Source organism: Melampsora larici-populina (assembly GCF_000204055.1).
Source record: "Melampsora larici-populina 98AG31 unplaced genomic scaffold MELLAscaffold_25, whole genome shotgun sequence".
In the NCBI taxonomy this organism is placed as follows: domain Eukaryota; kingdom Fungi; phylum Basidiomycota; class Pucciniomycetes; order Pucciniales; family Melampsoraceae; genus Melampsora; species Melampsora laricis-populina.
The window spans coordinates 252,118-393,488 of NW_006768789.1; the positions used below are offsets into that span (position 1 = coordinate 252,118).

The window sequence follows — 141,371 nt, forward strand, 5'->3', positions numbered from 1 at the left end:
CACCTCTTAAGAGGTGCAACAGAAAATTGGCACAATCGACAATCATCTCTTACGAGAAATGTCAAGCCATCACGCAGTTCGAATTTTCTTTCCACTCTCACATCGTTGTTCTCTTAATTTCTCCTCAGGTCCTTTGTCCGCTCTTCCAGCAGTTGTTTCTGTCTCAAAATTAAAAGTCATAAAAAATTTGTTATCCTTACCACCAGTTTCATTTCGACTCGTTATTCCAGTCTCGCAAATACAACTGGTTATCTTTTTATCTCCTCAACAGTTAGATGGTTTTTCTTCTGTTTTTTGTTTTTTGTTTCCCGCCCACCATCCCTTTTAGTCAAACTAGGGGTCAAAAATCCAGCAAATACGTGGTGTTTCTTCCTAATTTCTCTCACTTGTGTATCCAAAGAGTGGGGAGCGCTCCAGTGGAGTGACTCAGCGCCGATGTGGCCGCCCTCATGTACTCCGCGGATCTTTCTCCTGCCCCACGTGCAATCCAGGCCCAGGGCCAAGTCTAGCGTAAAAACCCAGCAAGCCTTGCTACCCGTGCCTCAAACTGATTCCCTTCACAGTCAACAAATTTACCTCACATTTTTCATTTCAAGTCATCAATATTACATTCAAATCCATGAAATCAACAGAATTTTTCCAAAGAATTGATCCATGTAATCTTTGGGTGTAAAACAATACCTAGATATGTCCAAAGATTTGTTTTCAATGATACCTCAGATTCTGTAACCCAATGATCATCATCAAGACAATTCTTCTTCTTAAGAAAATAATTATAATCAAAAGAAAAAAGGAAAAACCTCATCAAGCTCTTTTGTTTTTTTTTTAAAAGAAATCATTAATTTTTAACATCTTACAAGCCCCCTTAAAAAAAATCAAAAAAAATTAAAAAAAATTAAAACAAAAAAAAACACACACAAAGAAAAAGGAAAAAGTAAAAGAAGAGAAAAAGATTATAAATAAAAAAAACCCAAAACAAGGTGAAAAAAGAAAAAAAAGATTTTCATTTTTATAAAAAACCAAAAAAAAAAAAAAAAGTCCAAAATCTTTAAAAAACAACCAGTAAAAAGAATCATCAAAAAGAAAAATTTTGTTTCATGATCATGTTTTTTCATCATTGACTTCAAGTTTTGTAAGTTTAGATCAACTGTTGAGAATTTTCTTCTTCCTACACTTTTACATTCATATAATTGTCCCAAAGAAAGAAGAGAAGCAAAGAGAGAAGAAATCCTAAACCCCCCCCGCAAAGAAAAGTCTCCCTTATCCCACCACTTCGTCTTTCTTCTCTACTTCTTCTTCCTTTACTTCTTCTTTTAATTCTTCACTAGTTCTTTCATGACTAGGAGAAGGAGAAGAAACAGCTACAAAGATACCCGCACACAAAGGATCAAAACCATTATTAATCATCAATATATTCTAAAAGAAAGGAGAAAAAAAAACACTAACGAGTTCCAATCAATTGATTCAAACTTGATAATCGTTTTGAAGAAGCAAGATTCGAAGCCGGAAGAGTTTTACTTCTTTTCACCACCAAAGGTATCGATTGATGACGTTGATGGTAATGAAAAGAATGATGAGCATGAAGAAAATCAAGTTGAGTAGGAGATTCAGAGATCGAATCTTTAGGATGATCTTCTTCTGTACCATCCGAGCGAAGGATAAGTTCATCATTGGTCGTCAATCTCCTAGGAGGTGAGAGTGGTGAGAGTGGATCATCAGATGAAGAAGACGTATTGGAATCTTGTGCTGCTTTCCTTCGTTTGATACTCAACTTTCGTGCTGAGAGTTCAGGTATGTTGGAGGGTGTGCTGAAGTTAGGATGACTTAGTTGTGGATGAAGTGAACGAGAGGATTGGTGGGCTGGTAAGCTGGGTCGTTCCTGTGATTTGTGGTGTTGTCCGACCAAGTTACAAACGCACAAAAACGAACAAACAAACAAAAAGGGGAAAGAGGTAATGGTTGAGATTGATTTAATAAGGTGACTCATCAAACTTTCTTGGAAAGTGTGTGTGGTATTGAAAACCGAATAAGAGAGAGAGAGAGGGCGTTGGAGAAAGGAAGAAGAAAGGAAGAGGTGACTGATGGGTACTGCTCAGAGACTAACATTGCGATGAGGAGAATCGGTAGGTTGGTTGGGATGTGGGGTTCCGTTGGTTTTAGGTTGAGGACGAAGACCGACGACAAAGTAATTTTGATTATCGATCAAGAATTGAAGCACTTCTTGAGCTTCTTTGACGTCTCGCATGATTAACTCTTGTTCATCTAAAGATTGTTGTTGGATCGAAGGTTGACTTGAATTCAAGGGCTTAGAAGACGAAGGATTATAAATGATTCGATTTAGATGAGCTTGATTCCTAGGTTGAGGTTGACAAAGCCCAGGTTGAAAGACCACCGCTAGATTCGCACTGGTCATCAGATTCACATCTGATTTCAATGCAAACACAGAAAGCAGATCCAAGAGATAAAGTAAAAGATATTGTGAAGAAGGTGGTAAGGTTGAGATGAGCGATTTAAAGGTTCGGACTTGTTTGGTTTTCTCCTTTTGACGGTCATTGAGGATATTACGAAAGTCTTGGTACATGCTGTAGGGAATCAAAGGTTCCTAAATAAAATCCAAATCAAAAAACTAGGATTAATGATCTTGTTTTTGATGATGGTCAAACAAAAGAGAAAGTCAATGAAAGGTAAACTAAACTGGTAATGACATCAAGTACCTCCTCAAGACATTAGCAGCATCATGAACCGAAAAGTAAGACTTTTGGTTTCCATTATTGATATGATTTGAATCGATTAAACTACCAGTTGAACCTGAAGTAGAACTCGAACCATGATCTGATGGATTAGTAGTTTTCCAATCTAAATCTTTACCATAGTTAGGTGGTTCATCAAAAATCGCTTGAAGTTCACGCATTCGTTTAGTCGAACCTGAGATTCGAAAGATCCCTTGAACATTGGTTGCATTCTCTTTAAGATATAATCCACATTTAGCCACCACCACAGGTATATAACCATAGATATAAGCTTTCTTATCTTGACCGACCATTGAGATGGCCACAGAAGCGAGTTCTAAAGATTGTTCTAATCTAGCACCAAAGACTGTAGGAGAAGAAGGGATTAAATCATGAGAAAGTGAATAAGATGGTTGATGTTTTGTTTTTAAAAAACTTGAACGCATTGGATGATTTGATTGTGAGGTTGATGAAGATGAAGATTGTTGTTGTTGTTGTTGTTGTTGATGTTGATGATGATGATGATGATGATGATTTGAATGTTGAGTTTGATAATTATTAGAATTAGTGAGAGAGCTAAATGGATTACTAAACGGATCAAAGAGAGCAGTATGATTTTTGATGAACGGACGCCACCATTTCTTTTGAGGTTGAGGATGAACTTCAGATAGAGTAGAAGCCATTTGATGATAGATTTGATTGGATTAGTTTGAATCGTGATCTGATGATTGAGATGGCTGAGATGGCGAGTTTGGAGAAGTTGAGAAGAGGAAGAGAGAGAGAGAGAATGGTTCGATGATGAAGTTGAAGAAAAAGATAAAATTTTTTAATAAGTAGTAGAGTAGTGGTAGTGGTAGTGATAGTATTTAATTCTTTGATGGGGAATCTCAAGAAGTCCATCAAAGTATTCACTACATAGTTCAATTCAACTTAGGTCGTCAAGGCTAAAAACTTATTAAATTTAAATCAAATCACTTAAATTTTAACACTTCACCACTACTCAACCTTCTCTTTCTTCAACTTCAACTCCAGCCACTTCACTTCACTCTATCACTTCACTCATATCCTTATATACTCATTCTAAATCTAAATCTACACCTCCACAGCTTTACTGTGTAAAGATTAACTACACAGTAAGTGAAAAAGTCTTCAAGGACTTATGCTTCATGGCTTGGTCTTATGATCTCAAGAGATCTTGACTCTAAGCCCAATTCTAAATTTTGCACTCTATTTCTCATTCATGTTTTACAAAGTTTGGAGCTGTAGCTTTTTCTATTTCAAATTGCAATAAATTATTACCTCGATGTAGTCCAATGAAGGAATATCTCTTCATACGGGTGGCTGTGCATCCAGGAAAGAGGCAGAGAATTTTCTCTTGATCGATGGACCGGACAGTGTTGGGTACATAGCATACCACTGTGTAAGTATGTAAGTAGAGCTTTCATTACTCCTCGCCTACTTAAAATAAAGGTGCTGTGATGTGAACTATCAGCAGATCCAGCAAGAAGGGCTACAGCCTTGGTGGTGGTGATTCCAAAAGTACGTACCATCTCAATTGGCTGGAAGAGAGCTTGTTAGGTACGCTCTTCTCATCCCGCCCGTGATCCCGTAACAAGCTTCAAGGGACTGTGTATATGCTTATTGTCAGCGGCTTTCTGTGCAATGACTTGTTTTGTGATTGTTGCTTCTTTTCCGTTGATTGTTTGTTGAAAGATCAATGGTTTTGTCTTGATCGAACGTGACAGCTATACCCCCAGTTGTTTGAATCTGATCACTCGGTGTAGAACATTGAACCGCAAAGCTAGCCATCTCACAATGCCGTTTCTCAGACAATGGGCTAATGACAGAATTACCAGGAGCTCAGATCTTCAATCAGCCATCACGTTCGGCATGATCAGTGGACCAACAATCACACCCAGCCCAATATTTTCAGGTGCAAGACAAAGAAAAAAACTATCCAAGGAGAGTCATTATGTTTTGTTGAGATGGATTCATATTGGGTTGTAAGTACCAGAAGCGTCAAGATTTTTTTGAACCTCTTGAGTACCATGCGTTGAGCGGGCACCATGTGCCAAGCAGTAAAATGTATGACTTGCGCTGGCCATTCACATTACAAAATCTTGCACAATACCCTCAATGAAGGGCCAAAGGTCTGGACCAACACTCAACAAAAGCACAGACAAAATCTACCAACCGCCAAGCAGCAAGTAATCGTTGACAATGTTACACAGAGTGTACTTTATACTGGGATGAATGACAGCCAAACCTTTCAATCCCATCACACAGGGATGTGAACGCTTCCCGATCACCAAGCAAGTGGCTTACAATGCAAAGCTGATGACAGTACTGATGGAGAAAATTGATGTGTCAATGATGTTTGAGATTGATCATTTTTATGAGGAGATATCAAGTCAGCTTGGGCCTTCAAAAAGTTATCATCTTTCCTTCGTCGCCGTCAGGTGCAACGTGACCAGCACACTCAGCGAAAAAACACATGTATAATCATAGCTTCCTAGGACCTCTTTAATATCCCAAGAATCATTCTAAGCCAACTCATGATGTGGCATCTCATTCTCGAAAAATATCACCAGCAATCATCCACAACCTCTTTGCCCTATGCCAAGTTATGCATCCAATCGTATCACTTGTCTTGGTACCATCTCAGGTAGACCAAGCGATTTTACATAAATTCTTCACATACACATCCTAATCTTGAGATCCAGACAACAATCTTCATCACAAGAAAGTTTCATTCCTTTGGCTTCATGTTGGGTAAAGCGACGCTGCTTGATGGGCTCAAAACATTGGCTACAGCTGGGCTCAAGGAAACTGGCTACAGCCATTGATCTACAACATCAAAGCCACCTTGTTATTGATGATGAGTTATGGAATGGAAACCTTATCCACCTGTCCCAAACCTCTGATCAAGATCTATACGCTCGTATCGGTAGGCATTTACAAACAATGGCGCAGGCAGAAAACGTGTCTGGACTGCGACCACGATGACCGCAGTGGTAAAACATTGAGCAAAGCTTTGCTGAAGATTGGTTTCGGGCATGTTTGAAGATCAACTCATTTGTTTTAATCCTACAACAAGTGAGAACCGGAAAATCTGTAGTGCAAGTAACAATTGTATCTATGTATAACTTTTGTATCATGATCAGTTCGTGAACAAAACAGCTTATAATTCAGAAATAAGTGAAGTCTATAAACACTCACCATCATCACTGACTGATCTGATGAACAAACGGTTTTGAAAGTCAAGATACTAGATTTAAGTTCAAAGTCTGCAATTTCACAAAATGGTAGGAATGAGTATTGGCTGGGTATGGATAGCGGGCATCTCGATTCACTTGGCTATCTCCTTGGACACAAATCCAGAAAATATCCGAGTCAATTCAAGACTACAAGAGATTCAGCCGTCCAGACAGATCTTCACAGCACGCGGTGATATGAACAACATATGCAGAGACAGTAGCTCCACATATCTGGATCCAAGCGCTCGTCCCATTCTCAAGAGACAAAAATTGGCGCCTCAAGCCGAAACAATTCTATCTCATGAGAAAAAGGGATCTTTTCAGTCCTTGGACTCGGAGAATCGAGAAAGAAGCTCAAAAGTTGAACTATGGATGGAAAAGAAATCTACAACAGATCACAAAGATTTATATCCATCAAGCGCTGAAAGATTTGACTCCAATAACCACAAGATTGCTAACATATGTCCTATCCCGAATCATAGAGGTGTAGAACAGAAAGAGCATCACACAGCTAGGGAGCTGAATTTTGATTTAAATCAAGAACCAATGGACCATATTTCACCAAAATTCTATGAAAATTTAATCTCACAAGGGAAAACTAATACTCTATCGGTAGAATCAACCAAAAAAGGAATAGAAAGTAAATCATCAATCAGAATGGATTCTGAACCAAAGGCATCCGAAATCGATATCAAAAACTTCCATCTACACGATCCTAACAAGATATGTTCAGCTGCTGCAATTCATTACACAAAAGATCTGATGATAAGTTTATCAGAAAAATATACACCTAGAGTGAAGATACCTAATGAATGCCTTAGTTGGAATTCAGGAAAAGAAATATGGACATCAGAGATCTTACTTCCGTTTGTATATTTCATGGTGATTTGTAATCCGAGTCAAAAGCTTTGGAAGTATATAAAACATTTAACTGTTTTGAGTTTAAGAGCTTATCATCAATCTTCACTTGAGGATAAAACTCAATCAGATCAAGAAAAACTCGGTCGATTTGTTTTATGGCATACTGAAGTGATGTATCATATTACTTTGTTACAACCAAGTATTAAATCGTTAGATGGGGTTAGACTTACTATTCGTGGTTTCTGTACTCTCGCTAGGTTGGTTTGGGTAATGAATGATCATGAAAACTTTGAGAAATGTTTTTCACAAAAATCTTGTAAATCTATTTTAGAAAGACACATTTCTGGCACATTTGAAGAAGATTATAAATCAGGATATCCAAGAAACGAACTTAATCAAAACTTATATAGTTCGACTTTAGAGAATTGGAAAAAGAAATCCAATGAGATTTTAAAGATTGGTAGATATGTAGATTGGTCGAAATTCTTAATAAACCATCCGAAAGACGAATCTCATCCACTTCTTTTAATAGATCAAGACCTTCAAAACCTAAAAACCGATCCAAAGTTATTGGTCTTTATGAAGTATTGGGAAAAAGATTTGGAAAAGATGTTTGAGTTTATTAGTCCGTTAAGTTTAACTGGTTTAGCTTTACCTCATTTTTCATTACATCAAATTTGTAAAGGAATGAATCAATTCATTAAAACCAAACGTCAAACATCAGGTCTTCATAAACCTAGCGAGTTTCAAGTTACTTTGTTCTCTCAATTCCTGCATCAAAAATTAAATGATAAATATTTCAAAAGGTTTTGGTAGCAATTCAAAAGGAAAAGAAAATGTCATGTTTTAATCTGAATCTAATCTATGGTGGTAGACATAAAAGATAAGGAAAGGCTTGAGTAGTGCTTTTATGTTTAGAGCTCTAAATTTCATGTGAAGTTTGATTTTATTGCACATAGAAAAAAATTCAAAAAGTTTTCCAATTGTCCCCAAAAGCTACTTTTGAGCTCTTGTTGATGAGGGCATGTCAAAAGTATCCTTGGCTCCTCAACAAGTTGAGAATCAGGGGCTTGTGTAGCACTTATAGATCATTCTAGATTTTCCTTATCTTTGGTGTCTCCCATCATATGACCTGGTAATCTATTATGATGTCTTAAGTTATTTCTAATTCCTAATTTGGACTTGGATCCCGGTCCAAAGTTTTGGTGTGCAAGACAAACAAAAAAACTATCCAAAGAGAGTAATTATGTATTGTTGAGATGTATTCATTTCCATAGGTTGTAAGTACCAGAGGCGTAAAGATTTCTGAAACGACTTCCTTTGGCTCCATGTCTGGTGAAGCAAAAATGCCTCATGCGCTCATAACATTGGCTACAGCTGGGCTCATGGAAACTGGCTACAGCCATTTTGCTCTATAACATCAAGACCACATTTTCATTGATTCTCATTCAAAGCAATACATCATCATGGCATGAGCATTGAAAATTGATAACGAGTTGTGCAATAGAAACCTTGATTGCCTGCCACAGACCTCTGAAAATCTATACTCTTGCATCGGTAGGCTTTTAACAATGGCGCAGGCATAAAACGTGTCTGGGGTGTGACTACGATGTCCGCAGTGTTATAATGCTGAGCAAACCTTTGCTGAAATTTGTTTTCGGGCATGTTTGAATATCAGATCACTTGTCCTAATTTTACAACGAGCGCGAACTGGAAAATCTGTAGTACAATGTATCTATGTATGACTTTTGTATCATGATCAGTTCAGGAAACAACACTTAATTCCGAACCAAGTAGACACTCGCCATCATCTACTGATCTTCTTGGCAGACATTTTTGAACGTCAAGATACTAGAGTTAAGCTCAAAATCTTCCAATTGCAATCCCACAAAATGGTAAGATTGAGTATTGTCTGGGTATGGATAGCGGGCATCTCGGTTCACTTGACTATCTCCATGGACACAAATCCAGAAAATATCCGAGTCAATTCAAGACTACAAGAGATTCAGCCGTCCAGACAGATCTCCACAGCACGCGGGGATATGAACAACATATGCAGGGACAGTAGCTCAACATATTTGGATCCAAGCGTTCGTCTGACTCTCAAGAGACCAAAATTGGCGCCTCAAGGTGAACCGATTTTATCTCATGAGCAACATGGAGTTTATCAGTCCTTGGAGGATCGAGAAGGAAGCTCAAAAGTTGAACTATGGATGGAAAAGAAATCTACAACAGATCACTATCCATCAAGCGCTGAGATATTTGACTCCAATAACCACAAGATTGCTGGTATATGTCCTATCCCGAATCATAGAGGCGTAGAACAGAAAGAGCATCACACAGCTAGGGAGCTGAATTTTGATTTAAATCAAGAACCAATGGACCATGATATTTCACCAAAATTCTATAAAAACATACCCTCAAAGGGGAAATCCAATACTCTATTGGTGGAATCAACCAAAAAAGGAATAGAAAGTAAATCATCAATCAGAATGGATTCTGAACCAAAGGCATCAGAGATCGATATCAAAAACTTTCATCTACACAATCCTGATAAGATGTGTTCAGCTGCTGCAATCCACTACACAAAAGAGCTCATTATGGCTTTGTCAGATAGATACACACCTCGAGGTAGGTTATCCGAATACCCTAGTTGGGAGTCAGGAAAGGAAATATGGACCTCAGAGATATTACTTCCGTTTGTGTATTTCATTGTGTCTTGCAATCCGAGTAGAAAGATTTGGAGATATATAAAACTCTTGACCAATTTACTCTTAAGGACTTATCATAAGTCCTCAATTGAAACTGAAACTTTATCAGATCAAGAAAAACTCAGTCGGTTTCTTTTATGGCATACAGAAGTGATTTATCATACTGCTTTATTAGAACCAACATTTAAATCATCATGTGCTCGACTCACCATTCGTAGTTTGTCCACACTTGCAAGAGTTTTTTGGTTGATTAATGATCACGATTGTTATGAGAGATCATTTTCAAAGGGATATTGTAAATCTATGTTAGAAAGGCACATTTCTGGAACATTTGAAGAAGATTACCAAGCAGGATATCCTAGAAATAAACTTAATCAAGATTTATATAGTTCAACTTTAGAGAATTGGAAAAAGAAATCCAATGAGATTTGGAACATTGGAAAATATGTAGATTGGTCGAAATTCTTGATCCATACACAAGATGAATCTGATCCGATCCTTTTAAAAGATCAGGATATCGAAACACTAAAGAATGATCCAAAATTGACTGTCTCCATGAAGTATTGGGAGAAAGATTTAAAGAACATGTTACTGTTTATCAAACCCTCACCAAACATCAACTTAGCTCTACCTCATTTTTCACTTGAGAAGATTTGTAGAGGGATTGATCAATTTATTAAACAAAAGTTGACGTGTAAAAAGCAGGAAGTAGACCTTCATAAACCAACTGACTATCAAGTTACATTGTACTCTTCTTTCCTTCATCAAAAAACAGATGATAAATCTTTTGAGAGGTTCTGGTAGCAGTTCCAATGTTCAGAAATGTATAGAAAAATGTCATGCTGTGATCCAAATTGAATCTACAGTATCTTGTAATCTTTTATGGTGACAGTGTCTTACATCATTTATAATTCCTTATGCTGAGTTGGATTGACTGGAATGCCTTTTACCCCACTTCATTGTTTTCCTTTTTCCAGGGTTTGTGATATGTATGTGTTCAAAATAGGAATATCCAGGGACTAGTCTTAGATATGTTTACCGTTGGCAGCTTTCTATGTAGTGACTTGTTCTGCAATCATCACCTCTTTTGCATTTGTTGTTTGTTGAAACATTGACACATCACTGTTCTGTCTTGATCAAAATTGACATCTCTACCCCCAGATGTGAGATCCAAGGGAATTCTGACTTTGTACAAGGTTTTTCTGAGATCATGGGACTCAAAATTTATTTGACTTGTCCTCCTCATTATCCTAACCTTTCACCATCAACTCCTTCCTCTCATTATCTCGTGTGAAATGCCCCCTAACATGCCCAACACAGGACAGATGATTGAGTATAATTCCAGCTTGAATTTGACCTCAGGATGGACAAATCCAACCACGTCTAGCCAAAAACAATGATGTGGTAGCGGTGTTTCTCAAAGGCTTGGATTTTGGTATACCTTGAGGAGAAATGAACTTGGGCAACCTAGGAGCAAATCACACACAATAAGAAGTCCCACTTCTTGCCAAATTTGCAAAGCAGAGGGCTCAAGCAAGTACCCCTGGATTTGTTGTCCAATGATACATTTAAACAATGATGGGAACCCCTCAATCTGAGAGGATTGCCTGTTTGGTTCCAGGCTGTGAGGAGAAGTAGTATTCTCTTGCAGTCATGCTGGCCAAGCTTGTGGTGGTTGCAAATGATGTCATGCCACACCTGTCTAAAGGCCAACTTTCTAAACAAAAGCATGGCAGAACCATTAATGAACCCCCAAATGTCAAGCTCTAACCCATATTTTAACTTCCAGGCTATCTCAATGAATGGGAATCTTGACAGTTGCTGAGAAATCTTCACAGAAGAAGCCACTCAGGAGGAGCTCAATAAGAGACCAGCTGGATCCTATGAAGCTGCAGCATCAAGATGTGCAGATAGTCAACAACCAACAATGACATTGGCTCCCAAAAAGCCATTGCACAAGCAAAAGGCATGTAAAAATGACAAACCCATTGAATAACTCTGAGCCATTTTCTCAAAATTATTAACTATAAATAATACATGTTCATAGTATAACTAGAGAGTAGATTCATTACATCACATTACATTAGATTCTAATAGTCTTATCCATTCTCTATGAGATAAAATTATTGAGAAGAGAGAATCCGAGTATTCAAGAGACAAGTCAAGAATCAAGAAAAGAGAATCAAATTTAGATTTGATACTTCCACACTCTTTTTACTCACACATTTATTAGCTATGATCTACAAGATAATGCGTGGAAGTAATAGTAATAAGTTGAGAGAATCGAGAATCATTAGTGCATCCAAACAAACAAACCCCAAATTGATTTGGGTTCCTTATCTGTGGCCCAACTTATACAGGGTTTATAACAAGGCATTCCAGACTAATAACATCAAAGCTGAAGACTCTTCAGAGTCAACTATAACAGTCAAGATATTTCATCACCACCTATTAAACAATCTTGTCTTACACCTGGAAAGCACATCTCATGCCAAATGCCAAAAAGGTCAGAGATATAGAAAAATCATGGCTGCAAATCATATCAGTAACACTTCATAACAAATCCAAACACTTCACTAGACTAGTGCATTCCTGTCAATAAGAACACTTATCGAGCAAGGAAATTGTTGTGCAACAAGTTATACATCACTGTTACAGGTTGATTACATATGAATTACATATGTAATGCAGCACTTGAGGACCCAGGAACTGTAGATGTACAGTAGATTACAAAATGCTTGAAATCCGAAATTTCTCAAAATCACAAGCTGGCCCGTGTGAGGGCGCAGCACCGGCCAAAAATGAAGTGGCCGGGGGGACCACTAACTCTCTCGAACGACGTCTCAATTGACGGTCATTGGACTGCGACTTCCACTAACCTGACGATCCTCACCAACTTTCAAGAACTTCACCACCCACTCGACAATTTCGATGTCAGATGTGAAGTTCTCAAATTCGATGCCAGATGTGAAGTTCTCCGGCCGATTGGAGGACCCTGGTGGGCCTTTCCTATTCGACCTTTGGGGTGGCCGTACCTTATTTGAGTCTCGCCAACATCTCCTCGATTCCGTCGTCTCTGGATCTATCACCCTCCAAAAATCATCAGACAACCAGCTCTCATTATTCCGGATTTCTTGGTCAAATTGCTCGTCTGGGTTCCATTTCTTCCCATATTCCTGTTCTAAAATGTCGAAAAATCTTTGTTCTGGCAACCCTCAAGGGTCTCAATCTCAAGATGCGTCCGATCGCAACACCGCGTAAGTTTCGGTTTTCTAGTTTCGACAGCTGATCTAAATGACTGATCCAGGCCGCTCCGAACCAGGTTACAACTTGTTGACGTTTTGAATATCAACAACGATGATACGACTTCCGGAATAGGCTCCCAAGAGTCTTTGGTGACGTTCGATTTTGGCCATGAGGATCCGGAAGAGGGGCCTGGTAAGTCTTCATTCTTCCCAATGTTGGCTGGGAAGCTGAAGCTGACGTGTATCCTTGGATAGTCGATTTGCCGCAGGTCGATCAACAAAGCGGTATCGAAGCCAACAAGTGTGTCGAACCGAAAGATGGTAAGTCACAGAGCCAGTGTTCTTTTACTAGCATCAACTGACCTAATATTCTGATTCTTTTAAAGTCACCAAGCAGCAATTCAGTGACATGAAAATCACGTTGAGCTTGTACACGCCTGAGGCCACCACCGGACCTGTCAAGGCTAATCACAAGCGAAAATGGGTTGCTCAGAAATTTCCCGTCACCAAGCAACAGATTGATATCACCAAAGATTTGATTGATGATTTGAAAACTCATCTATTCATCATTGCCAACAAGGTTTGGAACGATACCACTGGTGGCCTCAGTGCCTTATTCAAAACTGCGGACGCCAACAAGCAACTCACTGTCGGTGTCTACGTTTTCAATCACCCTACCTACGGCAAAGGTAAAGGGTCTGTGGTCGCCACCGACAAACAACTCGGCCTGTTCTTCAAAGCGGTTGCGGATGCGCCAACCACAGAAGCCGGAATTTCGTTATTGATGGAGCATCCTGGTAAAGCGGCCCTCCAGGTTGCTGGTGTAAGTTTGCCTTTTTTCTTTAAGTTTGCCTGTGGGCCTTTCGCTGACTCCGATGACTCTCGGTCTCGGTTTACTAGGAACGGTCCTTAGCGCATGCGGTGTTGACAGTCACCAATGCCGTCAACCACGGCCGCACGACCTCAACCGACGAGCTTGCGCATTCGGACCCCGTCCCCCAGCGCAAACTCGTGCTCAATCAGTTGATTCAGCACCACGACAAGAAGGGGAACTCCGCAGGAGAAGGTTATTGTGTTGTCCACAAGGATGACAATACCCAGATCATGGACTTATCTTTCGAGCACATGATCGAATGGGCAAAACTCTTGGTACGTTGTGATTTCTTTCTTCAGGCTTTGTATATTTCATTGGCTCTTTGGTTGTTTATTCATTCGAACATTGTGTTCAATATCTTTCTGATTTTCAGGCCATGGGGACCACCGGGGTGACTTTGGACATCCCCCCAAAGGCCCCTGGTTTCAAGTGGCACAGCACTAAACGCCCTCTAATGACCACTGCGCCTCTGTTCACCGCGAAACAAGTCAAGACCGTCGCCAGCACCACTCAATCCCCTCAACGCACCTGGGGTTATGCTGAGATGCAAGGCATGCATCTCGAGGTGGATATCGCGGAGGCCAGACGCCTCGGGAACTTTTCGACTATCGACGATTTCATCCACTTTGCTAGAGTCCCAGAAAATGAGGTGGATCAAGTCACCAAAACTTTTGAGGAAAATGGAATTCAAAGCTTTTACCGTTTCCTGTTCCCCGAGTCCTTCAACGCGCGCGACATGGAACGATGGGGAATTCAATTTGACACCGGTCTGCTCTTAGTCGAAAGCGCTCGCCGCTTCTACATCCATCTTGTCGAGAAAGAAGAAGCAAGGCTCCGGGCTAATCCAATTGTTATTCCTGATACTGACGATGAAGATTCCTGTGACGTTAAGATCATGCCCAGTAAAAAGAAATGAAGCTGTAACATTCATTACCTCTCAAAAAAAGCCTATACGTGACTATTATTATTAGTCTTCCATTTTTGTGTTTTATCAAAACGGTATAGCTATCTCCTACTCCCCCTCAACAAAGGTCAATACGTGTCTATTCCAAACTTAGCTTGATTGTTTATTGTTTTAGTCTTAATCCTTTGTTGTTTGACAAAAATCGTATTGTTGTTGGTTATTCTCAATCGACTTATTTGTGTTCGTGCTGTGACCTTTTTGTGTTCCTACTGACGTGATTGGCTGGTGTCTGTAATTCAATTCCGGCCTGTGTTTCCTTACGCAACTTGCCTGATGTGTTCCTCCCAAACCGTTCAACCGTCCCACCTTGAAAACTAAGATCACCCCTTGTTGAGAAGTCGGAGCTCTAAAGTCACTCTTCAAGTTCATGATGAGATGTACAGCCAACTTAAGAAATCGAAGTTGATGATTAAGCCTTGTCAACTTTGATTGTGGATTCCAAAAAAGAATAAGTTGAACTTGTCAAAGTTCAAATTATTTTATGATTTTATGAATCATAACATCATAAATTTGAACATGACCATTTTCACAAAGCCAAGTTATGATGTTTTTGGCTTCATAACTTGCCTCTCGAGAAAGTTCACACATTGAAGAGGTCAACGTGTCAACTCTGTGGATATCACAACACCTCATGATGCTCATGTCTGATTGAACTCAACTGTGTGGCGCATCTCAGTATAAGTGACAAGCCACAAAGGGAACACGATTCATTTCAACTGCCAAATCACCATGGCCAACACAACTTTTTCAAAAATAACATCTAAATGTATCAGTCTACAAGCTCAAGGGCATCAATTAAATACTTCTACGTCATTCAGACAACTATAACAAGTGTAACAACTATGACTCAGACAGACAGCTAAAAATATTGGTTAACAAGAAATTGGAATTTGAAACTATTACTAATGTATGGTCTCCCAAACCAACAAAGACGTCCTTTGATAATTCTAACCAAGTGAGAAAAGACTGAGTGAATTTGATTATAACCTAGTCTTCCTCGTCAAATCGGGCATTGAATCGGAGCCAATAGTGTTGAGTGGTGTATCCACTGTGCGCGATCAGAGGTTGTAATAACGTTCGAGTCATCACTCGGGCGGCTAGTAAGAGTAGGTATTCGGCTTTGTCGTCCTCAAACAGCCAACGACATTCCCTTTTCAAGCGAGCCTTCATACAATGAAACCCATTTTCAATAGGGTTCATATCGGGTGAATAGGCCGGTAAGTAGATAACCAAAATGCCTGCTCGTCGACAAAGCTCCAGGATCTTCCCCCCATGGTGAACTCGCGCATTGTCCAGTATTAAGACCGAGTTTCGTCCTGGATATGGGTTCATCACCGGAAGCTGGTGTTCACCAAAAGAAACCAATTAAAAAAAGGCCAATGATGAGGAGCAAAGGACAATGCTTACCAAATCGTGTTTGAGAAAGAGTTCCACATCAGTTCTGCGGACTGGCCCTTTGATTACGGTGCCCGCGATCATCCCCTGCTCACTGACCGCGGGGAGTAAGGTCCAGTGGGACCTTTCGGTCTGACGCTTCTCTCGCACCGTTTGGGTTCCTCGCTTAGCGTAACTACGTTTCCGAGATGCATCCCGGCCGACAACCCCGCTTTCATCTGAAAGCCCAAACAGGTGTTAGTCACAAAGGCATAGATGGACAGTCAAGGAAACAAAACCACCAACCAATGAATACCAAACACTCGGGTGGAATTCCAGCCACCCGCATCATGAAATCGGTCCTTTGCTCAAGTGACTGGTTCGGATGTACACCTCGAGTGACTAACAGAGATAAACCTAAGCGATTATGAATCTCGCGAGTAATGGTCGCACGAGAGACTTCGAGACCCGTCAACTTGTGGAGTTCAGTTTGCAACTCGTCTAAGTAAATCGACGGGCGATCGACAACAAGGTCGTAAAGGATAGCAAGGTTGGCGTTTGACAGAGCATAGGGTCGACCCCGAGTTTCGTATGTTGCTGGATCAGCGATGACACGGTTTGTGAGACGAAAAATGTGTTTCCATCGGTAAAGAGAGACCGCGGAGATGGATGTTTGTAACCTTAAGTTGATATCCTCGAGAGGTACGTTCTCCATCGCGAGCTGAGTAGCTAGGAGTTTGATGGCTTCGGAGTAGACAATAAAAGCCATATTCGAGGGACTAATGGGCATAGGCTGGAAGAATCAGGATATGGGACATGGATTGATGAAGCCAAACCAGTTGCGAAAAGCGAGCGAGGGGGAGAAAGGGTTTCTGGGGTTCACCCCAACCCCAACGAGAAATTTCGGTCCAAACAAACGATTAAAAAAAACAACCAAAAGATAAAAAAAAAGGAAGATGGATGATCTTTAGCAGATCATCTGTCGTGCGAGTCCACAGTTGACGGCCCGGCCACTTCATTTTTGGCCGGTGCTGCGCCCTCGCACGGGCCAGCTTGCGATTTTGAGAAATTTCGGATTTCAAGCATTTTGTAATCTACTGTATGTGATGTGAAAAAGCCACTTTGTTGAGGAGGTTTTTGGGCCATTGACTGACCACACTTCACTCCTCTAATCAGAACATGTATAATTCAACTTTGGAAAAGTGGAACAGAAATCAAACAATATGAAGATCATTGGCATTATAATGGGGTTGAAGCATCAAAAATTTCAAACCTTTAATGGGATGAAACTCAGTTCTTTTGACAAATGGAGATACTGTGCAAGATTCACCTTCACTTGTCTTCATGAATTACTGGGAGACGTATTTGAATGAGATGTTACTATTTATTAAGACCAAAGCCTCATTACCAACCCAATTAGCTTTACCTAATTTCTTGCTACTATAGATTTGTAGAGGGATTCATGGATTTTTGAAGGAAAACCCTGGTACTGCAGAGAAAGTATCACATATTGATAGACCAATTGAGTATCAAGTCACATTGTTTGCTTGCTTCCTTCATCAAAAATTATATGATGAATCCTTTTGAAGGCCTTGCTTAATATTGAGGCATATATATGTCCTACACAAAGTTCTCCTGGAACTTTTCCACGAAGGTTCCAGAATGATTTTCCACGAAGCCAGAAAAGAAAATCTTGGCTGTGTTCTGGCTTCGTGGACTTGTGGAAAAAAAACCAATTTGAATGCCCTTTGCCCCTAGGATCCAAAAGACAGCGTCATTCAACACTGCAGCTGCTGATCGAGGCCTCTACATCTCCCCCTCAACCACCTCTCATTCTTCACCTCACTTCCACACCTCTGTCCTCATAAACCACACGATGGCCTGAAAAGGATGAATGAATATATTGATTTTTTTTGTGTATGAAAATATCAATAGAAACAAATTGATAGGAACATCTTTTGAAAGAACATCCTCGATTTTGAACAAGATCAATGTCTGATCCTTCAACTGACAATAATCCAAATGAGATTAGCTGTTGTTGAAGATCAATAGGAAAATGTTCTATCCGATGATACACAAAAAGATTGAAATAAACTTTTGAATCTTGGACGAGATCGATACCTATGTATTTGAATCGATTTCTGATGTTAACTGTGGACCGAGTTCAAGAATTAAATCGATCACATTCAAAGACCGATAGGAACAAGTTCAATTTGATGATATGTACAAAAAAGATAGAATCAGCTCTTGGATCTTGAACGAGATCAATATTGATTTGAATCAATCTCTGATGTTAATTGTGGACTCAGTCAATTACATTCAAAAGATTGATAGGAACAAGTTCTATCCAATGATACAAAAAAGCTCTTGTATCTTAAACAAGATCAATATTTATCTAAGTCAATTTATGATGTTGATTGTTGAGCAAGTTTATGAATTAAATGGATTAAATTCAAAGATGATCGTTAAAAAGTTGAATTAGTTGATTAATAGTGATTCGGATTTCTTCAGATGAATCATGGGGTTGAATGAAGTAATTTGAGAAAAGTTGTTGGGTTGTTTTGTGGTTGATAAATTTACTTGAAGGGGTACTTGAGGTGAAGCTTGTCAGGCATGCTGTGATGGTGGATGTCCCAAAGTCCAGAAAGCCAGAACGTATTCTGGATTTCTGGCTTCGTGGAAAAGTTGTTCTGGAACCTTTGTCAACACCGGGTAAGCAACGCACGCCGTTGCTGTTGAGGGGCGTTGCGCTGCGGTTTTATTGACCAGCAGCGCAGCAGAAGTTGCGGGTACTTGTTGCTCCCCGGTCCGTAACGCACCAGGGCGCCGGGAAAACCTTTTTTTTACACAGGAGCAGCGTTACAGCTAAAGTAGCTCCCGGCCCCGCAACATTTGCTGATGTTGCGGGGCTAAAATTCCCGATTGAGCAAGGAATGACGCAAGGGAGCCCAATTCGTCAATACCTTCACCAACACCACCCAAACCATCACCAATACCGCTTCAATATCTACGTAAATACGATTTCCTGCCGGTTGAAGGCACTAACACTCCCAATGGGGACTCGACGCAGGCAAATCGGTCGGCTCCCACAAGCAGGAGACGCAGAAAAAGGGGTTGAGTGTCACCTAGTCTTATTATACACCGATCCGAAGGAAGGTGAGGCACCCTTCTTCCCTTCCGATTAACAAGTTTTTCGTTTCCATCTTATCTTCAACCCACATATGTTCAGTTCAACTTAGTAAAAGTATTGTTGACAAGTTTTCATTTACATCTTCTCTCTTTCATCAAATCTCTTACATCTTCTCTCTTTCATCAAATCTCACCTTTGTCTCCTCTTATCTTTTCTATCGGTCGACCATCATTAGGCATCGCTTCTCTCATTTCTCTTGTCTCATCTATCAGTCAAACTACATCAGCTATTAATATCAACTCCAACATGTCGTCTGTGACATCCGAACGCCCAATTCGAGATCGCAAGCAGACCAGTAATCCATCTATGGTCAACCCCTCACCTGATTCCCGCCGACGTGTCTCACTTGATAACAACACCTCAATCAATCCGTCTACAAGCAAGCATAAGCAGAAGACCATCAACCATACACTAGACACCTCAGATAACGAATCGGTGCTTGCAACCAAAAAAAGAAAGCGTGTTGAGGAGATTGAGAGCGAATCATCTGACAACGTGGTGGAAGTGGTCAAGAAGAAGAAGAAAAGTAAGGCCTCTACTTCGAGTCGTAAACAAAAAGCCAAAGAGAAAGTTCTAGACAAGGTCAGTGTTTTGTTAGTGGTGCTTTTAGTCAATGATTTCAGTGCACTGAAATCAATCATTGTTATTGGCCTCGACATCACGAAGAACATCACTAGGGAAATGCTAATTGCTGATTCCGATCCCGAGGATGCAATAATCAATGCAATCAACGCTAAGAAGAGGCCCGAGAACCCCTCTACTGATCTTGCCAAGCTTAGAGCTTATTTCCATGCCCTGTTTTTTGGCACGTTGGATGTGAGTCTATATGGTTTTAATTTCATTCTTTTGCTTTATCTCTTAAATTTTGTTCACATATGTTTTTTTTTCAAACAGAGTCGATCAAAGCCACCGCTCAGCTATGCATGTCGATTCTGCCACAGGGATAAAACTCACCCGGTGCGAGTTAGTTACACCAATCTTACTGGAAACCTGAAGGTCCACCGATATGGATCTACTCAAGATGGACGCTCAGACGTAGGATGCAGTGGACGTCTCAGAGCTCAAGCCGAAGAACCGAATCTATGTGTTCCTCTCTCGGTGGCTGAAACCCGTAAGGCATCAGCAACCGGAAGTGGTCCCATGGACTCCTTTGTCGTCGCCACCGCCAATGTCACATACTCCAATCAGATCTTAAATCAGATGGCTTGTACGTGGCTTATACGACACGCTCAACCTTGGAATCGTTTGGAGGATCCCATCCTTCGGGGCATGGTGCGTTATCTTCGCAAGGACGCCTCCCTCAACGGTCGTCGATGGGCGGCTGATGAGGCCAAAAAGATAAATGTCTCGTTGAAGGACTCAGTGTTTTCGGAACTGAAGGTTAGTCATGTTCAACTCTTTAATTGATATATATAAATATTGATTACATCAATCTTATCTACGCAACATCTTCGATATAGGCTCTGAAATCGAAAATCAACCTCATTCACGATGGCTGGACCACGAAGGGTAACCGCCACACGTTCATCGGAGCCTCAGTAACATTCGTGGACAGCAACTGGAAGTACCGTGTACGCCACCTCACTATGAAGGTGGTCACTTGGCATCACCACGGACCGTGGCTGGCCGAACCGATGGCTAACCTTCTGATCAAACGTGGTCTGTACCAAAAGATGAGTCTGATTTGATCTTTTCTTTTCTTTATTTCCATTCTAACACTTTATGTTTTCTATTGTCTCACTTGCTTTGCCAGACCACGGACTCCGGATCAAACAACAAGACGATGGCGAAAGAGATGCATCGGCAGTTTCTTGAAGAAGGTAACTTGAAATATGTATGGGATCCCAATTCCATGCATATTTTTTGTTTCTGTCACAAGTTGGCACTTATTGTCAACACGGGTTTGGCTGCGCTGGGTGTGAAAGCACCACCTCCCATCAAGGTGAAGCAAGCTGATCGTGGAAACTTTCCATCGATTGGAACTATCATGGAGGAAGATGAGGAGGAAGAAGTTGGTAGCAAGGACCCAAACTTAGCAGACACCGAAGAACCCGAGCACGACCCTCAAGACCTTGATCTGCCAGAAACCGAGGTTCCTGAACTTGACGATGAGGGTGAATGGAACGCCGCGGATGCCGAAGAGGAAGAAGACTTTCCTGAACTCTCAACTGTCGGTAAAGAAGTTCTCCCTACGCACCGTCGAGAAGCAAACAATGTCGACTACATATTGCGCAAGGTATTTATCTCATTACCATCCTCTTAAATATTTTTCATTTAATTAATTTACTGATGAAATGAACATCAGGTTGATTTTATCACCCGGCATATAACTAGATCTGCAGCTTGGAGAAATGAATTCAAACAAGTCGCTGCCTCCAAAGGTTTCAATGGATCCCTGATCGCTGGTTATGGGATCTGTTGGAACATTAAATATCAAAGCCGGCATAAAGCTTGGCTTGCTAGAGCGGTAAGATGGAATTTTTGACAACGTACCAGCTGTCCACCGCTGACACCTTTCTTGATTCCATCAATAGGTCATTGATGAGTTATGTCGAAATGATTTGAATATGGTCCATTCAAAAAATCGACCTTTACGCAAAAACAAAAAGCCTTACGGATACTTTCATGAGCTTGAGATGACAACATCCGAGTGGGCCCAAGTCCGTAAAATCAACAATGAACTTGAGGTACATGTTTTTCTTTGTTTTATTGATTGCTTTTAGTTCTTACACTGACACCACCTTAATTGATTTCATGTATTCAAGCCTTTCCTTAGGATGACTTTGCTCATGGAGGGCGATGGCCCAACGGGCTGTATGGTAATCCCCCAATACGTGGAACTCCGCTCGTCCCTTGAAAAGAAGATTGAACCTTTAAGCACCAGTGATGCCCTCTACCCAATGCTTTGCAAGATGAAAGAAAAGACGGTCGAGTACTTGCAAGAAGCCTTGGGATGCGAAACACTTGTGATGGCCACAGTGCTTCATCCATTCTTTTGGCTTAAGTTCTTTGCAAAGTGGTTCGGTGAGAACTCTGTGGTGACAATCCAAGCTGAAGCGACTTTGCGAAGGCTTCATCGACAATATGAACTAGAATATCCTCTGAATGCAACATCCAACAAAGCGCCTCGGACTACCAACAGCCAGAACCCTGCAACATCATCACCGAGGCCTGACATCTTCTGCGAGGATTTGGACAAGGATGCACAGATCGAAGAAGCTGAAGACATCCAGATCAAGAACTACTTGCAGCGTGTCGATAAAATGAAGGCTGACGAGTACAATGTGCAAGATCCTGCTTCCGGCCTTGCATGGTGGGAGGTGAGTACCACATCTTTGTATGCTTTGTGCTTGTCATCCACATTAAACACGTCTGTCCTGTTTAATCTTTAGAAACATGAACGATCTTATCGAATCCTGGCCCTCATGGCCAGAGACTACTTGGCCTCAACAGGCTCGTCATGCGCTCCCGAGCGCATCTTCTCGTGTGCGTCAAATGTTTGCTCAAGCAGTCGTGGTGGCCTCATTGCAAGAACAATTGAACGTCTGGTATCTAGTAGGCTGTGGCTGAGGGAAGGTGTGGAGTTGGGTGAGACTTATGAGGAGCTTGTACGAGTTTTCAAAACTTTGGGAATCATAATGACTTGAATTTAGGCGGCAACTTGTTTTTTTTCATCAAATGTCTAGTTTTCTAGTTTATATTACATTTAAATATTCAATACAAATCAGTTTTTTTGTGATTCCTTCATCTAATTGAATATTTTAACACTTTTACACCCATGTTGCGTCTTAGCGCTGCTGATAACGCATTGTTGCGATGCGCAACGATGTTGCGCCAGCTTGTTGCTGATAACGGATGCTGCGTAACTGCTTTGAGCAACGCTACGTCATGGCTCATTTTGGCCTTTTTTTGCGACCGCAACGCTGCCAAAAGCTACACCGTAACAAATACACCATGGGATCAACGCAACGCAAAAGGTAGCCGTAGCGCGTTGTTGCGTTGCTTACCCGGTGTTGCCTTTGTGGAAAAGTTCCAGAAGAACTTTGTGTAGTATAATAGATAAGATGGAGCCCAGTTGCAATCACAATCAAGTCTGGCATGTATGATTTAATTTTCATATGGCCATTTGATTCTGAAAGAGATTCATTCTGACCTATTGTTGTTGCCAATTAGCTTTTTTTGCTACACTTTACTGTCCCTTATTTTTCTAGAATTTGTGATATAGCAGACAGGCAAAACTGAAGTAAGACTCTAGAGCCATGTATATGAAACAAGTTTCTCATTGGTTTTCTTCTACTTCATTATTTATCTTTCCATGTGATCAGGGATGATGGCAATGTGATGTGCTTTTCAAAATTGGCATTATTCCATCTCGGCTTTAGCTTCTTGTTAGATCCTGAGTTGCACTTTTAGCATCTCCAATGTTATTCCTCTGTAGGGACTTCTATCAGAGCTCTGTAAATCAATTCATAATTCCTCTTGCTTTTGAAGGAGTTCATGCTGAATTTATTGTTTGCACTCTGGAGATCCTTGATCCTATACCAAGTTTTAAATTGACTATGTACCAAGAATACGGATAAGTTTAGATGTGGTTCCAGAGGGAATCTAATATGGTGGGAAACCAGGTGCTTAAATCTGGATGGGATTGATAGGGAGTCCTTGATGATGAAGTTGAACAAAGGAAGTGATGTGTGAAGTTTGAGATGAAGGTTTCAATTTGACTTGATGAAGGAAAATGTGGTGGACCAACCCATCATAAATACAGTTAAGCTTAAGTTTAGAGTGACTCAACACTTTTTATTCGATCGATCGGATTCTTCAACTTTCTCAATCTCAATCACAAACACAAAATGATAGGACGACGTTCACCACCTTCTGGTCTACATCATCGTATCCAACTACAACCCCAACCAAACCAACAAACCCAACAAACCTCAACAAACCAACCCACAAAACCAACTCATACACCTTACAAACCTATCAGAAGACCTACTAGATTGATTCATCGATTTACAAAAAATTGGTTTATAAAATTAATCATTCTATCAAGTTTGATCTCGATCAGTTTGTTTTATTGTTTAGTGATTTCTTTTAAAGATTGGCCACCTATTGGAAATAAGTTTACAGAAGAAGGTTTTATTGATCAATTCGAAGGAGATTGGTGGGTTAGTCCAAATATCACAAGATCTAAACGTGTCTTATTAGTAGTGGCACATCGTTAGGTTGATTTCATCTTCAAATCTAACTAGTTGATCCATTTCACTCAAACTGATATATGATGTTTTTTTTCTGTTCTTTCGAATCTTAAGCCGATGATGAATGCTTGTTCTTCTCTCCCACTTTACTTAACCTTTTATTACCTAGATATGTGAATACTACCGAATTAGAACCTGGCTTTCTCAATTCAACCAGTAATTCAACGAGATCATCATCAAGTTCAGGTCAGAAACCTCGGCCGAACACGCATCCTATCAATCAGACTTTGCTCACCAGTCCAATAGGTCACATTCTTTCACTTTCATCTGGTAAGATCTTATCCCTAATCCTGATCAAAATTCTCGTAGTCATCCTGATGATCGCTTGATACCTTTTCCATAGGAAACGCTGATGGATTAGGTTTGAAAAGGACTCGAGAGATGAGAGCTTCATGTTGGGCATTTGGAATCATAAGTGATCATTGTATAGTGATTGATCATCCGTTCGTGTTTCAAACCTGATAATCCATTTCAAATCCATTTTGACAACTCTTCATTTCTGTATACATACAGGGAATTACCAGATAGTATGTCGGTGTGGTGGCCTGAGGATAAAATCGCTGAATTTGTAAAACTTTATGTTGAGCTTTGGAAGATTGATTTAGTAAGGCTTTTGATCAGTTCTTCAAAAGGTTTGATTGGTTATGAACATTCCTGATCATATTTGTGATTCTTTTTGGTATCAAAGGTAATCACTTTCGATCATCACGGTGTATCAGGTCATGCAAATCATCGAGCAATCGCAGCTGCCATATCGTAAGTTTGTGATCAACTTCACGATCAAAAGTTTAGCAAACTCTAATAATCTGGTGTATACAACAGTCGAATCGTTCATACCGATCCAAGTTTTCCAATGACGATGATGCTAGAATCAAGTTCATTGATTTCGAAATACACCTCTTTATTTTCATTACCATTAAGTTTATATCAACATCATCAAATTCGCAAGTCACTTCTTCCTAGCTTCCAACGTCCTCTCTTACATCCTTCAAGAGACTCTGAACGGTTATCTAAACTTGTTTCCCAAACCCTTTCACATTTCAATTGTTCTAATCATCATCCAACCATTGAAAAAAACCTTTCGATCCCATCAGTCAACCCAAACGAAACTCTACCTGATTTGAAACCCGTTCGAATCACTAATCATAATTTATCTAATCATCATACGATCTTTTTGTCGACTGTTCAACAATATTATGATGCTAGACGGTCTTTTAATCAACATATTTCTCAAAACGTTTGGTTTCGTAGGTTATGGTGTTTGTTTAGTAAGTATATGTGGATCAATGAATTGAAAAGAGTGGTACCTATTGAAGATCGATTTGAACCTGATCTAAAAGCTTTAAGTACACCTTTATCTTCTTCTGATTCTTCAAATCAATGAAGAATATTCTTTGTGGTTTGTTTTGATTTATGATTGACACAATAGCATGGGATTCGTGTATTGTTTGTTCTGTTCTGTTCTTTAAAAAAGTTTTGCTTGGTTTTGTAAAAAGAGCTTTTTTGAATTGCATGGTATTTTAAGAATCATATCTTTGTTTGGTTGTAACTTAACACTGGAATTTGAAACAAGTCAGTTCAAACTTCAGTCCACTTCTTTCTTTGTACAACAGCAATAGTTGATCTTAAGAACTGAGGATAAAAATTTGTATGATGTCTTGGTGAAACTTCTTCCTTTGGTTGCCTGATTTGATACAATTTTTGACTTGAGGATTTGTTTTATGAACCGTTAACTTGTTGTCCTATGCAACCATTTTGCGGGACAAATCTATGCTGAGCAGATTAGCTTCTATTGTTCTGACATCCACGAAAGTCTTAGTACAACCCGGACTCCATAATCTGAAGCTTGATACAAAATAAAAGTTGATCGAAATTGATACAGGCTACCCTAAGCTATCAGACTTAAGGTTGGCTAAGTGAGACTGACTTGCAAGAGCTTGCAAGCTAGCTGCCAAGTTCATGGTCATCAATCTCAGGTCTCAGCCATGTCTACGCAATCTCAGCCTTCAACTTCGAAACCAGATCCCATTCATATTCTCATTGGTATGTCAAACATTATCAACTCCTATCAGGATCTCGGGCTCAAATCAGTAAACATTGACTGATTGATTTAATGTAAAATTCCATTGGATTGGCTTTGAAGTTGGGACAGGTGCCATTGGGGCCTTTTACGGCTCACGTCTTCACCAACCTAATCACCCTCAAAGGCCCGTATTGGTTTCCTTAACATGTAGATCAAATTATAAACACGTATCTTCAAATGGATTATCAATGAAAACTCGATCATTTGGCGATTATGAGTTTAAACCATATCGAGTGTATTCATCTGTGATTTCAGCTTCAAAGAACAATTCACCTAAATGGGATTTCGTAATCCTTTGTACAAAAGTTTTAATAGGAGACATTAATGATTCTGAAATCTTATTACCTTTATTTAATTCAACTACTCAATCATCAAATCCTACAATAGTTTTGATTCAAAATGGAGTAGGAATCGAAACTATTCATCGTCAAAGGTTTCCAAATGTTCCAATTATAAGTGGTGTGACGGTTGTAAATGCTGAACAAATCGAACTAGGAGTCGTACGTCAGAATAGATGGACACGAATTAGTCTTGGATCGTTTCTTGAATTCGAGTATGATGATCAAAAAATCAAAAGTAAAACCCATCAAAATTCAGAACTAGAAACCAAATCGACTCATCAAATTGACCTTTTAGTTGAATTATTAAAACAAGGTGGGATAAAAGATGCAGAAGTTTATAGTGAAAGAGATTTACAATTGGTGAGATGGCATAAACTTGCAATCAAGTAAGATTTCTGATTCTTCTGATAGTTTATATCATCAATCTAACCCCACTTTCGATTTGCTCTGATCCGTCTTAGTGCCTCGATGAACCCTTCCTCAATCCTATGTGGAGGTCTAACTAACCCAGAAATGGTAGCAGACCCAGCCATACGCATTCATCTAACCGAATGTATGAAAGAAGTACTCAGAGCAGCATGCGTGATTTTCCAACTCGAAAGCATGCCCACTGGTTTTGCAAGTCCAGAAGAAATCTTGGAATCGATCACTCGAGCCAAAGGTGAAGCTATCAAACCTTCAATGTTAGTGGATTGGGAACAAAACCGACCCTTGGAGATCGAAGCTATTCTGGCTATTCCGATTAGGATCGCTAAACGGTTTGGAGTGGAGTTGAATCGATTACAATCTATGTATGCTTTCTTGAATCAACTTCAACGTCAGAGAACTCATGGGTCTGCAAAGTTGTGATCGTACATAGTGATCGAAGTGGTTCTTGAGACTTTGGTCTTTCTCTTATGCTTCATCTTTGATTTTTCCACTTTTAAGTGTTATCTTATTTATATCAGTCAGTTTGATTGTCATCCGACCACCTCATCAATTACTGCGTTTGTTCTCTTCACCAATGTATCTTTACTTATATATATCTTCATTTCGAATGCTGTATACATATTTTTTATTCCTCACTCTAGTCTTTCATATAAGATCCATGATTCAAATTAGATATATAACCTTAACCTAATAAATTATCTTTGAGATTATAGAGAAAGAGATGAAAGAATTTCATTGTTTAGGACCTTTTGTTTTTGAGAAAAGAAACAAAACAGGTTGTTAAACTAGAGCGAGGTAAACCAAAAGAAAATAGATAGGATCCACTTTAAAGATCATTCAACACTAAATGAAATAGGATTGAGACTGTTGTACCTTTTAATGCCTAACACTTTCTGAGAAATGGATCAAAAGAAGCCACAGATTAAGAAGTTGTAGTGTACAAACTATATACTGCCTACTTAGTAAGTAGAGATGAGAAAATTTCAAGGCGAGATGCTTATAAGGCTGTGTATGCTGGATATATTAGCATAGAATTTTATGTTTTGGAAATCCATCAAGTTTGATTAAAGAAAGATGCAGACTGAAATAAGTATGCGGAAGGATCCGACTCTCTCACTGGCTTTCGGGACTCTTGGGAAGTACGCGGAGTGGTGCCGACTGCACGCACGAACGGAATCTTATGAATTGCTACTATCTTGAAACTTGAGCAAAACGAAAAGACCCCTGTTGGGGAGGCCTGAGGCCTTACAACTTTATTCTGTAAACAATTTTTCTGCTTCACACATATAGATGGAAAAAAACACGATTATAATAATTAAAATAAGACTTTTTAAAGGAGACTCTGGATGTACTTTTTTTCTTAAAAACTTATCAACTAAATTAAAAAATGTAAAATGAGGAAAAAAAGGAATTATATTATGAATAAATTTTTCGCGTTTATATTTTTTTTTATTTTTCTGATGGGTGGATGGGCTAGAAAAAAAAAATTAACAATCCTAACGATGGAAATCTTCACGCGCAGAAAAGTGGACTGATGTAATAGAGCTTTGAAACGCGTGTGTGATTATGGAGATGTGGATCTGGGGATTGAGCATACAACTAGTTGGCAAAGGAAAGTTGAGATTCGAATACTATTGGACCTATCCTGCACAGTTGAGATTCCACTACTGCTTCGTACTCAGCCCATTGGGGTGTAAGTCTTCCTGCCACACTTTGAAGCTTCCCCAATCCGCTTTCGACATGATACTACAATCATTCGGCGACTTCCAGTTGACGTTTGTCATGTAACTCCATCCTAACATATTCCACTCCGTTAATCGAACACCAACCTCGAGTAGTAAATCATTTCAACATTTTTCTCATTTCAGATGATCCAAATGAATTTATTTAAATGATAATATTTCACTCCCTCATTGAGTAATGTTTGATCTATACACAAAATTGATCATTAATTAGTTAATTTGATTTGAACATTAGTTTAAGTTTTAAATCTTTTGTCAATTTTTGGATGAGAGCAGATGAGAGCATCACGGGGTTGCCAGAGATTGGGTATGAGAATGAGAATGAGAATGAGAATGAGAACAAGATCTGTAAACCAAACATGACCCCGTAGAACTTCAAAGTAAACTTATCCAAGTCCCACACTGCTTCTCACATGCTTTGAGTGCAGCAAGGGACGTATGACGAAGAGGCACACTTTGGCCTGTGAGGGGAATGAGTTTTTGTACAAGATCATCTGGCTTCCTTACACTTTTTCCCATTTGTTGATTTCCATGAGGCAAAGAATTTTTTTGTTTGCCTCTCTGAGGCACATCAATTTATTAAAAAATTACTCCAAGGACTTCAAGGACTCCTCCCTCTACTTTCCTTTGAAGTTTGAGGCTTTTGTTGAATTTGCCTTGTATGTATAAACCACTCTCAGTTTTCAAATACAGGTCAAAACCTTTGACAACACTTCAAAATCCTGGACTTCAGAAGGAACATGAAAGAGTATTCCTTGGTTTCCTTGGAAATTTTGTTGGTAGAAAGGAGTGTCTCAGAGAGGGGAACACAAAGTCTCTATGGTTTACTAAACTCCATGTTACTAGTCCGTCTGTGAAAGGTCTAACACATACATATCACAGATTGAACACTATATTGTATACACACCACTAGCTAGATGTTGTTCCTTTTCCTTCATCCGACAATCTCGTAATAGGACTAGACAGTATCAGGATTCCTCACTCCAGTCCCAAAGACCCAACCCTGAGCCTTAACATATTGTCGGATCCCTATCGACGGACTGAGGACATAAATTGCAAGAATCAAAAAGAAGAACGAACGTTTAGAAGAAAGAAAAAACAAGATCAGAATCAGAACTAAGATTAGAATTAGAAAGAAATTCAAGATTTAGACTGCATATCATTGCCGCAAGATCCCCCCGCAACCTTATTTGCTTACTTAATTGAACACCTGCAGCACGTCGCCCACATTTAGATCACCCAGTCACGGGGAAGACGATTCCAAACCCGAAACGCCCACTCCGTTCGTAGACGCCGACGAATTTACCGGAACACTCATCATCACTGAACCATCTAGCCGCGTTAACCCCGATCTGATGGAAGAATTACAACGTCAACTGACTGAACTCACAAATTCGGTCCAGGAAGAACGTCGACTACGCCTTGAGGCTGAAGTTCGAACGTTGAATGCCGAGGCCAGGCTCGCTGCGATTGAGGCAACCCAGGCCACTGACGCAGCCAACCAGACACCTCAAACCCCTGCTCAGACCTCCGAACCTGCTTCTGAGACTGCCGCGCAACCTGCGATGCCCGCTGCTACCCCTAGAGGACCAAAGGTCTCTGTCCCGGATAAATTTAATGGGACTAGGGGCGGGCCGGCTGAATTTTTTGCCAGCCAGATTCAGCTTTATATGCTAGCCCACCCTTATTTGTTTACCAACGACCGTAGCAAAGTCGCGTTTGCTCTTTCCTACTTAACCGGTGCCGCGAGCAGCTGGGCCCAGCCCCTCACCCTTGAACTTTTTGACGCCAACACGAGCCACACCGTCACCTTCGATCGCTTCGTGACCAACTTTAAAGCAATGTACTTCGACTCCGAAAAGAAGTCGAAGGCAGAGCGAGCCATCAGAGCGCTTACGCAGAAGACGTCTGTAGCAGCCTATACTCACGAGTTTAATATTCACGTGTCAGCCACGGGTTGGGAAACCTCTACACTTGTCAGTCAATACGAACAAGGATTGAAAAGAGAAATCCGGGTGGCTATGGTTATGATGCAAGAAGAGTTCAGTAGCATCGAACAGATTGCAAACATGGCTATTAAGATTGACAGCAAGATACACGGTGTAGCCAACTCGTCCACAGTCACATTTCACGCACCCGACCCTAATGCTATGGACATATCTTCAGGTTTTGTTTGGTTGTCAGAAGAGGAGAAGGCCAGGCGCATGAGATCCGGTTCATGCTTTAAATGTAATCAACAGGGTCATCGGGCGAATGAATGCTCTAGTAGAAGAACTGATAAAGGAAAGGATAGAGGAGGTTATAAAGCCCGTATCGCGGAATTAGAATTTAAACTAAGTGCGTTAGGAAGTAAAAGCGATGGAGATGTGATTACTACAACTAGTTGTGCTGAATCGTCAAAAAATGGCGGTGCTCAGGCCTGAGCGATGTGCCTATCCTGAGCAATTGTGGGGTAATAGCTGAAATTGAACTTGATGCAAGTAGAATCTTAACGTGCAATGCAAACGATCCACGTGTTTTCCTCCAATGTTCATTATCAACATCCAATTACCCACGCGCCACATCAACCAATCCCTTATTTCCTAACTTTCTTATAGACTCAGGTGCCACGCACGACGTGCTGAGTGAGACTTTTGCCCAAAAGACTGGTCTTATCAACCACGCAGTGTGTGCAACACAAGTCGTGACAGGATTCGACGGTTCAAGAAGCCACGCCTCTTTCGAAACCAACCTATTTCTGGACCATGACACCGAACCGACCCATTTTATCATCACGCGTATCAAAGACTCATATGACGGAATTCTCGGCATTCCATGGATCAAGAAGAACCATCGACGCATAAATTGGCAGACAGGTACAGTCAGCTCGTATCACCACGACATTGCGACTGCATCTGCAGTTTCGTCAACTCCGCAACCACCCTCGCAAGCCCAAGGTCTGGAGCCCAGGAGGGACGCTAGGAACTTTGACGAGGGGGCCGCTGTCACAATTGATATGCATCAGCCCCCGCAATGTGAGTACGATATGACCATTCCCCAGATGTTCACCGAAACAGCTAGCAAGCTTTATACTCCCCAAAATTCACAGATCCCAACGACCCCTCGAACGCTACCGACAACAACTACCCTCAACAACCCCATTCATGTTATCAAAAACCTTCAACAGTCCAACCCACAGATTGAAGAGACTCAGGAGCACGCTGCAGCTGATTCATCAGCTTCGTCTACGCCGCACACAACCCCGTTTGGTCACAAAGTTGAGCCCACGAGGGACGCTAGGCACAGTGACGAGGGGATGTGTACCATTTCTGATACATTAGCATCCCCGCAGTGTGAGTCCGCCCCAGCCCATAATCCCTTACCCGTTGAAGCAGCTGGCAAGCCAGTATCTCCTCCTATATCACAGATTGACCGTATTCGAACATCGAACATCGTGAATTGTCCAAATGACCCGAGTGGCCCTTCAAGTTTGTCCTATGCAGCTGTTGCGACAGCTTCGTCCAATCCGAAAAAATCCCTTTTCAAGCCAGGATTGGAGCCGCAAGGGCACGCTAGGAAATGTGACAAGGGGGCCGCTATCAATATTGATGTGCATCAGCCCCCGCAATGTGAGTTCAATCACGGTTTAATCCCCCATGCCATAGAAACAGCTGGCCAGCCCTTACATTTCCAAAACAGGCCCCTTATCATCGATACGGCTAAAACCTCGTGGTCGACTTTGGCCAGAATAGCTGCAGATGAGAAGGCAAAACTACCTGCCAAGACCGTTGAGGAAATGGTACCAACGTATTACCATCGTCACCTCCATCTCTTTCAGAAGTCAAAGGCCCAATGCCTACCTCCTAGACGCAAGTATGATTTCCGGGTGGATTTGGTGCCAGGTGCACAACCTCAAGCCGGTAGGATCATTCCCCTATCACCGGCAGAGGAGGCGGTCCTAGACGAAATGATCAAGACAGGTTTAGACAACGGCACCATCAGGAGGACGACATCCCCATGGGCCGCGCCAGTGCTTTTCACCGGGAAAAAAGACGGCAATCTACGCCCATGTTTTGACTACCGAAGACTGAATGCTTTGACGGTGAAGAACCGATATCCACTGCCTCTGACGATGGACCTAGTTGATAGCCTGCTAGATGCGGATCGGTTCACCAAACTAGATATGCGCAATGCATATGGTAACCTACGCGTCAAGGAAGAATCCGAAGACATACTGGCATTCATCTGCAAACAAGGACAGTTTGCGCCCTTAACGATGCCGTTCGGACCTACAGGAGCCCCTGGTTACTTTCAGTTTTTCATTCAAGACATCATGGTAGGACGAATAGGCAAGGACACTGCTGCGTATCTCGATGATACGATGATCTATACGAAGAAGGGAGTTCGCCACGAAAGCGCGGTTGACAGCGTGTTGGACATATTCAACAAACATCAGCTTTGGCTCAAACCCGAAAAATGCGAGTTCTCAAGATCTGAAGTCGAATACCTTGGCCTCTTAATTTCAAAGAACAAAGTCAAGATGGACCCCGCAAAAGTGAAAGCGGTGAAGGATTGGCCAGCTCCTAAGAACACAAACAAACTCCAACGGTTCATTGGCTTTGCTAACTTTTACAGGAGGTTTATAGACCAATTCTCTAAGACAACACAACCACTTCATGACTTGACAAAGCTCAACAAACCTTATGTTTGGAATAACGCCTGCGAAACCTCTTTTGAAAAACTCAAGACTGCATTCACGTCAGCACCCATTCTGAAAATCACGGATCCCTACAGGCCCTTCATACTAGAATGCGATTGCTCTGATTTCGCGCTAGGCGCTATCCTTTCACAGAGATCGGATGACAATGGCGAAATTCACCCAGTGGCTTATCTATCACGGTCACTGGTACAGGCAGAAAGAAATTACAAAATCTTTGACAAAGAGCTATTGGCAATTGTAGCATCTTTCAAGGAATGGCGCCACTACCTTGAGTGCAACCCAAACCGACTCGAAGTGATAGTGTACACGGATCACCGAAATTTGGAAACCTTCATGACTACCAAACAACTCACTTGCCGACAAGCAAGATGGGCAGAAACACCTGGCTGCTTTGACTTCGTTATTAAATTTCGACCAGGACGGAAATCTGATAAACCCGATGCACTATCTCGGAGGCCCGATCTTAAGCCTTCAGAGGCTGAAAGACTAACATTTGGACAACTACTGAAACCCGAAAACATTGGACCTGATACGTTTACCACCGATTCAGCTAACATTGACTCATTCTTCTTAGACGAATCAATTGACCTAGAAGATGCCGAGAAGTGGTTCGAAATTGACGTGATGGGATGCTCAGACATCGAAGCCAAGCCAGAGGAGACCGACGGAGTGCTGAGTGACATCAAGATTTTAGAATTGATACGAGAAGCCAACCCAACGGACAAACAAATTACAACGCTCATGGAATCAGTCACAAATCCCATATCTGCCAATATGAAGAAACTCACATGGATGTACGAAGTGAAGGATGGAATCTTATACAGACACGGCAAAGTAGAAGTACCAAATGATGACAACGTCAAGTTCAACATATTACGAAGCCGACACGATACACTCCTAGCAGGACACCCAGGACGGAATAAAACGCTCAGTCTCACAAAACGGTGTTTTACCTGGCCTTCACAGAAAGCTTACGTCAACCGGTACGTAGATGGATGTGATTCCTGTTTACGAATCAAATCTTCGACACAGAAACCATTCGGAACCTTACAACCACTACCGATACCGGCTGGGCCTTGGACCGACATATCATATGACTTGATCACAAAACTGCCAATCTCCAACGGATGCGATAGTATACTCACTGTGGTGGATCGACTTACTAAAATGGCTCATTTTATCCCCTGTAAAGAAACCATGAAGGCAGAAGAATTAGCGGATTTGATGATCAACAACGTGTGGAAGTTACACGGTACACCAAAGAGTATAGTATCAGATAGAGGCAGCATCTTCGTATCCAAAATCACTCAACAATTGGATAGGAGATTGGGTATTAAACTACATCCTTCAACAGCGTACCACCCTCAAACTGATGGTCAATCGGAGATAGTGAATAAAGAAATTGAAGCTTACTTACGACATTTTGTTGACTACAGACAGGAAAATTGGGAAGCACTGCTTCCAACGGCAGAATTTGTGTACAACAACCGGGACCACGAGTCAATAGGAGTATCGCCTTTTAAGGCCAACTACGGATTCAACCCAATGTTTAACCTAATCCCGTCGTCAGAACAATGCATCCCTTTAGTAGAAGAACGACTAAAACTGATTCAGGACGTTCAAAAAGAACTGACAGTTTGTTTAGAATTAGCACAGGAATCAATGAAGCACCAATTTGACAAGCATGTACGACAAAACCCAAAATGGAAAGAGGGAGATGAAGTTTGGTTAGATTCAAAAAATATTACAACCACGAGACCAAGCCCCAAATCAGGACATTGATGGCTTGGTCCTTTCAATATCAGTAAAGTAATCTCAAGCACTGCTTACGCGCTAAACCTTCCACTCTCTATGAAGGGGATACATAATACTTTTCACGTTTCACTTTTACGCAAGCACAATCCAGATACAATCGAACAACGGGTACAGGACGAGAGACCAGCAATTGAAATTGAAGGTGAAGACGAATGGGAAGTCTCAGCAATATTGGATTGTAGAGTAAGAAGAAACAGAAAAGAGTATTTAGTGAATTGGACAGGATTTAATTCAAGCCACGACTCGTGAGAACCAGAATCAAACCTCAAGAATTGTAAAGATTTATTAAAAGAATTCAAGAAGCGATTTCCTAACACTGAAAAGAAGAAAAAGGCACGGAGAAGAATGTGAGAGGGCTAAGCTTTTTCCCAAGTGGTTTTTTAACGCTGCCCGGGGGGGGGAGATTGCAGAGCTTGCAAAAGGGAGCTTGGGCATTAAAGGCGGGATAATGTTACGAGTCCGTCTGTGAAAGGTCTAACACATACATATCACAGATTGAACACTATATTGTATACACACCACTAGCTAGATGTTGTTCCTTTTCCTTCATCCGACAATCTCGTAATAGGACTAGACAGTATCAGGATTCCTCACTCCAGTCCCAAAGACCCAACCCTGAGCCTTAACACTCCACCAATAGGTAAAACAGTTTTATAAGGAATGAACTTGATTCCCCTTGCAGGCAAAAACTTGACAAGTGCACTCAATGACCAAATTACGGCCACTGTGAAGCTTGCATGTGATTGTTGGGACTTCAGGATCCAATGCTGAGCAAGTTGGATCACATGACTGGTATCCCCAATTTGTTTGAGACCACAAACATATGGGAACAATGTGTGTTGGTGAGTTTGAAGGTGAGACATCCACAGGAACTCACTGCTTGATCTTCTACATCAATAGGACACATTACAGTCCAACCCTGGGCCAGCAACACAGGTGTTGCATGCTGCGCTGCACTTGTGTTGCGGTTTTTCTGACCACACCACAGCAGGAAATCAATTTCAAAGTTGCAGCCTGACCCGCTGCACAACAAGATGTGTCAAATTTTGAGTTATTTTGGGTTGCAACAACATTTGTTGTGTTACTGCCCAAAAAAATCAAAATTCAACATTTTTTTGGCGTGTTGCACCTGTTGTGTTGCGCAACACCTTGACCGCCGCAAAACCCAGCCAAACCTTTTGTTGTTGCGGTACTTACCGCAATGCAGCGTCTGCCGTTGAGTCTTTTTGCGTGTTGCGGAGCAATGCACAAAAAAACATGCGTTCTGTGGCCCGGTGCGTTGCTGGCACAGGGTTGTTACAGAGGCTTTGATTAAAGGACCAAAACAGGAGATGGGTGGCCCATCAGAGGAAGAAGTGAGATGGGCTTCATGAGTGTGTTTGAAGTCCTATTAGTATCTTTTGTAGGGGTTGAATCAACCAGGCTTTCATTATCACCAATGGTGGGAGTTGTATCAAGTACAATAGTTAATTCAACTCCAGAGTTCAAGCCCTTTGGCCAGGCCTGCAGAAGGTTGATTTCTGGATATTTAGACCGGATGTGCACTGCATAAGTCCAATCAATTTTGACATCACCACAAGGTCTGCTGAGCCAGTCCACAGTGAAAATTGTAGTAAGATCCTCAGGCTCTACCACAGTCATATTGAAGATGATCAAGATCCGGTTTCATGCAAGTTTTCCCTTCCAAAAAACTCTTGCAGTCTCAATTTGAAACCTGAGCTTTTGAATGGCCTCAAGAGGGTTTGGTATTGACAAGATATGTCTGCTGTGATGAATTTGAGAGAGGATCCATAAGAAAAAGATCTTGATATCAAAAAATACAGATCCCAAGGGTGTGAAGATCATCTAGAGAATATGTCATAGCAGTGCACTGCAAGATTTGCTGTGCTTTACCTTTCTGTTGCTTATCAAATCTCAGGATAACCTATGAAGAAGCAACCTGGAAGTTGGGTTTGGCTTCTTTTTATCTTGAGACTACATACCTCCATATCCCATAAATTCAGCTACATAAGAATCCAAGTCAATAATTTTATACAAAAAGTCTTGATGTCATTTTGAAATTCAGAATTGATGATTCAAACAGATAGAAAGATGACTTGGGTGAAGACTTGTGGTCAATAGTGTTGCTGAATGATTATTTAAAGGGAATGGGAACAAGATGATTCCTGAGAAATATAATCAAAGACCAAAAACACTTGCTCCAAAAACCTATTGCACCAACATTCTTTGTCATGTTCAGTGTTCATGGTGCACATGTTCCACCAGAAGATTCCTACAACATGGTTATGCGAATGTGGTTACAAACCTTTGAAGATATTGGCCAGAGTGAAAATGTCTTTCATCCACAACAAATGTAAATTCTTATTTCTTTTGCAAGAAAATTCAGTCTAGACATTTTGGTGATACCCTTTGTGTCTAAAGCCTCATTAAAAGATCCAAGTGATATTAGTTCAGTCCTTCAAACCAAATATGCTGTGTCAAAATGATGATTGCTTGCACATAATCCCCAATACTCACCCTGAAATTTGACTACTCTTGAGATTATTGAGTTTTCAGTGATATGGAATGACATATTTTGGTCTACAATTTCTGGGTACATATCATACAAATGAAATGATATAGAGCAAAACTGCCCCTTATCCTAATCCCAAACCGGTCGACCAAACCCTTGGGCCTCACCTAATCCTAACCAATCCTACAAGATGCAATCAGCTTTTGTCTACATAGTCTTGGGAATTGGATCACAGAATGAACAGAATAGGAAAAAACTGCCCTGACCAAGCCTAACCCCTAAACAACCCTTGGCCCACCAGTGCTAACCTATCCTAACCTATCCTAACAAAGCCTACCAGGCCTAACAAGCCTACCAAGCCTAACAAGGCCTTCACAAATCCTAATAAATCCTGACCCATGATAATGAATCCTAATCAATCCTAACAAATCACAAAAGCCTAACAAGGCCTATCAAAGCCTAACAAGCCCTAACCTACCCCAATAAAGCAAACATCAATATGAGCAGTGTGATTAAAATCAGCCGAGTTTTGAAGGGAAATCTTACAAATCAGACATATTTGACACGACTGATGCTGATCGAATGCTGACCAAGCATATATACCCAAGCCGTACCATTCCTGAACCAAGCGCAAGGATTATGTAGTTTGAGAAGTGACAACCAAAATCCTGACTTTTGAATCGGCAACTTACGAAACAAACGAGCTTGACGTTTAACCTTTTCAAGATTTGCAATCAAGAGTCAAGACTGATGATCTCGGGACCCGTAATGCCGGACACGGGACTGACCTCGGATACTTACACAGCCGATACTTGGCTCCGTCGGTGCAGCTCCGTGATGTTCGAAAAAATGCGAGGAAATGCGAGAGTCGATTTGAATTTTTGTTGAACAACGCTTGAATTTGTGATTTAAATTCTCCGTCGAAGCGAAAGGTTGATTCCGTGCGTTTGGTTGATTTGAAGACATCTTTTTTTAATTTTTAAAGTTTTACAAGCGAGAAGTTGTGTACATACGTGAAACGATGATCAAGTTCAACGATGAGATTTGAATTGAATTGAATCTAAACTTTAAATCAAAGAGAAAGAGTCATGTAACTTCCAATCGATAAACAAACAAACACCATCATTCACCATCATATCTATAATCTTCTAGTATACCATCAAACCTCATCACTTCAAGTCATATAACTCATATACTCAAACTTCAAAGCCATTTACGATTTAATTTACTTGACTAGCTTAAATGTGAAATCAGTTTAAATTCAAATCAATCCAGTCCAACTCTTAATCAACTCAATTCTCTTCATCATTCGATTCACACTTTATGAAATCTAAAATCTAATAATCACCATCACTAAATGTTAGTGATTCAATCCTATCCTAAAACCCAATCATCACTAAACCAATCTTTTGTTTACTTTCTCAGAACATTTATTCGAATTTCAACTTTATCACCATTAACTTAACCCACAGACAGTCTTATCCAAACCCAAACCATCATTCATCAAATGAATCCAAGTCAACTATTCTCAGAAGTAGCAAGACAAAACAAATTATTAAAAGAAACCATTGATTCGTTTCAATTCACATTATCAGACACAGAAGAACCAGAGAGTCCCTTGAACGCAACAGATCGAGAAGAAGAAGATCTAATCTCGAACCTATCCTACATCCCAAGCTCCTCACCAACCCTAAGTAGTAGTAGTAGTAGTAGTAGTACACTCAGTAGTACTTCTTCAACTTTGACTACCCATTCCATTCAACAAATCAGGATCGAAACCTTGATTGATTTACTAAACAAACAAGAATCTCGACTCGATTTACTAGAAGGATTCGGAAATGAAGTGTTGTTGAATACGGCTTTACCTATTTATAGAGGATCGAATCATCCAAACGAAATCTCGATTCAAGAATGGTGTAGGATAATTTCCAATCGATTAAACTCACTAAAACCTATCAATAAGTTCAATAACACTTTCAACTCGAAATCAGTACTGATCCTAATCTATAATCATTTAGATTTAAAACCTTTAAAGTTATTAATCAATTTATTAGAAAGGAATAAAACATTAATCGAATCTAAGTTTCCTGAACAAATCCCGCCCAAGTTTCGGATTCCTTCTTCTACCGCTTCTTCTGGGTTTCAAGAAGATCTCAAGTTTGAATGGTTGGATTTGTTGGATTATCCTCTTAGGTTACATGTGCTTAGACATCCTAGAGCTTTGTTGAATTTACTTCAGTCTAAGTTTACGGAAATGGATCAAAGACCTAGGTCTTTAAAAGATTTAAATCGGATCGAAATCAAACCTGGTGATTCGTTATTATTAAGATAAATCTCTCTCTCTTCCTCTCTTTCGAAAAATTCATGTTTTGTTTATTGTGTTTTTTTGGTGCGTTATGAAGCAAAGCAAAAAAAAGTTAATGTTGGTGGGGTGGGTTTGATATCTTTGTATAACTATTACTTTTTCTTCTCTTTTGACAATTCATTTCAAACTACCAAACTTTTTTTCATACATATCTTTTTTTGTCATACATATCTTTCTTTTTTTATATACATCTTTCTTTTTTTTCTATCCTTTGAATCGTTTTCTATCCATCTTCATTCCAAGAACATTCGTTTTTTCTTTTCCTTTCACTTTTGTTTTCGATTACTTTTTTTCATTCTTTTATTATCTTAATTAACTTTGTTATAATATACGTATATATATATCAAGATTTATGTTGTAAGAAAAAAAAAATTGAAAGTTTTGAAAAGTTTTGAAAAGAATAAAAATTCAAGAAAATTTGATTCATACATTTGGCTGACTTAAGAAGAGGACTGAAGTTTGAGTTTTTTTTGGGTTTTTTAGGAGTTTGAACCAGGCGGTATTTTTTTGGGGTTATGAAAGGTTTGATTGATTCACAAAAAAATCTGTCAAACAGAGTTTACAGCTGTTCAAAGAAATTCATGTTTCATGTATCCAGAAATGATGCCTAGATAATCAGTGGGTGTGTGTAATATTTGATTAGACAAGTAAATACTGCTGATGACCTGCAAAGGAAGCACAAGTAAATACAAGTATTTGAGTGGGTAGCAAAGACAGGACAAGTATGTGAATGTGAGGATGCCAGTGGGCAGCAAAGACAGGACAAGTAAAGAGTAAAGTAAAGAGTATTTGAGTGGTTGGTCAAGATGACTGAAGCAAATTTTGAGTACAGCTATTTCATGATATGTTGGACATTGAGAAACAGATAATGAAGCTTTTATTACCTTGAAGTAGATTAAACTTCAAAATTCACCAATGAAAAACAGACGATACAGTGGTTTAGTATCTGATCAATGACAAAATACTTTGACTTTTCCTGTCTTTACTGACTACCAAGATACTTATAAGCTTAACTAAACCTTTCTTCTGAAACGGCCATATCTGCTCTCAAAGAAGATCTTATGACTAGAACCCTGGGTTTGGTCTGAGCACATGAACAGTTGAATCATGTTTGTTTGAAAGCTTGTTTTGAGGGTTCTAAACATCAGCAAACCTCAGAAAAAAATCAGAAGAGCTCCTGTGAGTTCTTATGTGTCACCTCACCACTTTTGGTATGTCAAAAGTTATTGATTTCAAGAAAATTATATAGACTTGAAGATCAAATGATTTTGAGTGGTTCAAGTACACATATAGGCCCAGTAATGTAGGATAGAACAAAACCTAGATTTACAAAACCTTAACACCTGATCAACCATATTACTTTGTTCAAAAAAATTGGTGTTAAAACTGGCATGAGCAATGTGTAAGAAGAACTTATCACAAGCTCTATTCAATTTATTTTGTAAGGTTGTATATTGTTTAGATCCCTCAAAACCAGCTTTCAAACAAAACTCACGTGAAGAACTTGTTATGATCAGGCCAAAGCCCACGGTTTGGTCATAAGCCCTTCTTTAACAATACAGTCAACTCCCTCTAAGTTGATATCCCTGTAAGTGCATAATTCTCTATGTGCATAGGATCTTTTGCCACCAAAAAATGGGTTTTCCAACCAAAATGAGGTCTATAAGTGCATATTCCTTTAAGTGGATGAGAAAACCACCCCCCCCAAGCTGTATGTAATTAGAGGGAGTTGACTAGGTGTGGTTGTGTTGAAAGAGGAGTTTAGTTAAGCTTACCAAGTTACTTGAGTTTTGTTTGTACAGCTTTGCCAGCCATTGGGATACTTGGATTCACTTTGTCTGTCTTTTCCAACCACTGGAATACTTGGATTTTAATTTCTTGTCTTTGTTGAGCACTGGATTACTTGGATTTGATTTTCTTGTCTATGTTGACCACTTCAATACTCATGTTTGATTGTTACCCATATAGCTCTCTCTATACAAGTGAAAATTTGGCTTTAGGTTTACCAATCAGCACATACAATCTTTGGTTCATGCAGATAGGCTTAGGAAAAACCTACATTTATCCCAAACAGATGGTTTCTCACACTTACCTATGATGGTGGGCGCTGGAAACCTGCTTTCACATGGGTATTGCAACATTTAGGCGCCCTGAAATGACGACTACATCCACCAAGTCTATGTAGGAACTGAGATCTGGCGCCTAGATGTTGAAATACCCATGTAGATGCTGGATTTCTGGTGACTGCATGTTGAAATACCCATGTAGGTGCTGGATTTCTGTGGCTACATGTGCTTTCCAAATGTAGGCCTCAATTTTCAACGTCTGCCTAGGTTTCTGAACCTGTAGGATCCAGAAATAAGGCACCTATATGTCTATAAAAACTAAATTTGGACAGGCAGGCAGCCTTTTGAGGAATTCCCATGTGTAGGTGCTCCTTTGGAGCACCTATGCAGGCGCTGCCAACAAGAAGCAAATAGCAAGATTCTATTAATATAGTGTTACACAAACTTTAACACCCAACCTAAAAACCCTTGCACAAAACCCATGACAACCCAATTGTTTCTTTGGTTTTGTCCAACAGAGAAGTGGATTACCAATGGACAAAACCCCAAAAACATTCAGGTTGTCATGGGTTTTGTCCATGGGATTTTAGGTTGAGTGTTCAAGTTTGTGTACCGCAATTATACATGTGGAATATATGTAGAATAGTAAAATCATTCTGATGTATGACATATTTATGCAAGTTCATGATTTCTTGACCTCTATGTGATCAATGATTCTTCCACTGAACTTGATTCAACTCTCTTGAGTTGTGTAGAATACCTTCAAATATTTATAGCAACATTATTATCTCATAAAGTAAGGCAGACTGACATTTATATAATTAGTTGCTTGATCAAAAGGATGAAACCAAGGAATGGTAGTTGGAATAAGATATTATAATAGTAGGTAGGAGTGGGATTGAAGCCTTGCTTTAGACCTTCATCAAGATGGGTTTTTATGTGAAGGTTGAACGTGGTGATCTTTGATTATTGAGAGCTTGCACCGTTTTTTTTTTTTAAAGTGTATTTTTGCTTTATAGAGCTTGCACCTTGAATCTTCATGAGGCAGTGTGCGGGAGGGCCCAGAGATAAAAGTCCGAGTCGGTCCCGATCAACACAACTGATATGTAATTCGAGTATTGATTGAACTGTTTACAACTCATCGACAATCGCACCACTCAACTTCAACTCCAACAGCAACAAGCTCACCTTCAAATCGAACACGTCAAAGAATTCCAAAACCCTTGATCGCACCACTCCAACACATCTCAACCGAAGTAAACCATCAAAAGATCATGACCGATCCAAAAGAAGAAGTTCAAGAAGTAGAAAACCAAGACCAAGGTGCAAGTCCAAGTAAGTAAGTTTTATATATAACTTTCAAACAACCCCAACCGAAAAAAAAAGTATCAAATCAAACCAAATTAACCAAATTTCGTTTCTTGGATTTGATTTGTTAGATGAACAATTACTTTTTGCTGCAAAACAAGATTTAGATGAATTGTTTTATGAATTAGAATCAAAAGGTGGTTATGATATAAATTTTGCAGATGGGGTATGTTGAAAACTTCTTTTTCTACAACTCGATTAGGAAGAAAAAAATGACAGAACACTCCAAGATTGATGGTTTCATGAATTCATGTTTGTTTGCTTTTTTGGCTTTCTTTGTGATCGGTGATATTTCTTTCGGGGTTTTCGCAAAACCTTCAGTTAGGTAATACAGCTCTACACTATGCGTAAGTTTTTCTTTCCAAACACCCAAAAAAAGCCCTTCCAAAAAAGAACCATCATCAAAACATCTAAGCATCAAACCGATTCTCTTTTCCATCCCGAATTAAATTTATCAATCAAAAAAAGTGTGATAAATTGTTCACCAACAGTTTTAGAATTGATTTTAGAACATGAAGGTACAGATGTTGATTTATTAAACTTTCAAGGTTTAACTCCTTTACATGCTTCAATTCAAATCTCAAATCCAAACCATCGGTTATTAATTTCAAAATCTTTAATTGAAGCAGGATCCAATCCAACGTAAGACTTTTCTTTTTTCTTTTTGAAAAAAGAATCCAATATTCACCTCTACTCTACTTTGGTGTCTTTTTCTTTTGTTGTCGGGCGGGGGGGATGTTGGTGGGTTGGTTGGTTGGTTTATAGAATTAAAAATAAATTTCATCAAACTCCATTAGAAATGTTAAATTCATTAACATCAAATACAAAGAATGAAGAAGATGAAGAATTAAAAAGATGTTTAACAAATGCAGAAGCTGAATTAAGTTTAGATGAAACTGATTTGGTTTTAGATGAAGATGAAGTAATTGATGAAAATGATCAATCTGATCTTGGTTCTTCTAATTCTGATTAAGAAAAAAAAACAACATCATCCTTTTCAAGTCGCTTCTCTTTTTTCCTCGAGCTCTCTTGGTACTCTAGTCTTGTTGTAAAAGGATCTTTTGGTTTCAAAGGTGTTTGATGGTATTTGTTAGTTGTTTATATTTCAAATCATTTCATGTTGTGCATCACATTCAAGTGCTTGGGTTGAATTCCAATGTTGATCAAAGTTTGCAAAAGCCATTCATTCATTCAGTTTGGGTAGATCTTCAAAGTGCAGTTGTTTGATCCTCAATTTATAACTCAAACAATTCAAGCATCAATGGTATATGAGTGACGGAAGAATGCTATGGCAAAACGAGTTCAGAGACTTTACTGTATATGAACTTTAATTAAACAGTACCACAAAAAAAGACAGAAACACAAACTCCTAATGATGACGAAATGAAAACCTCTCAAAACTTTTCCAATCCCAATGAAACGATTTTTTTGTTTGAAAAAGACACAATCTTTGTATGACAGACATGATCAAATACAATAACAAATCATATAAGGTGAGCTTTTTGTTTATTCTGACATTTGAACATCTCCTAAATTCTTAGATTCTGTACTTTTTGAATTACTTTGAGGTGTAGTATCCATAAATGCTTCAAGTTCTTTGTCTAAATCTTTAGCACTCTTCATTCCAGATCTACCTCCTCCTCTATTTCGATCAATTCCGCCACCTCTCATCTCTCTTCCACGATGAGAAGGTCCATTAGATGACCAAATCGGTCCATGCCCATGTCCATGTTGATGATGATCTCTTGAACCTCTACTTGATCGGAAATCTCTTACACCAGATCCTCTAGGTCCAGTGGGTGGGAATGAAGACCTTGAGTTCTTGAATCGATCATTCTCGTACGGTGATGGGTTAACTCTTTTGATTGAGCTAAAACGAAAGAAAATATCAACATCGGAGACGGTAAGATGACTGGAATAAGGAGCATCAATGTGCCTACCGATCTTGATGAATCCGACCAAGAAGACCCGAGGCTTTATTCGGAAGCGAGCCAGCAGCTCTGTTGGGTACCAAACCTAGTGATGAGCAAACCCAAAGAGGCATACCGAATTCGTATCGTAATCCAATCGGTTGACCTAATGAAGAGGTGAAGAACATCAGAGGATCAGTAAACAAACATCAGATCGTAACAAAGATCGAGTAAAGTAGATCAAAACACACCCTTGGCAGAAGCTCCATTGAAAGCTTTGATGGCATCGGCGGCATGACTTTCACTATGATAGGAAATGAAAGCCAGGCCTTCAGTCGCACGACCTGACTGATCAAACTGTTGTTTTGGAGGATTAAGTCAAGCATATATTAGCCAAATTGATGATGGTGGGATGAAGATAAACAGAGATGAGGAAGAGGAAAGGAAGGGAAAAAGAAATCAAACATACCTGTTCAGATGATAAACATACAAAAAGGTAGTAAGTATAATGATAACGATTTGATCATGATCTTGAGAATAGCTTCTGGAATTATAGTTGTGTACATCTTTTTTGCAAGTTCAATCGAGTATACGAATTCCAATAGAAAAATTAATCTGTAGAGAAAGTCTCTCAAGATATGCGACCTAACACAATTCGATTCGTTGAATGAGATACACTTTTCATCCCTCTTGAAAGATTCGAGGAGACTTCAGAATCGTATAAGAAATGTAGATCGAAGGGGTGCGAGGTGTATGCCGTAAAAGAAGAATGGATATCAAAAGACCAAGAGAAGTGAAGCGACTCATTGAGATTCGAGAAATTAGAGAACTCAACCGAGTGGAAAGTACTATTTTGATATTTGATTCAGATTAAGAACACTGAAAAGGTTGAAAGGTCTAAGGAGAGAAAGAGAAAAGCGATAGATCCAATCTTTGAAAGAAATTGAACTTTAAGATGAAAACTTTCAAATATCGCGTACTTTGATTACTGGTCCTCGATCGATTTTACCAATTTGTCCGAAGAGAGCCTGAAATAAGAAAAGAGCATTCACGAGATAAACGGTAAGTTAGCATCTCATTGGTTTCTAAGAAAAATAACAGCTGGTTTACCTCTAGCTCTGCTTCGCTAACATCATAATGAAGGTTAGTGATTAAAAGTGCAGGAGATCTAGCTTCATCGATCACAATTGATTCCTTGATAGGTTGAGCATCAAAAAGGTCATGCTTCCAACTATCGCTAGTCTATTCATTCAAAAAAGAGTTTGATGAGTGTTTTGAATTGATTCGTTGATCGTTTGATTGTGATTGAAAACTTACTTCGTTGATTCTATTCTTGCCAAAGATTGGTTTTTGGTTTGGATGTGAACCAACTTCTCTTGATTTTTTAATTTCGCCCAAACTACGATTTAAGAGTGAAGCCATTCTTTTATATTCGAGACTTTCTTGTTGTTTTCGTTGTTGATAGAGATAATATATGGTCAAGAGATGATATGGTAAAGAGATGGTTTGGGTGTTTAGAATTTGATTTTTTGTTTCCATTTCAAATCTTAATGGGCGAGGTCTAAGTTCTGATACTGGGTGCACGGTGCAGATTCCGTCACGGCACGCACAGGACCTGAAAGGGCACGTCTCAATCTGTTTAACATCAAATATTCAAGACGCCACTCTACTTCCCCCAAAGCTGATAAGGCGCAGTGACCAAGGGAAATTGATTATCAAGATCTTATCAAGGTCCCAAGGCTGAGAAGATCATGATAGTGTGGCTCATTTTCTCGAAAATCACAAAATTGACTCAGGATTTGGCGAGACCATTGGATGTAAAGATCAAAGCCAAGAGGACTTTATCACTACTTGTGTGCTCCCATTTTCTAGTTGATACATAGTAAACTTCCTCAGTAATTACAAATCTCCACATAACTGCGCCCAAGCTAAAACACACTTTGATTTCGATTGATGACTGCGGACTCTAATTTTCACAACCTATCTCAGACTCTGGTAATCTCAAAAAGGATTAAACAGAGCACAAGAAGAAGATGAAGTCAGTGTCCTTAGTGAAACGATATGAGTCAAAGGTCTCTCAAGTACGTGCTTGTTCACCTGTTATCCCTTCGTGTTTTCAGTCTTACCACTCAGTCTGACCAGTAGTAGTAATTCTCGATACCAGGCCCACCGATTTGGTATCCACCATCAAAACGTTGCCAAGTTCCAGTGTCGTTGGGGTCATAATCCGATTCATGATAATGCCAACTCTCTTCATTTTCTATGTTACCCAATTCGGACGTAGAGGCTAGCTGTTCATCAATCTGTTCCTCAATCTGTTCTACTGTCTTGAGTTTGTCGACGGGGAGTTCAGATGGTTTTCTATCCTCTAGAATTGGACCCTGATTTGATTTTTGCATAGGATCTTTATGCTTTGAGTTTTGATTGATTTCATCTCCAAAGAGTTCTTCAAAACTTTTAACAAGTTTGATTCCCAGAATATAATCACCTTGGCCGAATGCATTTTGAATTTGTTTTGCTAACAGCTCTTTCTCGGTTGGCTTTATGTCGAGTTCTTCATCTGATTCGAGTTTTACCATTTGGGCTTCATTGATGGTGGGGTTACTTCGTTGAGATTTCCCTGGTTGAAATTGGACAGAGAGGTCTGTATCAATTACTTGTTATTCCACTATCTTTCATCATCACTCGATTGACCAACGAGTAACCACAGAAAATCTATTATCAAAATAGGTACTTACGATTTGGATGAGCTAGTAGATCTTTAGAGACTCGTCTCTTCTGTGAGCTGCTCCCCTCTATTCGCATTCCTGCTTCTTGTTCTGGTACCTCTTTCTTGCATGTGTCGACTGTTTTTGCTTCGTCGTCGTGATTGGTTTTATGGGTGTTAGTGGTAGGATGACTTCGTTTAAATTTCACTGGGCAAATTTAAATAGAGAAATTGGTGTCAGTTATTTCATCATGATTATACTCTTTTCAGGTTTACTTCTACTTTGAAGTAAGGCGGTCGATTACCAGTTGATAGCCCGCCGGGCAACCACAGAAGATTGGGCATCATATGATGGGAATGGGCACTTACTATTTGATAGAATTCTTAGCTCTTCAGTACCCGATTCCGTGCTCTTTCTCTTCTCCTTCCTACTCCCTTCTGCTCTCATTTCTTTTTTGTGTCCTACTGATTTCTTCATTTGGCCAAGTGGTTTCGCTTTGTCTTCGTGGTTGTATTGTTCGGGATTAGTGGTAGATTTACTTCCTGGAGAGTTTCCTGGTTGAAGTTCAGGTAAAAAATATATATCAATCAATATTCTTCGTCATTTTTCGATTATCACACACTCTTGAGCTTTACTTCAATTTGGATTTGGACCGCCAGATTTCTTACTGCATACTCGACAATCATAGGAAATGACTACTCACGATTAGGAATAATTATTGTTGTATCTTCAGTACTCGGCTCGGCTCCAAGCTCTGTTTTTTCTTTTTGCTGCTCGTCTGCTTGCCTTGGCGTATCCTCAAGTTCGGTGGCTACTGTACCTGTGAATTATTATTTCGTGATACCATCGGTTGTTGACATAATCTCAGTCCGTTGCTTGCACAAAGATGTGCCAAAAAAAACAGCGGAGTTGGGAGTATATTTGTTCAGCAGTCGTCTTCCAATTTGAAGCTTCTTTTTGGAATCCCAATGTGCGGTAGGCGTGGCGCGCTTGGCGTGCCAAAAGGCGCCCACGGGTATAAAGTTTGAGTGGGGAACAGTCCTGTTTCAGCTCGACTCCATAATTAGTTTTTGTGCATTAGCGGTGTACAAACCTACAACCCAACATGAAAACCCATGAAAAAAACCCATGAAAACCCAACTTCTTCATGGGTTTTTTTCATGGGTTTTTTCACATGGGTCAAAATCGTCTAGATCTCACCACCCGTTTGTTGAAAAAAACAGTTGTGTTCGATATATGTAGACTCAACCAACCCCACCCCTTCTTGGTCAACGCAACACACCCAATAACACAAATCCTTACAAAATAAACATATGCTGCTTGTCTAAATACCTGATGTATGCTGATTTCAAAGTTTCCCTCTCTTCGGTTTGTTTCAACCTTTGCAATTTGAAGAATTCAAAAGCGATCGTTTTATTTCAAACGATCGCACAATGTATCGTTTTACTTCAAACAAAAACTGATCTGAATTGCCTTTCAGACCTTTGACATGAGACTCTTGAAATGAAGACATCGTTTTCAATAAAAAAACATATCGTTTCATCTCAAAAAGAAACTGTTGAAGTTGGCTTCTAAGACTTTGAGATGATACTTCTAAAGCGAAGATATTGTTTTCAGTCAAATGCAAACGAGATCGTTTTGTTTCAAAAAAGCACAAGATATCGTTTTATTTCAAACAAAAAGAGATGAAACTTTCAAAACTAAAATTTCCTTGAAGTAGTGTGAGATTCAAATCAAGAAAAACCTTTATCGATACAAAAAGCGCGGTGGTTGAGCTGGATGCAAAAAAGAGAGATGTGGAGTAAAGTTAAGGCCTCAAGTGATGACAAGAGCAGCGTGTGGCCTGTGACTCAACTTTCAAGACATGTTTTAGGAGTTGGGGCGTTCAAACCTTTCCAGGGCAACCCATGAAAAAAACCCGTCAGAAAAACCCATGAAGAAGTTGGGTTTTCATGGGTTTTTTTCATGGGTTTTCATGTTGGGTTGTAGGTTTGTACACCGCTATTACTTTTTGTCCAGCTGTCGATGGACACGAACCTATATTCGAGTTGCCGAGTTTCAATCATTAATGAAGATCTCCATCATCTCCTTATAAGTGCCAGAGGTTTCTCACCCGTGCTAGCACCATTTCCGACTCCAATTTGGGTGTTCAACCGCGGTCACATCGAGTTAATTGAAATTGCATCAAGTCTTTATTAAAGGTCGAGTTTGTAAACATGGACCTGCCCGCTTGTTTACATACCCTAATCAGGAAAACTGATGGTATGAATCACGATGCCAAAGCTCAATCCCACCGAGGGTCGTTTGAACTTTGACCTCGATGGCCACAAATTCAACAGCTGCGCTGTGGTTAGCTCAAGCTCTTCTCCAATCAGTTCCCATTTAGCAATACCATGATGGAAGAAAAAATGCCACGATCAGATTGGAAGTCATGGTTTCGATCGGAAATCAAGACGCGCGAGCTCCATCTTGCTTTGAGCTCAATTCATGTTGCGAGCGTTTCCAAGAGTTAAACACAGGCTACCGTTTGATCTCAAAGCGATTGCAACAACCAAGTTAGCTGGATTTGCGTAAAACCTTCAGCGCAGAGGGATCAACTCTGTTATAATGAGTCCGCTGGAGATGTCTCTGGAAGACAAGTGAACCGAAAGAGAAATTGGAGCAGGCGATAACTTGCCACCTTGATGAAATGCATTCCTATGCCCAAAGATGAACCATGCTAAACATCCGAGGAGAACTGAGCGCACAAGGATGAATATTCCGAACTATGTGTGACCAAATTTGCAGCTCAAGTCTGAAATGTTGACCTTTCTTGATATCAAAAGGAAAAAAAATCATCTTAATTCAAACAAATGAATATCTTTCATGAAGCTTTATAACCTGCCTAAGAATCGATTCGGGGTAATCTGTCTCGAGCATCGAACCACTAGGGCAAGAAATCTCGCAAGGATCAGATTCTTCTTCCCAAACTTTATGCATTGACTCATATTGCCCACAACTCCATGCACTGACTGAGTGATATCTTGAGCGTAGCTTGGATTCACGAGTTACAAAGTTTATGATCTTCACTGACCTACTTTCGCTTTCACACTTTCATCCCTTATTTTTTGGGACACTTTACGATTTTTGGTGATACAATATCCTCTTCCAAGTCTCAAAGACACGGATGAGCTTGCATTGTGAGTTCAGATTCATCGAAAGACTTGAATGGAGAATGGTGACCAAACTTGGCAATGGCCCAGATGACTGACGAGTTTGTATTTTAGCCGGCTGCCATGAATTTCCAGAGGACTCTCATTGCTTTTCTTCTACGAAGGCGCAAAGGTAGTCGACGCCCACCCACTCCGGTCCCCCAAGTGCCGATGCTAGACGAAGAAGATGGCGAGTGGGACTTTCTTCAACATGAAAGAGATGGACCCTACTGTGATGATCCGACCTCGAATGAAGCCAACAAGAATCGGTTTGAATGGCTCGCCAAGGCAGCAAATAAGCTGAGAGGTTCCTCAATTGATACCGGCCTCAAACGCTCGAAAGGCTTCAAGCTCGCGAGGAATACTAATCCTTCTGAACCGTGTGACAGCGAACCGTCGCCATTGAGCTCACTTGAACTTGAATCCACCGTCACGCAACCAAAGCTACTTCCCAGGGACTGTAGGCGACGTTCAACTGGCTCGCACTCAGCTCAGGACATTAGCTGGGCTATCAATTTCAAGCCTTACGACACTCATCGTCTGGAAAATGACTTGCTTTCGGGCCCCGCCTCAAGTTCATCTACAGTCCAACAACAGGTCGATCTCAAGAACAGTGATGATCTCGAAGATCGGCAAGATCCAACGCCCATTCAACCCGGCTCAATTTCTCATCATACTCATGCGCACCATGCCCCACAACAAAGCTCAAAGTTCGAGCTGCGAAAAGTTCAGTTCTTCGACATTAACCTTCGTGCTGGCTTCAATGCGCCCAACTACCCCATGCTACGATACAATCATCGCAAGCATTCATCAGATCTAAGTAATATAAACCTTCCTAGTGATCTTTCAACTTGTTGGCGGAATCCGGGTTCAGAATCGAGTGGTACAATCAAGTCGACTATGACCTCAAGCATGATCTCTACATTTTCATCCCTACATACCTCTTCGATAACGGATCCGAGCGGTGACGAAGAAGAATTACAAGATTGCTTTGACACAGAACCAAACTTCCAAGAGAGCTTACATCAAAGGATCATCTCGTAAACATACACGTTAGAAGTGCCTTGTCGCGGCCGGGCGAAAATTCAAGGGTTAAATTAGAATTCAAATATTTCTCTCACTTAGATGCCTACTGATTTAGCAGTTGATGTGTTAGACGATCCTTGAAGAAAACTCCAACAGACTTCCTATCCTTCTCTATTATCAGGACCTGGAACTTCAAATCTAATAGTACATCACAACATGACTTCTTCAGTCAGTCTTCACGCCAAATCCATTCATTCTTTTCCATTTGTTGACTTCTGTCTGTTATATCTTTATCTGGAATTTTGTTTGCCTTTTGTTCACGATAAATTACATGAGCTTAATTTCTAATCGTCTATCTGCGTCTGCGACTCATTTCAGAGACACAACAAGAGAACAGCATGGCTCGTCATTTCAATCTCGACTGCTTTCTCTTTTGATTTATCTAGATCCTTATAAATCTATCATATCATCTTATCTTCGTTTTTCCATTGCGTTTTGTGCAATAAAGAGGTTTGTAAGAATTCCTTCAACTTTTTGATAGTCTTATAGAACAAATTTCAAATTTACTTATATAAAGTTAGAGCACATTGCAGCATTGATGTTTTTTGCTAGTTTTTGTTGAATTCATGATGTGGTTTCACGATTCAGATTATTTACCATATAATCTGTTCGGTGTTCTCTCCCTAATTATATTTCAATCATCATCTCTGATGTTTTCAGATTCCCTTTGAACTGATTGAATTCTTGCTACGTATGATCATCATTCTTTGGAACCGTGAGAGAAACTGCCTTTTGAGCCAACAAGAATATGATGATAGCTATTATACTGAACTTGAAAAGTACGCGAATGATCTTTTGAATGTAGTATTAATTACAAAATAAGGAAAATGAAACTATCTAAGAAGAGTAAAGATACATCAGAAAAGAAAATTGAATAAAATCAATTGTGAGGATAATGTTGAAGATCTCTATGTGTCTTCGAAGTTGAGTCACGTGGGGTTCTCACCAAAAGAGTTAGACCTCTTCAAAACGCCCAAGCAGGACTGTGAATGAGCCACGGAGAGTCGGCAGCGGGGGAGTGACCTTAGTACGAGTACTGTACCTTCTTCTAAGCTTACTAAGCCCCTCGTCCGACGCGGCCAGATCCGCTCCCGTGGCCGCGTAGAAAGAGGGGCTTAGTTAAGCTTCACCTTCTTCTTTGTTGCCTCTAGTGCGTGGCTTGACCGTCATGGCCCTGAGAGCAAATGTCCGGTACCCAAACAGACGAGGCGATGCACATAGGACGCGATGTACATCTGTCTCAGCGCGTCCTTTGTCACTTGCTTTTGATGAGTGCATCACGAATGTGGGTTAGTTCAGGACAAAATTCGACAGATTTCATTCTCTTCAAAAAATAGTGAAGGTTTCTTGTTTGCTTTTGATGAGTGAATTTTTGAGGTGTAGATAGGTGATCATTCAGATTCTTTTCTCGAGAGGTGTAGATGATGAAAGAAAACTGACAAAAAGTAAATTCTAGCAACATTGGGATGTGATGAAGAAAATTAAAGAACAGTAAATCGAGTTTCCAAACAATCCCACATTTGGCTGTGCTTCGAGTGAGGTAGGCATGGAGTGCATCCTTGGTTGATGAATGCGCACATGGCACACATGTAGACAGAGTGAAAGTGGATTCAACTAAACAGGCTCCGACATTGTGTCAAGCTCAAAGAAGTTAGAATGATTGAGGAGTAAATTTGTTACAAAACTCGACTGATCTGTGGCGCCATGGTAAGAGTTTTGATTGCTGAGCCAGTGACAGGTCTTATCAGAAGTCTAGACTGCACTAGTAGATTAGGTGATCTCAAACGATGACCTTTCAGTTGTGATTAGATAATCAAGGCATCCGATTCCACTCCAACCGTCGATCGAAACCATCACCTCAGCTCTTCGGCGGAGGCATACTGGACCTGTCTTTGAAACTTTCTTAGTGATGTTTGGAAATGCGGCAGTTCGAAAAGATTTTGTGAGGTGAGACATGGAGGATATTTAACATCAAAGCGCCTCAACGGCGTTTGTTGCGCTTTCCCTTTTGCTTTTCCTTTTAGTCTCCTCACCATCTGTTAATCCTCTCACTCCCTCCACCAATTTCCTTCAATCATCACTCACTCTTCACTTAAACTATTCTCAACCTTAAAGCACAACTTTAAAACACTACTTGACCTTGTCTGGCACAAATTTTGAACATCTGTCAAAGTCCTTATCTGTTTGTTTTGTTTTGTGTGTGCTTGACTGTCTGTGACGCTCAAATCTGTAAACCTTGAAGGTTTTTCTTTTACCAAAGGAAGTAAAGAAGGAGGAAGAGAAGGAAGGAATCTAAAGATATTAAAACAGAAAAGATGAGAATCAGGAAAGGTCCAGCGATAATTCAATTCTTAGCTTTTCTTACTCAATTCAATCTCGTTCAATCACTTTCTACTTCTGGTTATGCTCAATTCATTAAGAGACAAGATTCAAATTCTACTCCAACGACAAATCAAGATCATCAAGCAAGCTCATTGAATCAAACTTCGACTAAGGCCACAACTCTGTTCGATCAAGAAAGCCAAGAAGACAATGGCGACGTAGCCGCTCGGATCGCACCTTTGATTGGTGATCCTAATCAATCTTATAAGCCTGATACTTATATTGTAATCCTTTCAAAGAATGCGACTGCGGCTCGTTTTATCAGTCAATTGAAAAACTTAATTGATCAAGACATGATGCCTTCGCAAGATCAAAGCAAGATTGGTTATGTCTACGCTGAGAACATTCTTCATGGTTTTAGTGCTCGTTTAGTTGGTAGAGCTTTTGAATTTGTAGCCCGGAGTCCTGAGGTGAGCAGAAGTCTTGATTTCCATTTTCTTCGCCATGTTTTGTTGATGACGTATGTCTGTTTCCAAAGGTCGAAGCAATGGTACCAGATACCAAGATGTCTACCTTGCCGATCTTGGATTCAATTTCGGAGTACCTTGCGCCCACTGGAGTTTCAGCCGAATCAGCTGATGGATCTGCAGCAGCAACTGATTCAGGCGGTGGTTATCTTATCCAAAAGGGTACTGCACCTTGGAATTTGCAACGTATGAGTCAACGGCCCAAGATCACTGCGAATGGAAAGGATCCGGGAAAGACGATCTTCAATTATTCCTATCAAGAGCCAGATGGCAAGGGTACAATTGTTTATGTCTTGGACACAGGCGCTCGAGCTACGCATGCCGATTTTGAAGGTCGAGTGGAATTTGCAGCCCAATTTGGTGGATGTAGGTTTCTCGTTTTGCTTCCTTTGATGTATCTTACTATCTTACGAAGTGTCTAAACCTTCTTTCCTATCATTTGTAGATGCCATGTGGGATGGAAATGGACACGGAACTCATTGTGCAGGAGTCATCACTGGTCGTCGGTGGGGAGTTGCAAAAGCAGCAAAAGTGCGAGCTGTGAAAGTGTTATCAGATGAAGGAGGAGGTGCTACCTCGTATGTTTGACTGATCTCTCATTCCTATTATCTCTTGGTTCGTTGAGGATGTACTGATTCTAACTCTGAACTTTTGCATTGGTTTTCTTCCTTTCCTGCTTTTCCTTATGACTCACCTAGTGATATCATTGCAGGTATCCAATTTGTTGTTGAGCAATTTCGAATCACTGGTTATCCGCCTACTGTAGCTTCTTTATCACTTGGTGGTGGTAGAAATACCGCGCTTGATCGAGTGGTTCAAAACGCTATCGATCTAGGTATCCACTTTGTGGTTGCAGCCGGAAACAATAACGGTGATTCTTGTCTTTCTAGTCCAGCAGCATGTCCAGATGCAAAGTAAGTTTCGAAATCTCTATTCAACTTCACCCTTCTGTTCCTTTTGAGTCGCTTCGGCTAATCTTTACACCATCTCCTTTTATAGTGTGGTCGCAGCAAGTGATATTGATGATACTAGGGCGCCTTATTCGAATTGGGGATCATGCGTAGATTTTTTCGCACCTGGGTCAAATGTCACATCGGCTTGGTACTCTTCAGATAAAGCTACAGCCAGAATTTCAGGAACCAGTATGGCAGCACCACACGTTGCTGCTCTGATGGCTTACCACTTAAGTCAACATAATATGTCAACCAAAGCTATGACAGAATTGTTGAGAAGAAATTCAAATCATGGTGTACTTTCACTGAGGGCCGATGATGTTTTGACTCATGATATGGTTTCTGCTACTCCCAATTTACTTATGTGAGTTCTTTCTATTCCGAATTTAGCTTACAGATTCATAACTTCTTTAATTGACGTTTTTCATTTTTCTCTCCAACTTTTTTTGATCATCTAGTTACAATATGGTAGGATAAAGTTTTTATTTTAGTTCAACACACTTCATTGATTGAGAAATTAGTCCATCCTTTTAAGTTTTACCTCACTTTCTTTTTATTTTACTTTCTCTCTCTCTCTCTTGCTCTTGTTCTCGGTTTATGTGATCTTGATTTTGTTTTGATTTTGATAAGAAGAACAACTTGAGAATGATTATGATTATGCTTATGATTTTTTTCGAAGAGTCAATTTCAATTGATCATTGAGTCTGAGAAACAACCCTGTTATAGTAGTGCATTTCTCTTGATCTGATTTGCTTGGAGGATGCATCTCGGATCCGACTTTCCTTGAGGAAAATAATGTCACGGCTTGAGCTCTCATCATATCTGAATCTAATCTTATGATTACTTTTTCACAAAAAAACTAAGTATGCAAAACTATAGATATCTAGTTTTATATAAAACACAAAAATCAAAACAAGCAGAAGCTTCATTCGTTCCAAAGACCCCAACTTCCAATCAGACCAATAGCTTCAATCCCACCTTCTTTAATTAAATCATTCTTTAATAAATTTCCAACAGACAACCAAGGATCTCTACCTCCACCCCATTCCAATAATTCAGATTTCAATTTCTCGCCATTCTCTCTACTTAATGAATTGTCTTCAAACAATTCTTTCCAAACTTTAGCTGCAATAGCTCTATCAAACAAATAAGAATAATAACTAGAACCATATCCATGTAAATGTCCAAATTTAGTTTGCCATGATGTATTTGGAATTGAAGGTAAGATACCAAACTCAGTTTGAATTAAATTCCATCCTTTACTTGAATTGAAATCACATTCTGAGATTCTATTTGAATGATAAAATTGATCTACTGCTGCCATTACGATTTGTGAATTGGTTTCAATGGCTCTAAATCTTGATTGAGATGATAAATGAGTTTGATGTGATTCATCGGATAATGGTCTATCATCTTTCCAATGTCTTGCAAATAATCTCAAGACTTCTGGTGAACTGGTGAAATGTTCCATAAGAATTGAAGGTAATTCGACTAGATCTGTTGGACATCTTGTCCCTGCTACGTTGTGATACTCTGTTTGACCAATCATAGCTAATTGTTTCAAGAAAGCGTGAAAAAGATGGATTAATAAATGAGAAATTGCGTTGAAAGCTTATTGATAGACGTTGCTCACAGTGCATAGCGTGTCCCATCTCATGAAAGAGAGTCTCGACATCCGACCAGTTTAGTAAGCTAGGTTGATGTGCTGTAGGTGGGTCAAAACTACAACTGAAGACGACTACAGGTCGTTGAAAAGTGCCAATTCGATTCCTACGTTGACTAACAGGTACATTCAACAGTTCACAATCTATCTTAGATAGCCTCAGATCATCCACAAGAATCTGATCATTATCAGATTCCAAGAATTCAAAATCGGCTTGTTCATCATCCAAATCAGTTCGGCGAGAACATAAAACCGTATAATGAGCAGCACCTGTAGTTTTACCATCTCGATAGAACAAATCACAATAAATTGTACCTATTCTACCTTCATTCTCATCCCAAACTCCAATCTTAACGACAGATGGATCCCATACTTCTTCAGGTTGATGAGATTCAACTCTAAAAGAAATACCATATATCCTTTCAAACAATCTAGATAGACCTTGTATACAACGCCCAACTGAGAAATAGGGTGAAACTGAGACGCTCGAAGGTGTACGTTCAGCTTGAGTGATCAAGTTCGCGTAATAGTCGCGATCCCAAGGATAGATAGTCGGCAATTGAGAACTTGAAATATGTTGTTGTTTAAGTCGTTGAAGCTCTCGAAGTTCGTCAATCGCACTTGGTCTAGTCTTATTCGAAAGTTGAGATAGGAAATTCATCACGTTTTCAGGTCTAGATGCCATCTTGTCTTCAAGAGCAACTTCTGACCAATTAGATTTACCCGTTAGTTTTGCGAATTCATGTCTAGTCCGCAAAAGAGTTTCGAGTACATCTATCTCCGATTCCGAGCTTTGATTCTGTGACATCCAAACCCTTTTTCTGACTGATTCTAGAGGATGTTGTCGAAGTAAAGTTAAGCCATGCCAATCTGTGGGATCAATTTCGGAAAGCCCTCTAGAGTTAAAATCGAGTTGATTAATGAACCTTTGACCTAATAAAAGTGCCTCTGATTTATTGATTTCAATTAATGAAGATGGATTAGCTGAGTTTGAAAAGAAAGCTCTTCCTAAGATTAACATTCTATCTGTTAAATCGACTAATTTCGACCTCTCTTTTGATGATAAATGGATTCCATGTCTTCTGAAATCTCTTAAGAACTGCAAGGCTACCGTTCTGGATGCGAAAAGTTTTGGATTTTTTTGTTCTTCTTCTGGGATTCGATTCAGAACATCATCGAGCGACTTCAAGAAACTCAAAAGGACGGAAAATGATCAGATTTGAGGTTTTGAGTCGGATTTTGATGCAACTTTTATTGGACTCACGCTATACAGTTCACGATGAGTATTAAGAGTGTTCATATATCGACATAGTAAATCGTGAGCTTGATCCGAAGCTTGGATCCAATTTGAATCAGGATGTAAATTTCTTAATAATTCAGCTAAATCGATCATTCGACATAATCCATCTGATAATCTATCGAACATCCCGACACATCGTATAAAAGCTGTCGTAGGATCTAAGCTTTTCCTTGTTTCGTGATCTGGCCGAAAAGGTGAAAATGAAGAACATATTCGATTAACGATCAAGGCACATCTTCTGATTGTTTTTTCAGCCGTCAAGACCAGATCGTTCGGAGTTTTTAGCTGTGGATAATTCAAGATTCCAGTCGAATTCAGATTATTAGTTTTGAATTGAGATTTGAATGTTGATGAATCAAAAATGTTTTGTAGATTTTGATCATGTTCTGAATGTTCTTTAGATCGATTTGTAGAGAATTGACGAGGTGATAAGTTGTAAGGTTTTGGTTTGTTGACCGCTGAGCATGAGAAGTTGAATTGGATTAACTTTGATCGTCTTAACATCTTCGGATTCGTTGGAAGAAATCAAAACCAGAGCTCATTTCTACGCTACGCTTTCAGTCTCAATACACTTTTTCAGCATTTTCCCTGACCCTAAACTCAACACCACAACACCACAATATTCAAACATCGCAGGATTGAAATGCAGAGAAGTTGACAACATTCACATCAGGTCAAGTTGCGTCCCAAGCTTTTGGTTACTAAACATTTGCAACAAAACACACCCAACTAGAGCAGGTCACAAGCTAGCACAGAATCATGATGCCACTGATTAGACCTACAAGCCAAGCACGCCTCAGGCAAACATCACACAGGCCGGGGAGAAAAGCCTGGCCATGCTCCTTCATGGCCGCGCTGATCTTCAACCAATACCTATTGAATTTCTGTGATCTTTATCAGAAAAAATATAGATCAGAGAAGTGGATGGGAGCAGAGCAAAGCAGGTGTTTTACAGTCTCGTTCATTCATGATAAGATTAGAGCTATAATATTACAAACTTCCATCATACTTGGAAGAGCCTGCGTTTTTTAGGATACCACACAAGTGGCTTGTGATTGAAGACTGAAGGCCCCGTATATTTGAATGATTAGACTGATGAGATGTCTGCCAGCTCATCCACACAGTTTGGGTTGGTTATGACCTTGTCAATGTTATAGTGCAAAATTCTGAAGGAGTTGTGGAAATATTCCCCAATAGAGTCAAAGAGATGTGAATCTGATGTGTCCAATTTTCTCTTTTTTGATATCAAAGGCCTCTTGAACACTCAAGAAGATCAACCTGAAATTACATCCATGGACAGTGGAAATGATAATGTGATAATGAATTTTCATCCTGCTTATTAGAATGATTAACAATTTTGAGCTAAAGAATATTGAAGATACGTTCAAGATGTGGAATACCTCAAGCAAATCTCTAGCAATGTGATGGTAGTATTGGACACACCATATTTTTTGGCCATGTGTGAATATACTCATATCTTCAACGTGTAGAAGAGTGTGACATACAAATCTGAGTGGAGATTAGCCTATTGTGAACCCTGGTATTGTCGACAATGATAATGGCTTGAAGAGCTCAATACCACTCAAGTGTGTGTACACTCGCAGAAAGTGAGTTGCAGGGTAAAATCTCGCAGAAAGTTTCAGCCAAGCAACTTTTATCAGACTATTCATTTATGAAATGTAATAGGGTAACATCATATTCAAATTGCACTTGGAAAGAAGATGCAGCATTCTTTCAAACCAGCCTACATATCTTTTTGCACGTGATAGAGGAATCTGAGAGGAAGATTCTGAATTACAAGCGCAGAAGGTTGAACACCAATACATTTTTGATGGTCAGGTCGAAGGCCCGGAGCTGCAGAAAACTATGAATACCTCTTTCACAGCTGATGAAGGTAGAATAGATACTATAGATACCGTAATTTGAGATTTGCGTATCTTGTTTCAAGAAGGGATTTCTCTGACTTGGTATGTACCCATCCCCTTTTTTCCAAATGGTTTCATCACAATATTTTTCTCAGCAGTCGCGCAGAAGTGATCGAAGATGACTGAAAATCAAGATGCGCAGCCCATGACCTTTTGTTTGGACCACAACTGCAGTTTCCAGGTTGCAAGATCAGTGTTATAAGAGAGTGTGAGCCTCTCAAAATCAATTGTCCAAGAATCATTTTTGGTAGTAGCGTGCGCCACTGATCAAGTCCCACCTGAAGCTCCCACAACCCTCTTCTGATTGCTTTTTTGAGTATTTGGTCAAGAAACCTTCAATTTAAGATGGCCTACCGACTCAGTACAAACAAGTTGATTTTATGGGTGTGGTGCGTAATATTTGCCTGCACTATGTGTGCATTTGATCCATCTGGACGGCTTCTTCAAGCGGGGGTCAATCGGGAAGATCACTTTACATTGGGAGGATCAGGACTAGGACACAGACTTCAACCCCACCCAAATCCTTCCAGAGAGCCCAATCCAACAAAAGAAAAGAATTCTGAAGATAGGTGAGAAAAATCTTGAGAGTTCATCTTTCATTTTCAGAAATCATTCCAGCTAACAAGATCCTGTATTAAAGGTTGAAGGCATTAGAGATTTTTCAGCCATTTGAACGGCGTGAAGCAAAGTCTTATTTTAGGTTTTCTCAAAGGTTGACTGGATTTTTTACTCTTAAAAGCAAAATGCCCAAGCTTTCAGATCTCGCCAAGGATAGTAGAATCTACAGAGAGGAGATCAGAGACTTGGGAGGGAAGCTGGAGACTATAGTACAAGATCCTCGACAACTCTTCTTTGGTTCTTTGCCTGAAAGAATCATCATCACTTCATTAGAACTTTTACAACAAGGAGATTTGTCGGTTCATGAAAGGCTATGGAATTTGAGTGTCCTTCAAATCCTTAAATCTTACTTGCCAACAGGAAACCTCAGCATGCTCAATCAAAATCCAAAAAAAGGTCCTGTATGCCGAGGAGCACTGGAACTGTTTTCAACAAAAGGTATGTTTTGATTTATGGCTGCTGTCAGTTTGGAATAAAAAAGTTCATTTCATCTTCAGGACTTGACTGTAAACCCAGGGTGAAGAGTGAATCAAATGGGAAGATAGAGATGTCGCCGGTAAATAAAGGTGAGTCTGTTACCGTATCTTTCTGATCTGTCGGCTTGAGATATGAAGAGCTGATGCATAAGGGAGTTATTTTAGCTGTTATGGAGGCTCTCAAGCGAGTTGAGGTCATAGTTAACATCAATAATATCCTTGGGAAAGGGGTCTATAGACCACCTTTGTTGTGTCGAATGCATGACATATTATTTGACCCAAGGTCTTTAGATGACGTGAGCGTTGTTAACTCAATGGCATTGGAACTTCTGGAATATGTGAATCAAAAGCATACTCCACTAGATTATCAAATCCAGTGTTCGTATCACATCTTGCGACATCTAGGCACATTCTATCCCATTGCTCCACATATTGTGGAACCTTGGTCCACAGCAGGGAAACCTTTTGAAGTAATTCAGCAGCGACTACAGTACCAAGCCGAATTTCAGCCTCGTATTCAAAATTTCATCTTATGGAACCAATCAGACAAATTTATGCTAGAACTACTGGGGGGGCTCACACAGTGGCATTCGATCAATTTGGGGTACATAGAATCTTGTCTAGAGTCATTAAACGTTAGAGATTCGGCACTTGAAGATTCACAGGCACGATCTGGTCAAAACTTTTACCGGAAGGAAATTAATTACGCAGCTCGAGATTTTTTCATAGAAATGATGTTCAAAGCAGCCCCTTATATTGAAGGCCTTCGAAAATCTCTCAATCGCCAGGTGAAAAAAGATGGTAAGCCGCCACAAACATCTACCTCACTTTCAAAAACAACACCTCAGAAAATTGTATCAGTGATGGACACATATACCTCATGTTACCATTTCTACCAAATCCCTTAACATATATATGAACACCTGTCTGGCTCAGGCTGATCAAGTTTTCCTGTGAGAAATTTGTAGAAGCAAGTGGACATTATCAATTCAGATCAAGGCCATCACTCGATCCCGAGGATGAAAATCAAAACTCTGAGCGATGTAGCATCTGTTTGGGTGAATTCTTGCAGGGGCAAAGTGTAGTCAAGTTGAGATGTGACCATATTCATCATGAAAGTTGTACAAACGTAAGTAGAAGACTCTGTGTGTTGCCTCAAGAGACTCTGGCTGATGTGAAACTGGACTTCTGATCTCTATTTGTGTGGCTGGGCGTTTTGATTGCAAACTTAGAACCTCTTCCGGTCCTCAAATTTTCAGGATCTCTTCTGTCCCCAATGTCGCAAGGGGATTACACTGCCCCTCACTAAAGACCAACACATCTCCTGGAAGTAATTGGGAACTTATTACACGATTTGATCATCTCAAGATGTGTTTCACATCAGTTTTATTATTTGATTGGAAATGAACCAATTAACTTTGGTCAACATGTTCACAATTGTTCAAAAAAATTATCTTCATTTCATCTTGAATTCTCCATCATCCGTATTTGTCTTGAAGATATCAACATCAGTTATTCATCTCTCCCTTAATAATTATCAAAAAAAGGATCATTCAATTTCAAAGACTTATTGTGAGAAATTATTGTATTCATCACCAATATTTTCATCACCTCCCACCCGCCTTTTTACTGCAGGTTTAAACAGTCATTTGTTTTGTTTCTCTTGATTTGTCCAAGTTCATGATTTATTTTGTTATCTCAAGTCTTACATGTTTTACATCAGTCTTTCTCCATCATCAAGTATCATGTCTTTTGCATTTGGGAATAAAAATCTGTCATCTGGGAGCCTGGCTGAGCAGCAAGCTGTGTGCAGTGACTTGAGGTATGCCTCTCAAGTTATTTTCATCAATATCTGATGCAATGGATAGGAAAAAGAACACCCTGCCATTTGATAATCTTGGGTTATGTGTGCCTCAGCATTTCCTCTAACAATGGCTACTTGACAAGTGAAAGCGCACAAGATGAATACTGTTGGTTGAAAGAGACTGGAGAGAATATAGCAAATAGGGCAATACCCGAACCGCTACGCTACGCCATGAGATCTGACCCCTCTGGCTGGCGGAGCGGTCACTCCGCTATGAGAGACTACGCTTCCATATCGCTATTTTAGGCAAAAAAATTCTCACGGCGTTGTGGAGCGCAAAAATCGCTATATAGCGCTATATGGCGATATGGTTGAGGCAGAGAAATGGATCTACATGTTTATTTCAAATCAATACGTACTGGGTTGGGGAGCTAAACTAAGTAGATGATAAGGCAAGATAACATGAAGAGAAGGAAAAAAATGGGGAAAGAAAACTCCCTTGTAGATAACTAAATTGAATTTGGGAATACAAAGATATCCATGCCTAGCGTTTTTTCTTGATCACCCTTTTTATGTAGCCTTGGAGTACTTTTGAAGCTTCTTCAAATGGTCCATCAGGGATGATACCCTCTTTCATCCATGCCTGGGATCCGACTAGGCGCTCCATCGTTTTAGGAAGCATGCTACCTCGTGATGGGGTGCATACATCAGCAGCAGCTGAAAAAGTCCTTTCGCGCGCGCATGAGGTAGCCGACAGGGAAAGATAATCGCGTGCCAGTTTTGCAATGGTTGGGAAATGGTGTTCGTGCTCCTGTATGAATATAAAGTAAGGTTAGCCAGGGTCAAATAAGAAGTGAATAGTGAGTCGACTAACCTTCCACCACATGAGGGGTGATTGGCCTTTGCTTATTGGGTATTGTCCTGAAAGGTACTCGTCTAGTTCCGAAGATGAGGGTTTGCTTGCATCACCAGTAGAACCTCCAAAGACGTCAAACTCGTCGGGATCCACAGGCTCGAGATCTTCTTGAGTTGAAGGAGTTGGCTGAAGTTCCTCGTTCTCTTTCAAAAGACTAGTGTAAGCATCTTCAATGAGTATTTGAGATGAAGCCTCTTGATCCGGATAGTGCAGGTTGAGGAATTTGGTTCGGAATCGAGGGTTGAGTATTGTAGCAAGCTGTATCGCTTCACACTCGGCGGCCTCTTGTTGATATTCCTTGAGCCATTTTATCATGACATTGATGGCCTTGTCAAGACTTGGAAATGTTGTCGACTCGGCTTGATGTTGTTGCAGCTTGGAGATCACACGCTTGTATTCCGCTAAGAGAATACAACCGGTGGGACCATTGCCCTCGACTCGAGCGGTCGCATCTACAAAAGTCTAAAGTGAGACAAGAGATGATCAACGATTAGGAAAGTGGATGATGAGATAGAATAGTAAAGTATTGTACCTTCAATACTTTATTTACCAACTCCACTGCATGCCATTCTGAGGCAGATATTGTAACACCTTTGAAGAAGCAAGCCTTGCGATTGGCTGCAATCATCGAGTTGATGACCTGTCAATCAAGGAAGATGAGATTCCATGCAAATGAAAATTAAGAAAAAGAAATGGAAATAATAATAACTACTTACCTCCTGAGCCTCACAAGCCACCTTACGGCTGTCATAATGACTGTTCCAACGGGTCTTGCAAGGACGTTTTAACATCCGACCCTTGTAACCCATCCGTTCGGCACGAGTTTTGAAATCGTTTCTTCGAGCTGCACTACTGGCAATCTGCCCAGATACTGCATCGATCTATGTATAATAAGAGGGACAATGTACAATGATTGTTAGCATTGACTATATAATGAGATATGAATTTTACGTACCTTCTTGAGAGCACCAGCAACCACATCGTCCTTCTCACAAACTACTTCTCCTTGATCATCGTTGCCATCCTCATCATCAACACCGTCCGGCTTATCAGGTGAGCCATCCTCATCTTCTGACTCGTCTGATTTGTCATACTCCACAGCATCCTCGCCATTGTTTATCTCAAGACCAGGGACAGGAAGAGGTATGTTGAGAGGAGTGGAGGGCTTGCCATTATTTACCTTCTGTCCTAGGGCTTTGAGACCGTGTCCGACCACTAGATTGAGTTTATGAGCGTAACAACGCACATGATGCGTATTGCCGTTCCAAAAAGCCGGGTCTTCAGTGTTTACAAACATTGATTGAAGCTCGGCAGCCATTGTGGCGTTGTTTCCTCCGCTATCAGTAGTTTGGGCTAGCATGTAAACGAAAGCAAAGTAACTAATTAATACCAAAGGAACAATTAAAAAAGTTGAGAAAAAAAGAATGAACTTATCTTTTTGTGTAAGCCATGTCGGATAAGGAATCGTCCGATTGGCCTGGCTAGGAAAGCACCAAAATGGCGCCATACGATCAACTTTAGAGTAAGATGTGTCGACTGATACTCCCAGTTATTGTCAACATAGTTTGCTGTCGCTCCAACAAAGGCATATCGATTGCCTTTGGTGGTCCAAACGTCGTGTATTAAGCAGAACTTCCCTTCGTTTTCCTAGGAGATTGTTAGATAGTTTTTGATGATTGATTGGAGGGTTAGGGATGATGATAGAAAGGAAGTCAGAAATAGAACCAAAATGAATGGAACAGAGGGGATAATCCAAGAGACAACATACTTTAAGCTTATTGATAGCCTTGCTGTGCAATCCTGAAAACAGATCCACCGACTTTTGGGCAGCCCACGTTGATGATCTAAGGACTGCACTGCGATTGACTGTATCAAAAGCCGATTGAAGGACGGCATCTTCAAATCGAGACCAGGGGAGTGCATGACGCACAACCCACATTACCATGATCATATTTAAAAGATCCACTGTGAAGGTCGGTGCACTGACAAAATCAGTTAATGTAGTTTGATCATTTGCCTCGGCCTCTTGCTTTTCAGTGTAAGTTAAAGGAAGATCAAGACCGGCAGCTATTGCCTTGTGACATTGTTTGCAATGGGGGCGTTTTTCATTGCCGTCTCGATGACCCCACAGGCCCCAGTATGATGTCGATCCACACTTAAATGTGTTCAAACAGAACCGACACTTAAATGAGCGACCCTAGAAAAACATGCTCATTAGACAAGTATCTGATGTTGAGAAAGATTGTTGATAATGAGAGATTGACTTACTTTCTCGGTTGGCTTAGGTTGAAAAAAGTATGTGCAGAGCTTCCTGACATCAGCAGACCGTCGCTGATTATAGCCAAGGTCGGTGGACCCTACAACCTCGACGTCGGATTCTTGAGAGACGTCGGATTCTTGAGAGACGTCACCAGCCATATCTTCAGGAATCTCGAATGCCTAAGGAAGGATGAAAAATGAGAAAATGGCAAGGATAGATATGAAGGCAGGTCTTGGCAAAGATAACCTGAAATTCACTTACATGCGCTTTAGACTTCTTGTTTGACGGACCTGGGCTGTCACTTGGGCTTCCTGAAGTTGATCGAACATGTTTACTAGTGGAAGAAAGTGTCTGGGGTACAAAGAAAGAGTACAATATCGTTCAACCTCACTGTATATCATTGTGAGAATGAAGAATGACTTACCTTCCCTTTTCCACGCGGTATTGGCTTAGCAGCTGGTGCTTTTCCTTTATTCTCGATAGGAGCCTGACGCAGAGGTCGAGGTGATGCAGCTCGTTGAGAAAGTGGTCCAGAAGAATCATCTGATGTAGAAGTGTTCACACTGAGAGCTGTACGCGAGTCTTGGGGCGGAACAACATAACCTGGTTGTTTTTGATTCGGACTTGGGGGACGAAGGCGTCGAGAAGAAGATGCTTGACTGGAATTAGGGATCTGAAGGGTAGGCTGCGACAAGCTTTTGGAAGGTGCCATTGGGGTTTTTGGAATAGGGAAGGATGATGGAAAGTATGAACAAATTTTCTCTTAGTATTGTGAATGAATCGGGAGAATCAAAAGAGGAAGACTCACCTCAGTAACCCTATATAGTGGCAGAAAACGAGGAGAACACGCCATGAACCACAGGTTGACGGTAGGTTGAAAGCTGTCCAGGGGGGTCGCTTCATTGTTCGAAGTGGTGACCGTGTATAGGTGGCGTTGGTCGTTCGTTCAGTCGAGATTGTTTGAGATCGAGACTAGTGGTGGGAAGGGGTAGCCAGGAACCCTGTATCCCTGGTTTTCCTCCGCTATATAGCGGAGGACCCGAAGCCCCGGCGGTTTGCGGAGCAAAAGCTCCGCTACCGGATTTTTGGCTGCGTGGGTGCGGCGCGCAGACTGCGCTTTAAATATTTAGGACTACGCCACGGACTTGGACCGCTACACAACCGCTCCGCAAGAGCTATAAAGTGTGGAGCGGTTCGGGTATTGAATAGGGGGTTTCAAGTTAGTTTTTTTTTCGTATTTTTAAACTACAACAACTTGCCCTTTGTTGTAAAATGAATTGCAAGTTGGCTATAAGGCTGAGGGAATATCTAGTTAGTAACTAGTGAGATAGAAAGATCTCAATGACCGATAAAGAGCAGAAGGCAAACCTGTTCAAAGTGAGTAGAGAAATCGGTGAAGAAGAGAAATGCAAAGTAGGCCAAAGACTACAGCTATTTATACCGATTAACTACTCTAAGAGGTGGTCACAAGGTCTTACATCATAACACAGCACACAGCATATGATTTCATAAAGAAGAATATGATGTGATGAGTATGAGACAAGAAACAAATAAGAAAGGATTAAATATGAGATTAGATAACCCAAACATAAGTATAAGAATTATACTTCAATTAAATATGCGTATTTTTTCTACAGTGGGACACCTTTTTAGGTGTCCCAAATCATAAATACATTGTTTTACAAAGATTTTTTTTTACAAACAACTTGTCTGAATTTATAAAAATTATGCAAAAAAAATCAAACTTGAAACCCTTAATGTTTGATTTTTTTGAGCTAAGTAAATGAAGATTTTATGAGATTGTTCATTTAAAATATAATTTAAGAGGAATGGAAAGGGTTCCAGGGATACTCATGATGTGATGACCTGTGGTGACCTTGTGCCAATACCTGTTCAGCAAGTAGACCTTATTGCCTTGCATATGACTCACATACTGAAATGACTAATTCCCTTGTATGATCTTAACATTGCCTAAAGAATGATTGTCCAAACAGCTTGATCATGGTATCACCATAAACATTAAGTATACATTATCCCCAAGTGAGATTGGGAAAATGATTGAGATTGTAGTTTTTCATGAAAAGACATATCACTGCACACCTGAGCCATAGCACCCACACTACATATGTGCAGAAGGATGGAAAATTTTGGAGCTATCATGTACATACAGAACCGCTCAGCTATTGGCTCATCTGAACGAGTATATCATATGTAATACCTGCTGTAATTATTTTTCAGTTTGAGACAAGCATGCCAAATATTGACTACATACACTGACCCACAGTTTTGGTGTATGTAATTCCATCAACTAAACTTCATGTAACACCCTTTCTTTTACTGTTGAATGGCTTTTTGAGTATTGTCTGTGTAGCTATTATATGTAGTCAATTTTTGGGACAATTTTGTCAAACTGGAAGAAGTTACATGATGTATCACATGTGATTTACTTGTGCAGATTAGCAGGGAACTAAGCGGAACTGTATGTACATGATAGCCAACAATCTACTCGGCTTGTTGCACATATGTAGTGTGGGTTTTCTGTCTCAGGTTTGCAGTGATAGATGTTTTTAGGACAAACTACAATAATAATCATTTTTCCATTCCCACTTGGGGATAATGTATAATGTTTACAGTGGATCTGGCCAAGAGCCATGTAACATGTCAGGGACTCAAAATGCATGTATCATGTTCCTGCATATGGATCACAACTTTGTTTTTCAGGTTTCAGGATTGGAGATTGTCAAAAGGAGGTGTGAAAAGCTCACAAGGGATTGTCTGAACATAATCCTTCTTATCAGTCTAGAGCTCTGTTGAACAAACTATTTTTGTTGATCTCTAACCTGATTCATCAATTTTATTTATTAACTTCAACTTCTGTCTTTGGTTGTTAGATTGATCAAGCCTTGTTATTTCTCTCCAATTTGATTAGTTTCAATTTGATAAATTTGATTTCATTTTACTTCATTTCACTTGCTACTATCCCTTATGATCAGTCATTTCCTTTTTTATTTTCTTCAAATATTGTATGTCATTGGTTTTTCTTGAATTTTTATAAACTAAAAAGCAATAGTAATGTTCAAATGAAAATAAACTATGTTGAAATGGATTTGCCTTTTATGAAGTGATCTTGACTTGATTTTTATTGGATGAATTAGTGATGAAATGATTTGATTTGTATAGAAGGATTATAGAATTGATCTAACAAGATTGAGATTGTGAACTTAGAAAAAAATATATAAAAATTAAACTAAGTGTTTTTTTAAAAAAAGAAAATGATTTGAAAAATAAAACTATGAATTAAAAGCAAAATGAGATGTATATATAAATAAATGAAGGGCAGAAGATTTTTGATTTCCACAATATGAAGCTGAAATTTATGCCAAAACTATGCCCCCTCCTACCCTTTTTTGCAACCAACATGAGTCTGAACCCACTCAGCCCCAAGCCCTACATTTCTGGGTGCATCCTGAAAAGCCATGACAATTTCGAGAGGGCCTTCTCAGGGCCAGGAGACTCCACAACGCCAGCCACAAAGTAGTGGGCTGGGTCATGACTCATAGCCCTAGTGTGGTATGATTTGCTCACATGTCACATGTAAGTATGTATATACATATTTGAACCTTCAAATTTGGGTCAGGTAAGTTAGAGCACCCACTATGGTTGTGCATTAACTTGGTGATTTAGTGTTACCCTAACGCTAAAATACCAACAGATCCACTATGAACCTGTTTTAGACCTGCGGTCCGTACGGCTGCGTTGAGTCTTGCACTTTGTGTGCTCAGATTTACGCAAGCCTACAACTTGATTTATTGTAGGAACTAGGGAAAGCAGACAATAAATCATCCCATAGTGGATTTCATGCAGTCACCAACTTTGGTAAAACACACATGATCAAACTTTGCACTCAGGAACGCAAACTTTACAATAAAACACTCCCACCACAGTGGGTGCTCTTAGGGCTGTGACCCAATCCTGAAAGTTCAGGGCGGGCAGCAGGGCCAAACCCCCAAGGGGCTGCAAAACCACACAGGCTCAACCAGGGCACACCTTGAAGCTATATGGGTCCCAAAATGTGGTAAAAATGCAATGATTTTGACCTGTATCGCCATTATATGTCTATCAGGGTCCATTTGGAGGTCAAAAGAGCCTACTTGTACATTGAAAAGACCTCTACTGAGCAAACTTAACTAAGTCCCTCTTGGACAAGCAAGCGTTCAAATGAGCGTTTGTCCAAGCGGGACGCCTGTTTGTCTGAGAGGGACTTAGTTAGGTCTGTATACTGAGCCCATGTTACAGCTATTCATGAAATTCTTGTCATGCTCGCAAAAAACTTTGCGATTTTGGTTGCCACGCCACCACTCTGGCCAGCGGATACAGCGGATACAGCGCATACCACACTGTACTTTTGGCCGTACATAAGACCTGTAATGGTCTGTGGTCACTGGTTAGGGTTAACCAGGTTCATTGCCGTTTGTATTGGCTCAACCAACATTTCCGATACCTCTACCCCCAAAGCGATTAACCCTGCCTCACCCTTTCTACAGTCAGGTAGGACCACTTTCTCCTCTCAAATCTCTCCACAACGTCGCTGACACAGGCCTCCTTCCAGCAGGTATGGCACGCACTCCGCGACCCGTGCGACCCGGAAAATATGACGTCGGCATCAAGGTCTTGGCAGTCCAGCACCTGCGTGACGGGAAGACGATTGAGAACGTTCAAAGGATTCTGAAGTCATCGGTCAGCGCGCGCACGATATCACGATGGCACGCGCTTTACCGACGTACGGCTTCGGTGGTTCGCAATCCTGCGGATTATGAGACGCTTGGCCGAAATACGAAGCTGACCGATGAAGATCGGGACTTCATGCTCGAACTACTCAACGGAAACCCCGGCCTTTACCTAGACGAGTATCGACATGCTGTATATCGTCGGACTGGCACTTGGATCTCGCTCAATACCATCGCTCAAGACCTCAAGAACCGGCTCAACCTGACTCTCAAGAAAACTCGAACGGTTCATCCTGCTCAAAGCGACATTAAGCGAGCAAAATACCTACACGCAGTAGGTGCTTTGACTCCCGATATGTTGGTATTCCTCGGTAAGTCCTCCGCCTTGAGCTATCCCTTGTTATAAGACCAAGTTTTCTCATGTATATGCCTACAGACGAGTGCGCTGTTCAAGAGCGATTTCTCCGACGTCAGTTTGGCCGAGCCGAACGTGGTCATCGCACGGAAAGAGTTCCTTGGAGCCAAGGAGGTGGACGTTTTTCCCTGCTCCCAGCAATCTTCCGAGGAGGTGTCCTGGCTCTCGACTGCCAAGAGGGGAGTTACCTTCGCCGGGACTTCGAAGGCTTCTTGAAACATCGCCTGGTCAGTGATGTATCCTTTGGGCTTACATCCGAGGCTGGTTACTAATCTGCTTTGCCTTTGGTGATCCAGTTTCCTGTGATGAATCGCTATCCTGAAGCGAACTCGGTCTTAGTGATGGATAATGCCCGTATCCATCACGGGGGGCGTATCGCTGAGTTGGCTGAAGAGAGAGGGATACGGCTCTTGTACCTCCCGCCTTACTCTCCCGACCTCAATCCCATTGAGAAAGCTTTCTCTGTCTTCAAGTCTCACCTCCGGCGGACCCAAGGTCTTCTTCGCACCCCGGCCGCTGAAAAAGTGGATTACATCATGGACCGGGCATGGAATGTATTAACGGGTGGTCTGATGCACCGGTTATACACTGTGTGTGGTTATTGGGTCTAGGGTAGTTAGATGCAAGTAACGATCGGGGGGGTTCATAGTTTAAGTAGGTCGACCGACCTACTTAGTGATGCGTTTTGTTTAGCGTGCTGGCCTGGTTCTTCTATTTGATTGTACACCCGTGGAGGTTACCTTGCTGGTCTTTCGGTTTGAAATGTGATCTCTGTGACCTTACCATAGCGCCAGTTTTTCCTTGAGAGCCTACACATAGCCTTTGACGAGTCGTTGAAGACTGGCCCTTTGAAAGACAAAAATTTTACAAGACATGACTTAGTTCAACTTGGTAAAAGTTGGCCCACCAGTGGATTGAGGGACTGCATGACATGATCAAGGCTAAGTGTCGAGACACTTAGCTTTGGGCCATCCAGTCCAGAAGCTATCGGATTAGCCTGGTCGCTAATCCGAGCCAGTGGGTCTATGTGGATTCTTTTCCCACAAGGGCTGGTTGAGGCTTGTTCGGTCATTAGGAGGCCAACTGGCAGTGGAATGTGGTAGGCAAGGGGATGTATTGTTCAGATTGGCACGTCGGCACAACATAGCAAGCGACACAAGCAAGAAAGACATGAAACAACAACTCGTCAAAACAAATCAACATCTTCACCACAGTATAGCGAGCAAAACAACCAGAAACACAGATCTAAACTTAAAAATGGATTAGACAGCGGGATGAGGGGATTTGAGGTGGATTACAAATTTGGGAACCGCCTTAAACAAGTCTTCGGCATGAGCGAAAGAAATACCCATGGATCTAAAGTTGGCCAAAGTGTAAGTACCGCGGTCCAACAACTGGTTAAAATCATCTATACCTTCACGAGCTAGAGCTTGACGGGTGTTTTGCATATCGGGACGAATGCCTGCAAATAATAGAAAGTCCTCAAAGGCCGGTGGGTCACCCGGTGGTGGCGAAAGGCGAAGAGCCTGCGCACTGGCAAAGGTAGGCGGAGGGGGGGCATAAACCCCAGCATGTCCGGGTGGTGGATGCATAGCATAGGGTGGCGGGGCCGATGGGAATGGCTTCCCATAATAATTGTGATGAACAATCGTCCCAGATGGAGTGGGAGCGGGGGTGGCGACATTGGCGGAAGCAGTGGTCAAACCAAGAAGTGCGTTTTTTTCGGCTTCGTAATCGGAAGCCTTGATCCATTTGAAACCGGGCCGGCTCATGGGAGGGTTCATCTCGTCGACACCTCGAATCCCATCCGCCTACACAAGTTAACCGATTCAAGGATTAGTAAATACAGCAGAAGGAGCCCGCAGAAAGGACGAGAAACATACCCAATCGTTAGCCCAGGTGCGAATGTGTGCCGTATTCAGTAGCAACACTTGGGAAGGATCCTTGGGATTTGGGACACTGGCGACGTTCTCGCCGGTCTTGAAGTCCCGGGCAAAACGCTTCATGAGAGTGCGGAGGTTACGTTCTCCGGCACTGAGAATGCCAGACTGGTACCAGCACACCAAACGAGTACATCAGTTTTTTTGAAATGGAGTCATCAATTATCAGAAGCCGACTCACCCCAACGGAACCAACGGACTCATGTCCATCAGAGGCTTCAGATTCGTCATCCGATGGTTTCGACGCACTGAGCAGGGATCGCATGGCCTGCATCGCCTTCCGAGGGTCCTCTTGAACGATTCTGCAACCCATGCTTGTAGAAGCAGAAGCAGTCAAGGCCGCATGAACAAAGCTTTGGAAATTCGTCGGTGAGCTGATGATTTGCTTGTCGGAGGCCTTATGGGTAGCGGAAGCGTTGACAAAAACCATAATGGTGATTGTACGGTTGGCCCAGGCACGGTGAAAAACCTCTGAAATACCCGGAAGACGCTCGTCGCAAGAGGCAAAGAGGGCGTCTTTGAAATTGGAAAAACATTGGAATTTGGGTTTCACGGTGAACTTGGTAGGCACTTTGGGGGCGTAATTGGCATACTTCGGTTTCGTCGGTTTCTTTTGGGCCGGTCTAGTGCCACCAGCAGGACGTTTACGTTTCTTAGCAGCAGGGCTTTCAGGCTCGGGCCACTGGCGTTGCCAGATATTAAAATAAGCATTGAAAGTACGTGAGGAGTCGGAAAGAAAGGACAGTGAAGGGGCAGTTTGAACAGTGGGTCCAACAGGAACCTCGACGTCTTCGGTAGGTTCATCAAACAAATCGAGATGAGCAGGAGGTAGATCTACCAAAACGAGAGAAAGATTAGAAAAGATCGCGAGGGGTAGATGATATCAGCTAATTGTCACATCAGGAATGAGACAATACGCTTACCATCTGGACAACCAATCCAAACCAAACGACATTGGAAACCATGAGCAAAGGGTCAGCAGTCAGTATCATTTCGAGCCAAGAGAGGTTTTTTGCTGACCATCAGATTCTTCATCAATGGCCTCGTTGCGCTCCGCTTCACCAGTCATCTCGATGTTGTCAGCAGGCCTCTTTGAAGGAGAACGATCGGCATCTGGGCGCTCATCCCGAAACCCCATTGCCGCGGTGGAAGCAGTAGCCTGGGTGGAGGTGGGTGTGGACGTCGAGGAGTCAAAAATGAGAGGATTGATATGAAATGATGACGAAGAGCTTTGGGAGGAGGTCAAAAGCGCCAGGCTAGAGTGACTACGTCCCATATCCGGAATAAGGGCTGGGGTGGCAATAGCGTTGGGGTATCAATGGAGTTGCAGAGGAGAAGTGATCGGAGTCACACCGCAGCTCGATGCAATAGAAGGCAGAGGGGGTCCTGTAGCTCTCGGAATTGCACCACTGCAGATCACCTATGTCAGCAATGTGGGGACCTCATGGAACACGCATAACGTTCCACGACTTACCCTGCTGGCCTCGAGGCTTGGGCCAGAAGAGCCTGGTAGCTGCGAGTTCGGATCCCGCGAGTCAGGTTCTCAACACCATCCGAAGATCTGATGGGATCACGGCCAATGGAGGGTGAGATACAACCGCCATAATAGATTCGAAGTGACAAGGAAGGACATACGGAGGAGGGTGGGATAATTTTCTGTTGACCATATTGCACTTCTTGGTCAGGATGAATAAGCTGCTTAGTTGAGAGGGGATTGGATAGCGAGGCTGGCCTATTTGTATGCAAAACTGGACATTGAACAACGTGTGGTTGAGCAAACCGAGCTCGCCGCAGGTGAGAGGTGAGTCCACCAATTGATCGAGTTGTGGGTGGGCCACCATGACTTGGTCCATCGTTGCGTCCATTCGAACAAGATGTGGTTGTGAAAGAGCCATGGCTGACCGGATGAGGTTGATGTTTGAATTGAGAACCAAAGATGCCAGAGGCCGACCGGACTTCAATTTGTTTGGTGGGCGTGAGTTGTTTGGTGAGGAGGCCAGATGCTGTGCTGTCGTGTTTTTTCTGGGGAGAGAATGAACCGCGCTGCCAAACAGGATATTGGCCTAATGATCCAATAATGGCCCCTAGGATCCCAGCCGGGGCTTACCGGCCATACAGGGTTAGCCCATAACGTGTGTACAGGGTGGGTTCTTACAGCAATACAGGGGAGGGTCAGCCGTACAGGGTGGTGGCGTGGCAACCAAAATCGCAATTTTTTTTGCGAGCATGACAAGAATTTCATGAATAGCTGTAAAAGAAAAAAGATCTTTTGTTTGTTTCAATATCAAGCAAAAAACCAACGGGCATCCGGGCCGGCAGGGCCGCGGGCGTGCCCCCAGGCGTTAGCAGGGACGGGTCAATTCAATGTGATTTCCGTGAATCAGCTCTGTGTTAAAGAGGCTTTGGAAATTGGAATCTACGCAGGAGGATGAAACGATTGACTTATTTTCAACATATCAGCTCGAAGCCTTGAAGCTAGATGATATCCTGCCTGTTCGGGCTCTGGCCGATGAGGAGAGAAGAAACAGTTGTCGAAATCTTCTCTACCAGTGCATCTTGGCATGTATATTCGCTCTCAGAATCTGGGACTGGGCGTTGTGATCGGTATCGTCATCAGGATCTGCGCTCGTAGTTCCAAAACACTCATGGAACATGCGTTGCAATCAAGACGCAGATTGCTTGCTCTTGCACGAGATCATGTTTGTGCCTGATCCGGACCACTAAAGACTTATCTGAACGACTTTGCAAAACCCTCCTATGAGGTATTTAAAATTTTGAGCAAATAAACTTTATCTTCGTTATCTACCAAATCAATATGAAGAAAAACATATTATGCTTGGGGTGGTGTTTAATGTTTTCCTACGCCCTCTGCGCGCCTTTTCTATCGCAAAGCGGAAATGAAGTTGAGGACTGGAACCCGTTCATGGCCCTCGGAGACTATCGAATAGGCCATGAGCTTCAATTTGAAAGATCAAATCCTTCGACAGAGCTCCATAGACAAGAATATACAAATATGGCAAGGGAACACTCAAGACTTCATCGCGCCAGACTTGAAAGAGAGAAGGGGAAAAATATGCTGCATGAACGATTCAAGGCGTCCGAAATCCTCGGGCCATTAAACGAAGAACTTGAATATAAGGCACATTCAAGCAGTGTGTTTTCAGAACTTGTTCAGAGATTTGTCGACTTGTTCACTGATGCGGAAAAAATGCGAAAGCTTTTAGCGCTTTGCAAAAGCGCCAAGACACAAAGCGAAGGAATCAAGCCCATAGTTAGGGATCTACAGAAATTGGTCACTGAGCATCAGTTCGAGGCATATCTCTTTCACAGAGGGTCTCGGTTTGAATATATTGTCTTCACAGCACTAGAATATTTACAAGGAGAGGATTTGAACGTATATGATAGACTGTGGACCTTGAGTATACTTCGAATACTTCAGTCTCTCTTGCCAAGGGGATATTTAGAGCCTATCAGACAGGATCCAAACACAGGTCGTGTCTGCCGAGGAGGATTGGAGCTTTTCCTCACAGAAGGTAAGTTACAATTTATCACCGTTGTGACTTTGGAATAAAAGCGCTCATTCCATCTTTAGGAATTGACTTGGTGAAGGACTTATCACAGGGAAGGAAAGACAGCTTCACTCCCGACGAATGTGAGTAATCTACCGCCTGTCTCCTTGAACTTTGCCACTCCCTTTGAGAATTGATGAACTGATTCAGATGGAATTGCTTTCAGCTGTTGCAGAAGCTCTCAAGAGAGTTGAGCTGATCTCAAACATCAGGAATCACCTTCAGGACTCCCAAAGAGGTCATCAAACGCCTGGATTCATAGCGATACATGATAAATTACTTCTAACAAGGTCTTTGTCCAACGGAGGTGTTGTTGAGTCATTGGCATTACAAGCTTTGCAGCACATGAATGCGAAAGATACTCCAGATGAAGAGATCCATTGTTTGGACCTTATATTGAATCATCTGCAGAAATTCTATCCAGCTGTCCGTGAGATTATCTTCTCTCTGCCATCAACCAGTAAACCTTCTCAAGTGATTCAAGAGAGATTCAAGTGTCAAGCTGTATTGCAGCCCCATATTGAATTATACCTTGAAAAAGGGGATATAGACCCTTACATCAAGAGCCTTCTTCTACCCTTTTTAGGCCGGCATTCAGTCAATCTGGATGATGTAAAAAATCTTCTACATTCATGCAATGTCCATGATTCAGCACTTCAAGATTTAAAAGTACAATCACATGGTACAGATGTTACAAAAGAGGAGCAGTATCATAGAGATCAAGACTTCTTCATTGACATGATGTATAAAGTCAGCCCTTATCTAGAGGGGCTTCAGGATCATCTAGATAGTCTGGTGAAAAAAGGTTGTAAGCCTTCACACTTTTATCTCACCCCCAAAACAACACCACACAACACAGATTATCTTTCTGTGATTTTGTTCTTCAATAAATGGCTGATTGAAGTTTTCCCTGAACTATGATAGCAAAAAGTGGTCATTACCAGTTCAAAACAAAGTTGGAATTCAAAGAAGAAGACAAAAGTATGGAAAAATGTCCTATCTGTTTAGATCAATTCTTGAAGGCAGAAAGAGTTGTCAAGTTGAGATGTCATTGCTCTCTTATTATGCATGAGCATTGCACAAGTGTTAGTAAATTGATTGGTAAAGCACCACAATATTATAGATTTATAAATGATTTGCTGATATACATTTTTTATTTTGCAATCATTTCTATTTTGGGTGGTGATATCTTGCTTGAAAATCTAGACCTTAACATCATCCATTGATGGTGTAGGCCGCACATGTCCCACATGTCGGATGGGCATCAAGATACCGCTTGCCTATAATCAGCACATTTTTTGGGGGTAACTGCAAGCTTATTGGCAAATGGATTTGAGATTCATCATTTCTTCTTGTTGTGGTAATTAGTCAATTAGTCTAGATCTGTCGCTTTGCTCTCTTTCTATCCTTGGTCAAGGACTTCCGGTGTAGTGTTGATGTTCGAGATTGTGAAGATTGTTTAGAAAAGGTGTTATTTGAAATCAAAGGAAAACGAATTAATGATGATGTGTACGGATTAGGATGTGATTGATTTAAGAGGATTAAGAAGGATCTGAATGAGGTTTTATTATGTCTGTTTCGGGAATAAGTCTGTGTGACTTGAGAATTTCTTTTTATTAAATGATTAGTAATTGTGCTGCTCGTGTTTTCTTGTTCTTAACTTATATAGCAGCTGTTGTTGGCAACCAGATTCTTTTCCTCCATCGAAAAGAATCTGTAAGCCGTTTCACTATTTACTTTTAGTTTATCAACTTATCTAACTAAAGCCTCTTCTTTTTCATCCTTAGTTTTACTGCTTTTACTTATTAAACCTCTACTTGACCGTACCGTGATCCTGCTGCTTGTGCACAGGTTTGTGTGTTTACTCTTTCTCCTTTTATCTTTCTCTTAGACTAACACTTGTGTTGCTCTAGGTTTGTCACGTCTTGATTAGCTCTTCGTAGCTTTCTGTGGCTTGTTGCCTTGACTTACGTGTTACCTGATTACCCCAGGTATGATCAGTTTATATAATGTTATCCATTGAAAAGAATCTTTTTACTGCTTTTACTTATTAAACCTCTACTTGACCGTACCGTGATCCTGCTGCTTGTGCACAGGTTTGTCATGTCTTGATTAGCTCTTCGTAGCTTTCTGTGGCTTGTTGCCTTGACTTACGTGTTACCTGATTACCCCAGGTTTGTCACGTCTTGATTAGCTCTTCGTAGCTTTCTGTGGCTTGTTGCCTTGACTTACGTGTTACCTGATTACCCCAGGTTAAATTTTATTCGGCAACGCCACATCGCTCTTTGAGCCTAATCAATTCGTGTCATTACATGGTAGCGAGAGTCTGATTATTATATCAACTCTGCTTACGACGACCTACTTTTTATGCAATCTGAAGAGGACGATATTCAACTCGAATCTGACTCCGAGTCTATCGACGGAAATCCCATAACTGTCAACACAGACTCTGAATCGACTTCGAAGTCAAACTCCGACTCTGATTCGTCTAACTCAACTGTCAAAAGTTTTTTGGGTTTACATTCACTAGTTTTACCGTCTATTTTATCGCCTAGAATGTCTTCAGATCTTACCGGTGATGCCGCTTCCACCGATGCATCGTTTACTCCTCTTCAATTGTTTGTTCATCGAACCACCACTGCTCTCAGCAAGCACGTTATCAAGAACGAGCTTACTGATGATAATTATAATCACTGGAATCTACTTGTACATGAAGCCATTGAATCAGTAGGCTATGAGTCTTATTTAGATATTAAGGACTATAGAGATGATTCACTTACCGAAGATAAACATAAGAAAGTAAAATTTTTGATTTCTACTTGGATTCTCAACAAGTGTGATGGAGTTAATGGTGAACGTGCTGTTAACCAAGAAAGATCCTATTACTAAAGATCTAACTATCACCTATGATCCTTTCGTTTTGTGGAATCATTTCAAGACTTATCATGCTCGTATATCTGAAGCTAAACTCAAACATCTTGAAGTTGCGTTACAAACCATGGTCCAACTTCAATCAGACAACTTAAAGACTCATATCGATAAATTTTCATCTTTATATCGGGAGTACGAGAAGTTTAAAGGTGACATGTCCGACTCTCAAGCCGCTAGGACCCTTATCCAAAGTCTCAAACCTGGTTACGAAGTCACTATTCACGTTATTTATCGAATTGTCAAACCTTTCACTCTTGAAGCGGTTATTCAAGAATTACTTGACTCTGAGGACGAACAAACTTTGCTTCTGGCTTCTCATCATGTTCACGAAAGACATTCTCATCATGCAAATCAATCCTCGGCTCAACCTAGTAACATGGTCAAATGCACTATTGATCGATGTGTCGGTAATACTTTTCAAAACCCACATCGCCCTGACCAATGTTTTAAACGACCTGATAACTTCGCCAAACGGGATGAGTGGATGACTCGTCAAGATGAGAATAAGAAGAGGTTTAAGCGACGCAACGCCCCTCAACAAGCTCATCATTCAGAATCTTCATCTACTATCAGAGGTGTGAAGGTTGTTCGACCACCTTTGGCCTCTGCAAATCATGCCATGACCTTTTCCATCCAATTGCAAACCATCATGGATCCACCTGTGCCAACTACTGTCAACGACATTCTTCCTGTCGTGGATGTTTCAACTGCATTCGTTCATTCTCCAATTGATCCTGATTTTGTCTATCCAACTCAACCCGATTTTGTCTTTCAACTTTCAAAGCCATTTGAAAATCAAAATGATTCTCCTTCTGCTCAAGGTTCAGAACTTGTGGACTTCGACGCTGTTGCCTTGTCTGTTACTCCAACTGAAGGTTTATGGGCTCTCAATGACACCGGAGCTTCTCATCATATGTTTAATGATGTTAAGTTGTTCGATGCGGCTACGATTAAAACCCTTGAAGATGGTAACAAACGCCTTCGCCTTGCCGGAGGTGATGCTTCCTTAGCCGTCCATTCTACTGGTTCTGTCAAGCTTCGCGCCGGTGATGGTACTGTGTTTACCCTGGCCGACTGTCTCTATGTTCCCGAACTCAGCCAAAACTTAATTGCAGGCGGTGCTCTGTTAAAGAAAGGCGTGGTTACTGTCATTAATCCGAAAGAACCCGACTGCTTCAGCTTGGTCATGGGTCAATGTGCTATCTTTAATGGAGCTTTCTCAGGCAATCTCATGCTTATCTCTCTTGAACCTGTGAGTTCTAACGTCTCCAATCAACTTCCGATTCTCGATACTCATTCTTGTCATCTACAACATCAACGTCTAGGCCATGTGAGCAACAAATACCTCGATGAGATGGTCAAGTCGGGTAGTTTGGAGGGGTTATGTGATTCAACGCCACCGCGCTTCGCTCCGCTGCGCTAAAAACACCAATTTTACGAGCGGAGCGATATGGCGCTATGATAAGAGGCCATATCGCTACGCTATAAATTTGGTGTCGCTATGAAGTTCTAGAGCGGTGCGACATTTTACGTTGCTCCGCTTCGCTCTGATTTTTCTTTGGTCAGCTAGCGCGAAAAAGCGCGCGCGGTTGGTCAAGATGGGTTTTAGCACAAATTGGTCACTTTGTATGATCATTGATGGCAGAGAGGGGATTGTTAGAATGCGCACAAATGGAAAAAACGTGAGGGCCAAAAAGAAAACAATAAAATAGGTCCAAAGGAATGATCGATAGCAATAGAGATCAAAACACGCACAAATCTCTTGAAAGAATGAAACCACAAGGGCAGAAAATAGCACGAGAAAAAAAAGAAATCGTTTTTTTTTATTTTTCATTAATTGGGAAGGTAGAGATTAAATTGTTTAGGGAGGTAGATATTGATGTAATAGGTAGACGGGGTGGGGATAGGACCAGGAAAAGGAAACAATCAATTGATAATGAGACTATGAAAAGGAATTCAGAATTCATTAAATAAACTACTTTTTAGCCTTTTTGCTAGCCCATGTTCGTAAGCTCGGACATAGGCTATAGCCTCTGCAAAAGTCCCTGACAACGTGATCTTTGATTTTAACCATTCACGTACACCTACAAGTTTCTGGATCATTTTGCCAGTGAGCGATGCTCGACCAGGTACAGCAATGTCTGCTGCAGAAGAAAAGGTCCTCTCGCATGGGGCAGAAGTGCCAGATAAGCCTAGGTAATCGCGAGCAAGTGAGGCAAGGACGGGAAAGTCTTTTTCATGGTCCTGTACGCAGAAGAATAAACCATCAGCTTGAAATTCAAAGAGAAAGGATATTGAATATGAGAGACTGAAGACTAACCCTCCACCAATCCAGCTCATTCTGACCGGCAAGCAAAAGATGAGCACCTTCTAGATAACTTGCACGTTCCTCTCGGCGTCTATCAGCTGCGGACTGAGATACCACTTGAGTTGTGAATACGTCAAACTCAGAAAAATTGGTGTCAGGTGAGATGGAAGGGGCTTGGTTTTCTTCGTTGTCAGAGATTGAAATAATTGGTTCTTCAGGCCATTGATCAAGGGCTTCTTCAAAAGAGCGGTTAAAGATACATTTTGCTCGACCGGCCTCTTCAGGGTAATTGAGATCGAAGAATTGCATTCGAAATCGCGGATTAAGAATAGTAGATAAGACAATTGCATCCGAGGCAACTGCCTCCTCTTGATACCCTTCAAGTTTGGTGCATATCACCGTAAGCATCTGCCTGAGTTCTGAGTCGCCACAGGCTGCTTGGAGTTTATCGACCTCAGAGATGACCCGCGAGTATTCGGCAAGTAAAACACAGCCGGTTGCTTTGTTGCCTTCCATTCGTTTGGTAGCATGCAGGAATACCTATGATGAGATTGAAAATAAATAAAAAATGATTAAATACAGGAAAAAACATAGAGACAAATAACAAATATGAAACCTTACCTGAAGGACGTTGACTAGGGTCTCGATTGCATCCCATTCATCACTGCTTATATGTAGCCCTTGAAAGTATTGAGTTTTCCGATCACTAAGAAGGATCGCATCCACAACCTATAAATTGAGAAAAGATTGAATGAGAATGATGAGATGAAGAGAAAAGAATAGACAAAAGAACAGAATACTACTTACATCCCGCGCATCACTCAACCTTTTGAGGTAGTCGACATCGATGTTCCATCTAACTCCCCAGCCGGAGATAGGTGACCGGCCTTTGTATCCCAATTGTTCAGCCTTGGCAATAAACTCTTGACGTCTTGCTGAGCTCCTGGTACATAAACCGTTGAATTTTTTTGCCTGAATGTAACACAACAAAATCAGATCAATATTGAATCAGCAGAATCAAAAATGAAAACTAATCACTTACTTTACGAACAGCCAGAGCCACCTTAGAGTGACCATTGGGTCGATCATTGTCAGAGCCGTGGTCAGAATTGCAGTCATCCAAATCCAAAGGTTCATCATCAGAATCCATATCGTCTTGAGAATCATCAGAAGAATCAATTAGGACTTCTTCATCTCCCTCGTTCAGGGTCATGATGGGCGTAGGTAAGGTCACTCCTGGTGTTGTTGTAGGTTTGGTGTGTCCAGCACTCATACCTAACGCCTTGAGCCCGGCTTTAACAACAAGTCCAATCTTATGCGCATAACACTTAACTTGATTAACATCAGAGTCCCAAAACACCGGGTCGTCGGCTTGCTTGAACATATCAGAGAGTTCGCTGGCCATGGTTGCATTCGAACTTGCAGAATTGGTTGTCTGAGCCAACATGTGAAGATGACAAGATGAATTGGTTAGCATATGTATAAAAGAAAGTATAAAAGAAAAGAAAAGATTTCTAAAAATACAAGAACACGACTTATCTTTTTATGTAATCCATTTGCGATTAAGAACCTACCTACCGGCTGTGCAAGAAGTCGGCCGGCATGATGCCAAGTGACTAACTTGAGAGTGAGATGGTGGGTCTGGAATTTCCAGTCGTTGTCGATGTAGGTGGCTGAGACACCGATAAATGCCTTACGGCGACCCTTGGTGGTCCAAACGTCGTAAATGAGACAAAATTTACCTTTATTTGACTGTAATCAATATACGCAAGTAGAAAATATATCAGTACAGATCTACTTATAAGGAAGAAATTGGCAGATAGGACGAGAGTATCAATCTTTACCTTCAGGTTTTGAATCACCGTGGCCGAGAGCTCCTTATAGATAGCCTTGGCGGTTTCAGTTGCCCAGGTGGTACCTCGTAAATTGGCTGATCGATTGGACAATTTGAAAGCAGCTCTGAGGGCAGGGTCCTTGAAACGTGAGAAGGGAAGGGCATGACGCAGGATCCACAATACCAATACAGTGTTGAAAAGTTCCACGCTGAAAGTGGATTGAGATAAGAATGAGTCAAGAGTAGACTTTGGGTTGGTGGAAGCCACTCGAACGATTTCGTCTTGCTGTTGTCGCCAGGTTCGAGGTAGAACATAGCCTTGTTGGATCGCGTGGTGTCGATTTGGGCAAGAAGGTCGGTCTTTGGCTCCATCTCGATGAGAGTAGAGGTTGAAATAGCTACGTCGTCCCCTGACAAAGTACCCATGACAGAAGTTACACTTGTATTTACGTGGATCATCCCCGGACTAAGGTAATGATGTTAGTAAGGAGTTTGTAGGATAATGTAATAAATATAATAAAGACTAACCTCGCCTTTCACATGAATTGGGGGATGGTAGTAACCCAAGCATTTCTCGACTCGACCAGCTTCACGCCGGACACCCGGTGTCTCAACAACTTCAATATCCGAGTCTTGATTAACATCGACTCCAGTAGGGATCTCGTAGGCCTTGGAAGACAAAGGAAAACATAACGGAAAAGGAAAAATGAAAAGTGAGAACGACGATAAGATAAAGAAAGGATGGAGTGAAAAAAATGTAAAGAAAAGGTGAGTACATACCTCTTGAACTGTTGATTGAACTGCTGATTTCTTTTTCTTCTTCACAGGAGCTGATCGAGTTTGAGATGCATTGGACGAATCCGAACAATTACGAGAGGTAGTACTTTTTCTTTTACCTTTGCCAATATTGCGATTGGTTCCTTTGGGGACCCTTTTCTGCAGGTGAGATTGAACAGATGAGGATGCTGGGACAAGCTCAGTTTCGGATTGATGTTCTTCGGTGTCGGTTTCTTCATAATCAGATGGTAACTGAAGAGCTCGTCGGGAGTCTGGAGACTGTGTGATAAACCCAGGTCGAGGGCGGACAGGACTACGTGGGCGAAGGGTTCGAGCTGACGATGAGGTACTAGTACTAGTCGCAGGTAGAGCAAGAGAGCTGGGTACAAGCTGTAACGTAGTTTGAGTGTAGTTTCGAGCATCGGGGACGGATGGAGTCATGACTGATTTTAGATCTGGATATTGGGAACAATAATCTAGAAAAGTTGACAAATGAGTGAAGTTAATGGATAAGTGAGATAAGAATGAGTCTCAGTAGTAAACAAAAAGATATCAATCGAGTAATGATATAAAGATCGAAGGGAAGAAAAATATACACTCACCATGAGGACCTTTTAACCAAGCAGTCAAAGGTTGTGATTGGAAGAAAAAAACGAGCATCGTGCAACAGTGAAGGTGGAATTGTCAAACTTGCATCTGTGGAGGTGGAATTGCCAGATCGTTGGATCGATAAGCTATACCGCTTGGTGGGCCGATGTAGAAACGTGTGTTGATGTAATGAGGTGAGGTGGAAGGGTTGTGGAACGGTTTAATTTTGGTGCCGCTGATATGTCTGAGTGCTAATATAGGGCGCTCTGGGGCGCTGTGGGGCGCTGTGGGGCGCTAGGGCGCTCTGGTGCAAAACCGCGCTATGACACGCTATGACCCCAGATAGCACAGCGATATCTCGCTATACAGTGCGGCAAGGTAAACCGCTATCTGGGTTAGGTTTTGAGTATAGCTATAGTGGGGCGCCCCACCCGCTATATGGCTAAAAGCATAGTGCAGGCGGGGCGGCCGCTCCGCTGCCGCACCGCTTCCGCTGTTTTGGGCGGAGCGCCGGTGGCGTTGTGTGATTCTTCATCGTCTGTTAAGACTTGTCCTACTTGTATTCAATCCAAATCTAGGAAACTCCCTTTCTCTGGATCTCGACCTCGCTCTTTTTCCTTTCTTCAGAATGTACATGTCAATCTAAGTGGTATCAATCGTGTTTTAGGATTAAACAATGAGGCCTATTATATTTTGTTCACGGACGACTTTTCTTCCTTTTGTCATATTTTCCCGCTTTGCAATAAATCCAAGGAGTCTGTTTTTAACGTTTTCATTAAATATATCACGTTAACTGAGCGTCAAACTGGATGCAAGCTTAAACAATTCACCATGGATCAAGGCAGTGAATTCGTGAACTCAATCATGCAGCAGCACTGCGATGAGACGGGTATTGTTCTTCATCTGACTGCTGCTTATACTCCAGAGCAAAATGGAGTTGCGGAGCGTGGTAATCAGACTATCACTGGTCGTGCTAGATCAATGATGATTCAATCGGGAGTTCCTCAAAATTTCTGGTTTCTAGCTTGTTTGACGGCCGTCTTTATCACAAATCGAACTATCACCTCTGCGCTTCCTACTGGCAAGACCCCTTTTGAGGTCTGGTACTTCAGAAAACCCAACATCAAGCATCTTCGAGTGTTTGGGTGCCTAACTCATCATCTAATTCGCAAGGAGTTACGCCAGAGCAAATACTCTTCTGTCACCGCTGAAGGAGTACTGGTTGGTTTTCAAGACGACAATTTTAACTACTTTATCTTTGACCTCAGTTCACGCAAGATTATTCTTTCACACAACGTCACTTTCCAGGAAGATGTCTTTCCCTATCTTCTGAATAAATCACAACCTCGACCTCTTGTTCAGTATAACCAAGACAGGCGGTTACCGTTAGAATCTTGTAATCCCTTCCAACCTCTTACCGAGCTCGATGACGATGAGGATGATGAGTTTTGGTCGGTCAAAAGCGTACCACCACCTGTCGTATTAGATAACACCTTGTCCTCACCCAATCATCAATCGATTATTCAGTCTCCTGCTCCTCCTACGGATACATCTCTAACTACATCCCGACGTTCTCTACGTTCCAAGGAACCCGTCGATTATAAAGGCATGGGTGGTTGTGCTATTTTTGACGCTTTCACCTTTGTTTCAGCTTTCAACATACTTTCCGATGATTTTTCAGCTTCTACCATTGATGTGCCTGTTCCAAAGTCTATCAAGGCCGCTTTGAATGGTCCTGAGAATGATTTTTGGCGTACCGCTTGTGATAAAGAATACAACTCTCTTCTTTCCAAAGGGGTCTGGAAGTTGGTGGATCCTCCTCCTGGAGTCAATATCCTTCGGGGTTTTTGGTTATTTCGCAAGAAATTCAATGTGGATGGTACTGTATCTAAACACAAGTCCCGCTTTGTTGTCATGGGTAATATGCAACAAGAGGGCGTGGATTTCCATGAGACCTTCTCTCCTACTGGTAAACCTTCATCACTATGTTTACTAATTGCTATTGCTGCCACTCAAGGATGGGAAATTCATCAGATGGATGCGGTTACAGCTTTTCTCAACGGTATTCTTGATGAAGACGTGTACATGTACCAACCTGAAGGGTATGTGGTTAAAGGTCAGGAGAGAAAGGTCTGTCATCTGAAGAAGTCTCTCTACGGTCTTAGACAATCGCCAAAGATTTGGTATGATGAAGTTGTTGCTTTCCTACTCAGCGTTGGTTTTACTCAATGTGCTATGGATCCTTGCATATATACTCGAACCATCAAGTCCACTTCTTCCTTTACCGCTATCTACGTACATGTGGATGATTTGGCCATCACAGGAAATGACATAAGCACTTTCAAGACCGAGATCGCCAGTAAATGGGAGATGGAGGACCTTGGAGTTGCAAATACGGTAGTGGGTATTCAAATCATCCGACAATCCCACCTGTGTTATACAATCACTCAGTCTGCACTTTCAAGAGCTGTTCTGGAACGCTTCAATGTCACCAACCTCAAGGCTGCGTCTACTCCTTTCCCTGCTGGACTCAAAATGTACCGCTCTAGCGATGACGAGGCCGAGGCGTTTGCAAAAGAAGGTCTGAATTACAGTAGCGCTGTTGGATCACTTATGTATCTAGCACAATGTACTAGACCTGACTTATCTTACGCCGTTGGTGTTCTCTCTCAACATTTAAAATCGCCTGCTCGAAAACACTGGGACGCCGTTCTTCATGTTTTTCGGTATTTGAGTGGTACTATCAATTTGGGAATTTCCTACAACGGCGACTCAGCTGCTCCTACGACAATTGCGGGTCTCAAAAGCTTCAACTTGCCCAACTCTCACTGTGATTCCGAATGGGCTGGCGACAAAGAATCTCGGAGGTCTACCACCGGTTTCATCTTTCAACTGGCCGGCGGTCCTATATCTTGGAAGTCATGTTTGCAACCCACCGTGGCGCTTTCTTCTACTGAAGCTGAGTATCGTGCAATAACTGAAGCCGGTCAAGAGCTCATATGGTTGAGGAATATGCTGCAAGTCTTTGGTTTTGAGGATCCGAACCCAACTGTGTTACGTAGTGATAATATGGGGGCTATTCACCTCACCACCAAGTCCATTTTTCACGCCCAAACCAAACACATAGAAATTCAATATCACTGGATTCGGGAGGTTGTGAAACAGGGTGCTTTGGTGGTTAAACACATACCTACTACGGAGATGCTGGCTGATCTATTAACCAAACCGCTGGGCCGACAACAATTCTATTACCTTCGACAACAACTGGGTTTGAAACATGTTAGTTAGGCCTGAAGTCCTTGAGGCGGCGTGTTGTGGTAATTAGTCAATTAGTCTAGATCTGTCGCTTTGCTCTCTTTCTATCCTTGGTCAAGGACTTCCGGTGTAGTGTTGATGTTCGAGATTGTGAAGATTGTTTAGAAAAGGTGTTATTTGAAATCAAAGGAAAACGAATTAATGATGATGTGTACGGATTAGGATGTGATTGATTTAAGAGGATTAAGAAGGATCTGAATGAGGTTTTATTATGTCTGTTTTGGGAATAAGTCTGTGTGACTTGAGAATTTCTTTTTATTAAATGATTAGTAATTGTGCTGCTTGTGTTTTCTTGTTCTTAACTTATATAGCAGCTGTTGTTGGCAACCAGATTCTTTTCCTCCATCGAAAAGAATCTGTAAGCCGTTTCACTATTTACTTTTAGTTTATCAACTTATCTAACTAAAGCCTCTTCTTTTTCATCCTTAGTTTTACTGCTTTTACTTATTAAACCTCTACTTGACCGTACCGTGATCCTGATGCTTGTGCACAGGTTTGTGTGTTTACTCTTTCTCCTTTTATCTTTCTCTTAGACTAACACTTGTGTCGCGCTAGGTTTGTCACGTCTTGATTAGCTCTTCGTAGCTTTCTGTGGCTTGTTGCCTTGACTTACGTGTTACCTGATTACCCCAGGTATGATCAGTTTATATAATGTTATCCATCAAAAAGAATCTTTTTACTGCTTTTACTTATTAAACCTCTACTTGACCGTACCGTGATCCTGCTGCTTGTGCACAGGTTTGTCACGTCTTGATTAGCTCTTTGTAGCTTTCTGTGGCTTGTTGCCTTGACTTACGTGTTACCTGATTACCCCAGGTTAAATTTTATTCGGCAACGCCACATCGCTCTTTGAGCCTAATCAATTCGTGTCATTACACTTCTTTGTTATCATTCATGGAGGCTGTGAAGATTTGATGTATTGTTCTAGATCCCATAAACATGGCACAATCTCTTCAAAATTTGATTTGATCTGATCCACGAAATAAATATCCCAAAATGAATACTTCCATTATGTGTTATAAATAATCCTTGGGTTACCCCCTGTTCATCATGATGTGCATTTCCCTGGTACATGGCTATAGCCCACCCCTATTACTGTCAGGCTGGATTTGTCTTGCAATTTCTAATGTAGCTACATAGTCTTAGACCATGGCCATTGTGTAGCTGGACAGACAGACAGAAGCCAGTGGCCAGGGCCAGAGCCAAGGGTACTCAAACTTGATGCTCCTGATCCATCCTAGAGGTCAGTGCAGGCAAGGGCACATCATCCAGAGCAAGCAAGCTTCAAAACAGTAGGGACTTTAGGTATAAGATTGAAGTGTTTTGAACATGCATGTGTTATGAGGCTACAAGGCACATATGATTGTACTGAGTTTGACCTGATATGACATCACTATGCACTTTCTCCTCACAGTACAATCTTATCATCACTGTAATTGTGCCTTGACCCTTCTACCTCATTACCTTATGGCTGGGTTCTAACAGAATGGAGAAAAAAATCAGTGGAGATGCACACTGGTTTTGATGGCTTGTATGTAGAAGATACATGTTTTCTCCTGATGACAAAGCTTTCCCAATGTTTGATCAGTGCAACAGCAGGCTGATCCTGGTATGTTCATTGAATAATAATCATGCAGAGCCAGTTGTGGTACTGCAAGATGCAACATCAGGCCTATCAAGGTTGGAAATTAATTCATTCTTAACAGCCTCACAAGTGGATGGCAGTCCTGAGATGAACCCCCAATATGGTCTTTACGAAGTCAGCAACCCTTAATATAGCCCTATACTTCATCGTTTTTAGGACGCCCGTACACACTCTGCGCCGTTCCATTCATCACTGCCAAGACGGATATGTAGCACCGGTGATGTGAAACTAGTCATCGTGGGTATAAAAATATCGACCTCTGGTAGGGTTGCTGATCCTGACACATGCGCCATCTCGCTTCGAGAAGTGATGTAGCACCAGCTTTCAGTAAGAGACACGTTTTGCATGATCATGAAATGAGACACATCCTGCGTACTTGACATGATTTTAATTCTGGGTGTAGGACCTCGGCGGGACACTCTGAAGTCTGAATGTTGTCTTGATCGAATACATGATTACTGCGCACGGAGTTCAGAAGCACTCTGGCCACTTCAATTACCTCACAATATCCACAGACTCTCTTGTAGTGTTTCCCTCCAGTAATCATTCAACTTCAGTGGTTGATTCCGCGTCAGAGAAATTCTCGACTTCCTATTCGAGCCACCCCCGTGATAAGCCGTTATGCTACTCGTTGTGTGGTATTATTCGCTTGTGTCGATGGCTCTCGGTGCGATCACTATTACTCATACTGGTGCCCACGAAGACAGTCTCGAAGGGCTTCACGAGGCAGAGAGGCAATTACCTGCGATCCATGGACTTCAAGACCGGTGGACTGATGATCTCCCAGAAATGACTCTGGAAGCTAAAACTAAAAGATTGAAAGCAATTGAGATGTTTCAAACATCAAACAAGAAAATCATATGCGACCCGGCGCCCACCAGATGGTCAGAAATCACAGCAGCGCTAGCAACAGTTAAACATATTGTCCTACCACCAGATCTCGACGATCTTGCGTGTCTTTCCCATGCGCCACCAACACCTCATGTAGGTGTGAATAGGTTAGTCAAAGCAACGTGTAGCCTGATTGAATGTTTTGATCAAGGTGTAATAGAAGTTTGGGTGGAAGCATCCCCACTGGACCAGCTTGTAGTCATTGCACTTGAAACTTTGCAAGAAGATTATTTGTCAAGATCCGAGCGATTGTGGGGGTTGAAGGTTTTGCGGTGTATCCAAGCCTATCTTCCAAGAGGAGACCTGGAACCTATCAGGTCAAACCCGAGTACGGGACCTGTTTCTCGAGGAGCATTGGAGCTCTTTTTGACTGAAGGTTGACATTTCTCTCACCTGTTTTGAGTTTCTCGACTTTGAAAAACAAAAACTCAGTTCTCACCTCATGTTTGTGTGAACAGGACTCGATCTCACAACGATGAAAAAGCTGGCAAATGACAACATAAGTGAAGGTGAGCCTTTATCTCTACACTTCAATTATAGACAATCATAATCTGATGTGATTGGACGTCGTCATACCTCTGTCCTAAGTGCTTGAAAGGGTTGAAATTATCGTGAACATTAGGAACTACTTTGAAAATTTTGGAAAAGCCAACCTGAATGCCAACTTCATCGAGATATTCGATTCATTACTTCAAAGAAAGGGCGCAGCTGGTAGGGAGACATTACAATGGATAGCCTTGAGATGCATGCAGCACATGGTGACTCTGGGTAATTCCCCTAAAGAGACAGATTGTGTCTTTCATATACTCGAGCATATCTCAACATATAACACGGCTTGTAGAGAGCGTATACAAGATCATGTTACACGGAATGATCACTTTGGAAAAATCTATCAAGCCATTTCCGATAGATTCAAGTATCAATCTGCTGTGCGGCCCAGCATTCAAGAGTACTTTTCGCGTGAAGATGTAGATAATTACGTTGGTAACCTTCTTTTGCCTTTCATAGGCCTTTCATTGGTTCAACGTGAACACATCGAACATATCATTACTTCTTTCAAAGCTCAAGATTCTGCATTGAAAGATGGCACAGCTGAACTATACGGCCTGGATCCTGATAAAGCACAAAAGTATCGCGAAGATCAAGAATTTGTCATTGGAATCCTTTACAAAGCAAGTCCTTACATCGAGGGTAGTAGAGAGTTGCTTGATGGTGAAATTCACGTTCCCCGTGAGTCTCTTCTGTATCCTCAGAGGCAATAACATGCAGATAGCCTTGACCATGACCTCCATGTCATATATTGGGATGTTGTGTAATCAACCCCATCTTACACTAAGATGTCTTGATAAAGATGATTACGAAATTCAGAAGATATTACCATCCAGTTTTGTTGACTCTCGTAGCCTAAACTGAAACTTTTCTATTACTTTAGGAGGAAATTTGCACTATCGACCCGATTTAAATCACATATCTAACTCTGAGAACAGAAGTGCTGTCTTGTGTCCTATTTGCCTCGATGGATTTTTTGAAGGTCAAAGGGTGATCAAGTTAAAGTGTTCCAAACCTCACAAGTTTCACGAACAATGTATGAATGTAAGCTTTTAAATTTTGAATGCGTATTCAATAAATCTTTAGTAATTGAATTTAATGCTTGGAATGATTTCCTACTGTGATCTAGGCGCATATAATGAGTTCCGAAGCCAGACGTGCAGATGTATCGTGTCCTTCATGCCGTCGACGTGTATATCTCCCCATTCCAATCAGCCAACACACGTTTGAGTAGACATTTCACCTACCTTTTCACTCAAGCTCCAGGAATTCTATTGTATCTCTATCAAAACATCACACCTGCGTAGAGTTTCATGCTGGTGTAGAATTTGACAAAAGACTCTTCTACGACCTCAGAATGAGATATCCCGAGACATTTGTTCTATATAAGTGGTATTTTTGTTCTATTCCAAGAAGATGAAATCAGCATGATCATTGGGGATACAGAGTAATAAGTTTGAAATACCTACACTAAAAACATATGCAATAAGAGATGCAAACGTGACATTGAATGGTATCTAGAGCCGTTATCAACCCACCCTGCTTGATTGAATACTGAGCGTCCTGTGAGACACCTGATGTAATCTTGAACCCACCGTCCTTTGGCGCTATTCAAAAAGCCCCTTCGAATTGAGCATAGATCTTGGCATGAACATCTTTCTTTCAGGCAAGGCGTAAGGAACTTTAGGTGTCATCACTATAAGATTTGTTTCAGTCCGTCCACGGCAAGACTGCAATCGTGTAAGGATGACTTCTGATTTTCAGAGGTGCAAGTTTTCTTGCCAACAGGTGATGATTGACTCTGAGCATGTTTCCAACCTACTCTACTAAAAAATCCGAAAACCCATTCCATCTTGGAGCTGGATGAGCTGGATGAGTCAGCGGAGTCCCGACCCGTGTGCCGTGACAGCCCGCGAGTCTATGGTCACGGACTGAGGCCGCCTGCAACGGCGGAGCCATACCCGATCGGCAATGATAACGCATTGTTTTGCTCGGGGACAGCATCGCCCGAGCTTCCTGAACACTTTTTTCTACCTTGCCTCCAACACCAGCACGGCAATCCATTGCTAATTCGCCTTCAAACCGACGCGCGCGCCAGTCTCAATCCGTCCTGGAGCTCAAATGGCACCTTGTGCACTATGTCCAACTCTCGCATCATCTCCTACACCTCGGCGTGCCATCATTAAACGTCCAAAGACAGCTCAAGCTGTTTGTCGAGAATGTTTTTATCTTATTTTCGAAACAGAAATTCATAATACGATACTTGGTCTTGGATTGCAAGAAACGGAAAGAGCAATAAAGAAAATCTCGAATGCTGAAACTGGAGGATGTACTCAAAATGACAATGGTTGTGATAATGTAGTGGATCAAGTTGGATCAGGATGTCAGCAGAAGAGGTCTCAAAGTGGAAATTCGGCCAGGATGTTCAGGAGAGGTGAGAGAGTGGCAATTGCTGCTAGTGGTGGTAAAGGTCAGAACATTTGGAAAGTTTGCAACGTATCATCAGCTGTTTAATATTAATACCTATTTTTTTAGATTCTACTGTACTTGCGCATGTCATGACCACCTTGAATGAGAGGTATGACTACGGGTTAGATTTGTGTTTACTATCGATAGACGAAGGTATCAAAGGATATCGGGATGATTCTCTGGAGGTACAATCTTTTCAAACGATGTTTACGCGAAAACAAATCTTTTCCGAGACTGACAATGTTGATGATTCTTTGGCGTTCAATACGTTTTTGGTATTAGACGGTGAAACGAAACTCGTCCCAATACTCTTTACCCCTCAAAGTGCTTTCTTACGATGAACTTTATCAAGGCTGGACAATGGACAAAGTCGTCGAAAATGTTGGTCGAAAAGGAAACTGTAAATCCATTAAAAGATCTAAATTGGTCATCTTATGTCTTAATGATTATCACGCGAATGATCTGCAGAAAAATTGATCGCATGAATGGTGTTGCTGTTTGAATTATTAGGTACATTTTGTGGTGTATTCAGAAGACAAGCTTTGGATCGAGGCGCCAATATCTTAGGTGTGGATCACATTGTAACAGGTCATAATGCAGATGATATTGCCGAAACAGTTCTCATGAATGGTGAGCCACTTTGACACCTTCTAAGCTTCGTACTCCAAAGTTTTATTGATCTTCCAAAAATGCATGTCAATAGTTTTACGGGGAGATATCGCTCGGTTAGAGAGGTGCACGGAAATTACAACGGGCGGAGTCACTTCTGGTATGGGTGGTATCCCAGTGAAGAGAAGTAAACCTTTTAAATATGCTTATGAAAAAGAAATTGTGATGTATGCGTGTGCGTATGCCCAATTACTCCTTTTCTCCCTACCTTCATCCACCTTCAACTTCGAAATTCTTAATGACAATCTGCCTTTATCATATACCGTATATCATTTGTGGGCATAATAGATTTCAAAAAGCTGGATTATTTCTCAACAGAATGTACTTATTCACCGGAGGCGTACCGTGGTCACGCCCGAGCTTTAGTCAAAGAGCTTGAACGCATCCGACCTTCTTCAATCCTTGATATCATCTATAGTGGTGAAGCGATGGCAGGTGCGGTGAAAACAGATGTCAAGCGACCCACACAACGTTGAGTGACCCCTTTCACTAGCTCGTGCTATATCTTATCTTAATCCAGCCGAAGCAAATCAAGGACAAGGCTAAAATCATCTGTTGGTTTGATTTTTTTAGAATCTTGTACACGTTGCGGCTCTTTGTCCAGTCAGCTTATATGTCAGGCTTGTGCTCTAGTGGATGGACTCAATGCTGGGAGTACTACAGAGTCAGGATCTGTAAAATAGTCACACCAAATCACTCAACTTGAAATATACCCTCTCTAGACTGTACTACAATGAGGCATTGCTCATGTACAATTGTGTACATACTTCGATAATCTTGTTCATACAGACCTTTTCAACTCTTGTTTTCATCTTAGAATATATCATTTGGAATGTGCTTCTATTGTAAGCCATCCAGTTTCAGCTTTTGTGTCATGGAAAATATGAACTCTTGTTCTCATATGTATTATGAAATTAAGAGGGATAATCTGAAATCCACCCGAAGAAATTCAAGGAAGATAGTTGTTTTTTTTACTATGCAACAAGCAATCTTGACAGCGGGAGTGTTCAAAGAACTACACCATCATGTTTGTCATTCAATTTCCAGTCCTAACTCGCATAGGATCTGATTCAAGGTGATAAGTTCTATTCTTTGGTTGAGGTTGATATGCATAAGTGCTTGTTATTGAAAATGCCGTGAAATCATGTTCAACACTCCAGATACATCGAATAGCTTTTCTTCAGCCTCTGCTCCATCTCAAGATTGCGCTGGAGAACAAGCCATTGAGGCTCGTGGTGAGATCTAGTGAGAAGTGTCACATAGCTATTGGGCTTGCAAGGATATAGCTGTGAAATCTCAGTGACAGGTTAAGTTAAGTTTTGCAACCATGAATTTCGAGTTTCTGCAAATTTGTCGTCTTTTTGCTAAATCAGTTTGCTCAGCAATTGGAACGAGAATAGGAATGAAGATAAAAACAAAAACAGAATGACCTCAAGACGATCACTGAAGATTGGATTAATCGAATCAAAAAGCAATATCAAATCAATCAATCCACAACCACAACCACTTTCACCTTCATCTCAAGCTCTTTGGAATTCATTTGAACCCGTTGCCAATCAACTTATCTCAATCTATGGTGCATTTTACAATAGGTCTCACAATCTAGAATCAGCTAAGAGATGGGAAGCTCTTCGGGCACAAGGTTACAAACCTGCTAAACGATCTCCACTCGATTTAAGGTGGTGGGAAGAAGAACGTCGAAGAGGTAGGGTTCAACCAGATCATCAAATCAGTTGGCCTCTTCAAGCTGCTCGCTCAGGTCGACAACGTACAAAACCTTTGACGCAAAGGTCTTTCAGCTCCATTACTTCATCAAAGCTGAATGATGTCTCAGGCTCGAAAATTTCAACGACTATGATTCGTAAGGGTTCTCCCGATATTTTGGATCTTGCCAGGAGTGCCACCGAATTTGGTTTACCAGATTTTGACTATGGTGGTCTGGATTCTGATTCGATTGGGGATTCAATTCCCTTGGTTCGAAAGCCTGGCGCGAAAGGAATCTCTGGTTTACAACCTGGTAGCTTTATCGAATTACGTAGGTCAGTCAAACATACTAAAGCTTCCACCTAAACAAACATTGATTAGTAGTATTCTATCAATACTTATTCAACTTTTCACTTTGTACCCTTCCTATTCTTCCTTCACTCTATGGACAGATCGCCTGACATGTGATTCTCCTCTTATCAATAATACTCCTAACAAGAGCTAATCAATCTGAGATGGGTATCGTAGTGAGTATCATTGGAAATGAAGTAGTATACGTTAATCGATCAGGTGAAATTCGACTCAACAGTTTAGACAATGTGATGTACACCATGCACAACATTGTGGATAGTTCAATTGCCAAGAAAGCTGCCGATGCTGAAAACGTGTTGGGATCAATTACTACTTCCGTCTTGTCGACATCGCAAAGTGAATTGGAATCAGATCCATTGGACGAAAAGGCTGTCGCAATCACAGAGGCTCGCAAACATTGCTGTCGAACCTTACGAGTGACTGAAGCTAAACTTGATCGATGTCATGCTATCTTGACCAAAGCTGGTTCTTATGACCTTTATAATCACTTCAAACATCCTGATCGAACAAAGACAGCTCGACTTTCCACTGAGCAGGCCCTTCGGTTCTTATTAGGAAGACAGCATTCTCAAGATGAACTCATGCTCTTTGCTCTTCATCAACAGCTGATGGCCAATTCCGACTTGTTCATCGCCAATGCGCGTGATATGCGCGATCATTCAGCCTTTTCTTTACAATCCGAGGATACCCTTGAGGCTTTGTACACGGTTCGAGATTGGGTAGCAAGCGATTCGACTGAGCTAAAGTCATTTGTTGAAAAAGCTCGGCATGTCATCAACACCAAGCGTAGTTTACAGGATCCTTCAGAAACTTCCAATCCTCTCCGCCCTGTCACTGATCTATGTTCTGCCTGGACGGCTTCCGATCTTCTGATCATCAAAGTTTTTCGTACGATTGCAATCACTGAACGTATGATTCAAGATCAACCTTTGAGCACTATCGTGGCGGCGATTTTGAAGAAGATTGGACTTTATGATAAGCAGGCGATGATAAAGACCTGGCCTGCGCTCACCTTTGATAGGTTTGGAGCTATTGTCTTATTACGTGACATCGGAGTATTGCTACCCTGGCAGAGTGTGGGGCTTTGGGATCCAAGTCTAGATATCGAGTCACGATATCGTACCTACACCACTGCCAAGGCAAACCCAAAGAATCGTGATTTATCTGGTACAACACCAAAGCGAACATCTATGAATAGGACGCGAAGTCCTACATTAGCAGTTGACCCGTCTGATGTCTTGCGACATGATTTTGGAGACTTACCGGTGTATATAATTGATGATCCTAATGCTGAAGAACTTGATGATGGCGTTTCAATTGAGCTAGTTGAAAGCTCGTCTGATAACCCCCAGGCTTGGGTGCATGTTCATATCGCTGACCCGACCACTTCTCTAGATCCATCCCATTCAATAGCTTTAGAAGCTCGAAAATACTTGGAAACGCTCTATATGCCTGGTTTCACTTTACCCATGCTACCTGCTGGCTTCATCAAAACCAATAAACTAAGCTTAGGCGTTGCTGGTGGACAACGTACACTGACCTTCAGTGCTCTCCTTGACAAAGCTGGCAATATAATTCAATACAAGATCCGCCCAGGTTGGATCAATTGTACTAAACAGACTACCTACGATGTGGTCACTACTATTCTCGATGGGAAACCGCCATCACCTCAGCCAAAGCTTACCATTGGTCAACCTCCAGAATGCAACCCTATGGATGCTCGCCCAACCCTCAGTTTGGAACAACTCGATGCTGATGATCACTCACGACTCAAAAATCTTGCTACCTTTGCATCAGCACTGACTCGTCGCCGTGTAGCTGATGGAGCGCTCGGTTGGAACTTACCCACTCCGTCTGTTACGCTCCATTCGAATCCGAGTGTCCAACCTGTCTTTGGCATCGCACCATCCCCACAGCTCTCAACTGGCACACCAGCAGTGACAGTATACCTACCAAGACCGATCATGGATCATCGAACTCACCAATGGGGTACTAGTTCGGCCCAACAACTAGTTACCGAATTCATGATTCTCGCTGGTCGATTAGCAGGTCGACTTCAGAGCGAGATCAATTCTGAATGGTTTCTACTGCCATTTCGAACTCAAGCACCACCGGAGCAAGCCGATTCATTAGGCAACCTAGAAGCCTTGAGACTCCTTCGTCAACAAATCTCACCCATCACAGGAGTAGTGAGCCCATTCATCTTTCAAAAAGCTAAAGTGAAATTATTACCAGCCATGCATAATTTGAAACCTCATGTACATTCACCATTAGGAATTTCAGATGAGTATGGATATTGTAAAGTGACTAGTCCATTAAGAAGGTATAGTGATTTAATTTCACATTGGCAAATCAAAAGAGCTTTACTTCGATCAAAAGGATTAAAAGAATATGATGATCATCAAGAAGTTTTGAGTGAGAAAAGTATGATGGGATTGATTGATAGAATTGATAGAGAAATTAAACCGTTTCAAATGTTAGAAAAGAAATTAAATCGAAGTTGGATTAGTTATCTGATTGAAAGACTTTCGATTCAAGATCATCATGAATTCAAATTAAGAGGAGTGATTATGTCTGAAGCCATCTTGGTTAGGTTTACAAATCGTTGGACTATGAAAGTTTATTTAATCGAATTAGGTATTAAAGCTTCTTTAGTGATTAAAGAAAGAGAAGATTGGTTTGGAGAAGTAGAAGAGGGGAAAAATTTGATTGGATTATGTTTACCTGTGAAGATTGTACATGTTAATGGAGATGATCATTTGGTTGTTGAAGTTGTAAAGGAAAGGATGAATGAGATGATGATGATGGTTTAGAAGAATTGATGATGTTTTCATTTTTTTGGCCAAAATGGCTGTTTTTAAAGATCATGGGCATATTGAATGGTAATCTGTTCAACCTTGTTGAGTCATTTGTCATGAAACTCTTACTTTTTTTTGATCCATCATCTGTGATCGAGTTGCATAGAGGTATCAAAATAATCTAATCATGATTTGAACCCAATAAAAATGTTGAGGCATAGTAATACACTTTGATCCTTTTCTTGCCTTTTTTAATCAAAGGTGATAAGTATGAGAGTTGTAGTGAATCATTGTGATGATTCTGAAATTTTGACTACTCAGTGAACTGATGGTACAAGATTTCAACTTTGACTTGGAAGTTTATTGTTTTTTGAAAAAGAAATATGAATTCAATTATTAGTTGATTAGAAAGTTCTTCAAAAACAAGTATAAAGTGTAGTGTGATGGGTGTCAATAACGGCATTGGCCGAAAAAAAATCATTTTACAAAAACCACTGCCTCCAATGACGTTTTGCTACCAACCCCCTCAATATTGGCACACCCTGTGAACAGCTCACTTAAGCAAATTCTGGTGAGAAATCACATTCTGCAAAATTTAGAATGTCTATTTGGTGGGGCATGTTACATTTTTACATTAAAAAATTTACAAAATGTGATTTCTGGTCAGAAATTCCCTCAGTGAGCGTGCCCTGAGGGTCTATACTTTTCTGTGATCTCAAGATGTTCCAGTTCTTTCTTATCAGCTCTGATATCAAATATAAATTTTTCATTGTAAGGATATCATTGTTCCAAGGACCAATACCATTAGTTTCAATTTTGGTACCTTACTGATGCCATCAAATTGGAACATAGTCCCATGATTTGATCATGTGTGGTGGCTAACTAGGCCTAAAAAGCATGAAATGTTGAACCAGATTTACCAGGAGTGGCTTCATGATGCATTGAAAAAAAAATGAAAAAAACAGTTTGATAAAGGGTCCACTGATGATAATTATAGTCATTGATGTGAGAATCCCAAATTGAACAAATTTTTATGTCTAATATGCAAACTAATATCTCCAATATTAAGCTTATTCTGAGTTGATGTCATTTTTTTGCTTGCGTGAATGGATGATAATTATGGTCATTGATGCCAAATTGAACAAATTTGATGTCTAATATGCAAACTAATATCTCCGAAGATTAAGCCGACTCTGTGTCGATGTCAATTTTTTGCTTGCGTGAATGTATCAAGTATAACTGATCACATTTATCAAGAATCAGATTGGCATGTTCGTCATCAAACCAACGTTGATAACCTTCTGTTTGATGATTGGATTCTAATACAACATACTCTCCTCCTATCCGATCACATCGAGCACCCATTCGAAACGGATAATCTTCACCACCTATCAGATTCCCTAATTCTATTGTTGAAGGACCTAAACTTGCAAAGGTCCAAACTAGACCGGCTTTATAGGCTGATATCACATGATGAGATGAACCAAAGAATGTTCGTACAAGGTAAAAGGTCATTAGCATGGCATAATCTAGAAAGACTCCCACAATTTGCCTGTCAATAGATCCAAATTCAAATAAGTCACATTTTCAGAAATCAAGGGTTGGGTCAAGAATTGATAATCAACATACTCACGTAAACATATTGCCAGCCACGATGCCGGGATGAGCCACCAAACTCACCACTCTAGGTGAACTTGCGGTTTGTGGAGTACCCACTTTGGTTTCCTCTTTCTTCACATCTGCCTCGTACTTTCGAATCACTGAATTAAAAGCCCATCCTAATAATCCTACCTGATACTTTGTACTTTGATAAGCCTGATCACTCTCCAAACACTGATAATCTTGAGGATCAAAGTATTTGGCTAATCCGTCCAATGAACCAGTCCAGATGATCCGAGCTGGCAGAGTAGAAGGAGTACGAGCCAGGAGTGGTAACGAGAGACGTGCAAGTAGGTAATGACCAAAGACATTAAGTTGCCAGGTGTAACCCAACTTATCATCTGTCTCTTCTGAACGACTTTCTAGCATATAATCTGGATATCTATCCTTGGAGAACGTCAGTAAATCATAGAAGGTAAAACCGAGCCTTAACAAAGATCTCCATGACCTACTACGCACTCACGTCAAAGCTTCCACCAAGTTTCGGACCATACCACGGAAGACCTTTATCCAATCCAAACCGATAAACGTACCACCACCAGCATTCAAAAGAAGATGAGATAGATGACCATATTGTAGTTTAACCTGATCAACAGCTTTAAAAATCGAATTCAGATTACTAAGATCAAGTTCAAGAAATTCGATTTTAAGATTCTCTAACCAAAGTTGACGATAAGTTTGAAAACTAATGATTTCAACTTGACCCGTCAATCGATCAATAAAACTAAACGAAGTAACTGATCGATCATCTTGATTTTCAAATTTAAACAATCGATTTAATTTCTTTAAAAGCTCATCACGTGCATCTTGAGCTTTTTGTCGATTCCGACAACCTAACAAAAGAGTCAATCCATTAGGAGTAGCATAAACTGATTGGAAATCTTCTTCTTCTGACGATGATTGAAGTGATAATGATCTTAATTGATGGTTTTCATTCGAATGATTAAATAAATTTAAAAGTGAGATATCAGATTGAGTAGGTTGAGATAATTGATATAAGATTCTTAAACAAATTCCAAATCCTACGGCTCCATTAGCACCTAAAAAAAACTCATCATCTCAGTCATATTCATTTAGGATCCAATCAAGCTTCAAGGTAAAACTCACCAGTCAGTAACATCACAGGTGCTGGGGGGAAACGGGCGCTCTCGTCGACTGCCATTATATTTATTCAAGAGGTTTCTGATTGAGACTCTAAAGTAAAAGGGGCTATATCAGCATATGGAAAATTGAAGAAACGACGTCACTTTCACTGAAGATTACTGAGAACCGGCTTTGACCCCGCCTTGGGTCATCTGTACTGGCCCTGACTCTAGGCCCGGAGCATACACCGGGGCAATCAGGGCCACTCCCGGAAAAGTTGACAAGTCATTTTTCCTTTCTCTCAGCCTGCGAAGCTTTCACAATTCTTGGTCTTTCTCAAAGTCATCATGATAAGACAAAGCCTTAAAAGTTAAAGACGGCTATCAAATCATGCTCCAAGACCCAATGATTCTAATAAACTTCTCAATAAGCTCAATTCAAGAAAAAAACCCATTTCGAAACCTCATTAAAAAGGAACCAATCACCAAATATCTAATCAACTTAAACCTCACCAAAAACCAACAATCTTAAAAGAAACTGTGTACATATATGTGTAAAAATGAAAACTTCAAATGATTCAACTTCAAGTCCAAAGAAACAAAAAAAATAAACCCACTCCATATACCATGTAAATCATCAATTCAAGAAACTCATCATAACCTATGTATATCCACCACAAAGATTTCTTTAAAATCAATCTTTTTAGTGTTTTTTTTTTGTAAAAAAAACCCTCTTCTGAGAAACAAAAGTTTTTTTTGCAATTTTGATAATTTCAATCAATCTTTTTTTCTGTTTTTTTTTTTGTTTTTTCAAACCTTTAATCCTTTACGATACTCAATAAATCCCAATACATTCATCAAACAATCCTCAGCAACAGACCTAAACTTGAAATCTTTTCTCTTATCAATCTTCTTAACCTATTCCATCCCCATCGTCCCCCCAAAAAAACCATCAATATTTCCTCCCACCAAAAAAAAACAAAAATAGAAGAAGAAAGAAAGAAAGGAAAAAAAAGACAAACCAAGTTTTTAATCATCGGAACCAAGTCGATCAACCGGTTCAAAAACTTCAAATCCCTAAACACTTTCACATCATAACTTGATGTTTCATCAGAGTAAAGATCCAAGACCCCATCCAAGGCATGAATAACCAACAAAGGAGTCTTAGAATCACTAATGATTTCCATTAATTTCATTCCGATCACCTAAACCCCCCACCACCACCAAAAAAAAACCAAAACAAAACGAAAAATTCCAATTAGTTTTTTTTTTTTCAAGAAAAATCAATGGAAAAGAAACTCAACTTGATTTTCTTCAACCGTGATCGATGCACAAGACCCAACAACGCTCAAGACCGAAACCAACCTAGACCGAACCTCAACCCCCACAAATTCGTCATCCAACAAGTTCAACAACCCCTCAATAAGTGAATTAGATTGACGTTGTAGAACCAGTTGAACGGCATCAATCCGAACCAAACTCCAAAGACATGTGACAGCCGGTAAGATCAACGGTGAAGTAGATGATCCATTAACGATCTGCAAGACCAATTTCCAAGCGACATCCAAGTCTTGATCATTCAAGATCTTACTGGTAGATCCAGTTCTTTCAAGTGTGATTAACAAATTATTAATCGATTGTAAGGCACGAGTATGGATTCCGATCACCAATTCTTGGATAGTCTGAGGCATCAAATCATCTTGACTTCCATTTTCGGCTGCTGTAGGAATCGTATGAGTTGGAAGATCAGGGGTTTGGATCGGTTGAGAAAGTTTCATGAATGAATGAAATAGTTTCGAGAATTGATTGGATGGGATCTGGTCGATAGGAAGAGCAGTGGGGTTCACTAGATCTTCGGTTTCGGATCCGTTGCCCATCTCTTCATCACCATCATGATCTATCTTTTTAGTTGAGTCAGGCACCAAAGCTTCCCTCATCTCTGTATCATCATCGTCATCTTCTTCATCGTCATCTTCTACCATATCATCTTTGGCTTCCAAGTCTTCAGGGTTCGGGTTTGTTTCTTCTTCGGTTTGGAACCCATCAAGTGTTGCACACCATTCCCCTAAGAGCTCAAGTGATAGTTGTAAAGTAGTCAAACGTCGTTCAGCAGATTCGAGGAGTAATTCTTCAGAACTTGGAGCTTTGACTGATGCTTTTGCTAAATTAAGGTCTGACAAAGGTATAGGAGGCTAAGTGAAGATCACATTGACAAAATCAACATCAGTAAAATTTATCAGAAGTGGAAAAAAAGATGAAAAAAGGAGATCAGAACAGACCAAAGATTGCTAAAACTTACGAGAGAAAGAAAAGCCTTAGAAGCTTGGTGATACAGATCACTTAGATCAAGATCCAAGAATTGGAACAAATGATTAGGTAAAAGGTGATCATCATACATCGATTTGAATGAAAGTCGATTAGGATGTTTAGTTTGAGAAACGATATTCCTTAAAATCCCAACCAAATAAACTTTCAATAACTCTAATTCTTCTTGGTCTTCAGTAGATCTTTTGATAGGTTGTTGATTGATTTTAAAAAGAACCAATAATGGATCAAGTTGAGATGAAATCTGTCTGATGAGCTTGGGATCATCTTCTGTTAAGGTATATAAACATTGGATCGAAACTAATGTTAAGCTTGTGCTTGGAGTCGAGGTTTGGTCTTGAGCATTAGAGATCCCTAGACGATCAACGTAGAGTTGAATGATTCGGAATAAGAATGGAACTAATTCGGTTATAGCACCAATAGCTTTAAACAATTTATTAGACGTTTCACTTTTTTTATTGTAGGCAAAGTGGTGAAAAAGTTCATCAGATCAGGATTTTTCATTGAAATTTTTCAAACCAAAGATCACTTACGCTAAAGACCAAAGAATGACCAAAACGTTTTCCGCAATCATTAAATCATGTAACAGAAACCCATCAAAGCGATTAAACCAAACCAAAAGCAAAGCCTGTAAAGGAATCAAGATGCCTTTATTGAACATCTCACCACAAACATCATCACCACCTTCGATAACTAAGTTTCTTAAGGCGCTTGTAGTTTCAATCATGATTTGAGGATGTGATTGGTCTGTGTTTAAACGTTCGATTAAAAGGTTCACTAGGTTTTTGGATTGTAAAAGTCTTCTTGTTGAAGATGATGATAGAATTAGATTCGAGATGGCTGCTATTGACCATACTCTATCAGCTGGAGTTTCGGATCTTACCTATGATTTAATGTACGAAAGAATATCGTTAGTGTGGTGGATTGAGTTTGATTTTTGGAAGAATGTTGACTTACATGATCGATGATGGCAAGTGATGAATCTCTTTGTTTTGGTTTTGATTTTTTTGATTTGGTTTTAGATAGTTTTGTTTCATTAGTGGTTGATGGTGTGGTTGAAATTGAGTTTGATGGTTCTTGTGATTGGTCTTGTTCTTGATGATTAGATTGAATTGGTCCAGTGGATGCTTGTTGTCTTGCAGATCTGATTCGTTTTTTATATTGAGCCTTATCAAACATTCCACCATTCCATCAGATAGTACTCTATGAGATTATGATTGAGATTCACTTACTTTTCCCATCTTGGTGATCAAGCTAATGTTCTTGACTGTCTTTGGTATTTTTGCTCAGCCAATTGGAACACTTTTTTTGAATCGAATGTGGTTCAAAGATTTCAATACAGCTGTTAGGTTTACACAACCTGACTATCCTCGGACCGTATTCCCGGTTCTTGCGAGTCACCCAGTCACTCGGTCACTCGGTCACTTGTTCTGATTCTGATTCTGATTCTGATTCTGATTCTGATGGCTCGCTCAAAGAAAGGCTCTTTAACTTGGATAAATATCAGCTTTACCCCTTGCAATTGATTGTGGGATTGAATCTTTCTTCATTCTCAGCGCTACTCCAAGCGGTTGATGTCCCATTGATTAAGGAGAGCTTGGAAGATTAGTCCAGAATGTGAATTTAGACGCGACAAGTCACGTGACAGACAAGTTGATGAGCGATTTGAATGAAAAAGCTTTTTTAGATTTCCATTCAAGTTTGAAATTAATTTCAAAAATGTTATCAACAACACCATCATCATCATCGTCAACAGAACAGTCAAGAGGACATACTGAACCCACTCAAGCAATACCCAAACCACTGATAAACAACACTCAACAATCTATCAATCATGAAGAACAACAACAACAACAACCAACTCCACCTGACATACCAGTTCATATCACCTTACTATACTTGACCCATCTACACCTCACCACAGCTTCCAAGATATCCAGAACCTTAATGACCAGACCAAGCTATTCATACCAACTATTTGGAACCCCATCAAAACCAAATCCAACAGAAACAGAAACACATCAATCCCACATCATTCAATACCGACGCCATATCTTGATAGCCATCAATTGTCTTCGTTCGATTCTCTATGGATCAGAATCACTTCAGATCCCAATCCAATTCAAGTTCAATGCATTAATTTGGTTAATCAAAATCTTGATTAATGAAACTCATTCTAATCGTTATCAACTTGATCAATTGGTTCAATATGGTTTTTTAATCATTAAGAAATCAGGCTTACAACTTGATCATGATTCTAGGTTCGAGTTAACCGAATTAGATATCTTGATTTCGTTGCAAGATTCTACAATTTCTTTTAGACAAATTAAAAAACAAGTCGAAAGAGCCATTGAGTTGACTTATCAAAAGTGAGTTGATTTATTCTTCTTTTGCCTTCATTTCGTAATCTTTTGGTTTGATTAAACTTTTGGGGGTTTTTTTCTTTAGGAATGGTTCAATTCATGCTAAATCTATTAAATGGTACTATCGTTTTCAAATCTTATACATCCAAATCAATTCACCAAAAGATTATTCATCAACCCAAGAAACGATCCAAAGCGTTCTAAAAACCTCACTTACAAGGGGAGATCAAGAAGTTCATATATTATTTAAAGCTATTGAAATCAAATTAGCATTAGACCATTCACTCTTTACATTAGTAGGAGACTTGGTTGATTCGATTATCAAATTGGTGGGATTCAAACCCAATGAATCATCAACTACTTTAAAGCTTTGTAAACCTTTGGAAAGTTTTTTGGTGGTGTTGATTGGTTTTTATTATTATGAGATGGGTGAGATTGAACTGGGAAAAGAATGGGTTGCTTATCTTTATCGGATCATTGAGGATCTTCAATTAGACAATGGATCATTTAAAGTCAGTCGTTCAATTCAAATTGGCTAATTCACTTGGATTTTTGGCTTACTCACTTGGATGTTTTTGGATTTTCTTTAGGTTTTTATCGATTCTTCTGTTCTGCCAAATCATTCTACTGTTCAAATCGACTCACCTTTTACGAGAAAGTTTGGTCAGATCTCAATGTTAGATGAAGAGATTCGAAACGAACCGAAATCTGATGTTGCCAAAGACTTTATATGGGTGAAATTGATGCCAATCGAATTGATTCAAGCTTTAGTATCTTTGATCTCTGCATCAATCCATTTGGATGCGTATGGAAAACGGTAAGTCGACATTCCCATTAACCAGTTCTTCTCTATCTAAATTTAACGCGTTTTTTTTGCATTTTTTTAGGCCAAAGGCTTTAACATATCTTAATGAAGGAATCCAAAAGATTGATGAATTCTTGATGAAAGGAATCAAAGTTCGATTTTCAGAGATGTCAAATTGTATTCAAAGATTAATAAGGATGAAGATTGAAGGAATCTTAATGATGAGTCAAATGTCGATTATCCGATCGAATTTCTTACTAGCTGATCAGGTCAGTTTAAGCTTTCCTCATAAAAGTTTTTCCTTTCAGATATAATTTTAATCAAACAAATGGATTTTTTTGGGGGGGATTTAGAACTTATTAGACCTGATCCGAATCACAACCTTAACCCAACAATGGCCAAGATACGCATCGAGAATATGTTTTTTAAAAGCCATGTTATCACAATCAACTATGAACTTCTCGTTGGCTAAACAATCACTTTCAAGTTCATTAAGGTTTCTTAAACCTCTTTCGATTCAAATTAGAAAACAAATCAAAGTCTTGGTGATCACTACTTCTTTGATGTTAGAGATTGATGAAGTTGATCATTCGAATCAATGTCAGGAATGGTTAGAAGAATTAAAGGCGTTTGAAGGTGTTTCGAACCGAAGTAGAATCGCTTTGGAAATCGTATTAGCTTTGAAATGTGGTGAAATCGTTAGAGCAAAGTGAGTGCCCCCCAAAAAAACAAAAAAAAACAAAAAAAAGGAAAACTGATTGTTTGAAAAATCGAAAGACATCATTTTACAAATGCATTAAACGAATCGAATCGACAATCCAATACACATCTAAAGACGATCTTATTAGGGTTATTAGGAAACTTGTTTATGAATACTCGACCTGATCAAGCTTTGAAGATGTTAAGAGCTTGTTTTAAGGCTTCTAATGGGTTTAGAGATCCGAATTCTTTGGGGTTTAATCCAAAGGTTGGGGTTCCTGGTTTAGGACTTTGGTCTGGTTTGAAATTATTAGGTTTGCTTTGTCTTCTTCTTCTTCTTTGGTTTTCGTTTTCGGTTTCTTTTGGGTGATGGGGTTCTGATTTTCTTTTTGGTTTTTGGGCGGTTGTAGAGATTTATGAGAATGGGATGGCCGGTGATGGGGGTGATGATTGTGAGGATATCATTCGGCAACAGATTGAGTTGAATCGAGATCATGAGATTAGTTTGAAATCGATTCCTTATCTTTGAAAACACTCTTTAAAACATCCAGATCAATATCGAAATTAAAATCAACATTATCATCAATATCAACATCAACATTAACATCAACATCAATATCAAATTTAACATCAACATCAATTTAAATCAAGGTCAATTTAAATCAAGGTCAATTTAAATTAAATTAAATCAATTGAAATCACTTTAAATCACTTTACAAACCAGAACATTGTAATCTTATTTATGTATTACTTAACTTTTGTTTATATCATTTATTTATTTATTCATCTTTTACTTTTTTCCATTTTTGTTCTTAAGTTGGATTTAGATTTAGATTTTTCTGGGGGGTGGATTTCTTTTGTATGAATTAAGAATGGGTTTTTGGTTTTTGAGTCTTCATGGTTTTTCATGGTTTTTTATATCTTATTATACATATAACCAAGATGAAATGATGCTGAGCTTAAATATGATTTTTGGTATGGTTTGAAACAGATTGAGTTCTGTAGGTTTATTTCTTCTTATGAGTACAATTGATCTTGAAAACCGTTTCAACATGGATTAGGTGTAAGTGGGATTCTGATCCAGAGTGGATGTGAGTATTAAGAAATATATGACTTGGTTTAATCGATGGTGATTAGGTAGAATTCTATGTATGCTTCCCTCAACTTAACCAATCACTGTAGGTGAAAGGATTTAACTTTTTTTTGGGATCTATCAGTCATAAATTGTATATTTCTTCATCTATACATATCACCGTTGTATCACATTTTTTCAATGGGAGCGTTTTTCACAACGGGATCATTGTCGTGAAGTCCATTTCCAAGCAAGAAAGCAGAAACAATGAGCATTATGATTTACTTCAGTCAATGTCACGGAGGAAACCAGAATTGAGGAACAAAAGGAAAGCTATACAAATTTAATAGCTGAACGGCAGTGATCATAATGACCTGGGGCAGATAGAATTAGGTATCAAGACAAAAAGGAAAGACAATCAAACGCAAAGACTTATCAATCGATTTCTCATCTCACAAACACTCTCATAGATGATAGCACCAAAAACCAATCCCTTGAGCTGATAAAAACTAGACTCGGACTGGCTCATTGAGTGAAATCTGGTCATTTGGGCATTGAGGCTTCAACTTTTGTTTGGAATCAGTGAACAGTTTATTGGGTTAGAAAACATGATGTATCTCAACTTCAATAGCTGGCAATGTGTTGCAATGTAAAGCTGGATCTGAACTCAAAGGGAGTCTTGTTACCACTGCTGAGCGCCCAAGACAAGTTGTATATGATGTTTTGCTCACCTCCAATTATATATGGCGCAGCGCGGTCTGGAGGTTCTTAGAAATGGAGTGTAAAAGAAAAAAAGACATATTCTGAACCCAACCGCTTCATGTGCCTTACACCCACCAGATACTCAGCGCACTCAACCTGATGACAAGGAATTTTCGAGGCACACGCGGACATGGCGCTATCCAGAGCTATCATTTCCCTCTAAACCTTCTTTCTTTCTTTCTGCCCACATTCATCACTTCGAAAAGAAAATATCTCTTGATCAACATCAACAATACCAGCCCAGACTCCTCCTTCACACCTTTCAAATCTTTGGCAACCATCATATCTTATACATCACATCTTAACATTATCAAATCATCATGACGTCACCATTACTCATGACTATGTTCGCCGAGGTTCAAGACATTTACGCTCGCTTAAAAACTATTGCAAGACCCGATGGACCAGAAACCATGGAGTTTTATGTTGAGGCACTTCTCTCACTTTCCACCGAGGTCATTCATCCTACAATAAATGATGTGAAGCCTCAGTCCCCTGGCGGCGCGCATATCGACCCTCTCTTGCTTTCAGACATCGCACCCCCGACAGTCGTAGGTTCACAGTCAGAGGACTCAAAGGATGATGAAGTCATGGTGTTGGAAAAGTCTGACACCCAAGATGCTGGCCAAGGCAGTCAAACAAATCCTAGCTCGATAGTCAGCCACTCGAAGCCTACAATCTCACTCTCCGATCATGCAAGCAAGATGGATAACTCATCTTTTGCAATCGAAACCCAAGCTGAGGCTATCTCAGATACTCTTCTACAAGTGAACACCAATAATTTACAAAAAAGAAAATTCACTTCAACCATACCTGACCTTAAAGATAAGAAAAACTCAAAGCAGAAAACAAGCAATTCACCACCAAAGCTACCTTGCTGTTCTCAACATTCAACTTCAAATTCGATTTCCCAAGATCTGATCAAAGATGAACGCGCTTCGTTAAGTCCACCATCGAAATTGAAACTACAGATTTGTTTTGCTAATCAAATAAAGTATGGTACGAGAACACCGGATGTAAGTGGCTTGTAAGAGTATACAACTTAAAAGTTTTCATTTAACTTATTGATTTTCACTGATGATACTGAGTCTGTAGGAACTAGATTTTAAAGAGAACCTTATCTGTGGTGGTTCCTTGGGACCGGTTGTAAATGATGAAACTCATAGGAATTTAATCGAAGACAAATCTTCATAGGTTCACTTTGATTTTGGTCAAGGGTTCAATTTGAAAATTTTGGTATGTTAGAAATTAGCATTTTTGTTCAGTATCGATATTTTTAACATCTTCTATCTCACTTGAATCTGATTCTCACTGGTTCACTTTACAGTCAAACCCATTCAAACTCAAACGTGATAACATTCTTACTTAACTCAGCTTAACTCCTCAAGTTAAATTACTTATACTTTTACCACAACTCCCATTATAGAAACTCTTTTGGAATAAAATCTTACATACTCTTGATCAACTCTTTAACCTTCTTATTTATCTACATTCTTTTGGATTCTCATTTTCTTGACAAACTTTTTCTTCTGGGTTGTGTAGGAAGTTTATTTAAGGGACTTAGACCTATCTTTCTCAAATAACATGTTTTTTTCTTGCTTCTTCATCAGTACCTAATCGTAATCTTTTCTTGATCTGATGTGTTTGTATCTCTTTTATTCTATGTGTGAATTTTTGATAGCTTGCTCTTTGTCTTGTAACCTTTATATATTTCATTCCATAGTTATATCTGAGTCTAGGAATAATGGCAATGATTTCTATCAAAGCTTGGAAGCTACTCGTCCTTGCATCTAGAAAATCCACAGTATAACTTGTATAAGAAGTGAGAGGTGGAGAAGGAATAAAGTAGATGTAAATTGAGTTGTTCTACCATTTCATTCAGTGTCAAAGCTATGTTTGACTGTGGTAACACCTGATTTGGTTGTCAATAAGCTCAACAAATAAATATGTACTTTGATGTATTCTTACATCCACCAAATATATTGTAAGGTGTCTTAGATCCAAGGGTTGAGGGGCGGAGAAAATCAACTCGAGTCTCAGTTGGATGAAGATTCAAGAGGCCTTGTTGTGAATTGTTCATCTTTCCAGAACTTCAATCAAGGTTTTTAACAAAATTCGTAAAAGATTTGTGCTAGGATCACATTATAAATTCAGACAAATAATCAAAGTGATTTTCTGCAAGAAGTGATTGAACCCGTCAAGTACGTTGAAATTTCTAAATCTCACATGGTAGTCTCTCAACTTGAAACTTATGTTGACGCGTATTCCATTGATGAATATATTTTAAAGAAATCTCATTTGGTGTACATCTGCTTTAAATACCTAGTAAACTCATGTGCTTTCAAATCTACCCAGGCTTTACTAAGGTTGAACTTCACATTGCAGGGCGATACCACGACTGACTCGGTTCCAGCTTGGTCTGACCTGTAGCATCAAATGGACAAGTTGCATTTGGCATTGAGATATACAAATATGAAATCCATCTCACATGTATCTTCAAGGACCGACCAAATTCCTTCCACCTTGAAGGAGTTCATGTAAAGCATATCTTGAGGTCAAGTGAGTGCATGAAACACTCACCCTGTACTAACTAAAACGCGTGGTAAATGAATGTGTTTCTCTTGACTCAAAAATGATGCATACATAAAAAATTGGCACAAGTCCTTCAATCCTTGAGTACAGCCCTAGCCTCCTTGTCATTTCTTTGCAACATTGTGATAATCTACAGGTAATGAGGAGAAATTTCAAGGGGAATAAGAAAACAGGTGACCTGAGTGAATCTGTGACGATTATTACACTTCCATAAGTCTAAAAGATACCGTATCCATTCATCAAGGCTTGAGATCTAGTAGTGAGTCAAGATAATGTAAGAATGAAAATGTCACGGAATATATTTAACGACACATGAAGGAGATATGAATTCATCCACTCCAGAAATTTATCTTAAGATGATCAAATTGAGCTTAACGCTTCAAAACGCAGTCAAACACATCCCCCCGGACAGATTTTCCTGCCATGCTGTTCCTTACATTACGCTCAAATGCTGATCGATCAGCTCGTAGATCATTCGCCGCCTCTGAAATGTAGCATCACGTATAAGTAGAAATTCAAACGAGGATCAAACTTGTACTGTCTGTAGTCGTCAAGCTTACCTTTGTTAAGTGGATCATCTGCGTTTGGCTCAAGGAAGAGGTATTGTAAACCAACAATCACGGCGTTCAAGTTCAACACTGGTTTCCAATCTTCTCTTAGAATATTGAGACAGACGTTGCCTTCTACATCTACATTCGGATGATAAATCTGGTGATGAATGGGTATGTCGAATCAGCCAAAATTATCAAGAATTTGGTGTTCGTGTCTTTCATGAAGTATGAAGCCATCGAAATGGAGCATATAAGGATACGTACTTTTTGTGTGCATTTGACCTTGGGAGGTTCATGAGGGTAGTTTAAGTTGATAACAAAACTGAAGATGAAGGATCCGCCTTTGTACATGCCTAAAAGACATCCAGTAATACATTAGCTATAGGACCACGACCAAAGTCAAGATAAAAGTGACTCACCCTCATCTGGGTTGATTGTAAGTGTAAAGTTGAGGAGATCGGCTGGATCAGGGAAGTGAGTGGTCATCGTTGACGGTAGGTCGAGTTCGGTAATATCTGCATGACAAAGATTCGTTGAGTTTGTTTGCCCTCACAGTTGACCTAAGAAAGAGAAGATGATTATCATCGATTCACCTTTTTGAACCCGGATTTGGGCTGCACTAGTCTTTGGCTTCTTTTTAGCAGCCTCCTGGTCGGCTTTTTTGAGGGACCAGATCTATGATTTGATCGAATTGAAGCGAATTAAAGCGAATCAATTGTGATGGGTTAGTCAATCCATTTGCACCGGCAAGCTAGCTGCCAACATACTCCTTCCATACGAGAAATACCAGACTCAACTTTAATCATTGTGTTTGATTGATTGAGATGATATAAACTTGATAATACTGAAGATGATCGAACTTGTTGATATGTTTGAGTAGTTAAATAGCAAGGTTGGATGCGATTGGTGGTTACCTGATATCTTGGCAAGTTGAAGGGTTCGAGAGTTCTTTGAACTTTGAAGTTGCAATCCAATACCCGAACCGGTCATTTATGTCAACATGTAACCTTCAGATCTTTGACACCTGCGAGTGTGACAGTCGAGCGAAAGACGGCGAACAAAACAAAAAAGATGACAAAGAAAGATCCTCTCTTGGAAGCGCGCTTTGCACATTTGTGTTCTTTTCAATATTTGTATCTGTGCTTTTCTTTTCGACGAAATCCTCTAGGATTCGTTGACCATTGTTTCCACTTCCTTATAATCATCATAGACCGGATCCAGCAGTACCAGGTCCGGCCATGGAACACTTGTCGCAATGTCTCTGACATTCTCCTGTTGTATTTACCACATCATCATCTATTTCCTTTTTCGTATTTTGTGGAACTGGACGCCTACTGAGATGGAGTCTCCAAGTCACTTCTTCTTCACATTTCAAAGCATCCAAGAAACCCCGCAAAGAGCATCAATTATGAGGCCGCAATTAGAATACCAGTATCAAGTTGAAAAGTCGCTATCATGTTTGCTACCATGTTTCTGGACATTTCATTTTGTGTTGACCTTATCACACAATTTTCTTCTTAATGTTTACCTTGTCACTGCATTATTCGAAAACCTTTCATGCTCGAGGAAGATCTCAATAATTGCCATTTTGCAGAATTCAAACCCGTCTATTTATGGAATAAAGGAATGAACGTCATATGGCAGAGGTCTCCGAGAGTTTTGAGAAGTGTATAACGGCACGCGGTAGTCAGTCCCTGCTCCTGATCCAACAGATTTTTGTTTCTCTAGCAAATATCTGCAAGTTACAAGTCAATTAAGTTCACCCACAGAAGAATTGATTATGTTTATTACGCTAAGAAGGTGGAATACAAAAAGGTCTTATCGAGTTACATTTTTAAAAGGTAGGATCATTTCCATGATTCTCGAAAATGACAAAGTGGAAAAAGAAAGAAAAAGATTTGAAAGAAAACAACATATCAAGAATCACAGAGGGGTGGTTTCAAGGGGACAATTGAGATATCAATTTGGCAGTATCTCTATATTGTAACGAGGTACGTTCTCCGAAATCAAGATCTAGGGCTTTAACTTCAACTACCCTACCATTAGAAAGCGTCATCTTGCCATACCCATATCGGTCCGTGTGATCATACCTGGTCGGCCAAGCCCACTCGGCATCTAATACACCAAACTTATGGGAAACATATTCTTTCACATCCTTCAGTTTCTTGTCAAGTAGACCCAAGTTCAACTTTATTTTCCCGACACCATGATCAAGTCCAAGGGTTCGAAGACTTGGCCAAGCTGGTTCGGGTTGTTCGAGTTGTTCTTTGACGCGAGAGAGTAGATCGGTATGGGTCCGATGAATGTCAAAGTGTTTGAGTTTCGGAGCTTGAGACATGCTATCCACCAGCTTTTGCTCTTCACCACGACGTCCTAGATCAACTCGCACCGAGAGCTCTTCTAAGACCTCAAATTCTTTGCCAAACTCCATGTTGGGCTGATCGATTTCAGGTACTAGATCTATGTTGGGACCAATCAGTAGGCCTAAGAGCGTTTTCCGGAAAGCCTGTGCCAAAGTGAATATAGACGGTCCATGAAGTCTAGGACACTCGGTCACCTTGAGATACTCTACAGGGCACTTCCAATCTAGTTTGCCCCATCCTGAACGTGGTGCGATGAGCCCTTGCAAATGTAATCTCTTGAGCTTGGTCAATAAGTTAAGTGAATCACCCATCAATTTGCTAATTTCTTCTTCGTAAGCAAGGTCGGGCTCATAATTCTCGAACCATCGTCTCACATTATTCTCTTCACGAGCAATCACAAGGACTTCAAGATTAGGTAAACTTGCAACTGTTTGGGAAACCACTTCTTCAAAGGTTGAATGACTATCACGTGAGTTGTATTGAAAAGTGACCAAATTGGTAAAAGTAGAAACGATTCGAAGACAGTTTTTCAAAGGAATCGAGTAAAGACCTTTCGGATCAAAGAGATCAATGTCGAAAATCCTTCCACAAACGAACATTGCTACTTCCCAACGAAAGTCGGTGATGGATTGAGGATTGACTGCTTGGAAGAGATCTTCAACACTCTTAAGAAGCTGTTTAGTTTTTTCCTTCCGTGAAGGCGCTTCTTGTTCTGTGTTGGTATCAAAGCTAAAGTTTATGGCACGGGTATTGTCTTTGATGAGTTGACGATGACCTAGTATCCCTTGAAAGTGCTCGATTGCCAAATCGAGACTCTCCTCATGATCGTCATCATCATCGTCATCGATGCCTATCAGCAATTGAAGTCTCTGACAAATAGATCCACAAAGGGGTCGGAAAGAAAACGATATAGCTCATTAGGATTGAATAATTCAACATATGAGATGAAAAACAAAAGTCTCACCTGGTAACACAAAGACTTGAGTTCCTCGAGTTCCTCCTTGCTACACTTTTTGCTTTGGAATTCCTCGACCAAATCATCTAAGTCCAATATAACAGAAAGGTGAGAGAAATTTAGTCGACACTTCAATAGTTCAAGTACGTAAATGTTAAAGATATCCTCACATTGAGATCTTCGGTCGCGTGGATCGTCTATGTCAAATATACATTGAGCCTCTTTATTGGAGGATATCAATCTATCCTTCAAAGAGTCTGACTCGGTTGTGCTAGTGAGAGACATCTTTCTTGTTTCTATGAAGTTGATGAATTGATGAGATAAGAGCTTTTGAGGGAAGTTTGAGTAATACGAATACTTTTATAGTGAAATGGATGACTTGGATGATAAAAATAAAGTAAGATAAGATGAGGAATGCGGAATGATGAATCAGATGGTGACACATTTATATGGCATATAAAACGGAACCCAAAGCCAAAGGATTGATGAAGTACTACTTTTCATTGGGGAGTTTTGATAAATACCAAATTCGGAATGGTACTGATTGTAAGAGGTGTACTTTGAAGTCATCGCGTCCAAGTTAAGATATTCAACCAACATAATCACTTATCTTTTGTAAGTTCTCATTGAAGAATTGACAAACCCGATCAAATTTTATAATTATCTTTGATCGCACTGCTTTGTCTTTTGTAATCAAATCTTTGCTTTCAAATTCTATCAACTTTTTAGGATATCCTTCTTCGTTTCAAAGTCCAATGAAATCCTAAATCCGTTCTTACATCTTGTTGATTGTTCAAAATCAATTTTCCTCAATGGCAATGGCAAGCATCGAGATTGCTATATAAGGACATTTGTTTATTCTTTTTATTTAACAATGAAAACACTTTTCAATTCATGCATATCGGATACGCTGTGTATCCATCTTCGCAATGATGGAAAGCACAGATTGTGTATGCGTGCCCGCCGGGCCAGGCACATTGACGAAGCCAAGGGCGATAGCAATACCAAATACGCCGAGCTTGAATGCCTGACCAAACACCTCGAAGACGTTTGCAAAGAAATACAATCTGAAAGACAACCTTGCACCTACTTGCAATTCATTTAAGGGGGAAAAATGTCACTCACAAAACTACCTCCATAGGGATTGGAGCTGAGAAGCCATCTGCCAAGCGGAGAAAAATCAGCTTTAAGCTTGCACAACTGCTAGATGACCGTGTGTTGATTTCTCAACCCCATTGCCACTTTTGTGTATGACTCCAGGTAAAGGTTTCCGCACCATTTCCAAGAATGCGGTCTCTAAATTGGGTATTCAAAACTCCAGAAACGTGTCCCTTCAAAATGACTTTTTCAAAGCAAAAGACCATGGCCTAAAACCGGTTCCAGACTCCAGACGTTTACAGGGCTTGTACAGGTATGTGATTAGAAGGGGATTGACTGACCTTTCGGATAATCGCCCCTTCAGGGAGACAACCGGTCACCGCATTGTACACCCAATTCCTTCTTTCTCCATCGCTCTACGATGCACTTTCCCAATTTTATCAGCGATTTGCAGCGCAGACACGAGAGTGCATCAGAGTCAAAAAACTTGGTCTATATACCTACCGAGGTGTTTCATCTTGATTCACGGGCTGGCGTCCCGGTTGGTATTCTCAAAGGTTTCGTTTTCAATGATCCTCAATGGGACGGATTTCTAGAATCGTTTAACATGTTTTCTGTCAATTAGTGTGAGTTAAGGTATGCACCTTCGCTGGCAAAGAAGCCAGTTTCGATTCCGTCTTCGGAAGTACCTTCACATACGGTCGACCCATTTGCTCCTCCTTACATTCCCGAACTGTTGATTTCTCAGTCTGAGGATAGCGAAGGAGAAGAGGGTTACGTGGTTTTGCTAAATAAGTTCTGTGTTGTCCCTCGTCATTTCCTCTTAGTGACCAAAGGTTAGCCGAAATCGTGATATCGAAATGAAATCCTTGCTTAACTTATCCTGATGAACATCACCTGCCTATCCTATGTTCAGAATACAAATCTCAGAAGACTCCACCAACACCTGAGGATCTAGTAGCTATTTACGTCTTGCTTCAACAAGCCCTAGTTTCCGATCCTACTTCCGAATGGCTGGCTTTTTATAATTGCGGTCCAAATAGCGGGGCATCGTAAGTTGCTACACCCTCTCAGTATATTCCTCAAATGATGCGGCGAGTTGAAATTAAAACTCATAACCCATCACATACCACTCGATCTATGGCTCAGTCAACCCCACAAGCAGTACGTTACAACATACATGGATTATCCGGGTGTAAGTACTGACCTTTGAAACTTGACCAGCTTTCAATTCATCCCTGCTCAGGCTGGTGAAAATAAGTTTGGAGAGCTCATCGCGCGCTCGGCCCCTGTGAAGTTAGGCGAGTTTAAGTGTTTTCAACTCATCAGAATGATAATAATTTCGCTTCTACGTTCATGTGATGTTGATCTTCTACTTTGTTGCTTCATCAGGTGACGTCTACAACGTAAAAGAGCTAGGATATGCACATTTTATCTGCGCAATCCCATCAAGCTTGAGTTCAAAACCTAACGACGAGGAAACAGAAGCTACTCTTGGAACATACTTCATGACGATGTTGGACTCGATGATTGATCATCTTCGTCACCTTGCTTCTCAGGAGAACTCACCTCATGTTCGACCTCAAGAACTATCATATAACTTTTTAATGACAAGTAAATATATGATCCTGATCCCACGATCACGAGAGTGTTTTTTATCAAATGGTTTATCGATCAATAGCCTTGGTGTAGGTGCTGGAATGGTTTTGGTCAAAAACCAAGCTGAACTGGATGAAGCTCGTAGGCTTGGTATTGATGAACTGTTGGAAGGAGTCACTTTTCCAAAATTAAAGGATGTCATCAATCCTTGTGATCATGGTTGATTTTAGTGTTTATTTGTGTTGATCAATTGAAGTGTGCTTCTTTTTTCTTGTAAGAGATTCTCTCAATTCCTATCTTTTGAAATTCTCATCCGACTCAGGATAAACACGAAAAAGTTCAAAAATGAATTACTGATATTCCACATATTGTTGAGGTGAAAAAGCAGATAGCGTAAGTAAAATTATACCCAACGTATAATTTGTGTTTCAGTCAAGACTGTCAATCTACTCAGAAAATATCCAGTTTCATAGAGTATGTTCATCTGTATAAGGACTCAAAGGAATCTCCACGTGGTCAACTGGGATCTCTTATTGTTGTCGTGGAAGTTGATGTCATATCAAAAGTGAAAAATAAGTGTGCATTAGTCCACCCACAACTTCAGGACACTAGGCCTTGGTGAATTAAAGCCCATGCAATGCCTCTTTGGACCAGTTCTGTCCTGACTCCTAGATCACGCATATGTATCTTTGTTTTCCAGTGATTTTTGTTGATAGGCTGAATCAATAAGAATGGATTGATGTTGATCAGATTTATCTGATAACTGAGCAATAATGATTCTTGGAAATGACTCGTTGAAATATTGGTTCAAACTCCTTCATGGCTACCCAAAACATGGCTGCTATATGTATATGTAGCAATTGGGAACAACAAGTGTAGGGGAATGATTGCCGTGCTGAGAGGTTTGTTTGACTTCATATCCTTTGAATGTGAATTCTATCTAGCAGGGTACTTGAGAATCCAAGGGAGGGGAATTTGAACGGACCATTTGATCTCGGGGATGGAGTGGGGTAAACTCATAGCCCTGATCCTGTGCCCGTGAGCTCGGAACGGGTCTTGTAAATGTATCGGGTTCCTTGGGTTCAAACCTCAAAAAAAGTCAGAGGTTTCCAAGATTTTGGTAAACTGCAATCGATCAACTTCAAGAGGTACTCAGCAATCAGCTCACGACGAATGTGTTGAAACTAATCACGATTAATGCGCTAACAAGCAATCAACATTCACATCAAGATATTCTCTCAGAGCTTGGTATGAAGCCAACTTGGAAGTGGACCCATCCTCACAAAATCATTGCCTCGCAACCTAATCAGATCAACCTTCCAATTTCTGGTCCATCAGCTCTTCCTTCTCCACATTCAGCATGCATTTTACCTCTCCCTATCGATCAAAGACGCCGAAAAACGCCGCTTCTGGGGACTAGCGCTGGATTTTCTCTACATTTGCTCAACAATCGAAGCCATCAAGACTCAGGAAAATTGGAAAGGAACTATTCTAAAGCTCTTCATATGCAGTCGGCAAGTTGCTACGCTATCTCTGATTTAATTCAAGAAGGGGAGAGCTCTAAGCGCCCTAGTTTTCGGACCCCAACCATTCCCATAGAACAGCAGAGCTCCGTCACAAGTACTTATGTCAGTTTTATTTTTCAACACATGTTTCCTATTGGTCACTGAATCAACTTGATTCCCATTTCAGGAAACCGCCAAACCGGCTTTCTTCGATCGGGCAACACCACCGCACTTACTCCAATCGAAGAAAAAGCCATGGGCTGATGGACCGATCACAGAATCTGCTCAAGACTTGACAACTGCCATCTCGAATGGCGACTTTGAATTAGCTGTCAGCTGCTTTGAAAGACTATCACCTCGTAGAAAGTCTAAGCTTGCTACTCGAGTGTACAATTCCCTCTTTAACCTGGCTGCATACGATGGTTCATGTTCTGCGGTTTCCAGAGATGTGCGCATTTCAAAAATTGAAGGTTTATTCAACTCATTCGGTCGAAAATTTTCGCACGATCAAGTCATCCGACAACTTGAAGTTTCAATCCACGCTGCTGCCTTCCGTTTACGTGACAGTGCTGAATCAGATCTAGTCACAGTGGATTCAAATCCTCAAACCCAACTTATCGACGCTCAAAACCACATTTCCGAAATCATTTGTCGATTGCCTAAATTGGATGATGTTACCAATACCACTTCTGATGACCTAGCCCATGCTATCCCATTTCGTGTACTTGGTCTATATGCTAGATTTTTAGCTTTGTTTCATCAACCCGGACAACCTTTGAAGATGATGAGAAAAATCTATTATGCTTACTTGATCGGTCGAAGACGAGCGTGTGACTCAAATGAAGATCCCAATGCGAGCTCTTTTCCCGATTCAGCTGGTATCGAAACAGGCACTATGATCATGATTATCCTTCGAAACAAGATTCATCACCGAATGAGCGGTCTCAAATTAGCTATTCGAATGATCAGCAAGGGTGATTTATACCCCGATCAAGACTTTTTGTCTCGGCTTTTGAGAAGAATGTATTTATCAAAGTCTGAATGGGATTCGGTTATTCATCTTCAGTCAAATTTAGATCACCCGATGGCTGCACGTTGGCTACATCAACAAATTGCTCTTGTCGAATCACAAAATGGTAGAATGCAACGTGCTTCAGATCTTGCCCATCAAGCACTCTACCAAAAGTCAAATCAACCTTTGAACCTCGCCATCTTCACTCACGCCATTCAAGCCATCATTGATCGCCGACATTCTGTTGACCTACCGGAGGAAGATATAGACTTTGATTTACAAGAAGCTTTGAAAATGAGGGAAAATATGTTGGATAATGGATTTGTACCTGCATCTGAATTAGATGATATCATGTTACGAGCTATATATCAATCAGCAAAAAATATCACGCATCATCAAAAGCGGAGCAAATTCTTACAAACGTCCATTCTTAGTTTATTCCCTCGAGACAAGATGGTTAGGATGTTTTGCCCAGATGCAAAGAAAAAAATCGAATCACATCCTGGAAAATCTGTTGAAGCATTTCGATTAATGCGTTGGTTAATGAGATGGAATGAATTAGATTTAGCTTTGATAGTCTTTCAATCTATGTCTAGATACGGATATATCACTAGTCTTGGAGCATTACCTACTCTTAATTTAAAAAGATTATTAGATCAAGCTTTATTAACTCATCCAGAATTAGGAGCTGAATTATATCAACATATCTCGTCTTCGGGTTATGATTCATCTGGAATCTTCTTTAAAGCTCTTGAAACTAAAGCTATACAAATGGCAGATGTTTCATTGATTGGACATCTTTTGAAAATTACAGAAGAAAGACAAAACGAAAGAATTTATCCTGCACAGATCACCAGGATGATTGAACGATTGGCTCGTAGACGTCCTACACCTGGTAATGTAGAAAAAACGATGAAATTGTTTCGGTTGGTTTGGAATCGTTGGAAATCGGAACTTGAGATCACAGTCTTTGAACGTATTTTAAATCAGTTACAAAAGATGAAGCCGATTAAATTACAAACTAGATCAGAGTTAAGACCATTACTGGAATCTACAGTAGCTTGTTTATCTTATTCTGGACTTTGCCCAAAGGAAGCTGGAAAGTTAAAGGACCGATTTATGGAGTATATGGCTGATACCACTAGGATTACTGATGATGATGATGATGATGATTCAGTGATTGATGAAGAATTACTTGAACGTAAATGGATTTCTCAACTTGATTCTTCGTCACTACAAAGTGAAATGGCTACTGAATTATATGAAAAGCTATTAGTATATGATATTCAAGCAGCAAAAGAATCTTTACAAAAAGCTATCGAATTAGATATTTTAATTCCTGCTCATAATGTTGGGATCTTATTAAATATATTAGTAGATGAGAAAAGATTTGATGAAGCGATTGGATTGGATAGGTTATGGAGAGGGATGAGTTGGAAGTTTAAGGTTTTGGAAAGAGGTGATGATCGGTTGATTATCGAAGCTATGGATCGAATTGAAAGACAATCTGTTTGGCCAAGAAGTTGAAGAGTTTGATGGTTTTTTCATGTTTTGCACTTTTGCTTTGATACCCTTATAATCTCTTTCCTCTTTTGAGTGATGTAGAGAAATTTACAATTACCCGATGGAATTGTAAACTCAATTGACGCCAAGTTTCTCGTTTAACAAGTATTTGTATCAAGAGGGTTGCCTCCTTACTCTTTATTGTTGATGATCATGACTCTGACAATTTTTTTGGCACTGATGATAGAAAGTTGATTCATCAGTTTCGGGGTTCTGGACAGAAATGATCAGAGTCATTTAGCAGCGTACAAAGTGTGAAGTAATTTCATTCTCTGCTTCACTTGGTTTAACTGGATGCAAACTTCATATAGATTCCATGCATTTCAAGTTGGATCATTCTAAAGAAGTGTTTTGCATACATGTTTGCTCGTGGTGTTGAGACTTTCAAGATGCTGAAGATGTGTGCAAGCTGAAGATTTTCTGTAATGATACCATCCTGAAGTGGATTGGCAGCCACAAGGTCCCGTTGGCTTACTCTCAAATCTGATCCTTCATGAAGAGCCAATGTGGAAGCTCTCACCGAAAAGTTATCATTTTCTCATGTTTCATACAGCACAATTGACCTAGGCCCGAACTTCCGGTCAGATTAACTTGTCAAATCAATTTCTCCATACCCAAGATGACTTCGAATATGTGATTTTGGATCTTAGAAATATGACAAGTAAAGTTGAACAGTCTTGAACCCTTCATGCCTATTACTACAACATAAGTCTGTTGCACGATGACCTGAAGTTTGTGAAAGTCTTGGTAAGGCAAATGAGTTTTTGGGGGGGTCAAAGATGGGATTCAATATCTTATCAAAGTGTATGTGATCTCGAGTTTAATTATCATCAGTATTCGCAAAACCCATGTGGCTTCAACATGTTATCTAGCTTTCAAAACAATTCTTATTGGTCATGATGGTATGTCCCTCAATCTTCAATTATCAACATCATTGCTATGTATCTTCTAAACACATGGTCCAAAAAGAGATTATTCCTCACTTTATTGAGTCTTTATTTCTGGTTTTCATGTTGCTTGTTGATCTTTACAAGCTGATTTCAACTTTTCCAAAAAAAATACTGAAAATGTAGGCCCAGTGCTGAACCAAAGCTGGTAAAGGCGCTATCCATGTCACTTCTTTTTTGGTGTTCATCAGTGAGAAAAGAGTGTGTTGACATCATCAGATGAGATCGATGCCTGAGGTCTAGTTCGATTCGCTTAAGATGCTGGTCTGGTTCATGGAATTTGAAACCGTAAGATCCAGCTGAGGGTATCTTGTTGCTACTTGTTCCCTTTTCTCGCTTCCCTCAAGATCCGTTCAATGCAAAAAGGATATCGGTAATCTAGAGGTCTCTTATTGTACCTTACATGAAAATGGTAAGCATCTATAGGATACCCCATAAAACGAAAAGCTCCTTAGCTTCACTTGACAACGAAAACAAGAAGATTTCTTGCCAAAATCCATCATTGTGGAAAAGTGCACGGTCCATGGATAACTTGGATTATCTCATCATCATGTGCCATCATCATAAAAAAAAGTGTACATACACCTCTTTGAAAAAAAAGCCTGTGACGATCACGAAATGTAAAACGTATGGTCCAAAACTCTTTTGTTCATCGAATCAAATTCCACCTACGACTAACGGAGCTTTATTGTAGTATGATGTACTGAAGAAAACTTATGCTCTCGTGAGGTTAGGCATCAAATTCAAAGTCTCAGAAAGAGGCGGAGCGCCCACTCTCACTTACTTCATCTCAAATAGTTACATTGAGCCCTCTCTCCCTCGGAGCTGAAGAAATAGGACTAGATGATTGGGCCACACTTGTTTTGGACCCATCGTTCCCGACGACTTACAATATTTCAATCGTAGTTGATAAGATCACAAAAATCAACTCACAGTCTGACATCAACATCATCCCTTATACTTTCCTGACCGTCTTGCCCGTTGTAAAAAACTGTAGGACGCGACTTAAATTGAAAACTTTCTTGTTCAATGATATGTAGACCTGTTCGGGATCAGCCTATTTGGTATTTCTATATGAGTCAATTTTTAATATCTTACAAAATCTTGTGAAGCCAAATTGGTCTATACTTTCCAAAACATGAAAATTGAATACCAAGTACTTCAATTGTTTTCGTAAGAAGAAGTACATTAAGGTCATGATAATTTTACTACTTCACAGCGAGTATATCTTCAAATTTGAATAAATTGCCGTCATCAAGTGAGTGATGATGATGGAACAAGGATTTGGCTTACATAGGATGTTTGAGTAATTTGAAGACTGATGATCTGATTGAAGTTTTCATTTTGGTGATGAGAAGTTGAAGTTAATGACAAAGCTTTGAAGTTCGCAGTCGCATCGATGACCGGTTCCGGCTTTCCGAATCAATAGAAGACGTTGAGAAATGTTCAAGAATTGAATTGGAGCTTGATCTGGATATATATCGTTTGATGAAATGAAGTTTACAAGGACCATACTACAGGGAAGCTAGAGCTCTTATATGTACATATCTGGTATGTAGAAACCATCGGTTATGGCTCAGATGTTGAAGAAGGAACGAACTGAGCAAGACTAGAGTTTGAGACGAACCTTGTTGACCGCCCAACCGAGTTGAATGTTTATCCCGAATGTCTTAGCTCGTCGATTACCAAAAATTCTTCACAACCAATTTCTCATCACTCATCACTCATCACTCATCACTCATCCTTAACTCATGTATCGTATTACTATCATCAACATCATCATCTTATAGCGAATCATCTTCATCTGCCATAGCTCGGTGGTGATACTTTGCTCAACTACTTTTCATCCTCTCTCTCTCTCTCTCTCTCGGTTTTGTAAAACATCTCATAGTCTACCTGATTGTTTTGTAATCAAGATAGAAGGAGAGAGATAGAGCTATGAATCAGTAAATCGGCTCATCAACTCATAAGAACTTGATTATCTGAGTTTGAACAGCTAAGGATGTGAGAAGACTTCACTAACCTGGACACACATCAAAGCTTAGATCAGGTCTTCATTCTCTGGTGTTGTAATCTATGATTATTATCTCTGTCTTTTATCCACAGAAAGTTTTGTACGGATTAGAACTTCTTTATCGAGCTTTCGAGTTCAAAACAGTTGCTGAGGTACAAATCACTATAACCTCTTTAACTATCATTCCTCTTAGGTCGAAATAGCTCAGCCTCAGTTCATCCCACCGAATATCCAGTCTTTTTCATCAGACTAGCTCTTGCTGGAGTGAAGTGTGTCCAGAGTCCAGAGGGTGTCAAGTTCAGTAGGATGAAAACTGAAAACTGACGATGAGCTTTAAAAAAGTCTGAATTGTTGGCATTTGATAGGCTTATTGAGTTTTTCAAGTAGCCAATCATTTCATTCACTTATCAAATCAATCACTGTCATAAACTCATCATCACCTATCTAATTTTTATTCCGCCTGCAATCATCCATTCAAAGCCTTTAACAACCTTTTGTCCATACTTTTTGTCATCTCCTCCCCCACTTTACACTTCATCATCATCTTCACGACACCCCAACCGGCATCAAACCCTCCGTAATAATCTACCATTGCTACCACTTACTTCATCTTGCCAGATCTCAAAGTCAAACCGTCTGTCCTTCAATCAGTCCAGTTTAAGGGTTCCTTCCGTCCATCCTTACAAGGATAATCCGCTGACTCTACTCCTCGCCTTTTTTTTTCGTTGTCCAACATCTTTAAATTTGTAGAAATCAACCATCTCATTCTACCTTTTCAATCTGATTTCCTGCGTCAGTGCAGTCAAGCGCTTTTTCCTCTCCTTTTACTTGTCCGGATTTTACACTCAAAAAATTCACTCGTACCATCCAATCTGTTTGAACTCCATCCTTTACACCCTATAGCCTCGCTTGATCGGTGATTTTACCAAAAAAAATATTCCTTCAATCTGTGTTTTCTTATTTCCTAAAGTTCCCTTCCTTTGCTGGTTGATTCGGTCTCTTCCCCTCATAATCATTCACTCCGCTCGTCTCACTTTCCAAAAAAAGGGCCCGGGTGACCTGAGTTTTGAACTTCCAACCTTCCGCAAAGGAGTCATCCTAAAGGAGTCACCAAGTAACAAACAATCATCATCATCCTCGGTCGGCTCTTGTTATTCGTGATATCGAACTTGCACACTGCGGACGGAGACAGCCAATGGCAGAATACAAATTTTCTACTTCTCAACCCGAATCTTCACAAAGTCTCAATGGAGATTCCATCAACGGAAAACAGCTTAGGAAATCATGCCGGTTTTGTAGGGTACTTATATGCATTTCCTTCAATCTGATTTTTTGATTTTGTGGTTTTTTTTTTCTATAAATAATCTTCATGAAGATTGAAAAATACTACGCAAAGGATTATGCAACCGCTATGGATCAAGATCCGCAGTTTGATCGAACGACAAAGGAGAATTGCTTTCATCATTCATTTGCTTAGTGCTGTGGCCGTTAAGGACATACAGTATTTCTTGATTAGATCTAGACTGACTTTGCCAGCTATATCTTTATCATCTCCTTTCTCATAGTAGCTATTCCCAAGCTACCTTCTGATACCTTATCCTATCTCTTGTTTTGCCTTGGCTACGTTTATCTTGTATACGATTCATGATTTGAAGTGTTTGGGAAAGCTGATCAGGAGAAAATTTCATTCCTTCTGAACGTTCTTTTTACGATACCAATTTACGATTTACGATAAAATGTCAAACATGTTCCACCCAACAATTTCTACGACTTCCTTTGATCCTCAGTCACGAAAGATACGTTGCTCAGGTGAAATCGAAGAGGGATGCACAGCTTGTCGTAATAGAAATCAACCATGTCAATACGATCCAACAGCCGCTATGGGTCGACCTAGAAAATATCCTCGAAATGAAGATAGTCCAACACCTCAGCCAATCCCACCATTCTTTCCTCAAGGATTTACTGCAAACTTTCATCGAGTTTGGGAACATCCTCCTACTAGTTTTGCTCGTCAGATTCCAGAACCGACTCATAGGTTTCCGGATCCTCCTGCTGATATTCTAGACAATGCTCTTGGTCAGTGAATTTGGAAGCACTCTCTTGGATAATAATATGAGCTTACTAAGAATTTTCTTGTTCTCGACTTACAGCATGGAAAGATTCCAGAACAGATCTTTCAAACAGTTCTTTATTCGGCTCTTCTCACGTGCCATCCACGTTGGCTTACCGAGCACCCCTATCATCATACTCTGCACCTGAGAGTCGTCAAGTTTCTGGTTACTCTCCTGCACCAAAGATGGGCGCCCCATTATTCGAAGCTTTTCCTACTCCCTTTCAGCCACACTTCCCGATCACTCAAGTATCTCTGGAAGAAAACGCGCAACCGATAGCCTCAAGTTCGGAGGTTATTCAGCCACCTCTATTACCACCAGCACCTATACCTATGGGGTTTTCCTTTGAGATGAACACAGGGTTTGGTTTCAAAGACCCAATCTCTTCCCAATCAATGCTCCAATTTCGTCAAGAAGATCAAATTGAGATTGAAAATGGGCATCCAAGTGAGTGATTATATTTCCATCGTCGGTTCAAGACAAAAGACTGATACAAGCCTTATTATTTCAATCAGATTATGCGCCAAAGATGATGAGCAACGAACCCCAATCACCAGAACTCATGGCTGCATTCGAATCATCAGCTGAAGTTCGTGAATTGATTCACGATTCAGAGGTTGATGCTATCTATCAACACTTCAAAGGCTGTCTACTTGGTGGTGTAGTTCAATGTCACCTTGAATTCATGCTTCACAAGTGCCCTAATCCAAAGCCAGCAGGTGAGCGAATCTATACATTCTATGACCACATCGTTCCTTGCAGCTTAAATTGATTTATTCCTACTTTTGAAGATGCGACTTTCGAATATTCTAGCATCACTAGAGCTGATCTCTATAATACTATGCTAGCCGATATTATCTCTTTCATCACATGCGGAAATCCATCAGCACCAAACTTTTATGATCACCCTGCAACATCTCATGAAGGTGTATTTTTTCAAATGCTTCAATGTGATCGAGGTGGAAATATACCACCAGATGGAAATCCTTTTCCTTCAATAAATCCACTCGAACATCATACTCCACGTGAACTACAACGGGTTTATTCTCGATTCTTGGCAGCCAACCCGTTTGGTTGGCTCTTCAATCATGATCAGATCTTCCGTCCAGGTGGTTTACAAACCTCAGATCCGGCTCTTGTCGCTACAGTCGTAGGTTGGAGTCTCTTTGAAAAGCCTCGAAGGAATCCTACCAGTCGAGCTCAAGATGGACTGGATGATCGGTGTTATATGCCTTATTTTGAATTCGCCGAAGAAGAACTCATGAAACGTACACTTTGGGAAACTCATGATGCACTTCCGACAGTACAGGCACTTGTCTTACTTGGAGTTTTTCGGACTGTTGATAAACAACCTCGAGCGGGTTGGTCATATCTTAGTGTTGCACACCTTCTTGCACGACAAGCTACCCTTTATTCTCAGGCTGCAAAGCGGGGTAAGGGTCATTCAAAAAGAGCACGTGTGGAAGACACATCCAGTAATGATAGTCAACTCAATGGACTTTTTTGGCTCCTTACACTCTTTCGAACCTGGACTGCGCTCTCACTTCCTTTACCATACACTTCTGTTGCGGCTATACTACGATTGGGACCGACTCTTCCTGAATGCGGTCGGACTGCTCATGGATGGGCTGGTCGGTTTTTAGTCAATTCAGCTCAGTTCATTGATATCCTTTCTACATTAAACAAAGAAGAATCTAGACATAAACGTACGTCTGAGAACGAGATCGATTATGTTTCGAATTGGCTTGCGGATCTCGCTCGTAGACGTTGTCAATTACTTCGACCTAACTTTTCGTCAAAAGATGGAACCGATTTACTTGAAAAGATGAAGTTGACTCATAATCCACACTCGAATGCTACTCTTGCTGTTAGTCTTAGTATTCTAGCTTTGAATAGAGTACATCCTTTTAAACAAATCTTAATAGGTGATCATACTTTACCAACTCAACCTAGTACGAATCATACTCCTGAGATGTTACAAATCGCTACGACCGAAGCAGCTGGAGCACTTCTTTCGGCCGCTTCTGGTGAACAATTAAATCCAACCAATGCCTTTCTATTGAAACTTTTAAGAGGATCGTTTCCTTATTTGATTGAAATCTTACGTATCACCATTTCGAGTTTGAAGGCTGAGAATGAAATTGATAGAGGTAGATTAGAAACTACGATTCAATTTCTTTCTAGTTTTGTTACAGCAGGTTTGAGTCCTGGAGGAAGTGAAGATGAAGAATCGATTGATCAACTTCATAACATGATCACATACTTTTCTCCTCAACCTTTACCATTACCAACCAGAAGTAATTTTGATGAATCAGGAGGATATTTGAAAGATGGGATTCCTAATCGAGATTTAAATGAACCACTTCCGCTTCTTTCGTCTGGTTTGATTACTTCTTATTCTATTCCTTCTTCAAGTAACAGTAGTTCTACTATGACTGGAGGATCATTAACTGAGAATGGATCGACAAGTTATTTAACTTCACAAAACCGATCACCTGAATTAGAAATCCAAGCTCATGTTTCTAATTTGAATAACAACTCTTTTACCGATTCAACAGATTACATACCATTGAATCATTATGAATCACAACCGATTTATAATTTTGGGTTTACTACTCATTATTCTCAAACTGGTTATCAACCACCACAACAACCACAACAACAACCACCACCACCTCAGGTTTTTGTACAAGCAATGATGCATAAATTGAATGAGAATTGTGATCAGAGTAGGTCTACTATTAGTAGTCCTGCTAATAGTATCACTTACTGAAAAAGTATATATCTTTAAAAAAATAATATATATGTGTGTTAGACTCAGTTGAGGAGAAAAATGAATGAATGATTTGTGAAAAGGACTTTTTTTTTTAAAAAAAAAGGTGAAGAGATTTTGTAGAGACTGTTTCTTGTGTTGATTTTTGGTTTGATGAGTTTTGATTGAGTTTTCGTTTGTATTTGTTTTATATTATGTTAATTCTTTGGGGTTCTTATCAAAAGTGATGGGAGTGGGTTGGAAATCATTAATTAATTATAATGTTCGTGTTACTGATACAAGTGTTTTGTTAAGAATGAGTTGAATGATCAGGGTGAGATTGTATGAGGAGGTTTTAGGTATTTTGAGTAGGTCATCTTGGTTTGTAAAGTGTGTTTGGATCAGAAAATGTTGCCGTTGTAAGATCTATTGGCAGATGTTTAGATCATTTAGGGTGTTCAAACCTGTGCAAGAAATGTGCAAGACCGACGTGCAAGATCCGTGCAAGATCCGTGCAAGATTTTTTGCACTAATCTTGCACAGTAATTTTTTTGACAACCCGAGTTATTGTGTTCCAAACCGTGCAAAAACCGTGCGAGACCGACTCTTGCAAGTTTTGTGCAAGATCCGTGCAAGTTCTATTCATATCTTGCACAGAACTTGCACAAAACTTGCATGAATTGATTTTGAGGTTTGAACACCCTAATTGTGTTGGGATTGGATTCCACTATTTACAGCCCCCTCGGCTGATATCCGGAGCCCCCCGGGTTTACCCAAAAACCCGTGTGACCCGTCGACATTCCATCACTTTCAGCCTATAATTCGCCAGCTCGGACCTCAAGGGCTCCTCGAGGGCTTCCAAAAAGGGCATGACATTACAAAGCAGCCTCCTATCTGTTGCTATTTGCCCTCTTTGGTGCCCGCTCATCTACAATGGGGTAACAAACAACGAGAAAGAAATCGAAAGGGCGCCCAACTTATTTCGTGCCCGGACCGGCCCTTATGCACACGATTTCGCCGGCCCTCAAGCAACGAAAGCCGTGCTGAGCATCATGATACTCCTCATGATGCTCAGCACGGCATTCCCCTACCTCCCACCTTTACCAAACACCTTTCCCAGAACCTTCCTCTTGCCCTTGCTCTTGAACCAACAAACGTACCCAAACCAACCAACCCCACAATCCACTGTTCTAACCCTTCATCACTCCCATCTCAACCAATTCATTCAGTCAGTTGAAAGCAGAAGATCCCACGCGTTCAACAACCTTAAATCTTGAATATACCACTGTAGAGATGGCCCACGAAAACCCCGATTCCCCACCTCCGGTAACTTTGCCAACTGTACATTCGACTCCACTCAACCACCCAAGTCAAGGAGCTGCAGCTGCAGCTCCGAGCGGATTCATTCCACCTCAACGCAAAACTTGGTATCCACCTCCGGGATTACCCAATCCTCACGCTGGCCAAGATCCCTCAGGTGGTCATCACATTCCTTCGTTCCCTCCACATCTCTTGTATTCACAACCACCTTACTACTATTCTCATTCTCAACCACCTATTCCGTATTCTCAACCACCTGTTCAGTATTCTCAACCACCTGTCTCCTATTCTCAACCACCTGTCTTGTTTTCTCAAACACCATCATCTTCTCACGTTACTGGATCAGGATCGTCGCACTCTCAAACACCTGGATCATTGTACACTCAAGCTTTCGCGCCGTACTCTCAAGTTACTGTCTCGTATTGTCAAACACCTTCTTCACAAACCCCATCTTGTTCTCAACCACCTGGATCATTGTACTCTCAAGCTTTCGCACCGTACTCTCAACTTTACTCTCACTCTCAAGTTCCTGGAGTGTACCATCACGGTGCCTCATTTCCTCCAAACGGATCAATGTGCGCTCCAATCTTCCACCATCCCAGCATGTCCTCACATGCTGGAAACCCAAACAGAAACCATACAAACTACTTCCATCACGCCCGTCCAACACCTCCAATTGTCGAAAACGGTCACTGGATTCCGTCAAACACTCCATCTCACTCATCTCTTCAACATAAATCTGCTACTAATTCATGTTCACAAATCGGCCATCATACACATTGCCTTTCACCTATCATCACGACCCCCTTGACTGTCACTTCTAGCCCTGATTCCGCCGCTCCGATTACTGCAGATACAACTGCAGTGTTAACTGCAAGTTCAACGAGCAAAGAATCACTTTTGAACTTATCGGAAACTGTTCCTGAAGCGAATGTACCTGGAATCGATCTTATCGGTGAAGACTTCAATGAACGAGACCAAGATTGGCCTCCAATAGGTCATTTTCCCTTTTGTACTGTTACTCTTGTGTTTTTGTGATTCATGCTTACATTTGCTCCTTTTTTTTAACAGGAGCAACTCCCGTTCGCTTGCTAGAAGGACCAAAAATCGGGAAACAGTTCATAGAGATGGAAAGTGGCGTGATGTACCTTAACGCCGTGGCTCGACACCAAGGGTACGCTGTAGCCATCAAGAGTCATAAGAAACTTAATCACCACACCGTTCGACTGTATCTCCGATGCACTCTTGGTCATAAAGTGGCCTCCGTTGCTAAAAAACGGTCCTCTTCTTCAAAGAAGACTGGGTGTCTTTTCCAAGTTTCTCTCAATTACCAAACTAATGTGGACCGATGGGTAGTATGTCAAGACCCGAAGAATGCCAACAAACGTACTCACAATCACGCAGCATTTGAAAACCCTCACAATATGGCGATTTACCGAAGATTCAATCCCTCAACAAATACTCAGATTGATCTCCTTTCTTCAGCAGGATGTCGCACAGCACAAATCAAGTCCCTCATCAATGTGGATCCGGGTTCTCAACCGTTAGTTCGCGATATACACAATGTTCGATCTCGCCTTAGGGACAATTGGCTCAATGGTCGGATGCCTATTCAAGGCTTATTCGATGTCATTGTCGCTAGTCATTGGGCTCATCACACGTTAACTTCTCCTGAAGGCACCCTTCTTAATCTTTTTTTTGCTAGTACCTCCGGTATTCGATTGGCTCGATGATTTTCTACGGTTTTAAGTTTGGACTGTACTTACAAAACAAATCGTTTCAATTTACCTCTCTTACACATAGTTGGAACCACCAACACCCATCGATCATTCACTATCGCCATGTGCTTTCTCACCAATGAAAAACAGGATCAGTATGAATGGGCTTTGAAACAACTAAAAGAAGTCATATACCAAAATGAGGACGAAAACATTAACGTCAAATTACCTGAAACCTTCGCCACTGATGCTAAAACAGCCCTCATCAACGCCATCTCCATTGTCTTTCCGGAATCCGTGCACATCCTTTGTGTGTGGCACATCAACCAAAACATCGCTAAGAACTGTAAGAACAAATTTTCAGAACCGGAATGGACTGAGTTCATGAAATTATGGAATTCATTTGTATCCTCAACTTCTTCCAATGTTTACGACGCTAATCTCGAGGCAGTTACAAAGGTTGCAAAAGCTCACGATATCTTTGATTACTTGGAACACACTTGGCTTGGCCGCACCGAGAAATTCGTCACCTTGTTCACCTCCAAAACTCCGCATTTCGGAAATTCATCCACCTCACGTGTTGAAGGCAGTCATTACCGAGCAAAACGTTTTCTTGATGGTCGACACAACGATTTCATAACATGTTTCAACGCTTTTAAAAGGTTTGAGGAGCATCAAACCAGCGAAATCATGATTTTAGTGGGAATTGAGCGCACGAAGACCCTTCAAGGCCTTCCAGCATTCTTCAAAGATGTCAGCGGTGTGATATCTCACTTTGCACTGAAGAAACTCAAGATTCAGTGGGATTTATTACCGGATGCACTTCAAACACCGTGCACTCACACCTTTCGAGGTGCTTGGGGTCTTCCGTGTTCACACGAACTGGCTTCAGCACGAGATACGATGGAATACCTCTCACCTGACTTGATCCACCTCCAGTGGAAACTTGCGATGGAAATTGCCCCCAAAACGCATGATGGACTTACAGCTGCTGCTCGTGTCAAGTTTAATCACTTGTTAGATCTACCTGAACATTCCCTTCGAAAACTCTATGGCGGAATTGGACTGCCCGAATCTGGACAATACTCTCTCATTCCGATTTTGAACGCCGAGGTGAAACTTGATCCTCAAGGAAGACCACGCGCTGGGAATGCCAAAGGCAAGAGGCACGTATCACCTGAAGGTCGATGGAAGTCGGACTTCGAGATAGCCGAGAATTCCAAAAAGCCTTGTGTAAGCAAATGTAGTCTTTGCCTCACTCCAGGTCACAATATCACCACGTGTCCACTGCGTCGCAACGCCCAAATTCCCGCTCCTCCAACTGGCGCATTAGTCGGTTCTACCTCAACCTCAGCAATTGAAGCTACCTCCGACACATCATCAGAACCATCCCCTACCAAAGATGAAGCCCTCCTGCTTGATTTCTATGACATGATTGAACATAAAGACGCGGACGAGGTTGACCTGAAAGATTCTGACTCGGCAGAATCATTTGATATGTGTGATAATTCAGATTCTGAAGATCAAGATGAAGACTCTGACCTATGTCCATTCTGCGATGACCCCCTCCCTGCCGCGCCTTCAAAAAGGCTTATTGATCTCAAAGCTCTTCTTTTGGCAATGCCTGACTCCCACAAATTATCGGTGAGTGATTTGTTTCATATGTTTATGATTATTCAACTTGTCTTCTCATCTATTCAACTTGTCTTCTCATCTCATGGGTGTGTGTTTATTTTCACAGTGGACTCAAACTGCCGAATTTTTTCAACTACATCAGGCTGAATGTGACATCATTCCGCTTGGTGTGAGTAAAGGGTGGCCTACGGTTATTGACTTCAAAGCTTTGAACTAGTAAGTATACATTATCACCTACAATCAAATGTTTGTCTAACATTTGTGGTTTATCTCTCCAAGCCAAATCAATCAGCATACAGATTTATTGAGAAATATCATCAACAAGACTGAGCCGTCACAATTCCTCGAATATGCCATGAAAAGAGCTCGTAACGGCGGTCGTATGGACAGCATGAGTGATATGCTCCTAGGAAGCTTTGAGGTGGAGCTGCCTGGATAGTGAGTTAATTCTTGCAATCGTGATGACTTTGCATAGGGTCTGATTGTCTTTACGCTCGTCAGTTATGGATACCAAGGTTATGAAGTGTTTGTCAGGACACTGGAGTCTATATTCATCAATGATCAATCGTCGCCCCACCACCTTGATTCACATCAAACTGCGCCTCTCACTCCGGAAACGTATCTTCGACAAGTCTTAATTCCCGAAATGGCTATCTGCTTGATTGCTGAAGATATGATGTTAGATCGAACGGACCCTCAAGTGAAGGTGACGTTGGAGAGCAGCCGGGAATTTATTACAATCTTAATGAATCTGTACAGAGCAGGGTTTGATGAAGGTTCAGATCTATGAACTTTATAACTTCTTCAAAACCGGAACTTCGAGAATACTCACCTTCATTCAAGATTGTATGCGAAAATCTTGGATCAGTATTTATTTCTAATATAGACGCAATACAATATAAGAGAAATAAAGTTGATCAAAACATACCTGTACAGAGCAGGGTTTGATGAAGGTTCAGATCTATGAACTTTTTAACTTCTTCAAAACCGGAACTTCGAGAATACTCACCTTCATTCAAGATTGTATGCGAAAATCTTGGATGAAGGGAGAAGAGCTCAGAAGCGCTCTGCCAGGTAGTGAAAATAGAAAAACAACCGATACTTAGGTTTAACTAGGTTTGACATAAGTATACACACAGTTTCACGGAGACATGCTTAAATTGAAATGTGTGAAGGAATATAAATCAAACGGTGTTATAAGCATATTGTTTGGATGAAATGAAATTACATAATAAGAGAAACACAACTATAATAACCGTACACTTCTAACATCCCCCCATTTCCAAACACCTTTCAATGCATATTATTTAAAACTAACGCATGTGATATAGCCGTAGGTCCAAGGGATTTAGTCAGATGATCTGCGAGCATCTCATTTGTCGGAATATATTGAATCTTCAGTTGGTTAGATTGAATCATTTGCCGAATGTAATGATAGCGTCGATCAATATGTTTGGATCTTGACTTGATACCATCACCTGTTGCACTGAAAATTGCAGAAGTATTGTCGATGTGAAAGGTCGAAGGTGAATCCAGAGGTTGCATGATGTCAAAGAAAAATGCACGCATCCATGACATATGTTTTGAGCATTCCGTCGCCGCAATGTACTCGGCCTCAGAGGTCGAAAGGGCCACAATTGGTTGACGCTGAGATTTCCAACTGACAGCCCCATTCGCAATAGTAACGACAAAACCGGTGACTGATTTACGTGACGTAGGACATTGAGAAAAATCAGAGTCTGAGTAGGCTTGAGGATATGAATTCCCTCCAGAGTAAGTGATTGCTAGATTTTGTGTTCCACGGAGATAACGTAGGACATGCTTTGCTGCTGTCCAGTGCAATACAGTTAATGCTGAGTTGAATTTGGATAGTTGAGACACGGCATAAGCAATGTCTGGACGTGTCACCGAAGCAATCCACTGAAGACACCCAATTAGTTCTTGGTATGGAATATCTTTAGCTTCTTCAATCTCTTCATTTGTTCCGGGGACAAGTTCAGTTCGTTGAGGTAGAGGAGACTTTCCAGGCTTGCAGTTAACCATAGCAAAGCGTTCAAGAATCGTCTCGATGTAATGTGATTGAGAAATCTTGATATATGATCGGTCTTCTGCAATGTCAAGCTTGATACCTAAATAAAGGGTGGGTTTTGCCGTCCATTTCAGTTGATACTTGGAGTCGATGTAGGATTTGAACTTATCAAACAGCTTCTGATTGTCACAGAAAACCATGGAGTCATCTACGTGAAGGTGAATGATAAGAAGACCAAGTTTTGATTTTAGAACGTAGACAGCAGTGTCCAACTCAGTAGGATGAAGATGAAACTCCAAAGTGGTGGCACCAAAGTGTTGTTGCCAACGTCGCGCAGCCTGTTTGGTGCCGTAGAGGGACTTGATGAGTTGCCATACATGCTTTGACTGAGTAGGATGTTCAAAACCGGAGACTTGTCGAGCAAAAACTAAATCCTTCATATCACCATTCAAGAAAGCTGTAACAACATCAAATTGACAGATAATCCAGCGTTTACCAACCGCAATGGCCAGCAGAATCCTCAGCGAGTCAAGTTTCCCCACAGAGGCATACGTATCATTGTAGTCAAGACCTTTGATTTGGTGATTTCCTAAAACAACCCAGCGAGCTTTGTATCGTACAATACGGTTGTGTTCATCTCTTTTGCGGTTGAATATCCACATACCACCAAGAATGTTCGCCCCCGGAGGTGCATCAACTAGCTTCCCCACTCCGTGTGCAGTCAAAGAATCGAATTCCTGTTGCATCGCATGCTTCCAGGCCATCTTGTCTGGACCCGACATCGCCTGAGAATAGGTAGGACTATCAGGATCAGATCCATTAGTAGCAGTGAAACCGTATTGGTCTGGAATGATGTAAGGAGCTCTGCTCTTGGGGCATCGAGTCTTCCAAATGAAATCAGAATGAGCAACATTGCCTTTTTGCGTCTTGGGATTTGGAAATCCATACCGATCAGGCTGTTGTCTATTCCTTTCAGAGCGACGAGGAGGTGGTGGTTGAGGAACTACAGCAGGAGTAGGCGCTGCAGGTGGTGGTGAAGGCACCGCCGGAGGAGGTGTGTTCAATGTTGGTGGTGGCAGATGCGTAGTAGAAGACTGTTCCACTAAAGGCAAAGGTGGAGGCGTAACCAGAGGTGATGTCGGCTCTGGAGTCACAATTTGGCGAACAGGTACAGCTGGAAGTTGTATGATATCATCATCATCTGATTCATCAGGAATTGAAGGTTCCTCTGATAGCTCTGACGAAAATGGAGAGCTGGGTAGACCTTGACCATTGGAGATTGATGAAGCAGACGAGTGAGAAGAAGGTGGTGAGATGTGACGATGAGGTTGCGTTTTCAGAACTAATGGGGGTCTCTGAACCCTTGTTAGTTCTGAAGGAGATGGCGAAGTTGATTGTTGAACTTCATTGTTCTTTGGGGCGTGTATTGAGCCAGATAAAGGAATAAGGACTTTGGGGTGATATGGAGATGGGGGACGTGATTCATCAACGTCCTGTATGGGTGCAGGAGGTGGTGGGTTGGGTGACGTGGTGATGGGAGTGGTTTTAATACACTGATCAGTGTATTCAGGGATGATGAGTTCCGTGATTACGTCCGGAGATAAAGTAGGATGATGAGCAGGAAAAATATCCTCTCGATACACGACGTCGCCGGTGATGAAAATGCGACCTGTTTCTTTATCCCAAAGACGCGCTGCACGAGCACCCTCCTCAAGACCAACAAATATGTAGCGTTTAGCTATCGGGGCAACTTTTGATTTTCGATGTTGATCAACAGCAAAACTCAAACAGCCAAAAGGC

General features: G+C 40.7%; 31 protein-coding genes across 31 annotated transcripts; 20 read left to right on the top strand and 11 right to left on the bottom strand.

Moving 5' to 3' along the window:
• Positions 1-1,754: 1,754 nt before the first annotated feature.
• On the bottom strand, positions 1,755-2,488 carry MELLADRAFT_72180 (uncharacterized protein; the record flags this gene model as incomplete). The annotated part of the gene is made up of 1 exon (XM_007411573.1): positions 1,755-2,488. One exon carries the CDS (start codon positions 2,411-2,413, stop codon positions 2,093-2,095), a length of 321 nt encoding a protein of 106 aa, XP_007411635.1.
• A 3,543-nt stretch (positions 2,489-6,031) lies between these two features.
• On the top strand, positions 6,032-7,663 carry MELLADRAFT_107739 (uncharacterized protein; the record flags this gene model as incomplete). Its single annotated transcript, XM_007411393.1, has 1 exon — positions 6,032-7,663. The coding sequence occupies one exon, from the start codon at positions 6,032-6,034 to the stop codon at positions 7,661-7,663; it is 1,632 nt and encodes a 543-aa protein (XP_007411455.1).
• A 1,076-nt stretch (positions 7,664-8,739) lies between these two features.
• On the top strand, positions 8,740-10,362 carry MELLADRAFT_107740 (uncharacterized protein; the record flags this gene model as incomplete). Its single annotated transcript, XM_007411394.1, has 1 exon — positions 8,740-10,362. The coding sequence occupies one exon, from the start codon at positions 8,740-8,742 to the stop codon at positions 10,360-10,362; it is 1,623 nt and encodes a 540-aa protein (XP_007411456.1).
• Positions 10,363-12,489: 2,127 nt separating this feature from the next.
• MELLADRAFT_88161 (uncharacterized protein) lies at positions 12,490-13,165 on the top strand (the record flags this gene model as incomplete). The annotated part of the gene is made up of 3 exons (XM_007411395.1): positions 12,490-12,815; positions 12,866-12,996; positions 13,059-13,165. The coding sequence occupies 3 exons, from the start codon at positions 12,490-12,492 to the stop codon at positions 13,163-13,165; spliced, it is 564 nt and encodes a 187-aa protein (XP_007411457.1).
• Positions 13,166-24,013: 10,848 nt separating this feature from the next.
• Positions 24,014-26,012, top strand: MELLADRAFT_116860 (uncharacterized protein; the record flags this gene model as incomplete). The annotated part of the gene is made up of 6 exons (XM_007411396.1): positions 24,014-24,422; positions 24,515-24,646; positions 24,804-24,903; positions 24,974-25,064; positions 25,149-25,216; positions 25,283-26,012. 6 exons carry the CDS (start codon positions 24,056-24,058, stop codon positions 25,842-25,844), a joined length of 1,320 nt encoding a protein of 439 aa, XP_007411458.1.
• A 433-nt stretch (positions 26,013-26,445) lies between these two features.
• On the top strand, positions 26,446-27,733 carry MELLADRAFT_64262 (uncharacterized protein; the record flags this gene model as incomplete). Its single annotated transcript, XM_007411397.1, has 3 exons — positions 26,446-26,503; positions 26,613-27,270; positions 27,346-27,733. 3 exons carry the CDS (start codon positions 26,446-26,448, stop codon positions 27,731-27,733), a joined length of 1,104 nt encoding a protein of 367 aa, XP_007411459.1.
• A 9,147-nt stretch (positions 27,734-36,880) lies between these two features.
• On the bottom strand, positions 36,881-37,210 carry MELLADRAFT_64263 (uncharacterized protein; the record flags this gene model as incomplete). Its single annotated transcript, XM_007411572.1, has 1 exon — positions 36,881-37,210. One exon carries the CDS (start codon positions 37,208-37,210, stop codon positions 36,881-36,883), a length of 330 nt encoding a protein of 109 aa, XP_007411634.1.
• Positions 37,211-38,210: 1,000 nt separating this feature from the next.
• On the bottom strand, positions 38,211-39,047 carry MELLADRAFT_107744 (uncharacterized protein; the record flags this gene model as incomplete). Its single annotated transcript, XM_007411571.1, has 4 exons — positions 38,211-38,264; positions 38,419-38,492; positions 38,774-38,798; positions 38,883-39,047. The coding sequence occupies 4 exons, from the start codon at positions 39,045-39,047 to the stop codon at positions 38,211-38,213; spliced, it is 318 nt and encodes a 105-aa protein (XP_007411633.1).
• A 161-nt stretch (positions 39,048-39,208) lies between these two features.
• Positions 39,209-40,874, top strand: MELLADRAFT_78138 (uncharacterized protein; the record flags this gene model as incomplete). Its single annotated transcript, XM_007411398.1, has 1 exon — positions 39,209-40,874. The coding sequence occupies one exon, from the start codon at positions 39,589-39,591 to the stop codon at positions 40,411-40,413; it is 825 nt and encodes a 274-aa protein (XP_007411460.1).
• Positions 40,875-43,786: 2,912 nt separating this feature from the next.
• On the top strand, positions 43,787-44,853 carry MELLADRAFT_64265 (uncharacterized protein; the record flags this gene model as incomplete). The annotated part of the gene is made up of 5 exons (XM_007411399.1): positions 43,787-43,847; positions 43,952-44,046; positions 44,206-44,227; positions 44,372-44,522; positions 44,646-44,853. The coding sequence occupies 5 exons, from the start codon at positions 43,787-43,789 to the stop codon at positions 44,851-44,853; spliced, it is 537 nt and encodes a 178-aa protein (XP_007411461.1).
• Positions 44,854-46,421: 1,568 nt separating this feature from the next.
• Positions 46,422-47,212, bottom strand: MELLADRAFT_88164 (uncharacterized protein; the record flags this gene model as incomplete). The annotated part of the gene is made up of 4 exons (XM_007411570.1): positions 46,422-46,619; positions 46,771-46,818; positions 46,901-47,032; positions 47,108-47,212. 4 exons carry the CDS (start codon positions 47,210-47,212, stop codon positions 46,422-46,424), a joined length of 483 nt encoding a protein of 160 aa, XP_007411632.1.
• A 707-nt stretch (positions 47,213-47,919) lies between these two features.
• On the bottom strand, positions 47,920-49,358 carry MELLADRAFT_78140 (uncharacterized protein; the record flags this gene model as incomplete). Its single annotated transcript, XM_007411569.1, has 5 exons — positions 47,920-48,434; positions 48,529-48,705; positions 48,867-49,052; positions 49,202-49,318; positions 49,343-49,358. The coding sequence occupies 5 exons, from the start codon at positions 49,356-49,358 to the stop codon at positions 47,920-47,922; spliced, it is 1,011 nt and encodes a 336-aa protein (XP_007411631.1).
• A 2,254-nt stretch (positions 49,359-51,612) lies between these two features.
• MELLADRAFT_116863 (uncharacterized protein) lies at positions 51,613-53,445 on the top strand (the record flags this gene model as incomplete). Its single annotated transcript, XM_007411400.1, has 2 exons — positions 51,613-51,677; positions 51,765-53,445. One exon carries the CDS (start codon positions 51,774-51,776, stop codon positions 52,731-52,733), a length of 960 nt encoding a protein of 319 aa, XP_007411462.1.
• Positions 53,446-55,090: 1,645 nt separating this feature from the next.
• MELLADRAFT_88167 (subtilisin protease) lies at positions 55,091-57,054 on the top strand (the record flags this gene model as incomplete). Its single annotated transcript, XM_007411401.1, has 6 exons — positions 55,091-55,567; positions 55,636-55,990; positions 56,040-56,202; positions 56,323-56,538; positions 56,624-56,941; positions 57,036-57,054. The coding sequence occupies 6 exons, from the start codon at positions 55,091-55,093 to the stop codon at positions 57,052-57,054; spliced, it is 1,548 nt and encodes a 515-aa protein (XP_007411463.1).
• A 448-nt stretch (positions 57,055-57,502) lies between these two features.
• Positions 57,503-60,044, bottom strand: MELLADRAFT_36998 (putative mitochondrial intermediate peptidase mitochondrial precursor; the record flags this gene model as incomplete). The annotated part of the gene is made up of 3 exons (XM_007411568.1): positions 57,503-58,128; positions 58,211-59,423; positions 59,505-60,044. The coding sequence occupies 3 exons, from the start codon at positions 60,042-60,044 to the stop codon at positions 57,503-57,505; spliced, it is 2,379 nt and encodes a 792-aa protein (XP_007411630.1).
• A 2,164-nt stretch (positions 60,045-62,208) lies between these two features.
• Positions 62,209-63,893, top strand: MELLADRAFT_107751 (uncharacterized protein; the record flags this gene model as incomplete). The annotated part of the gene is made up of 5 exons (XM_007411402.1): positions 62,209-62,521; positions 62,581-62,649; positions 62,698-63,360; positions 63,528-63,688; positions 63,819-63,893. The coding sequence occupies 5 exons, from the start codon at positions 62,209-62,211 to the stop codon at positions 63,891-63,893; spliced, it is 1,281 nt and encodes a 426-aa protein (XP_007411464.1).
• A 9,499-nt stretch (positions 63,894-73,392) lies between these two features.
• MELLADRAFT_107752 (uncharacterized protein) lies at positions 73,393-76,735 on the bottom strand (the record flags this gene model as incomplete). The annotated part of the gene is made up of 6 exons (XM_007411567.1): positions 73,393-73,527; positions 74,803-75,455; positions 75,545-75,547; positions 75,642-75,850; positions 76,096-76,684; positions 76,729-76,735. 6 exons carry the CDS (start codon positions 76,733-76,735, stop codon positions 73,393-73,395), a joined length of 1,596 nt encoding a protein of 531 aa, XP_007411629.1.
• Positions 76,736-77,436: 701 nt separating this feature from the next.
• Positions 77,437-79,111, top strand: MELLADRAFT_64272 (uncharacterized protein; the record flags this gene model as incomplete). The annotated part of the gene is made up of 3 exons (XM_007411403.1): positions 77,437-78,154; positions 78,214-78,273; positions 78,357-79,111. The coding sequence occupies 3 exons, from the start codon at positions 77,437-77,439 to the stop codon at positions 79,109-79,111; spliced, it is 1,533 nt and encodes a 510-aa protein (XP_007411465.1).
• A 13,134-nt stretch (positions 79,112-92,245) lies between these two features.
• On the top strand, positions 92,246-94,117 carry MELLADRAFT_88170 (uncharacterized protein; the record flags this gene model as incomplete). The annotated part of the gene is made up of 5 exons (XM_007411404.1): positions 92,246-92,855; positions 92,938-92,988; positions 93,068-93,709; positions 93,912-94,072; positions 94,115-94,117. The coding sequence occupies 5 exons, from the start codon at positions 92,246-92,248 to the stop codon at positions 94,115-94,117; spliced, it is 1,467 nt and encodes a 488-aa protein (XP_007411466.1).
• Positions 94,118-95,149: 1,032 nt separating this feature from the next.
• Positions 95,150-96,849, top strand: MELLADRAFT_36991 (uncharacterized protein; the record flags this gene model as incomplete). The annotated part of the gene is made up of 8 exons (XM_007411405.1): positions 95,150-95,294; positions 95,409-95,498; positions 95,564-95,682; positions 95,780-95,897; positions 96,008-96,127; positions 96,201-96,341; positions 96,455-96,637; positions 96,740-96,849. The coding sequence occupies 8 exons, from the start codon at positions 95,150-95,152 to the stop codon at positions 96,847-96,849; spliced, it is 1,026 nt and encodes a 341-aa protein (XP_007411467.1).
• A 742-nt stretch (positions 96,850-97,591) lies between these two features.
• Positions 97,592-101,243, top strand: MELLADRAFT_78142 (uncharacterized protein; the record flags this gene model as incomplete). The annotated part of the gene is made up of 2 exons (XM_007411406.1): positions 97,592-98,205; positions 98,370-101,243. The coding sequence occupies 2 exons, from the start codon at positions 97,592-97,594 to the stop codon at positions 101,053-101,055; spliced, it is 3,300 nt and encodes a 1,099-aa protein (XP_007411468.1).
• Positions 101,244-102,222: 979 nt separating this feature from the next.
• MELLADRAFT_64276 (uncharacterized protein) lies at positions 102,223-103,861 on the bottom strand (the record flags this gene model as incomplete). Its single annotated transcript, XM_007411566.1, has 4 exons — positions 102,223-102,592; positions 102,674-103,081; positions 103,163-103,739; positions 103,807-103,861. The coding sequence occupies 4 exons, from the start codon at positions 103,859-103,861 to the stop codon at positions 102,223-102,225; spliced, it is 1,410 nt and encodes a 469-aa protein (XP_007411628.1).
• A 730-nt stretch (positions 103,862-104,591) lies between these two features.
• MELLADRAFT_107758 (uncharacterized protein) lies at positions 104,592-107,347 on the bottom strand (the record flags this gene model as incomplete). Its single annotated transcript, XM_007411565.1, has 7 exons — positions 104,592-104,699; positions 104,804-104,986; positions 105,086-105,973; positions 106,081-106,555; positions 106,640-106,989; positions 107,064-107,273; positions 107,339-107,347. 7 exons carry the CDS (start codon positions 107,345-107,347, stop codon positions 104,592-104,594), a joined length of 2,223 nt encoding a protein of 740 aa, XP_007411627.1.
• Positions 107,348-107,825: 478 nt separating this feature from the next.
• On the top strand, positions 107,826-109,987 carry MELLADRAFT_78143 (uncharacterized protein; the record flags this gene model as incomplete). The annotated part of the gene is made up of 5 exons (XM_007411407.1): positions 107,826-108,475; positions 108,555-108,981; positions 109,060-109,286; positions 109,357-109,543; positions 109,628-109,987. 5 exons carry the CDS (start codon positions 107,826-107,828, stop codon positions 109,985-109,987), a joined length of 1,851 nt encoding a protein of 616 aa, XP_007411469.1.
• Positions 109,988-110,134: 147 nt separating this feature from the next.
• Positions 110,135-110,936, top strand: MELLADRAFT_56454 (uncharacterized protein; the record flags this gene model as incomplete). Its single annotated transcript, XM_007411408.1, is given in 8 exon segments — positions 110,135-110,287; positions 110,384-110,514; positions 110,542-110,567; positions 110,579-110,660; positions 110,671-110,757; positions 110,776-110,839; positions 110,869-110,888; positions 110,904-110,936. 2 exon segments carry the CDS (start codon positions 110,143-110,145, stop codon positions 110,500-110,502), a joined length of 264 nt encoding a protein of 87 aa, XP_007411470.1.
• A 1,191-nt stretch (positions 110,937-112,127) lies between these two features.
• Positions 112,128-113,001, top strand: MELLADRAFT_64279 (uncharacterized protein; the record flags this gene model as incomplete). The annotated part of the gene is made up of 2 exons (XM_007411409.1): positions 112,128-112,823; positions 112,903-113,001. The coding sequence occupies 2 exons, from the start codon at positions 112,128-112,130 to the stop codon at positions 112,999-113,001; spliced, it is 795 nt and encodes a 264-aa protein (XP_007411471.1).
• Positions 113,002-114,652: 1,651 nt separating this feature from the next.
• On the bottom strand, positions 114,653-115,872 carry MELLADRAFT_43928 (uncharacterized protein; the record flags this gene model as incomplete). The annotated part of the gene is made up of 6 exons (XM_007411564.1): positions 114,653-114,883; positions 114,960-115,107; positions 115,215-115,303; positions 115,370-115,465; positions 115,544-115,625; positions 115,748-115,872. The coding sequence occupies 6 exons, from the start codon at positions 115,754-115,756 to the stop codon at positions 114,771-114,773; spliced, it is 537 nt and encodes a 178-aa protein (XP_007411626.1).
• A 1,017-nt stretch (positions 115,873-116,889) lies between these two features.
• MELLADRAFT_107762 (uncharacterized protein) lies at positions 116,890-118,553 on the bottom strand (the record flags this gene model as incomplete). Its single annotated transcript, XM_007411563.1, has 2 exons — positions 116,890-118,182; positions 118,278-118,553. The coding sequence occupies 2 exons, from the start codon at positions 118,551-118,553 to the stop codon at positions 116,890-116,892; spliced, it is 1,569 nt and encodes a 522-aa protein (XP_007411625.1).
• Positions 118,554-119,787: 1,234 nt separating this feature from the next.
• On the top strand, positions 119,788-121,189 carry MELLADRAFT_107763 (uncharacterized protein; the record flags this gene model as incomplete). Its single annotated transcript, XM_007411410.1, has 5 exons — positions 119,788-119,907; positions 119,992-120,202; positions 120,283-120,418; positions 120,591-120,679; positions 120,759-121,189. 5 exons carry the CDS (start codon positions 119,788-119,790, stop codon positions 121,187-121,189), a joined length of 987 nt encoding a protein of 328 aa, XP_007411472.1.
• A 1,026-nt stretch (positions 121,190-122,215) lies between these two features.
• MELLADRAFT_88181 (uncharacterized protein) lies at positions 122,216-125,009 on the top strand (the record flags this gene model as incomplete). The annotated part of the gene is made up of 2 exons (XM_007411411.1): positions 122,216-122,593; positions 122,658-125,009. 2 exons carry the CDS (start codon positions 122,216-122,218, stop codon positions 125,007-125,009), a joined length of 2,730 nt encoding a protein of 909 aa, XP_007411473.1.
• A 4,733-nt stretch (positions 125,010-129,742) lies between these two features.
• MELLADRAFT_64283 (uncharacterized protein) lies at positions 129,743-132,958 on the top strand (the record flags this gene model as incomplete). Its single annotated transcript, XM_007411412.1, has 6 exons — positions 129,743-130,082; positions 130,157-130,564; positions 130,633-130,836; positions 130,966-132,144; positions 132,313-132,846; positions 132,933-132,958. The coding sequence occupies 6 exons, from the start codon at positions 129,743-129,745 to the stop codon at positions 132,956-132,958; spliced, it is 2,691 nt and encodes an 896-aa protein (XP_007411474.1).
• Between the last annotated feature and the right edge of the window lie 8,413 nt (positions 132,959-141,371).